General features: G+C 48.1%; 7 protein-coding genes and 1 long non-coding RNA gene across 23 annotated transcripts in view; 4 read left to right on the top strand and 4 right to left on the bottom strand.

Moving 5' to 3' along the window:
• Nucleotides 1-4,966: 4,966 nt before the first annotated feature.
• On the top strand, nucleotides 4,967-22,873 carry GOLGA1 (golgin A1). 6 transcript variants are annotated; one of them, XM_048325942.1, is made up of 23 exons: nucleotides 4,967-5,253; nucleotides 6,036-6,343; nucleotides 7,978-8,068; nucleotides 9,375-9,449; nucleotides 9,937-10,034; nucleotides 10,529-10,561; nucleotides 11,092-11,220; nucleotides 11,498-11,655; nucleotides 12,036-12,147; nucleotides 12,271-12,366; nucleotides 12,586-12,711; nucleotides 13,561-13,656; nucleotides 14,099-14,194; nucleotides 14,447-14,599; nucleotides 14,821-14,916; nucleotides 15,636-15,725; nucleotides 16,522-16,624; nucleotides 16,891-17,048; nucleotides 17,226-17,387; nucleotides 17,877-17,936; nucleotides 18,481-18,645; nucleotides 19,524-19,610; nucleotides 20,452-22,873. In XM_048325942.1, the coding sequence occupies exons 2-23, from the start codon at nucleotides 6,209-6,211 to the stop codon at nucleotides 20,530-20,532; spliced, it is 2,400 nt and encodes a 799-aa protein (XP_048181899.1). In that variant the 5' UTR covers nucleotides 4,967-5,253; nucleotides 6,036-6,208; the 3' UTR covers nucleotides 20,533-22,873. The 6 variants fall into 6 exon arrangements, with proteins under 6 accessions (XP_048181899.1, XP_048181900.1, XP_048181896.1 ...); XM_048325943.1 differs by having other exon boundaries at nucleotides 11,486-11,655; nucleotides 16,891-17,009; XM_048325939.1 differs by having other exon boundaries at nucleotides 11,486-11,655.
• A 536-nt stretch (nucleotides 22,874-23,409) lies between these two features.
• On the bottom strand, nucleotides 23,410-26,608 carry ARPC5L (actin related protein 2/3 complex subunit 5 like). The gene is made up of 4 exons (XM_048325965.1): nucleotides 26,418-26,608; nucleotides 26,152-26,224; nucleotides 25,672-25,848; nucleotides 23,410-23,969 (listed from the first exon to the last, which is right to left on the bottom strand). Exons 1-4 carry the CDS (start codon nucleotides 26,555-26,557, stop codon nucleotides 23,907-23,909), a joined length of 453 nt encoding a protein of 150 aa, XP_048181922.1. The 5' UTR covers nucleotides 26,558-26,608; the 3' UTR covers nucleotides 23,410-23,906.
• An 835-nt stretch (nucleotides 26,609-27,443) lies between these two features.
• PPP6C (protein phosphatase 6 catalytic subunit) lies at nucleotides 27,444-30,850 on the bottom strand. 2 transcript variants are annotated; one of them, XM_048325963.1, is made up of 7 exons: nucleotides 30,721-30,849; nucleotides 30,484-30,579; nucleotides 30,328-30,393; nucleotides 29,795-29,936; nucleotides 29,307-29,386; nucleotides 28,957-29,166; nucleotides 27,444-28,254 (listed from the first exon to the last, which is right to left on the bottom strand). In XM_048325963.1, exons 1-7 carry the CDS (start codon nucleotides 30,793-30,795, stop codon nucleotides 28,006-28,008), a joined length of 918 nt encoding a protein of 305 aa, XP_048181920.1. In that variant the 5' UTR covers nucleotides 30,796-30,849; the 3' UTR covers nucleotides 27,444-28,005. The 2 variants fall into 2 exon arrangements, with proteins under 2 accessions (XP_048181920.1, XP_048181919.1); XM_048325962.1 differs by having other exon boundaries at nucleotides 30,484-30,850.
• Nucleotides 30,851-30,902: 52 nt separating this feature from the next.
• Nucleotides 30,903-33,205, top strand: RABEPK (Rab9 effector protein with kelch motifs). The gene is made up of 7 exons (XM_048325961.1): nucleotides 30,903-30,985; nucleotides 31,059-31,195; nucleotides 31,279-31,431; nucleotides 31,541-31,702; nucleotides 31,979-32,128; nucleotides 32,311-32,460; nucleotides 32,652-33,205. The coding sequence occupies exons 1-7, from the start codon at nucleotides 30,927-30,929 to the stop codon at nucleotides 32,936-32,938; spliced, it is 1,098 nt and encodes a 365-aa protein (XP_048181918.1). The 5' UTR covers nucleotides 30,903-30,926; the 3' UTR covers nucleotides 32,939-33,205.
• Nucleotides 33,206-33,702: 497 nt separating this feature from the next.
• On the bottom strand, nucleotides 33,703-37,690 carry HSPA5 (heat shock protein family A (Hsp70) member 5). The gene is made up of 9 exons (XM_048325946.1): nucleotides 37,598-37,690; nucleotides 37,248-37,386; nucleotides 36,743-36,974; nucleotides 36,491-36,628; nucleotides 36,108-36,220; nucleotides 35,639-36,029; nucleotides 35,131-35,368; nucleotides 34,760-34,927; nucleotides 33,703-34,577 (listed from the first exon to the last, which is right to left on the bottom strand). The coding sequence occupies exons 2-9, from the start codon at nucleotides 37,361-37,363 to the stop codon at nucleotides 34,018-34,020; spliced, it is 1,956 nt and encodes a 651-aa protein (XP_048181903.1). The 5' UTR covers nucleotides 37,364-37,386; nucleotides 37,598-37,690; the 3' UTR covers nucleotides 33,703-34,017.
• A 143-nt stretch (nucleotides 37,691-37,833) lies between these two features.
• Nucleotides 37,834-68,201, top strand: GAPVD1 (GTPase activating protein and VPS9 domains 1). 6 transcript variants are annotated; one of them, XM_048325932.1, is made up of 28 exons: nucleotides 37,834-37,851; nucleotides 38,602-38,650; nucleotides 44,704-44,918; nucleotides 45,264-46,107; nucleotides 47,287-47,373; nucleotides 48,505-48,639; nucleotides 48,760-48,949; nucleotides 49,850-49,930; nucleotides 50,753-50,913; nucleotides 52,164-52,293; nucleotides 53,041-53,166; nucleotides 53,952-54,125; nucleotides 54,432-54,572; nucleotides 55,179-55,313; nucleotides 55,883-56,002; nucleotides 56,457-56,534; nucleotides 56,660-57,033; nucleotides 57,537-57,624; nucleotides 58,001-58,081; nucleotides 58,741-58,863; nucleotides 59,357-59,486; nucleotides 59,872-59,981; nucleotides 60,601-60,760; nucleotides 61,060-61,247; nucleotides 61,924-62,137; nucleotides 62,679-62,751; nucleotides 63,595-63,792; nucleotides 64,495-68,201. In XM_048325932.1, exons 3-28 carry the CDS (start codon nucleotides 44,734-44,736, stop codon nucleotides 64,633-64,635), a joined length of 4,467 nt encoding a protein of 1,488 aa, XP_048181889.1. In that variant the 5' UTR covers nucleotides 37,834-37,851; nucleotides 38,602-38,650; nucleotides 44,704-44,733; the 3' UTR covers nucleotides 64,636-68,201. The 6 variants fall into 6 exon arrangements, with proteins under 6 accessions (XP_048181889.1, XP_048181892.1, XP_048181890.1 ...); XM_048325935.1 differs by lacking the exon at nucleotides 37,834-37,851 and having other exon boundaries at nucleotides 38,438-38,650; nucleotides 52,164-52,230; XM_048325933.1 differs by lacking the exon at nucleotides 37,834-37,851 and having other exon boundaries at nucleotides 38,438-38,659.
• Nucleotides 68,202-76,604: 8,403 nt separating this feature from the next.
• Nucleotides 76,605-83,444, top strand: LOC125336670. Its single transcript, XR_007207819.1, has 3 exons — nucleotides 76,605-77,285; nucleotides 78,783-79,075; nucleotides 82,651-83,444. It is a non-coding gene; the product is annotated as an uncharacterized LOC125336670 (long non-coding RNA).
• Nucleotides 83,445-83,465: 21 nt separating this feature from the next.
• MAPKAP1 (MAPK associated protein 1) overlaps nucleotides 83,466-118,981 on the bottom strand; it is an 83,997-nt gene continuing 48,481 nt past the window's right edge. For 2 of the 5 annotated variants that reach the window (XM_048325536.1, XM_048325537.1), the window contains exons 8-12: nucleotides 104,485-104,592; nucleotides 99,633-99,773; nucleotides 95,058-95,195; nucleotides 85,840-85,937; nucleotides 84,806-85,095 (exon numbers count right to left, since the gene is read on the bottom strand). In XM_048325536.1, the coding sequence (XP_048181493.1) occupies nucleotides 84,910-85,095; nucleotides 85,840-85,937; nucleotides 95,058-95,195; nucleotides 99,633-99,773; nucleotides 104,485-104,592 (671 nt within the window). In that variant the 3' untranslated portion in view covers nucleotides 84,806-84,909. Of the gene's footprint in view, nucleotides 84,075-84,805; nucleotides 85,096-85,839; nucleotides 85,938-95,057; nucleotides 95,196-99,632; nucleotides 99,774-104,484; nucleotides 104,593-118,981 lie in introns of those variants that run through there. The other 3 variants (XM_048325538.1, XM_048325541.1, XM_048325539.1) reach the window with 3 other exon arrangements.

Here is a 118,981-nt window from a genome sequence, read left to right as displayed (position 1 = left end):
ATCAACAGAAAAACCAATATTTTATCCCCAAAGAGTTTGGATTTGAAATGTTAAAGATGGAACCACACAGTGCAAACCAACAATAGCAATAACACAGATTCCTTCATAAGAAATATATTTTTTCAGTCTTAGGCAAGTGAGGAGACAAAACTGTGGACAATTAAGTTGCATTTGGAGCAGTGCTTTGAAGTGAATTTGTAAAGATACTTAATGCTCCCTATAAGTTTGACACAGCAGTTTTCTGTATGAATTGTGTGCTGCTGGCCAAGGACCTGGTTGGGCAGGTGGTCAATAGGTGAACAAACTGCAAACCCTAAAAGTCAGCCCCCACCTCTCACTGTCATGTGGGGCATCCTGCCATTTGTGCTGCTGCCACAGGAGGAGGGGGCATTCTCCAGTTTGAGGTACTATTTAGAAATTCCAGCATTTCCAGCAGGTGTTACCCCTCCTTTCCGTGTGTGGATGGAATGTGTGGCTCCCACAGCATGACCACTCCCTGACAGGAGCTGAGAGGACATCCTGTACAGTGCTGTACGAGCCCCTCCTGTCACTCGTGTGTCTGACCCCGCTGTGCCACAGCCCTGTGCCCTGGGAGAGGTGCTGATGTTCCCCTTGCAGGTGAAACCAAGTAGGAGCTGCCATAACCCCTGGATGTTTTGCATGTCCCCCCCATGGCTCAGTCCTGCCCTGGAACCAGGAGCACCGAGGGGCTGTAACTGTGTCAGCACCATCAGCTCCCCAGCCCATGAGCTCAGTGTGGGTGTCTGCAGGAGGACAGTGGCCTTTGGGAAGGGGCTGGCTGCAGAAGGCTGTTGTGGCTGCTGGGTAGAGTGCTGGCTGGCTCATTTGGGACTGCACTGCCTGCCCTGCAGAGCTAGAGGAGCTCTGGCAGCTCCTGGCAGTGCAGGGTGTGCAATGATGAGAGAATGGAGATACTTTAAACTATTAAATGAAAAACTCAGTTGTCTCTGTTCCATGGGCTGCTAGAAAAGAAGTGAGAGGACAAGTCTGAGCAGTGCTTTTTGTTGAACCCCAGCCATGCCTCTGTGCGTAGGTGGAAACAGTGCAGAACTTGGTGGCTGCTGTAGTGTCATGGCAGCCCTGGGTGCAGAGCATCACCCAGGGTTGTGATCTGGTCAGCCAGAACAGCACTGGTGGATCCATTCTGCTGAGGGAGCACAGTGTGGAACAGCAGGAACGGCTGCAGTGTAGCTGGGGAGTTTGCATGAAGGTTCTTTGTAGCTGGGCTGAAGCTTGCACCATCCATTCTTTATTTCCCAAGTGTACAAAATCCTGTGAATGCTCGTGTTTGTCCTAAGCAGTCTTGAAGCTGGTACATTGAGACCCCCCCTCCCCTTGGTGCTGCTCTTTGGACTCTGGCAGGACTTCATTTCCCGGGCTGTGGAGTCTGTTCCAACGAGTGTGTGTTTGTGTGTGTGCATGTGTGTGCTCGGCGTTTGTGTGTGTATGTACAGTACACATACATCTACTGGCTGGTGTAAATTGTAAATATGTATATATGTATAGGTACTTGTATATGTATTAAAAGAATGAACCACTACAATGTCTATATACAAAATTTATATATACACACATACGCCATGTTGGGTGGATTCCACAAGGTGCTGCAGATCATTTGTGGTTGTAGTAAAGGTTATGGCTCTTCTGCCACTGTAATTTGCTGTTTCCAGGGACTTACCCTTGGGCCTTGAAATAATTCATAACTGATTCCAGGTACAGGAGCCCTTAGTTAGCCAAGGGAATGGGTACCCCTGTATGTATTACAGTGATAAGATCCATGTATTTACTGTGAAGCTGATCCCTGCCTTTCTGCCTGGTAGGAGGTCCCTGGTTGTTAAAATGTGGGATTGTATGTGGAGGCTAAAGATGCAGGAAGCTTTTAATGCAGCAGCAAGTGAGAGGCAGGTTATCTGTTGCCCTGCCTGCTGTTCCTCTACCAGCAGTGTTCAGCTTGCATGGAAAAAGGGAATTGAGTTTTCCCCAGCTCACTGCCTTCCAACCAAATGCTTTTGCTTTGCTTTAGCTTTTGCTTTGATGAAGCTATTCTCATTTTGGTTCCATCTCTGTGGAAAAGAAAAGAGTATTGCTGTTTCCAAGTATAGGAGTGATGATGATGATTCCACTCATGTGGGCTGGTGAACCTCTGGGACATTGCTTGTGAACTGACTGGGAAAGCCTTGGTGCTCCTTACCTTTGTATAGCCAGGCTGAAGTGGGGAGTCCTTGCTTGTGACCTGAGAGGCTTCTACCATTTGCAGCCCTTCGAGGAAGTTCTCTTTGCTTTTTGCCAAGGTAGATCTCGTCAGAGAAGAATGCACTTTTAAAAATACAAAACGCCCTGAAGAAGCTGGAATGTAGGAGGAGAATATAGGCCTTGAAAATTAGTTCAGAAGTTGAACTTAGCAGCAATGACTGTCCAAGTCAAAAATTAATTCTTGAGGTTCCTAATTCTCCTCTTACCTGCTGATCTTTGTTAGAAGGTCCAGTACTGGGACGTTCAAAGATAAAGATTTCACTCCTGTTGTGTTGGGAGGAGTATGGAATTGTACTGTGGAAGCAGAGGGCTCATACCCTCTGTCTGCTCTAGCTATAGCTAGGATGAGTGTCCGGTCTTGGATTTTGAGCCAGCCCCTCCCTTCCCACCCAAAGAACTGCATTCAAGATGAAAATGTTGATGTTTTCCCCTCCAAGTAAAAGCTTGTCTTGTTTGAACTAAGTCATTCTAAACTTGTGCTACTGTGTGCTCTGTGCTATGGTCGTAGGTACCTCTCGGTGTATGCTTGTGTGTACTGAAGAAAATCTGGTTTCTGTATCTCGCAGTCCTCAGTGTGGAAGCGAAGCAAAGACTGAACCACTTTTAAGTGAGAAGAGAACAAATCCTTCTCTTCTCAGGCCTGATGCCTTCCCTCTTGTCTCGCTCTCCCTTTCTCCATGTATCTTTATTGCTTATATTAGCGGAGAAGACTTGCCAGCACCAGGCAATGCCAAATTAAAGGGGTAAATTCTGCATGTAATACATTGAGAGGACAAGGTGAACTGGACCAGCTGTGTCCTTACAGGACTGCTCCTGCCTGGCTCCCTACTCCCTGCATGTGGTGTGCTCAGATGAATCCTGCTCCCACAGTAGGTTTGTGCTCCTGCTCAAACTGGCTTTGGAACATCTCGCCGAAGTTAACTGCTGTTGCCTTTTTTCCCCCTTTGACTTCTCAAAATAACAGTGAGAGGGCAGTGCAGGGTTATGAGTCTTTAATGCTCTGGTTTTTAATTCCTCTTGGGATGTGATGTGTCATTTTGCTTTGTGCACAAGCTAAATAGAGCACTAACTTCCATGAGCTGTGCAAACAGGACTTGCTCCCTGGAGTGCTTTCTTGAGAAGTTTCAGGATGCTTCTTTGAGTAGTTCATCAAAATAATGTCTGTCAAGTCATGACGGACTAAACCCCTCAAGAGTGTTCCCCAGGGAGATGTGCAGAGATGTATTTAAAGGATCATAGGAAATAGATGGGGGCAACAGGAAATTTGGCTTCAGTTAATCATCGTCAAAAGCTACAATTTGAGTAGCTCTGGTCAGGCTTCTCCCCTAAGGATGGGATGGAAGTGCTGTTCCATAGCCCATCCCTGTCATGAGTTAGGAAGCACCTCCCCTGCCTCACCGCCTCCTGTGTCCTGTAACCATGCTGTGCTGCAAGTCTGCTCCTTCCTGAAAGTTAAAAATCTTGGAATCTGTCTGAACAACTGTTTTGTCTTGAGGTTTCTTTTGTAAAAGCTTTACCTGTGTTCAGTTCCTCAGTAACTGTCCGAGTGCAGCTCAGTGGTGCAGCAGTGGCCGAGCCTCACTCAGTCCTGGTGGTGTTGGTGGCTGTGGCTGCTCCTGGGGCTGAGGGAGCTCTGCAGGCAGGAACAGTTGTATGAACAAGGAAAAAAATCTAATACAGAGAGCTGAACACTGCTCTGTGCACCTCGTAAGGTCAGACTGGGCACAGCGGCCAGGGCAAAGCTCTCCAGAGCAGATTATACACTCCCGAAGGGGCTCTCTTACGATTTTAACATTGGATTTTTAGAGCAATTCTGTTCTGTGACCAAATGTATTCAGGTGCTTTGAAGATCTGGGTGTCCACTAGTAGAGCAGAGGACACACGTAACTGCTTTAGATTTAGGAGTGACAGTCAGCCACTTTTTGCTTTCCCATCTAAACCATTACTATGCCATGGCTGAGGAGAGTTAGTTCAGGATTTTTGAATCTGACAGATCTTTTTTGGGGTTAAGGACTGTCTCTGAATTCTGCCTAGATGCACGCATAGATGTTTTGTTCCAGGTTTCATTCTCACTGGGAGCAGACCCCAGCACAGTTCGCTGGCCTGCAGGAGCCCCAGAGCAGAGCAGATCTCTCCAGCCCCATCCCAGCAGCTGCTCCTTCCAGAATAAACCCTGCTGGGGGGATCTGCCCCCTTGACTTCACAGGTTGCTTTTGGCACGTGTTTATTACCATTCCACCATTGAACTGGTTTGTTGGGAGCAGGATTCTGCCTCATGCAGGCTGAAAAGCACAAGTTGCTTCTGCCCTGGGCAAGGCCCAGCGAGAAGGACGAGGGGAGTGCAGGTGGGAGTGTTTGGGAGCGTTCTGGGAATGCAGAGGGACCGTGCCTCGGGCAGCCCAGCTGCAGAGGTACAGGGAGCGTTTTGCCTCTCTGAGAATCAAATTATTTATTACCAAAAGTAATTTTATAGTGAATTGGTTTAAAGTTATTTTACAGCTGTGTGCCTGTATATCGTATTTTGGTAAAAATTGATATTTTCCTTAAAATATATAGAGATATATAAATAAACTTTTTTTGGAGCAAATGGACTTTTTTGCAAGGGATCTGTAATCGCCAAAGCAGTGTGATGCCAGAATCGACTCTGCCGTTGTTCGGGGAGGGAAGAAGCGTGTTTGTGTTACTGCTGGACACTGCGGGGAGAAGCAAAGGCCGCGATGGAGCCGGGCCCTGCCGGAGCGGACACACCCGGTCCGGGCGGGTACCACAGACCGAGCGCCAGCCCCGCGTCCTGCTCGTCACCGCCTTTCCAGCCTTTCCAGAGACTTTGGAGCAGATTTCCGTTCGCTTTTGTCCCCGCCCGCCGGGGCCGCTCCCGCCCGGTGTTCTCGGTTGTGCCGTGTCCGAGCCGTTCGCTGTCCCTGTCCCGGCCGCCGCCGCCCCGGCCCCGCCGGCGGACTGTGCTGTCAATAAACTGTGGTAAACGCTCGTAGCGAGGCGCCTGGTCCGCTCCGGGGTGGGACAGCGGGAGGGAGGAGCGGGAGAGGCGGGACCGGGGAGGAGCGGGGCTGAGGGAGGGGCGGGGCGGCAGAGGAGCGGGACTGAGGAAGGAGCTGGGCCGGGGGCGAAGCGGGAGGGGCGGGGGAGGAGCTGGGTCGGAGGGAGGAGCGGGGCTGAGGGCGGAGCTGGGTCGGAGGGAGGAGCGGGGCTGAGGGCGGAGCTGGGTCGGAGGGAGGAGCGGGGCTGAGGGCGGAGCTGGGTCGGAGGGAGGAGGGCCAGGAGCGGGGCCGGAGGAGGAGCGGGGCCGGCGCCGCTTCCGCCCCGCGCGGCGCTTCCGGGTCGGCGGTGCCCGGGGAAGCGGCGGCGGCCGCGGGAGCGGCGAGGCCCGGCCGGGCACGGGCGGTGAGGAGCGAGGGGCCGGAGGACCGGGAGGTCAGGGGGCGGCCGGGCCGGGACCGCGGGGGAGCGGCGGTGACGGGCCCTCGATGCCTCCGGGCGGAGCAGCCGCCGCGGGCCGGGCCGGGCCGGGCCTCCCTCGCGTGTGGGTGAGGGCCGGGCTGAGGGGACCCGCCCGCTCTCCCGGCCCGGGCCCCGCCGCCGTTTGGGGCCGTTGGTTTGGGACTTTAACGGATTCTGCTCCGGGAGACCCGATTTTTTAACGTGTTGTAACAGATGCGATGTTAAAAGAATTTCTACTACCTTTAAATGATTCATGCGGGTGGGATTTTTTAGTGTGGAACCCATTTCTGTTTGATTTGCAGGCGCTGCCAGGCCTTGAGGGCTTTAATGGCACTAGAAATGCAGTAAACCAGTGGATGAGGCTCAGAATTAAGTCTCAGCATTTGGAAGCTTTAGACAGAGTGTCAGCGTATTAAACGTTGGAGGTCGTGGCTTTCCAAAGGATCTGGATATTTCAGGGCTGTAGGGCAGTAAAATGTTTGCCAAATTGAAGAAGAAGATCGCAGAGGAGGCAGCGGTTGCTCCCAGGCCCGGAGGAGCCGCCCGCATCCCCAGGTCTGTCAGTAAGGAATCGATCACGTCTGTGGGAGCAGACTCCGGAGACGACTTCGTGAGTTACACCTTGTTTTGAAATCTGATTTCTCTGACAGCATTTTTATTATGGTTTTGCAGACAACCATTTTAAGTGTAGTGTGCTATTTGAATACGTGCTGTGGTGTCTTTGTAAGTGTATCTCCTAAGGCATAAAGGTATCATTAGCTTGAATGAACTTAAATATTGAAGAGAAAACATTTGTTAGACATAGAAGTTGCCAGGAGGCTTCCATTCCCGTGTAAACATGACTTACAAAGCTGTTTCAATACAAAACATTGATAAATAGATATAAAATAGTGACTAAAGCTGTCGTTACATGTGAGATACCTCTTAGTAAAATTAATTACTGAAGCACAGAATCCTAGAGTGGTTTGGGTTGGAGGTGACCTTAAAGCTCGTCCACCCCCTGCCGTGGGCTAGGACGCCTTCCACTAGACCAGGTTGCTCCAAGTCCTGTTCCACCTGGCCTGGAACACATCCAGGGATGGGACAGCCACAGCTTCTGTCTTTAGAAAAGCCAGCTAGATGCTGGCCAGTTTTCATTTTACCTCTTGGCTTCCTGGTACTCTTCCTACCTGCCGAAAACATCTGTGCAGTGTTATTGCACTCAAAACTATTGTAGTTCCTCTCTTTCGTTATAAAACATTGTTTAAACAAGTGGTAAAATTCCAGGAGTGTATGGGTTAAATGAAGCCCTGGAATGCTCTGGCACCTCTGCCCTGGATGGCTGGCTGTCACATTTTTGAAAGCCTGGATTAAGGCAGTGTCACCCCACTGCTGGAGCCAGCAGGACCCAGTGCAGAGCCAGCAGCGAGTCACTGTTTGCTGTCTGCAGAGTGAAGAAGTTATTTACACAGTTGAGTTTTAAATAATTTTTTTTCTGAAGCTCAGCTGAAATTTCAGTTCTGTTAAGCAGAAAGTTGGAGCTCCTAATGTTTAAATACATTTTATAGTGGAAATATATTGGTCTTGCGTTTTTCTGAGGGTTATTTTTAGCACTTAGGAAATTCTCATGTAGAAGTTCTGTTTACCATCTTGCAAGTTTGGAGAACAGAAAACAAATAATGGCGGTGACTGAAGTCTTGAGTGGTTTTCAGAAAACCTCCAAGAATTAGTTGTTTTATCAATATTCATTTAACTGCTCTTGCTATTGATTTTTGTGGAGCAAAAACCACCAGAGGACTCATAAGTCAGTTATGCAGCAGATTTTGCACGGACAGATTGCTGCATCAGGGCTTCAGCGAGCTTATCCCACCTGAAAAGCATTACTGCTTCTTTTCTAATTACTTTGATTTTCACGACTTTTGCTTTGACCTTTCCTGGTGCCTGTGTTGTAGAGCCCGATTTCCTCCCCCTCAGTCATTCCATTCCCCCATCTCGTCAGTGACAGTTTGGACAAACAGTTCCCAGCACCAGCTCCTTCCCAAGCATTGTGCTCTGGGGAGCAGGCAGCCTGGCACTATTAAGCCCTTGCTGGTTTTCTCCTTCAGCACTTTTTACACTTTCTGCTGTGCTAGTATGATTTTCCCCTTTATGTGAAAAACAAGAGCTGTTCCTAGGCAGGAGAGTGGTTATTATCCCAGACTTAATGTATGGTAGGATTGCTTTTTCTAAATTTTGTAAGTTACAGAGTGTTGCTTTTCTCCCAAGGCTTCTGATGGAAGCAGCTCCAGAGAGGATCTTTCATCCCAGTTGTTCAGAAGAAATGAACAAATAAGAAAACTGGAGGTGAAACTGTCTGGTATGTGCCCTGATACATATAAAACTTGTTACTTTAGGAAATGTTTTTCTTTGAATTTACATGGTCTAATTTGTTAAAAATACATGGCGTTAGGGTCTTTTGAAAACTGATTTGTAGCAAGCCTGTTGATTGACAGCAAGGGAGGGAGCATCCAGTATCGTTATTTTTTTACAAAGGCAACTGGCTCTTTGCTGATTTCAGCACTACATTATGCGATTCCTTGGAACAGCTGGGATCGCTTTCTGTCCCACGTTTCAAACAGCGTCTGTCCCCACCTGTGTGGAATGGTTTGTTCCTCATAGGGTCTGAGCGTTCTGATGTTGACAGTAACACAGTGCCATCCTCAAAGAACTGAGCTTGAAAATGAGGAAAAAGCAAAGAATTCAACATAAAACAGTCCTGAGGCTTTTTTCTTTCTAATTCCTTCTTCTGTGAAGCTGTAGTGAAGGCTGTCACTGCTCGCCTTCCCTGTTGTAGGGAGGGGACCAGAGACTGGGCTGAACTGTGTTACACTGCTGCTTCCCAAAGCTCATGGGAGCCCTTGGAAAATAAGGAAAAGTTACAGCCAGATCAGGATTATTTTAATTTATTCTGGAGATTTATCAGGCTTCTGTTCAGTTCAAGGAAATAGAGGGTTCAAAATTATTTCACATCAAATTTGAAAGGCCCAAGTGCTCATCTGCTTGTACATGGTAAACTTAAAAGTGCTGGCTGGGGCTTAACACAAGAGAGGGAGGCTCTTGAGTGTCAGGAGTCTCATGCAGGCAACCACCCAGTGAGTAAATCCTCTTTTCCATCGTACAGGAACTTCTTCAGGGTGTGTGTATACTTGTTTTAGTTTTTATTCCCTGCCTCCTGTGTCAGTTCTGCTGAGTGAGGATGGGGGCAGTGCTGTAGGACTGGAACAATGAGTAAATGGATGCAATGGCCATGAATAAACCCTTCCTTGCACCCTCCAGTGCCAGAACCTTTCCTGAACAGAGTTAAATATATCACTGTTCTGGGATGAAGTAAAAAGGGAGGGACAGTTGTTCATTCTCTGGTTCTGCCCTTGTCTGTGTGACTGACACCCCTGGGACAGGCCCTTCTGTTTGTGCCAACCCTGTGGACAGGAACTATTTGCTTGTTCATTGTTGTGGTCACCCAAGTTTTCTTCAGCAGGAATGATTTTCTGATTGAGAAAATCATTGTCATTTGCCACTCATCCTTTTTTCTTTTTTTTTTTGTTTTTGTTTTTGTTACCGTAAAAATGTCCTTCCCCAATGTCTGTCCATTCCTGGTCTGTTCTTCTCCCTCCTCACACAAGATTATGCTGATCAGATCCGAAATCTGCAGAAGATAAAAGAGAAGCTTGAAAATGCATTAGAAAAGCATCAGGATTGTACGTATTTTTCTTTTTTCCTTTTTGTTTAGTTAAGTTGAAAATTGCTGTGGTTGGAAGGAAAGGGGTTTGGTGTACAGGTGTGCTAATGATTTCCTTTCAAACTGTGCACCTCTGTACTGTGAAGAATTAGAACACGAGTTGTTACCTTATTTACAGCATAAAAAGCAGCAGTAGTGTGTTTAACAAAGTTGTTATTATACTCCTCCTGCCAAATTTGGGGCTAACATGCAGGAAAGGCCTTTTGGAAGCCCCCAGCTTTGTTCTGATCCAGCAAGGAGCAGTATTCCTGTCTGCTGTTAGCTTTGGCTCCTGGCCAGCATGCAAGCAGCATGAGGGAATGAGCGGCACAGCGTTAGTGCTGCAGTCAAGATGGGGCTAATTACTTGCAGAAGAAGCTCTTTAAAGTTATAAATAACTTTGAGAAAAGTGAGAAGCAATTTTAAAAGATGGGTTTTTAATATAGCTGGTGGTTCTCTGTTGATAGCCTCCATGAGGAAGTTTCAGGAGCAGAATGAAGCTCACCAGGCCAGTCGAGCCAAGATGGCTGAAGGAATGGCTTTGGCCTTGGAAAAAAAGGACAAGGTAACAGAGCGTGAGCAGGACTTTTGACTCCCATGACCCTGATGATTTAAGCAGGTGTTGCTATTAATTAAAATAATTGTTCAGCATTGTGTGAGCATGCCAGCGCCAAGGGAAGGGAGGGAGTGTTGAGCTCAGTGCCAGGAATGGTGCAGGACTTGTCACTGCCTGGACTGTTCCGACTGGTTTTTACAAGAGTCCACAAAAATTCCTAAGGAAAGGTTAAGCTTGTGTTTTGATAAGATTCAATGTTGTCACATTTATTTTACTTGCATAAAGCTTATGTATTCAGGTAGCATGAATGATTCCTCAGCTTTTATCTATTCAAGCACTGGCTGTTAATGTACTGCTGCTGATTATTTTTTTAATCATTACCAAAGCTTAGTATCTGCTAACAATAAAAATGCTTTTTATTTCTTTTAACCATAATTGTCGTCCTTGAAAATCTTCAAATGGATTTTTATATCTTTTTTCTCCTTTCTTTCTTTCTTGTTCAGGAGTGGATGGAAAAACTTGGTCAAGTTGAAAAGGTAATTAACCTTGGATGTTTTTCTCGGGGGGTGTACTGTGTCTCTGTGTGTGTTTTGCAAACACCATCCTGCACACTTCCAACTCTATCAGAACTCGACTCTGTTTGGCCTTTTTTATTATTTGATCCTTGTTCAGTGGGAGAGGAAAATCATTTGCTTTTGTTACTGGCTCAAATGCTTGGGGAGGCCTTTCTAGAATTATTTTTCAGCGGGGAAGTAAAGAATGATGGGTTGTGATGGGCAAGTTGTCCTTCTGTAAGGTGGAACATTGTCCATATTTAAGAGTTCAGTTCAGATGGTCACTGGTGGCATTGTAATGAATTCAGATTTCTTTTTACATTTTTTTGAGGTTTGGTAATTTGCCCTGTGATATGAACCTGAAAGGATTTCTTGTTCTGTATGGAGCACCATCAGGAGCTGTATGGCTGCAAGACAAGATTTCTTTCCCAGAGAGTTTACCTAAACTCTCATTGACTTGACATGAGCATACAGATATTCTTTGATTTCTTTCACTTTTGTTCATTTATCAGGAAAAAAAAATGCTTCAAACACAGTTACAAGAAATGAGGGAGCAGAGTTTGAACCTTTTCCAAAAACGAGATGAAATCGATGAACTGGAGGGCTTTCAGCAGCAGGAAATTGCCAAAGTTAAACACATGGTAAGAATATTTTAAACTTTTCAGTTCCTAAAATTTTTACTAGGATATCACGTTAGTGGTAGCCCTGCATTAATTTTTTTAGCCTTTATGCTTGTACACAGATTTGGTTGGTGTCAAGATCCTAACAGTGGGTACTGAATACAATATTACATAGTTTATTATCTCAATTCAGCCCATAACTTAGTAAAACAGGCAAGCTTCAATGAAAAGGTTAATCAGTATTACTGGTCATCTGTAATGCCAAAGACAATTTTTTAATATTTAGCTTTTGAAAAAGGAAGAGTCTCTGAGCAGAACAGAGCAGGAGCTCGAGGCGCGCGCTCAAGAACTGACCCACGCTAAAGCAGAGCTGCAGGAGGCGAGGAGCGAGTCCTCGAGCCTGAGGAAGGATCTCCAGGACTTGCAGCAGCAGTTCTCGGAGCTGGAGGCTCGGAGGTATGGAGCTGGTGTTTCAGAGGAGCAGTGGATGTGTTTCCCCTGTGGTTTTACTTCATGCTCAGTTCTGTCTCTTTGGAAGAGTTTATATATGTAGTGAATTGACTGAATTTTGCCTCTGCTATGGTCATGGGGATGTAAATGCCAAGCCAATGATAGTAATACTTTTTTTGTAAATTACTTCCTTTTTTCATAGTTTGAATGCTTAACTATCACTTTTTTTTGGAAAATGTATACTCAAGCAGTGATTGGTGGTGGCTGGTTTTAGGACAAGAAAATTTTGTTGATGCTTAGTCCATTTTCATAAGCAGCAGAATTATCTGCTAAAGATTATTTTTCTGGAACAGTATGTCACTTGTTTTTATTCTCTTTCTGTGAAGAGATGAACTAATGACAGCTGAGACAAATGCAGAAAATAAGATCACTGCTCTGGAGTTAAGAGAACAGGAGCTACAAACTGTCATTCAGCAGCTTTCTGTAGACTTGCAAAATGTAAGTTTGAGCCAAGTGAGATTTGATTCAAAGAGCTCCATGTCTGCAGAAGTTAGATTAGATATCAGTTATGTGGTGTTGGAAATTTAAGTTTCAAAGTAAGTAATTTCTCAAAATGTTTAGGCTCGAGTGGCTGGTTCTGGTTGTGAGAAGAGACTGGAAGTGTTACAAGTGGAGCATGAATCTCTGAAGGTGGAATATGAGCAACAGAAGCAAAAGGTGAAGCGCTTTCGCACGCGTGTGCTGTAGGTGGTGTAAAGGTGCACGTTTGGGTAATGTACACCTTTGTGTAGTTGGAAGTTTGGCATCTGGAAAATGTCCTAGGATCATATTTCAAATAGGACTTTCCTTTCTGATGGCATTTCTGAAAGTCAAACAACAACAGATTAGCTGGAAGCTTCATTACAAAAAAGATTCTGTGATTTCTCATTCTCACAGATGACTTTTGAATTTGCTGAGAGAGATAAACTTACTGAACAGCTGCAGGAAAAGGTGTCTTCCCTGGAAAAAAAGCTAGAAAGAAATCTCTCAGGAGATGAACATGTGCAGGAGCTGCTCAAAGAGGTAATTACACAGTTACAGGCTGTTCAGAAGTACAATATTAGTGAGTTGTTTCTTTTGGGGTATTTTAGGTCATCCATTACTTCTCACCCATGGAAAGAATAGCTGCTGATGTCATACAGGCACATTTGTCCTGTCAGTGTGTTTTGGCACACTGTCTGTGCTGGGCAGAACATGTGGCTGGCTACGCTGGGCCTGCTTGTGTGGATCCTGCACAGATGTCTTGTGTTGGCCTTTCTGCATTGTCCATTTGGGCATTGCATCTGACTGCTTAGAAGGAAAAGAGCAGCTTTCTAGCATCCCCACAAGAGGTGGAACAATTAGGGTTTTTTTTTTGATTAATCCTTACAAGAACAGGGAATGCTTTTCCTTGTTCTTTGGCAAGGCAGTGGGGCAGGGAGGGGAGCTGTTTGCACATAGGTGTGCAAACAGAATGTTGTATGCTGAAAACCTCAGCCTCAGAAGTGCTAAACAACAGCTGAAAACAGAAACTTAGCTGTGGTTAATCCCCTTTCTCTCATTGCTTCTTGATCTCTTTCTCAAGCACTGATGTTCCAGCTCAGAATCAGCCTGGAGCAATGTCTTCCCAGCTGGGTCTTGGGAAGACAAGGGAATGTTTGCTCTTCCCTGGTCAGGGTGCCTACAGTCACATCACCTCAGTGTTTCTGTGATGAAAGGACTTGGCTTAGTAAGCTCAAGCCAGTTTAAAGTCCATCTAGAGATACTAAAACATTCTGTCCCATTTTAGTTTGACCTTATTAATGAAATAAAAAGGAAAATTTTAACTACACCCCCCCAACTTAAGTTTTTGTCCATCCTTCCTCCTGTTCTTCACCTCAATGTAATCTTCAGAAAGCTGCTCTTGAGCAGAGGCTGGAGGAGAGCAGGCAGCAGGTACTGACAGACAGGACACGGCACAGCGGGGCTGTGAACCAGTTGGAAACACAGGTGAGTAGTTTTTAATTTCAATACAGATTCCCACTGTTTTCATCCTCTGTGTCCTATTCCTCCTCCCCTCACTGCACTCCCAGCCAAAGGTAAGACTGCACATTTAGTTGGATTTGGTCTTGAAAGGAGAATAATTGATCCGTGTCTCTGGGCATCTCCCCACTTTTGTGGGTGGAGGAGGGCCTAGAAGTGAAGGTAGAGGTTTTGTGCAGATCCTGCCTGTACTAAGAAACAAATAACTCAAGTGCAAGCATTGCTGGGGTAGTGCTGTGGTGAAGAGTTTCTAAAACCAGCATGTGTCAAATAGACGGCCTCTCTCATCTCTGTGATTTCAGGGATTTAATATTTACCTTCTTCTCCTGGGCCACTCTGTATTATGCACATATTTTTTAATAACATAGATGCCAGTGGATAAGGAGTTCAATTCATGGTGTTATTTTAGAATAAAGAACTGGAACAGAAACTACAGATTGCAACAGAAACATTGAAAAAGAGCAAAGAAGCAGCTGCTGAGCAGGATCTGAAGATCCAGAAGCTGGTGAGTATCCTGCATGTTTCACTGACCATTAACAGATCAGTCTTCAGCATCCCCAGAGACAATCAGTTCTCTATTTTGTTCCTCAAGTGTTTTCTTGCTGTTTGTCTCCTGAACTCCTGTCTGTGAGTACATGACACTGCTGCCAAAGGAATAATGTTCCTCAGTTTGAGAGTGTCTCATGGAATGGTGTCTGATCTTGTCAGAATGTCAAAATACCATTTTATTAATGTGGTTTTCTTTATGTCTCTTAAGCAAACTGCTCTAGAGGATGAAAGAAATCACCTGCAGCAACAGATTTTAAGTGAGAAAAATCAGTATGATCAGAAAGTTACTGGGCTGGAGTCTCAGATTGCTGCTCTTGAAAAAGCTTGGGAATCGGATAAAACAACAACTCAGCACAGGATTGTAAGTACAGAAACTGTCTGGTGGGTTGTGAGAGTCTTCACAACATGATTTTAACACAGCTTATGGACCTTGCTTGTTGTTCTTATTCAGTGCTCCTGGCATTATACTAGAAGATCTCATACTTTGAGGAACTAAATATGAGCAAAGTATTAGATGTGTTTAATTGTTTAAGCAAAGCATTAGAATAATTGTACTGCATATTTAAACACTTTATTTTACAGAGCCAATTGGAAGAAGAAAATGAAAACCTCAAGGGAAGCAAAGAAGGGTATGAGAGTTCTTTAAAACAACAGGAGTCTGAACTGAACAGGCTAAAGGTAAGGGCTGAACTGGGTGCTGGCACTGGCTTGGGACAGAGCTGAGGCTGGGGAACAGTAAAGAGCACAGTGGGTTACTTTCAGTGCTTGGAGGTCTGTTACATACAGGTTGCAGGTACTTGGAGCTGTAAATCATCTCTGGTACTCAGCAGAAATGTGTTTGAGAAGCATTACAAAGGGTTGATCCTTTTCTGAACCAGAATGCTTGGGTCTGCCTAAATCAGGCAGAAATAATACATTCCCATATTGTCAGGCATGTGAAGAGCTTGGAAATCCTGTTAGCAGTGGTGAATACAGAATGGTTCAACATCAAATTCCACTCACAGTGTTCAAACCAAAATGTTAAAAACTTAAATTAGTCGGGTGTTTACAGTTTATCCAATTTTGACTGTAATTTTAGATGGTTGAAATTTTTTCCGTAGCTACTCCTGGATGCCCAATTGGAATAAAGATCTGTTGTAGCAAGGAGCTACTTCTTTGTAATAGAGACTTCAAGCTGAAAGATCTTGCAAGCATTGGGTTTGTTTGGGTTCTTACATCAGTTTTGTGTTGCTCTTGCATATGCAGAGAGCAGCAGTCAGTAAAACAAACCTAACTCATTTGGAAATTGGTGTGTCAGAACACTGATAAATGTAGTCCTAATAGATTTGGGGTTAAAGATGAGAGACTGACTTGATTCAGTTGTCTCACATAACATCTCAATTACTTCTGGTTTGCAGAATGAGATGAGCAGCAGAGAAACTGTCAGTGTGGAAATTGCCAAAGCCCTGGAAGAAGCACGGAAACAGAGAGAGGAATTACAACAGCAGGTTGGTTAATAATGACTGTTCTAAAATGTATCTGAGACATCCTGACCTTTCAAAGAGCAGACTAGGTTTGGATTTATTTATCCCAACATTCAAGACAATTGATCAGAATCCTATCCACAGCATGTGAGACAGCAGTGGTTGCCTCAGTAAACTTGAGACTGTTTCAGAGCCCTGTAATCTGTGAGGTGTTACTGTCCCAGTGTGCCAGCCATCAGGAGCCTCTGACATTTGGCAGCTTCTTTTAAAGAAACCTGTTTGTTCTGGGTTGTTCCTTTCAGTGCCTGTGTCACATCTGGATTCATCTGGAGCACAGCAGTTGTAAATTTGTACATTTCCTCATAGGGAGGAGCTTGTATCCAGTACCAGATGTCAGTTCTAGGTAGCCTTGTTTTGCTCTTCCTGTATAAGAAATGGTGGATAGTGTGAGCTTGTGTTTGCTTAAAGTAGGAACTGTCAACTGAGCAAGTTTGACTGGAGTTAGTCCCATCTTTTGGGTTCTTTATTCTTCTGGGACTGCTGTAGATCTGTGCTTGCTGGGCCAGCTCTGTGTAGAAGGGGTTTAAGGCCATCTCCAGTTTTGCTCAGGGGCTTTTGCAGGTGCCACATGCTGCCTGTGACAATCTGATGGTGGCACAGAAGCCAAGTGGGGTTTAGCTCTTCCAGCATTAGCTTCAGTGCTTGTTACTGAGGGCAGCATTGTGGAGGTGATGCCTCTGAAGGATGTTGGAATCTTTCAACACCCTCTTTCTGTTTTATATCTTTAATGACTTCTGTTCATTGTCTGTCTGCTTTGAAGGTTTCACATCTGAATGCCCTAATAAAGGAGAAAGACCAGCTGATAGATGAAAAATGTGGTCTGCTGCTAAAACAGAAAGAAGAGCTGAACCAACTCAGTCAAGGTTAGACCAGATGAGTCTACTGTATCCCAGACAGCTTTAAGTACAGTCTCTAGTTCTGGCCTTGCCTGGTAGATTGTAATTTTTCTAGGTTTCTCTTCTATATTTAATCTCTTAGAATTTTCAAAATGGTTTCTTGTTCACTACCAATTGGACAGTCTCTCGTGTCTGTCTCTCCCCTGGCTTTCTGTCTTCATGACAGACAAAATGGATTAGAAACTCCCATCTGATGTGGAACACTGATACTAAGCAGGTCTCTCCTTTCCCAGACCATGAAGCTGCCTTGCTGCAGGTGCATCAGTTACAGTTGGACATAGAAGCAAGTCAGAGCCAAGCAGTGGAGAAAGAGGAAACGGCAAGAAAGGAAATTGATGAGCTGAAGCTGCAGGTACAGGAGTGCCTGTTGGCCAGAGAGCATGAGAAAACTGTGAGTGCTGTTGCAAATCCATTCTGTCAGACTTCCCAGAAAAAGAGGGAGGTGTGCAGGAGACCCCCAGTTCTGTCTTGCCTGGACAACCAAAAAGAAGTCTGGCTTTCCCCCTGGGGAGTGTTCTTGGGCTGAAAATGTCATGATATCTCTTCACTTCACTGTTTATTTTTATAGGTTTTAGAACTGGAGGAGTCGACGAGAGCCTTGAACAATGAGCATTTCCCTTCTCCAGAAAACTCTGTGGTGGAACAGAACGGAGAGGTGGCAGCTGCAGATGTCATTCAACTTCAGAAGGATAACAGAGAGCTGGAACAGCAAATTGCTGAGAAAAACAAGGTGAACAGAAACACCTGGTAGTCTTTCCCCTCTTAATTAGGAAGCCAAGTAACTGGTGCTGCCCCTGCTGCAGCCTTAAAAGGACAGGCCTGTCCAATTTGAATCCAGTATGCTGTGAATAAATGCTTTTCTCTGGATCATACAAGGATCTACCAACAATGAATAAAAGCTGCAGCAAGAGCTGCATGAATCCTGATGTATTTTGGCAGAAGGATGCACCAAATGATACTATTTACAGCTTTCCTGCAGAGCCCTTTTGTGCAAATTCAGTTCAGTTCCACGGCGCTGTCACATGAAAGCCCAAGTGTCCCCTGTCACATGCCTGCTGCTGTGTGCAGCTGGCAAGGCAAGGCTTTCAGGTTACTTCTTCACAGCTGTCAGTGTTGGTTAATTATTATTTCATTCAGTACTTGTTTATCATGGGTTTTTCCAGCTATCTGGGGGTCCTGACAATGGATACTGTTAAACTCTCCTTTTCTGTGCTTACAGATGATAAAGCAGCTTCAGCAAAGAATGACAGAACTCAAGAAAACTCTCCAGAAAGAGCTGGTAAGGGTTGTGTGTTTTCAGTCTCTTCAGATGGCACTTGCTGGCAGGTACTTGCACTGTCATTCCAAAAGCTTGACTGCTAACTCCCCTTTCAACTCTCTGCAATGGTTTATCTCGCCAAGAAAAAAAATCTTTTAAAAACCCCAAAAAACAGAGGTTTTAAAATTGTTATTTTTGCTCTGATGTTGAAAATTGTTCTGAAGAAAGCCCACATTTGAAAGGCTCAGGGCAGGTTAGTGATAGGAAAAATTACTGAGGGATAGCTTCCACCATGGAGCCAGTTCCAAGCTGGTTTGGGAAATGTACACAGAACACTGACATCAACCAGCTCCTGTCCTGCAGTGCAGGGAGAGCTGGAGACACTTTTCTGCTGTGACCCCATGAAGGATGAGAAGCTGTTGATGTCCAGTTTGTACCAGTTGTGAATACAACCCTCTTTAGATATCCTGAACCCAGATCCCTCCCAGTGTCAAGCTGACAGAGTCTGCAATGTACTTCTCTTTTTCCTCTTGGGTTTTTTTGTGGTTTTTTTTTTTTTTTGTAGAAAATAAGGCCTGACAGTGAGGTACCTGAGCTACGTGCAAATTCTGAAGTGCCTAATGCTTCTGTGACTGTCACCAACAACTCTGATTTGAATGACTCGAGGGAGATAAACTTTGAGTACCTTAAACATGTTGTACTAAAGTTCATGTCCTGCAGGGAATCTGAGGTAAAGGTGTCACCTTCTCTTTCTACATCTGTCTTTCTCTAGAAATTGCCGCCTGTCACCTGCTAAGGACGCTTTATGCCAATTCCAAAATTTTACAATTAAAAAGTGTACAGTGGGGGATAATGAAACAAAATAGCTAACAGCAACATGTTTGGAAGTGCAGACTACGTTGAACTACATGAAAGGGACATTGAAGTTTTTAGGAGGTAGTTACATCTGGGTGTTTAAGATCTGCATCTACAAGAGATTCCCTCTGCACTGCTCTGAAGAGCATATGGAGTATGTAATTAGAATGGCTGTACATTTAAGAAAGAGAAAACCAAGAAAAAGACATAAATCACTTGCTGTTGGTCTGTAAGAGGTAATTCCTTGTGCATTTGGAACTCCTTCCTGTTCTCTTGTGTTAAATTAGTCATGCCAACAAAACACTCAATTGCAAGTCAGTGGGTAAGGTCAAAAAATAACTGTACAGCTCCATGGTATCCGAGTGCTGACTGTCACTCGCTGCCCTGTGTGCCCCAGTGAGTGTGAGAGCACTGTGGACTTAGTGTGCCTCAGTGTGTATTTGGAATGACAAGAATCTCTCTTGCCTCGTGCTGGTTTGAGCCACTTTTCAAAGCAGCAGCCAGGCTGCTTCTCTACTCTGACTAACCAGCCTCCCACTTGTCTTCTTTCTCCAAAACAATTTTTAAAGAACAGAAAGCCAGGAAACACAGAAGTAAGATACAGGCCATCCTAGTCCATTGAAACTGGGAATAAGGGGAGGCTGCTGGGCTGCTGAAGTCTGTGACAGACCTGCAGGACTCTGTGCTGCACTGTAGTCCTGAGTGTAGAGCCCAAGAGCATCATAAGCAACACAACTCTCTGGTTTCTTTCAGGCATTCCATCTCATTAAAGCTGTGTCTGTGTTACTGAATTTTTCACAAGAGGAAGAAAACATGCTCAAAGAAACTTTGGAGTACAAGGTAAGGGTTCTGTGCCATATGTAGTCTCTAATGGGACTCCCAGGAGACAGTGAAAATTCCTAGATGCTGGGAGATTAGGAAAAGTGTCTTTTTTCCAAATGTTAGCTACAATAATAAATGTCATGTATTATTAAAATGTTAGCTGGTCACATGCATAGGGGCCAGGAATTGTACATTTCAGTGAGGGAAATAGCAGCTTTCTGGTACTCAGAGGAGTTAGCACACAGCTTTCTCAGTGGACTTGATCTGTGGGGAGAAGCTGGAAGTTCCTTGCCCAACAGAGTCAGTGTTTAACAGCAGGAGTCTAATTCTGGGTTTGTCCTTTTGACATTGGGCTCAGACACCAAGATCTGTGTCTCCTTTCCATGGGCTAAAATGAGATCTGCATGGCCCCGGCTGTGTGGTGGTTAGGGAATGTTCAACAGTGAGTGCTGCCTCAGCTCCAGATCCTGCATCATCCCTGCCCACCCAGGGAGTTGGGGTGTTCAGTTTGCAGATGAAGAGATTTCCTCACCATCTGGTTCAGGGAACACTCTAATGCTACATTGACTAAAGGCACCGTGTTTGAATGACTGTAGAGTTGTAATTTGAAATTATTTTAAAGGACTATATGTAAGTATAATCTTCAGTAATTTTCACCTGTGGGAAGTGGGTGCTGTTCCTTCCAGATTTGATTGTGTGAAGCTGCCTCTACTTCTTCAGTCTGGAGTCTGCAGCATTCTGATTTATAAATAGGTCTTTCCATCAAATGATGAGAACATGGCTGTGTACCGTATTATTTCTTTTTCACATCTTAGAAGTGTGAACCTTGTGTGATGTGTGTCATGCTGTTGTGTCCTAGATGTCCTGGTTTGGGTCAAAGCCATCTCCCAAAGGCAGCATCCGGCCGTCTATCTCGAGCCCAAGGACTCTGTGGCCTTAAGGGACCCTGAAGGTGGCAGGCAGTATCCAGGCACTTCTTTCTGTGAAAAGAATGCTGAACACACTGCTCCAGGTGTGTCTTAATCACTGTCATTGCAGTATTTTGTACAAGAACTTCTGGCTCTGTTTACAAAACTAATACTGTGCAAGGAGACATTTTCACTACAGACTGCAACAGCTCTGGGCTGGATTCAGGGACCACCTCGGTGTCTGTGATGGGAGCAGCTCCTTGTGTTCATCACTCCTGGGTTCTTGGCACCAGAGGGTTCTGAGGACCTTGCTGACAGCACTGCTGCCAGTTCATTCTCTTGGGATGGTGATTCTCGCTGCTGTTCCAGGGTGCTGGAGTCCAGTAACTCTGGGCACAGAAAAGCTGCTTGTCTGGCTGTGGGAAGCCAGCAATGAAAAATGTGTTGGCAGAACTGTGTTGAGAGTGGGATGGTTTGCAAAGCCTTTCACAGGACAGGAGCAGGAGCTTTAACCAAAAAAGAACTCTGCCTTGCCTTCTAATACTGACATAACTAATGGTTGGCATTTTTTTCATATCACTGTGTAATTTAAGGTGCATTTATCCTGGCCTGCAGTCCTCAAGGCTGCATGTTGATGATTATTTAATTTGAGAGCACAACTTTAGAGTTGTCTGATTTTACTTTTCTTAAAGAAAAATAATATTTAAAATGGTCTTAATTATAGTACCTAATCCTCAGTCGCCTTTACAACTAATCTATTAGCCTGTTCCATGGGTTGTTAGCAGTGGGAAAAGGGGTAGGAAACCATTTTAAATTTTTAAAGCTGAGTTCCAGGTATTGTAAATCCACACTAAAAAATACCTTTTATTAAAAAAAAAATAAAATAAAAATCTAGTGACAAAGGGTGAAGAATGCCGGTACTAAACACTTCGGTTTATTTTTTTTCTTCCAAGTCTGCTAGCAACAAATCCTCGTAACCAGGATCTGCCCCTTTGGTTGTGGTTTTCTGTACTTCCAATACTGATGCTTAAAAACTGTTACGAATATGTTAACTGTGTCCTGACTATTACAGTAAAAGAAATGCTGCTCCTGAGGGGTTTGAGGGCAAAATTCAACTCCTAGTGAACAAGTCATGGTTCCAGGAGCTTGTTTTCCTAATACAATAAGGAAAGGGGACCAAGGTGGCACTTCCCTCCCTGGAAGCACAATTTTGCCCATAGTTATTAACACCACTGCAAAATCTGGATCCAAATGGGAAGCAGCACTAAGTCTGACTTCTTAAAAATGAGACGTATTTCCAAAAATTTATACATGTATGGAATTCAGTGAACAGGCTGCAGTTCTGGGAATTCTCTTGAAAGTAAGTTCATACCTCGGTTAAATGTATTCAGGATAATTCAGACTTTTGTCCAGTGGAGATCCAGTCACTGTTGAGGTGTTTATCTTGGTTGACAGGCCTCTGACTGACCTTGGAGTGGCTGGAGGTGCAGCAGGGGAGCTGCTCCTGCTTCCATGCACACCTGTGCTGGGCCCAAGGTGAAACCTCCCTCAGGTGAGGTCAGTCAACAGGAGGTGAATGTGCTGATCCAGAGAATCCAGACCCTGCTGCTCTCCCAGACAGCCCCACCCCAGACACAGGTACTCCCAGGAGCTGTTACTGGGCACAGGTGATACTCCTCAGCTTAGAGCCAGGCTGGGTTTGTCAGAAGTTAAGAAAACCAACAGAATTTTTTTGGTACACTAAAGCTTGTCCAGACAGGATAGAGCATGGAAGGGTTCAGCTCTGCTCTACTGTGAAAATAGACAATCAAAAAGTACATTTATTTCAATTGTTTCTCTACTGAGATACAGCGGGGTGGAATAACCCTGTTGGTTCTGGGAAGATTTTATTCTCTGAGATCTTTTCCTTTCTGATGTCCCTTTGCCCAGCCCTGTTTCTGTGGGAGCAGGGGTCAGGACTCCCTCACCCCCACTGATCCCTGCTGAATGACTATTGGGTTTATGCTGATCCTGGCTTCAACCGTTACTGCTGAACAGTAAGGACAGCAGGACAGGCAGCCTGGAACGGAGTGACAAAGTAAAATATTATGTTACATATTCACTAATGACTTCAGTTTCAGATCCCAAAGCTCATACAGGATCAACTTACCATAAACTAGTTCTTAAGTGTTGAATTTTTGTTAGATATCAGAGCAAGACTGGTGTGTATACATGTATTAAAAAGCTAATGCACTTTCCCTTGTCTCAGAACAGTGGTTATACATAATCCTTTCTATCACCATTGCATTTCTTTCCGTCTATGCTGTAAATATGGATTGTATGATGAAACACTATGAAATTTGTGGTGCAATACATTTTGGATCAAACCCCTTATCTTGATTTCTTTCTTTTTATAGTGCTGGTTATCTCCCCTGGGATGCTATAGTTATTTAAAACTGACCTTTAAAGCATGACCAAAACCCCACCTTTGCCCAGGGTGAGGATGGGTGTGCCAGCTGTGCCACCAAGGTATCTCACAGGGAGTTGTGCCACAATGAGGTGGCACTGCTGCTTCCAAATTCTCCTCCCACCAGGAACAGCTGCTGCTGCACTTTGAGCAGCTGATGGATGCCAGGATGGGGTGGAGCTGGGCCTCCCCAAGCAGCTGCTCCTTGGTGCCAAAGGGCAGGGAGCCCTGCCCGAGCCAGAGGGATGTGTGGAGCTGCCACTGATCTGGGGACAGCCATGGATCCAGGAGTCATGTCCTGCCTGGGCAAAGCACAGGACACAGCTGGATTTAAGGAAAAATTCTCTAAGTAGCTGGAGTTAGGAGCAGTCATACAAAGGTGGACACTGGGTTCAACTGGGTTATTGCTGGCCTGCTTTGGAATAAGTGTCAGACTTAAAATTTAGCTGAAAATAAATTTAACTCATGTGATCCAGGAACTTTATTGATGCAGCAGGCACTTCACTTTACATTAACCCAACCCCAGAGTCCAACAGTCCTTCGAGCACGCGTTCAGAGCCGCCGTTCTAACAGCCCTTCTCCACCATCAGCTGCAGGATCTCGGCCCAGACACAGCTACCTTGGGACTAAGCAGGACACACGGGAGCTTGTATCACCACACCTGGCTAAAGCAGCATCTGAAATACCTGTTCACTTACAGTAATAGGAAGCAGGAGTGTGCCTTCTCTGTCTGTTAAAGAAGGGAGCAGGAGAATGTCTTGGCTCCTGTATGTGATAGTCGGAATATGCAGGAATACCTTTACTTTTCCCCCACCTTTAAGGTTAAAAGCATTCCAAGAGGAGGTTACTGTAGGATTTCAGTAGATTGCAATCTCTAATAAAGATGGACCAGTGTAATTTCAGCTCATTCCTTCTTCTGAGTCCAAACCTGACCGTCACCTCTGTCCAAGTTAACAGTCTTTACACAGTCTTTCTTGCTGTAAGAACTCTTACTATGGAGCCCAGGCCTCCTACTGCCAGTGCCTGTGGGAAAGGAGAGAGGTTACAAAGTCACCACGTCCCACACAGAACACTGAAGAGTTTAGCCACAGAAGGGACTGGCTCTTTTCCAGAATTAGAAACTGTCATTCTCCAAATCTAACCATCTTTTGGATCTCGAGGACTCCAGTGTTGCACGTCACTGACAGAGCAGAATGTCTCACCTCCCGTATCCCTGAGCAGAAGAGGAGGAGAAGGGAGGAAGGGCTTGCTTCAGTTTCATTTGTGTCCCTCAGTGTAAACAGTGTTTCCTTCTGAAGTCTAGAAGATGGAGGCGATTATGAAAAAATAAATATTTAAGCTGACTGCTGAAAATGGGGCATTTACTTTGCAGCCACAATTCCAATACAGCTCAGGGGTATCAGCGCAGTGCAAGACACAGCACTGAGGAACACAACTGGACGAATGCAAAGCACCCACTTGGAGCAGGACCTGCAGGTGCTTCAGGCAGGTAAAGTTCCTGAGCTACCAGACCTGCCACAGGCGTTTTCAGAGGACAGACTGGTACTACCACTAAGCTGACTCTGCTCTGAGCAAGCCACATGTCCTACCCGTACTGCCACAGAACACTAGGCTTTAAACCCTGCCCAGCCTACTCAGACCTGCCTTGTTCCTTTCACAACAGAGAGGATGAGATGCCTTGCCTGTCCCTACACGCTCTGAGTACCAGTCAGGGTGGTGGTGTGTCACCTCCCACGCTGGGAGCACCCACCCACACTTACCTGAAAGCACCTCAGTGGAAACAACAGGAAAAAAAAAAAAAACAACAAAAAGCCAAGCAGAAACACGTTCTTTGCTGTCCTGAGGAAATTCTCTCCTCCCTTGACAAGGCTTGGCAAAGCTGGTGACAGCAGCCAATAGCTGGAGTCACACTACACCAGCCCTGCCTTTACATACCACAGGAAAAAGCTCTGCACCTTGGGAAAATGACACCAGCATTCACAGCAGCTGCGCTGCACAGGGAGCTCCAGCATTCCCAGGGATCACTTTTCCTAGGAGCACTGACAGCCAGGGCTTCAGCTAAACCCCCTGCAGTGGGGGAAGACTTTACTTGGATTCCTGCCTGGGGGCAGTGGCACCCAGCAGCTGCTTCAGGGATGTGCCTCAACCCATCACAGGGAAGAAAGTTCCACGGTCAGCTGCTGAACACATCCCACATTCCCTGTTTCACAACAGACATTCCACAGAAACACAAGAGGCCTCCACTGGTCCCCAGTGGAATCTTTGGAGACCTCAAAGTCTTCTCCTGGGCAAACCAAACAGGTTTGCTAAACCCTGTGACTCAGCTGATGAAAACTGCCAGACCTGAGCTAGCCTGAGCCCCGTCGGCCAAACACTCGGCCACAGAGGAAGCTGCAGCTGCCCCATCCATCCACCCAGTCACATCTCCCACCCCTTCTCCTCGGTGGAGCCCCTGCATGCGTTGGGTGCCAAGGGTAGCATGGGGCTTCCTCCAGCAGGGAGAACTCCCTGCCATGAGTCTCCTCTCCCCATGGCAGAGTGTAAAGTTTGAAATACAGGCAGAGGCTTTGTGAATCCAGGCTCAGAGAGACCAAAGATAAAAGGAAACAGTGAGCTTCTCAGAGATGAGACACTGCCATCATCTGCTTCTTTTCAGAGGCTCTCCTGAAACCACTGACCAGGACCCTGTGAGGATGGCTGAGCCAAAAGTGCCCTGAACACGTACCTTTTCGTGCCACTGAAGTAATATTGCACTGCTGTTTTCTGTTGGCTTTTCAAATCCTTTATAAATGTACTTCATTAACAAGTCAACACCGTTTCTGTCTAAGGAATTCACCGCTTGTTCTATTTCACTGCTTTTAAAAGATGTGAGGACTTTAAGCATCGTTCCCTGGGCTTGCTCCTGGGAAGACAAGGAAAAGAGGGAAATGTGAGAACCAGAACAGCTGGAAACGATCCCAAGATTCGTATTTGGCAAGAGGTGGCCACATTCCAGGCTGGGTTATTTCTGTAAGCGAGGTGAGCAGTTCTGGGGTTAAAGGAGGAAGGGGTGAACACTGTTGAGGGGAACGGGGATCACCCATGCCAGCACAAGCTCATTAACCACAACGGTGCTGCTCAGATCTCTGGGGTGCCGCTGTCACTTCACAGCGCCCCAACACCGTGTGCTAACCCCCCCGCCCTGCCCGGCCTCCACCCCCGCTACCTTCATCGCCTGGTTCCTGGTGTTGCCCGGGGAGCTGCGGATGGCGGTGTGGAAGGCCCGGAGCGCCTCGCCTGTGCGGCGGCGGGTCAAGGACTCAAACCGCGACCTGGGCAGCGCGACGGCCCCGCGGCCCTGCCGGGGCGAGGGACGCGTGTGGAACCGCACCGCGAGTCACGGGCGGCCGCGGGAGCGACGCGCTCCGGGCCCGTGCGGGCGACTGCGGCCGGTCCCCGGGACTCCCCCGGCCCCCCCGGCCCAAAGGATATTGCCTGAGCAGCGCTTCCACCTCGGGGCTGGCATCGGGCTCGGCCGCCGCCGCCTCCTCGGGCTCCTCCACGAAGCGGTTCTCGTCGTACTGGTCGATGTCGAGGCGGCGGAAGCGGGACGAGAGCGTGCTCCGCGCCATCCCCGCCGGCACCGCCCCGGCCCGGCCCCGCGCCAGCAGGAAACGGCGCCCGCCCCGGCGGAACCGGAACCAGCGCGGCCGCCGCGCCCCGCCCCGCCCCGCCCCGCCCCGCGCGGGGGGAGTCACCCGGACACACGGACACACCCGGACACACGGACACGGACACACACGGACACACGGACACAGGGACATACGGACACACACGGACACAGGGACACACAGACACGGACACACACAGACACACACGGACACAGGGACACAGGGACACACACGGACACACACGGACACACGGACACAGGGACACACACACACGGACACATGGACACACACGGACACGGACACACACGGACGCACGGACACACGGACACACGAACACACAGACACACACGGACACAAGGACACACAGAGACACAGGGACACGGGCACACACACACGGACACACACGGACACACAGGGACACACACGGACACACACGGACACAGACACACAGACACATGGACACACACACGGACACACACACACGGACACACAGACACACAGACACAGGGACACACGGACACAGGGACACACACACGGACACACACACACGGATACAGGGACACAGGGACACACACACACGGACACAGACACACGGAGACACAGACACACGGACACACACGGACACAGGGACACACGGACACACACACACGGATACAGGGACACAGGGACACACACACACGGACACACGGACACAGACACACGGAGACACAGACACACGGACACCCGGACACACACACACGGACACAGGGACACACACGGACACACGGACACAGACACACGGACACATGGACACACACACACATGGACACACAGACTCGGGGTCAGTAAAAGCACAATGGAGCCTGGAAAAAATCCGAACAATGACTTTAATGTACAAATCCCGTCGCTGCAGCAGGTTTGCGGGTTTAATCGGGATCCCGAGGAAAACGGAACAAACGGGGAATGGAGAACAGCCCTTCGACCGCTTTATTGGGATCCACGTAATACTCGGAAAAGGCCGGCTCGGCACTGCGCCGTGAACACAGCACGGGCAGCCCTGGCCCCGCCGCACACTGGGCACTGACTTTGCTGCTGAAATTTCTTAAAACTTACCAAAAACAAAAAGCTGAACAAGAGACGGGCTCGAGTGGCTCCCGGAGCGTGGTGGTTAAAGGAATCGGTTCATCTAACCCAGGACTAGGCGAGGACTACATGCAGTAGTACAAATCTCAAGGACATATTACAAATACTCTGAAATTAATCTAGGGGAGGGGGGAAAAAAACTTGCTACAGACACCATAATACACAATAAATTTAGATAATTTAAAAATAAAAAAGGCAAGAGGCAGCATTTCAGCAGCAAAGTGCTCAATAAAAAGTATATTGTAAAGGGGCAGGACAGGGAGAGGTGACAGCAGGCGGGCGAGGGCTCAGAGGAAGTAGGGCGTGGTTGTCCTGGGAGGAATGACACGCTCTGAGTCTGGAACTGCGCGGAATAACTTTGGTTCTCTTGTATTTACATCTTTAAAGACCATGATGGATGCGATGTTCCCGCAGCGGTAGCAGTAGTTGGGAGCTGACCATACCGTTACCAACTTCTCATCAAACATGAATTTGTATCCTTCATGGACGAGCTGGTGTGCTCTGCAGATCAGCTTCAGGTTGTTGATGTGAACAAACTGCAAGGGAAGGGGGAAGGTCAGTGTGGCCTGAGCGGCCACTGCCCACACAACATCCTGCTCCTGGCCACGGCCCTGCACAGCGGGAGGGAGAACAGAACAGGGGGATTTGGAGACCCGAGCAGTGAGAAACCCCTGTGAAATACAGGTGCCAAAATCCGAGCACTGAGGAATACCATGAAAGCCAGGGAGCAGTGCTGTGCTGTCCCCAGGCTCAGCCCTTCCTGAATACGTTGTGCAAGGGCCACGCAACAACGCAGGCTGAGCACGGCCGTTGTGACATGGCCAGATCAGAGTCAGGCAAGGCCAGTGTGTGGAGCCCTGAGGAGTCTGCTCAGTGCAGACACAACAAAATTAACTCAGGAACTGCTTAAAAAATTGTATTTTTCTCCTAAATCCTTAGGAAAGCATTCCACACAAAGCCCAGGGACACTAGTGAGTCTCACCACATTACACTCTTTAGAAGCAAGATGGGTATCAGTACATCTGGCAGTTATATTTGTGCTTTTAGGTTCAAGTGGCTCATTTTTTCTAGCTGACATGAGCAAAGCTTCCCCACCACCAGGAGTTACTAGCAGAGGTGTGACAGGAGAGCTCATTGTCTTGCAGTGCCCATGATCCATTCAAACACCACACTGAGGTGAGCCCCTTAGTTCCCCCATCCCCACACTTGGGCTGTGTGGCCCTGAGCAGCAGTGTTACCTCGTTGGTGACCTTGGCCCCAAAGAGCCAGCCCGCCCCGCGTGGGCTGATGGCCCACGTGTCCACGTCCTCCGGGTCTGACCACACCAGATCGCAGAAGGCGCCTTTGTGAGGGATTTCCTGGTTACGCTCAATGGTCCGGATCTGGTCAAGGGTCTTGATGTCTGGGGAGAGGCCTCCGTGCACACACAGAATCTGCTCGTCTATTAACTGCAGGGAAATGACACGTGTACAGAACACTCAGCATTCACCCAGCCCAGACGCTGCCAGGGGAACCTTCACAGGTCCCCACCTCTACAGTTCCCATTTAGACAATCTGGTTGTGTTGTTAACGTGGTGTTTGCACTTACAGCTGCTATTGTGAGCATGTCGAAGACTTTGGTACAGTATCTCCAGGCGTTCGCATTCCCGTATTTGGTTTGGCACTCATCTGTTGGAGAGAATGGTTTTATTCCTCATGGATCGCTGGACAACAGGCAACACAGGCAGCACAAACAGAGAGCAGAACCTGCACACTGCGGTGTGTCACACGAGCCCTGTCAGGAGCCCTGTGCAGGAAGGACTGAGCACCTCATGCACCTCTGCTCTCCCTCTGCGGGGCCTGTGCAGCTCAATGTAGCACCACGACACAAGCAGAAACCCCACGTGCCAGAGGAAAAGAGCAGCAAGATCTGCCTTAAACACCTTCCATGTTACAAACACAACGACCATGTTAACAAATGACAACATTTGAGCCCATGTCCCACCCGGCCCCTGGAGAGCCCCGGGTCCTGTGGCATCACCAGCGGGTTGCCCAAGGGACAGATGTTGCCCTCACGTATCCCAAGGCAGGACTCACCGTAGAACCCGTACACCTGGGTGATCTGCCTGCTCTCGTGGTTGCCTCGCAGCAGCGTGATACGGTCAGGCCACTTGGCTTTTAGTGCAAGGAGGTACGTGAATGTCTCGAGGCTGTAATACCCTCGGTCTACAAAGTCCCCCTGAAGTCAGAGACAGTCGTACATGGAGCAAGAGTCACACGAGAAAGTGCACAGTGACACATCCACTCTGAACTCCTCACTGTCACAGAGAAACCCAGTGCTGGAGGGCAGCCGGGACCTGCTGGGCTCCAGGGGAACTCTGGGCGCTCTGGGCACTCCCCTCACCGCCGCCCTGACGTGACCCCGCGGCCGCGGGACACCCGGGCACAGCAGGGCGCTCTGCTCTGCCCCACCCCGCGGGGCTCCCGCTGCTCCCGGCAGCACAACCGGCGGGCAGGAGCCAACAGCGGCCCCGGCGCGGGCCGGGGCCTGGGACACGGGAGCCCCCCGGGATTTCCCCTTCAAGCCGCTGTCAAACCCAGCGGGGCCGGGCCGCACCCGGCGCACGTACCATGAAGATGTAGTTGGTGTCGGGGACCTGCCCGCCGGTCCGGAACAGCTCGCACAGGTCATAGAACTGCGGAGAGATAGAGGCGTGAGCGGGCACCGGGCATCGGCACCGACTCCGGCCCGGGGCTGCACCGGGAGTGGCCCGGCCCGGCCTTACCTGTCCGTGGATGTCCCCGCAGACGGTGACGGGCGTGGAGACGGGCTGGACGTTGGACTCTTCCAGCAGCAGGTCACAGACATAGTCGCAGAGGCGCTGCGGGAGGGAGCGGGGCAGGGTCGGGGTCGGCGCCGGGACCGCCGGGACCACCGGCACCGCCCGTCCCGGCCCGCCCGGCAGCGCCCGCCCCGGCCCGCCCGGCCCCGGCCCGCCCCGGCCCCGCCGCCGCGGCCGCACCTTGAGGTCGTTCTCGGGCAGGTACTTGCAGAGCCGCGCGATCTCCACGTACTTGTCGAGGTCCAGCGGCGCCATCTTGCACGGGCTCGGGCAGAAGCGGGCCCCCCCCGCCACTTCCGGGCGGCGGAGCGCGCCGCCGGCGCGGGCGGAAGCGCGCGGCACTTCCGGCGGCACTTCCGGCCGGGCCGGCCCCGGTGAGCGCCGCCATGGCCCCGCGGGCGCTGCCGCTGCTGCGGCCGGGACAGCGGCCGCGCTCGGGACAGTGGTGAGTGGGGCGGGGGGACCGGCGGGACCCCGGGCCGCCCCAGCCCGCGCTGAGCGCCGCCCTCGCCCCGCAGGTACCGGCTGAGCCCGCGCGGGGAGCGGCCCGGCGGCCGCGTGGGATTCGGCTGCCTCCTCCTGCCCGGCCGCGTCCTGCTGCTGGCTGGTGCCGACCCCGCCGGGGCCTTCGCGGACGCGCATTTCGTGGAGCTGGGTGAGGGCCGGGCCGTGGCGGGCCTGGAACCGGAACCGCGACCGGGACCGGTGCCGGGTCCGAGCGCCTGTCCCTGCCCGCAGCCCCGCTCCGCTGGGTCCCCGCCGGCTGGCGCGGACTGAGGCCCCGCTACGAACACGCCACGTTCCTGCCCGCCGCCGGTCCCCCGCGCCTCTGGGTCTTCGGCGGCGCCCACCCCGCGGGGAACCGCAGCTGCGTTCAGGTGCTGGACCCCGGTGAGTGCCCCAGATCCGTGCCCGGAGCGGGGCCGGGGTTCCGGGCTGCGGGACAGGCGCGGCTTCTGTTCCCACGTTGGTTGTTTGGTTAATCAAATGTCTTAACTAGAAACAGGAACGTGGGAGAGCCCTGCAGTGAGGGGGGTGCCGCCGCGGCCCCGGACGTTCCACACGTCCTCGGCGGCCATCGGGGCCCGTCTGTTCGTGTTCGGGGGTGGAGACAAGGGAGCAGAACCGGTGAAAGACCAGCGGCTTCACGTGTTCGACACAGGTACCCCAGCGCCTGCGAGGGCATTCGTCCCCCGGGCGGTGGGAGGGAGCTTTGCCCTTCGGGTTTAGTCAGAGGGATGGAAGTGTTGTGCTTTGTTTGGAGATGGGTCCGGCTGGATGGGTCGCTGTTCTTCTCTTGACAGGCCTTTGTGTTCATGTAGTCACTGGGGATTCAGACCCCGTGGCTTGGATAGGAAGCCTTGGCAGGGCTCCGGGGTTTCTGATCTGTAGAACTTCCAGAGTTTTGTTCCTTATGCACGTGTATTCCCGTTTTTAGCCACCCTGACCTGGTCCCAGCCGGACACTCATGGTGATCCCCCTTCTCCTCGGCACGGACACACCGTGGTTGCAGTTGGGACCAAGCTCTTCATCCATGGAGGTTTAGCTGGAGATGTTTTTTACAATGATCTGTTCTGTATCGACATAAGTAAGTGTGGATGGAGGTACTGACGGGCAGTACCTGTGTGTGATGTGCTTTGATTTGGGGGGACCTTTTTTCCATAATACTAGTTCTTAAGTGCTTAAAATACTACCCTCTTTGTTTAAATCAACAAAATGTATGGGGTTTGTATAATGCAGAACCATGGACATGTTCTTTTGTTGCAACAGATGACATGAGATGGGTGAAGATCCTGGCCACTGGGGATGTCCCTGGAGGACGGGCATCGCACTCCTCAGCAGTGTTTCAGGACCACTTGTACATTTTTGGCGGAATAGGTCCAGATGGGACACTGGATACTGCGTACAAGTATCACACAGGTAGGGAGGCTGCTCTCAGCAGTGCCATGGTAGATGCCAGGCAGCTGGGGAACACATTACCTGCTCAAGTCCTGGGCCTCTTCCCCCTGGAGTCACACCACTACGGGGCTGGATGCTCAGAACTGTTTAATTAACAGTGTCACTATCTGGGGTGTGGCATTTAAAGCTGTGACTGTATCTTTGCACTGCAGGAAGGCAGCAGTGGACGCTGCTGCAGTTTGAACCCCCACTGCCCAGCGGGAGGCTGGACCACGCCATGTGTGTCATTCCCTGGCGGGCTGGGGCACACAGGGACACAGGAGACCCCCCAGCTGGGCAAGAGCCACCTCTGGCAGCAGGTGACAGAGCTGGGACCCTCCAGCAGGGCCTGGGTGAGGACTGCACCGAAGACACCTTTGTCCATCTCCTGTTTGTGTTTGGGGGGATGGACACACAGGGGCAGATACACAGGGACTGCCTGGTCACCCTCATCGAGTAGTGTCCCCACAGCACCAGCCTCATCCCATGGGGTTAATTCTGTCCCTTAAACAATCCTTACCCTTGGATGGCTGGCACGGTGCTGACACCCCTGGGGGACAGGGGCTCTGCTTGAACACGGTCCTGCTGCAGCCCCAGCCCAGGGAACATGGCAAGAGCCGAGGTGTTCTAAGGCACTGCTGGAGCTGGCACCACACAAGGTCAGTCTGGATTTAACTAATCCCATGGATTGGATAAGGATCAGTTAAATAAAGAGACCAAATTTCAACTAGGCTTCTTTTTTTATAAGAACCTTTATTAGGTGTAAACTACTTTTCAGTCTTCAGAAAACTGGTCTGTTTCATATGAGACTTTATTAAAGCTCTGAAGTTTTAATACTGCAGAAAAATGTAATTAAGCCAAGCTGCTCCCTCACTGCTGGGCACCATCACTACTGCAGGCACTGAATGGGTTCTGATGGATAGCCTCCCTCTCCCAGCTCAGTGAAAGCTACCCCTTCAGCAGTTACTCAGGCTTGATCCCCCCTTCCTCATCAGGATCTGTTGTAGAACTGCAGGGATGTCCAAGTCCACCTGGCTCCCTTCAGAAACTGAGTCTCAGCCCACCCCAAGGCAAGATGCCCAACTCCTGCTGTCAAACCTCCCACTCTTCCACAAACCCATGAAAGGTAACCTTGAGGGGGTGAGCTGCACTCCATCCTTCTTTAGGGTTAATCCAGATCCTGGTTGGAGCTGGGTAATGGAAATTACAAAACTAAAACAAAAGTCCAGTGTAAATAACAAATTTATTGTGGTCACTCCAGGTAGAAAAGCTCTACACCAAGTTCACATGACCAAGCTGTTAAATAGAATGTTCCACTGCCAATACTTCTAAACCCACATTTACACTCCCACCCCACTCCCCTCCCCAGACATCAAGCAACTGCTAACGAAAAGCAGGATACAGCCACGTCGGGCTAGCGGTTCCAGCTCCACTCACGAGTGAAGATTCAAAGTTACATTCCAAATTAAGAGTTCAATATTTTAAACAAGTGTTCCTGAGTCCAATATATACACACACCACATTCGGAGACGCCGGTATCTACAACTCATCCTTCTCTGCTGCCTCCTCCTCGCCGGGTGGGGGGCCGGCGCTGCCGTACAGCTTGCTAACGATGGGCTGAACCACCTCCTCCAGCTCCTTCTTTTGTGCTTTGAAATCTTCTATGTCCCCATCCTGATGGCTTTCCAGCCACTCGATCTTTTCCTCCACTGCTTTCTCTATTGTTTCCTTGTCCTCAGAGGACAGCTTCCCACCCAGCTTCTCCTTGTCCCCAATCTGATTCTTCAGGGAATAGGCGTAGCTCTCCAGCTCATTCCGGGCATCGATGCGTTCCTTAAGCTTCTTGTCCTCCTCAGCAAACTTCTCAGCATCATTCACCATCCTCTCGATCTCCTCTGGCGTCAGCCGGTTCTGGTCATTTGTGATCGTGATCTTGTTCTTGTTCCCGGTGCCCTTGTCCTCGGCCGTGACACGGAGGATCCCGTTCACATCTATTTCAAAGGTGACCTCAATCTGGGGGACACCACGGGGGGCAGGAGGGATTCCCGTGAGATCAAAGGTTCCCAGCAGATGGTTGTCCTTGGTGAGGGGACGCTCACCTGCAAGAAACAATGAGACAGGGTTACTTTCTTTCCCAGCTGTGGCTTGTACTTTGTGAAACCATGAGTGACACAGTTCCATCTACAAAGTACCTACAAGCCTTTGTGACAAACGGGAACAAGAATGAAAACCCTACAGACAGTCTCCAGCTGTCACAGGGACCACCACAGGTGACACCCACCTTCATAGACCTTGATGGTCACTGTTGGCTGGTTGTCAGAAGCTGTGGAGAAGATCTGAGACTTCTTTGTGGGAACAACAGTGTTTCTTGGGATCAGCTTGGTCATGACACCTCCGACAGTTTCAATGCCAAGAGTCAGGGGACAGACATCGAGCAACACCAAGTCACCTGGAACAGATCAAAGGCGTGACTGTGATACAACTTCCCAACACAAAACACATCCCCCAACACTGCAGACAAGATCCCGAGGCCTCAGGGGCACAGAATTCCAAGGATTGGAAAAGATCCAACTTCTTCTGCATCTTCTTGTCAATGCCCAACATCCACTGTTCAGTCAACTCAATCTTAGGTGGCAGCAAAGGTGTCCTTACCTGTATCCTGATCGCCAGAGAGCACCCCGGCCTGGACAGCCGCGCCATAGGCCACAGCCTCATCTGGGTTAATGCCACGAGAAGGCTCCTTCCCGTTGAAGAACTCTTTAACGAGCTGCTGGATTTTGGGGATGCGAGTCGATCCACCAACCAGGACAATCTCATCAATATCAGACTTCTTCAGGTCAGAATCTTCCAGAACTTTCTGAACAGGCTTCATGGTGGAACGGAACAGGTCCTGGAAAGACAAAAACCCAAGGACTGTGAGACTATTCCCAGCATGCCCCACTGTGCAGCCCTGGGGATGCAAAGTACAACACTACGGAGCAGAGATGCCAAACTGTCCGTCGCGCAGCCTCAGCAAGGCCCAGCTCCCTGGCAGGCAACAGCTGCCTGCTTACACAGAGTTATTTATACTCCAAAGTGCAATGTCAGAGCATGAGATGCTGCACATTCCCAAGTCCCAAGTCAGAGCTGAGGCTATGTAACTTTACCTTTCTAAACTTACCATGTTCAGCTCCTCAAACTTGGCTCGAGTGAGTGTCTCCGAAAAATCTTCTCCTTCAAAGAAGGACTCTATTTCGATCCTGGCCTGGTGCTGAGATGACAATGCTCGCTTGGCCTTCTCCACCTCCCGCCTCAGCTTCTGCACAGCTCTGTTATCCTTCCTAACATCTTTGCCGGTTTTCTTCTTGTAGAGCTTGATGAAGTGCTCCATAACCCGCTGGTCAAAGTCTTCTCCACCCAGGTGAGTGTCACCATTAGTAGCCACAACTTCAAAGACTCCGTTGTCAATTGTGAGGAGGGAGACATCAAAAGTTCCACCGCCCAGATCGAATACAAGGATGTTCTTCTCTCCCTCTCTCTTGTCCAGTCCATAAGCAATGGCAGCAGCTGTTCTGTACAGGGAACAGCCTGTCAGAGTGGGGGGTGCCACCCCACAGCTCCCCTCGGGCAGGACGGGGTGAGGTACTCACGGCTCATTGATGATCCGCATCACGTTGAGCCCCGCGATGGTCCCGGCGTCCTTGGTTGCCTGGCGCTGGGCATCATTGAAGTAGGCTGGCACCGTGACAACAGCGTGGGTCACCTGAGCAGGGGGGAGGGACAGGTTTGTTACAGAAATGAGAGAAAAACAGTTTAAGTAGTACCAGCCACTCTGAGCAGTGCTGGGAACAATTAGCCCATCTTTAGAAATGAAGACTCAGCACCAGCTAAGCCCATTTAACAGGGCTGCCAGAGGGGCCTGCAGCACTAACTGCGGTTCAGGAGGGCAAGGTTAGTCCTGACTCAGCCTACCCTTCTCCCATTTCCTAAAGCTGCTAATCCCAGTTGTTACCAGTGTTTCCCATGTACTTACCTTCTTCCCCAAGTAAGCCTCTGCTGTTTCCTTCATCTTTGTCAGGACCATTGCAGAAATTTCTTCAGGAGCAAATGTTTTTGTCTGTCCGCCTCCAACATCGACCTGAATATGGGGCTTGGCTTTCTTCTCAACCACCTGAGGAGAACAATGGATACTGTCCCATTTAACTATTCTATGAGTAGATACCTCTTCTGACCACAACTGTACTTCCTCCAGTCCAGCCCCCCCACCTCTGCACTCAGGGCCCACCTTGAAGGGCAGGTACTTGATGTCTTGCTGCACGGAGGGGTCGTTCCAGGTGCGGCCAATGAGCCGCTTGGCATCAAACACTGTGTTCTCCGGGTTAGATGTGAGCTGGTTCTTGGCAGCATCCCCGATCAGGCGCTCCCCCTCGGGGGTGAACGCCACATAGGACGGCGTGATGCGGTTCCCCTGGTCATTGGCGATGATTTCCACGCGCCCGTTCTTGAAGACGCCCACGCTGAGGTTGGGGGGGGGAGCAGAACGGTCAGGCGGCGCGGTGGCCCGCACATCCCCCCCACCTCCCCTTCTGCTCCTCCCTGCGCTCTCCCGTGGGCCCGCAGGCCTTGCCTCCCCAGAAGGGGCCCAGCACTACCCATGCAAGCGGCCACCACCCTTCTTTCTCCTGTAGGCCCAGCATTACCAAGGGCCCGCAGGACCTGCCCTCCCCCGCTCCAAGGCCCAAGCACAGCCCATCAGCCCGGCCGTCCCCCCGTGCCCGGTCCCCACGCACCAGGAGTAGGTAGTACCCAGGTCGATGCCCACCACCGTGCCCACATCCTCCTTCTTCTCCTCATCGTCCGCCCAAACGGCGCCCAGCGCCAGCAGCGTCAGCAGCAGAAGCCTCATGCCGGCCGCTCACCTGCGCCCACCTGCCGAGAGGCCGCCGGTTACACAACGGAGGCGCCACGTGCGTGGCCGCCCCCCACACCCCTCCCCACGCCGCAACCGCCCTTACCGTGCCCAGCGCCGCCGTGCGCAGTCACCCACCGACCCCACCCGCTCCTTCCGTGCCCTCAAGCGCCACCCCCACCCCCCCCACCGGCCCAGCCCCGTGCGGCCCTCCCCGCGCGCGGCCCTCACCGTGCAGAAGCGCCGCGCCCCGATCACCGCTGAGCCGCCAGGCCGCGCCGCCCGCCCTTTTATACCTTCCGTTACCCCTTCGTGGAGCCTCCCCATTGGCTATCGCGCCCTCGCTGGAGCCTTCCCATTGGCCGGCTGCTACCAAGCTGGCCTCCCGCGATTGGCGAGCGCCGTGCGACAGCTCCGCCGTGCCCGGCGCGCCCCCCTCTCGCTGCCTCATTGGTTCCACCCGCCGGCCGCGGCCACAGAGAAGTGTGAGCCAAGCGGAGCGTCCCCATTGGCCGGGCGGGACCACGGCCGCCGGGGGGGGGGGGGGGGGGGGTTTCTGGAAGTTTCCATGGTTACCGGCCCGGGGCGGAGGGGGGATAACCCTCCGGTGTGGGGGGGCGCCGCTGCCTCCCGGGGGCACCGGGGTACGGGCGGTACCGGGGCACCGGGACACTGCCGGGAGGGAGGTGCGGGGAGGTTGGAGCCGGGCCGGCATCATGGCCGGGCCCTGCGGGGTCTCGGTACAGCCCCGTCCCTCAGCCGTCGGGGACGAGGTGACACGTGTGTGCCCAGCGCCCCGAGGCGACACCGGGACCGTCCTCGGGTAGCCGCTGCCCGTCCACCGGTGCCAGCATGTCGCAGGGCCCGGCCATGTCGCTGCACCAAGCCCCACACGCACAAGCCGGGGCTAGGCGGAGCGGGGGCTGACGGCGGAGCGAAGCTCCGAGAGCAGCCCCGGCTCCGCCCGGCCCCCGGCTCTCTCCCCGCTCCTCCTCGCCCCGGCCCCGCTCCCGGTGCCGGCCCCGGGACTACAAGTCCCAGGAGCGCCGTCGCCGCCTGCGCAGTGCCGCGCCCGCCCGGGCCGCAGCGGGAGCCGCCGGGGCGCTGGCCGGGCAGGGACGCGCTCGTATCCCGCGACAGCGCTCGGCTTCCTCCCCCCGAGGAGGAGGAGGAGGGAGCGGTGGGAGGAGGAGGAGGAAGGCCCGGGGCCTGACAAAACGCTTTGGCTCTTCCAGGGAAGAGAGAGGGAAGGCGGGCAGCCCAGGAGAGACGGAGCCGAGGAGGGTATGTCGGGTGGGTTTATCGCGATAGAGCGCCCGGGAGGCGGGGGGAGCGGTGTGGGGGCGGCGGGAGAAGTTGTTGGTGCGGTTTGCTCGGGGGTTTGTCTGTGCCCTTCTCCCCCTGGCCAGCCCTGCCTGCCCGGCGGGGTCCGGGCACCGGCGGTCCCTTTGCGGAGGCACTGGGAGAATCGGAGCCCTTGGCAGCGGGGCCCGCGCGGCTCCGGGAGCCGCTCGCTGCCGTGTCTCCTTCATGGCTTTTGTGTTGTGCACGTTTAAAACTTGAAACTTGACGAGTGTGGTGACTTCCCTTTTTGGTTACTCGCAGACCCCTAACGCTGGAGAACTCGGTCCGGGGAGTATCGGGCTTTTTTTTCTTGCAAAGTCATGATACCGCGCTCCTGAGAGCTGTTGGGATGGAGCTCTCGGAGCGAACATGTGACACTACACTTACTGATAGGTAAAGTGCTATTTTGGTGGACGATGCAGTTGACTCACAAGTAAGAAGATGCAATTTGAAGAGGATGGAGGGGAAATGGCACGGGCAGTATGTGAAATCTGAAATACTCTGTAAAAGCAGCAGGATGGTGGCTTCAGGAAATAGACTTTTTAACTGCTGCTGCCGAGTAGGGTTCCAAAATATTTAAGATGCTCCACACACGGGTTTTGACGTGAGATTTGTCAGGTCCTGGAGAATATACTCTCCTCAGTAGCAGCTATCCTTCCTGGTGGATAGGAAGGGAGCTGCTCTCAGGAGAGCAGGCTGGGAACAGGTTGGTTTTGCCAGTTTGAGCGGCTTCAAGTTCTGCAGTTGTTATGACTAAAAGTTTATTAGTGTGACCCTTACCTAAAGAGAGCTCCACTTTCTAGCATCACAAGCAACTGGAATAGATTTTAGCCTGCTTATGTGCTTTTTTGTTGGTTTTATGCAACGTGGTAATGCCTAATAGATAATTTAGCAGCCAGCTGATCCTGTGCTTTACTGGTAAATTCTGTTATGGGCTACGAGAAACAAGGTGCTCCTTGCACATGGATGGACAGTATGTCCAGGGCTAGCTGAGAGCAGCCTCTGGGCAGAAACAAATGTGAGGGATGAGTTTCTTATTAATGTCAATTAGACAGTGGAACTGCATTTTGTGTGTTTGAGTTGGTGGGTGTTGTGACGTGAGGGTTCAGCAATGAGCCCTAGGTCATGGTGAACCATCCTACTGAAAAAAGGGCTCTTTTAGCTCAGCTGTGGGAGACAGACAGTTAGCTTGTATAGAGAAATAAGGCTTGTGAGGTGCTACTATAATTACTAATGAGGAAAGAGGTACTTTATCGGGGCTGAATTAGCTTGGAAGCTATTCGGGCTTGCTTAGGAGTTATTTTTCAGCAGGACGGAGTGATTTTGCCTTGCCCTGCCCTGCTGACTTTAGATCTGCCCAAACTTGCTCTGGAAGTTGAGTCTTGTGTAGCGAGACTCAGGAGGAGCAACTAACCCTGAGCAGGAAACACAGGAGGAGGAAGGAGGATCTGGTGTACCAGCAGTATTGACCACTTTACTTAATCTCTTTTCTGTCAACTGAATCACAGAAATACTCAGCAGAAATGTGACTCGTTCCTGTATATCACAGGACAAACACACAGACTTTGTGAGGTGGAGGTTGGCACCTGAAGATTCAATGTCGTGTTTTCCAGGACTTTTAAGAGTAGGAAGCAGTCTGTGTCCTGTGTTCATCAAAGGGTAGACTGCCTCAGGTTCTGAGCAAATGTGTGCTGCCAGCAGGGCAAGGCATCTTGGATGCTGTCAGGTCATGCAGTCTTTGTTGTTGATATGTGGAGCATCATGAAGGGAAATTCTTTGAGTTGTTGTGCTAAGCTGCTCTTACTGTGCCGCAGTTACTCGTAGGTTCCTGAGTAGTCTTGAAATAACTGGCAGAAAATGGAAATGTTTTCATATCAACATGAAATTCCAGGATTGAAAAGTAATCTGCACATAGCACAATCTTAAATATCTGTTGTTCCTTCAGCCACAGCAGGCTGTTGGATATCTAAATACCATAAACTGACTCCTTCATACAGCTGTGTACAGATATCTGCTCTTCTAAGTGTGGTCTGTGGTAGTCATAAACGAGGTTGCTGGTTAATTACAGGCGCCTTTATGTTTATGAGCAGCTGATAAGGTAATCTGACAAACAAGGTTCTGGAATCAGCAGAGGCTCTGCTCCAGAGCTGTTCTGTGGCATGTCACCAAACACTGGCTGTGGCCAAGTGCTCCTGAAGCTTTGGCCCCGAGTGCTGGTCCAGAGTGAACGTGGTGGAGCCTGGTCAGAGGATGCAGCCGCTGTCTTTTCGTACTGTTGTGAAGGGAAGAGGTTTTGGGGAGGAGCAGTGTGTGTCAGGTAGGTGTGTTAGTGGTACAGTAGTTTCTTCTTTCAGAACAAGCTGTGTTGGTAATACCAGTGTCTGAGGAGAGGAATAGCACATGCATCTTGCTCAACTGGGTTTTTTGGGTTTTCTTCCCTGAGCCTTGCTGAAGTACCTTGTGTGTTAAACTGCTGCTTTACATCTCTGGTGTTCTCAGGTGTCTGCCAGAGACCTCAGGTGAAGACAAAATTGTTTGTGCTCTTGCTTGCTGTGCGTGTGTGGCTTCAGAATAATTCATTTCAAAACTGGTGGAAGGCAGTGATGAGGTGTTCCTCTCCACAGAGCTGCATCTCAGCAGCAATCCTGGCAGTCAAGCCACTTTGTCTTTTATGGAGGTTACCAAGCTGGGGAAGCTGCTGATCCCGTTTTCCTGTACACAGGGTGAAAGCTGCTGTCATGCAGTTGTCTTCCTGTGGATTGACAGGAAAATCCTGTGGATTTTCACAGTTCTTGTCGAAGCAGTGGTACACAGTAACCTGCTGTGGCTCAGTTCTGAATCAATTCTCGTTTACTTTTGTTATTTCTGGCGTTCTGCAGCAGAGGCAGATAAGACACACACGTGGGTAGTGGCCAACTGATGGGATGTTATCAGGTAGTCACAGGACCAGTATATTTAGCAGCACAGATGCAGCTAAGGGTGCTCTTTGGAGCCTTGTTTTGGGCCTGGAGTTCACAGAGGCAATTAGTTTAAAAGGAAAAATCAGAATGCACAGCAATTGGCAGCTTCCCACAGCTTCTCAGGGCCTCAGTGTCTGTGGAAGGGCTGAGATGCTCTTCATGAGGAGGTGCTCAAGTTGTTCCTGCGTTGGGTGGTCACTTCACTTTCCAAGTAGGGGTGAGGTTTATGCTGTCAGGTTTTTTTTCAGGTAGCAAATGGTACAGTGCAGGAGTCTGACCTCTTTTTGCTGGTCAGGTAGATTAATGCATTTGTAACAGGACTTTGGAATGTGTGAGAGTCTTATTTGCTTCCTGAGTATTAACTAATTTTGTATATTTCTTTGTGTTTCATTGTCCATAGTTCCAGAAAAGGTTACCAGCAATGTAACTGCTGTTTTGATGATCATACCTTACCTCAAAAGGTCTCTTGTTTCCAGAGCACCTTTGTCTCTTTTGCTGATGGGGCTTTTGAAGCTCACTCCAACCTGTGGGCAGAGGAGGAAGGAGCATCTTCCTCAGAGGCTTCTCAGGGAGCTTTGCCCGTCCCTGATGCTGAAAACATCTTCTCTAATAAAAAGACAGAAAAAGACCCTGAGTGAAGCTGTGAGAGAAATCACTTGTAAGTGTAGGAGACACCTCGGGAGCTGTTTAATTGGCTTGTCTGCTCGTAAATGGGTTTGTAACCAGTGACGCAAAAACAGAGACTTGTTTTGAAATTTGGCGAAGCAAAGGTATAGGAATGTAGGCAGAGGCAACAGGCTGTTCATAGGGGTACCCCATGTGGGTCTCCCCTTCCTTCCCAAAGTTGCTTAGAAGCAGGAGATCCACTTGGACTGACTTTCTGTCCAGGAAAGTGGAGAGTGTATTGACACCGGAAAGTGGAAAATGCCAACTAAAACTGTTCAGGTTTGATCAAGCATGAGCAGCTCTTGAGCACAGCCCTACAGTGGGAAACTCTGAAAAGCCAGAAGGTAGCTCTGCAGGTCTTGTTTGTGTGTGTTTGTATGGATTCAACTTTTTTTTCCTGGCTGATAGCAGTAGCTCACAGCCTAAAAACTGGTTACTACAGTGTTTGCAGGCAGTAGCAAGTTTACTGCTGGTTTTTTTTTGCAAGCTCTTAAATTCTGAGACTAAAAATAAATTTGTTGCAAGAAGTTGTTATTTGTTTCACAAAGAACTTTGGCAGTAACAGCGATGTTTCTTCTTCTAATCATTTCTCTGAGACTGTCCTAGTTAAAAACATCTGAATTAGCACATCCTTCAAGTTCCTGTCGTAATCTCATTTTTGGATGCATCAGCTGTAACCTCTGGTTAGGGTTGCTGAATTTGGTTTCGGGTCTTTTTGAGTTTAGGGGTGTTTTTTAAAGATCTTTATACCCAGTTGTCTGTATTTACTAGGAATGGCCTTTAAACCAGCAGGTGTAATAAAATTGCATTTTTTTAAATGCATAAAGACTTGTGACAGCTTCTCTGTTCGTGTCTGCCTGGCTCCTGGTTGTGAGGTCAAAACTATAGTTGAAAGGATTTAATTACACCAGGAGCAGTGATGGTTGTCATTGCAGCTGGTTGTCAGGCTGCAAAAACCCAACAAATGGGAAACCTGTGCCTAATTAGGGAGCTAATCTGTATTCTTCAGTGAGAATCACCTCCTGCTCTGCTGAACGGTGAAACACAGATCTTTAAAACACTAGCAGGGAAGAGCACTGGGCCAGCACATGGCATTCTAGCACATTATTTGTAGTTTCTCAAGCATGATCTAAATGGGGTTGTGAAGCAAGGCTTGTCCAGAGTCACTGCAGGTTGTGGGAAGTTTTTGACTGTAGCATGGCTTTGAAGGGTTCCTCACTAGAGCCCTCTGATGTATCTCCATTCCTGATACACATGGACAGGTATATTATAATCTGTTACAGATCACATCTGCATCAGACCCTTGTCCTTCCCAAATTAGCTGGTGTGGCTGTTAGTTCTGGTGGGGAAGACATAAAGCAGTTAACCATCAGTTCTGTGATCTTCATGCTTGTACCCCTTCCTTTGTCAGTATTAATGCAGCTGATGGGTTTTTTCTCTCCAAAAGAGTTAATTTTTAGATGGGTTTGCTCCTGGAATGTGTCTTGTCTGGTGCAGTACTCTGCTGAGATGTTTTCTAGTTGTGAAGTTAGAGCTGATGTTACGTTCATACAGAACAGTAGTTTGTGTAGATTTTAGCCCCTGATGTGCTATGAAAGCCTACGGTTGTTTCAGTTTTTCTCTCTATAAAACAACATTTTTGGATCATGGCCTAAAGAAATATTCTTCTGAATTGAAATATTTAAGGAATTTTTTCTGAATGAATTCTACTGTTGAGCAAAGTCTCCAGATTTATTTCCAACTTCTGCCTTGTCTGGGTATTGATACTCCTTGGTTTGTGGTTTGGTGGGTTTTTCCTTAATTAGTAATATTGTTATTATTTATTTTTTTTTAGCAGAACAGAACAGCATTGGGAGCTTGGTGCTTCTGGTGCATAGGTGAGAGAGGTAACAGGCCAGAGATTCCGACGCCCAGGTCCTGCGGTAGTGCTGGGTTATGTGGGTGGCCTTTAGGACGAAGGAGTAAGTGCCTGTTCCCCAGGCAGTGAGTGGGAACGGGGCTGGTCTTCCTCTCCCTGAACTTGTGTCACCTGAGCTGTAGCAAGGGCCACATGCCCTGGGTAAAGGCCAGGTTCCCACCTCGTGTAGCCGAGGTGTGGTCAGGGGTTGTGCAGTGCTGTGCTCCTGTTCCTGCTCACCAGGGCGAGCTGAAAATAGCATTTGCTTCTCTGCCAGTGTCCCTGATGTGTGACAGAACAATGGAACTGGCGCTTGGGAAACCTTGCATCGTGGAGTGGAGGATTTGAGGGGAGGGGCACAGCAGCATTCGCTGCCTGGTGTGAGCCTGTGCCCCGCTGGTCACCTCGTGGGGCTGGCAGGACTTGTCCCCGCTCTGCTGGCACTGACCCTCTCCCCTCTGTGTGCTCAGGGCTGCTGTGCCGCCCGCTCGCTGCCCACCATGGTGAAGCTGGACATCCACACGCTGGCCCATCACCTGAAGCAGGAGCGGCTGTACGTGACCTCGGAGAAGCAGCTGATCCAGCGGCTCAACGCGGACGTGCTGAAGACGGCGGAGCGGCTCTACCGCACGGCCTGGATCTCCAAACAGCAGCGCATCAACCTCGACAGGCTCATCATAACCAGGTACTGGGGGAGCGCACGCCATGCCTCGGGCAGGAATGGATGATCCTCGGAACCTGGAGGCCTTTGCTGTACTAATCATAGAAATGGTGAGGTTGTAAAGCAAAGCTCAGCTAGGGAATCTTACACGCCTGGCCATTTGGGCAACTTTTTAAAAAATACCTATGTGTGTTTTGCTTCTGTTCATGAGAACAAACTCTCCTGAATTAGCTATTACAAAGTATTTGCAATCTGGAAAGACTTTTTTCCCTCTGTGGCAGCCTGGTTAATAGATTGACCACGTGGCATCTCTTAGCAAGTTTGTTTACTTAAGAGTTACTTAAACTGTTTCAATGTTTTTCTTTCAAGTGCTGAAGCTTCTCCTGCTGAATGTTGCCAGCACGCAAAAATCTTGGAGGACACACAGTTTGTGGATGGATACAAGCAGTTGGGATTTCAGGAGACTGCTTATGGAGAATTCCTAAACAGACTGAGAGAGAACCCCAGGCTTATTGCATCCTGCCTGGTTGCTGGAGAGAAGCTCAACCAGGACAACACCCAGAGTGTCATTCACACAGTCTTTACCTCCATTTATGGCAACTGCATCATGCAGGAGGATGAGAGTTACCTCCTGCAGGTCCTCCGTTACCTGATCGAGTTTGAGCTCAAGGAAAGCGACAACCCCAGGCGGCTGCTGAGACGAGGCACCTGTGCCTTCAGCATCTTGTTCAAGCTTTTCTCTGAAGGACTCTTTTCTGCAAAACTTTTTCTTACTGCAACCTTACATGAGCCAATCATGCAGCTTCTGGTTGAAGATGAAGACCACCTGGAAACCGATGCAAACAAGTTAATTGAGAGATTCTCCCCAGTACAGCAGGAAAAGTTATTTGGAGAGAAAGGCACAGAAAAGTTCAAGCAGAGAGTCCAGGAGATGGTTGACTCCAACGAGGCCAAGCTGGTGACCTTGGTTAACAAATTCATTGGCTATCTCAAACAAAACACTTACTGTTTTCCTCACAGCTTGAGGTGGATTGTATCACAGATGTACAAAACGCTGTCGTGTGTGGACAGGCTGGAGGTTGGGGAGGTCAGAGCCATGTGCACAGATCTCCTTCTGGCCTGTTTCATCTGCCCTGCCATCGTCAACCCGGAGCAGTACGGGATCATTTCTGATGCTCCTATAAATGAGGTGGCAAGATTTAATCTGATGCAGGTATGATTCACAGTAAGGCAGTCTTAAAAATATACAAATGGCCTTTTTCTTCCCACTAGAACTGATGTTACTACAGTAAAAGTGAAAGTATTCTCTCTCCGACTTATAAAATGAATGCTAATGAAATATTTGTGTTAATTGTTGCTGAAAAGGCAGGCTCCAAAGTTTATCTGTTTGCTTAAAATACTGACTTGAAAAAACTGACAGCATGTATTCCTGTATCCCTTAGAAGAGTTGCAAATATCCTTTATGAAAGCTGTTATAAGGGATGGAAGCTAAGGCATAAAAGTGACTATAAGATGAATTCTGGAATGTATGTAAATGGATGTTGTTCTGTTCTTGCTAATGTTACATATTGTAACAGGTATTGCAAAAAACAATGAAATACTTTGCTGAAAACCCCTTGTTGTCTGGCAGTAATGCCCAGTGCTCTACTTGGAGCGTTCCCCAGCCTTCGTGACCAGCTTTTGTAGTTATGCAAATCCTTGGACAGTTTAATGGTATTACATACAGGAGTCATCTGAAGGTGTTGAGCAACACTTGTCTGACTGAGGATGTTCCTCCACATGAGGAACAAAACCTGCTTTTTACTGTTGTGTATAAAGTGGGCAGGGAGTGATTCTCACAGTGCAATCACGCTGGTGAGTTTTGCTCAGTGTTTTTCTAGAATCCAGCAGCAATCCTCTCCTGTGTCACTGCTCACGTGCTGCAGCAGAGCAGTTGGCAACTCTTTAAATTGAGGGTTGTTTTGCAGTTGGAGATGAATAAGGAATATGTGCTCTGAAATAAGGGTTAGCCTTCCTGCTATTTTTCCGTAGTAAAATATATGCAGCCTTTGAAAATCTCTAGGTTTAGATGACCTAGATTCAACTCTCAATTCTGACGTGTTGTAAAAACAAAACATGCTTTGTTCCTGGGAGGGGGAAGTATGGATGCTCACAGCCTACTGTGTGTGCACATTTTCTTGTTAAAGGCAATGACTGCTTCTTTTCTAAGCTTCTTGCATTTTTTCTGCCCTGAAAGCAAGCACAAGTCTCTGTCCACTCAATCAGAAGTATTCCTTGGAGTATTAAATAAAAAAGGATTTAGAATGGAGGAGGTTTTTTTGAATATTTTTTGTAATCAGGTCCATCATGTTGGTTTGAAAGGCTTATTCTTGGTACTTCTTTTTAATTTCAGGTTGGGAGACTTCTGCAGCAGCTGGCAATGACAGGCTCTGAGGAGGGAGATCCACGTACGAAGAGCAACCTCGCTAAGTTCGACAAAGTAAGAATCCAGACTGAAAAAATCCACGACTTGGTGAATACATCATCATCCTTCTTCAGCCTCCTTTTTCAGACATTGCAAAGGATTTACTAAGTGTTTAATTTCCAAGTTACATGTAATGCAAAGCAGATTAAATCCTGCACAAAGCTGGGGAAAAAAATCTTGAGTACTAGGATTAAGGGTTGGGAATTCTTGCTTCTGCTCTGACCTAATAATTCTGAAAAGAAAATATTTTAAAAAATCAAAGGAAATGACATTTTCAACTGAGCACTGTAAGTGCTCAAGGCCAGGTTGGATGGGGCTTGGGATAACCTGGTCTAGTGGAAGGTGTCCCTGTCCACGACAGGGGGTTGGCACTGGATGGCATTTAAGGTCCTTCCAACCCAAACCAGTCTGCGATTCTGTGATTCCATGAAATACTGAATTACTGTCTGTGGTTTTTCAACTGAACCTAACAAAACCCTTTGATCTGAAGACAACCTAAGTATAATGTCTGTTTTAACACCTAGTAATTTGTTAGTACAAGTAACTTCTCTTACTTTTTTGCATAGTTTTGCTTTTTTTATTCAGCTTTTCGTCTGTTAGTATTAATCATCCATAGCCATAGAGCAGTTGTCTTTGTCGGAGCAACAGTGAAGCTGATGATCTTTGATATATTGTCAAGTGTTTAAAAACCTGTTGGTATCCTCGGTAACCTTGTATCCTTCCAGATGTTGGTAATTCTAGTTGTTACACAGTCACCACACAAAGCTACACATTTATTATACAAGTAACATTTTCACTCAGATTAGAAAGTGCTCTTGTTGTTGCTTCCTTGTTTCACTTTTAGTCTATGCTCAGCAGATGGAAGGGGCAGTTTACTTGCCGTTATTTTTTATTTAAAATTGTAAGAGCACACTTAAGTAAGTAACACTTTGGAATGCAGGAAAGGAACGAAGGAAATGATAAAAGTAACTGCACGCTTTCCTTGCTTGCTCTTCAGTGACCTTAAAATATCTGCCATTTTATCCTAAGATTTTAGAAGTAGGAAGCAAAACGTACATTATTCTGTGAACTACTTAACTCCTGTCATAGGTTTCCTTCCGAGCTCTAGGGAATGGTCTCTCATTCACACTCTCTGCTGTCTCTCAGAGCTGTGTTGCTGCTTTCCTGGACGTGGTGATCGACGGGCGCGCAGTCGAGACTCCCCCGATGTCGGCCGTGAACCTGCTGGAGGGGCTGAGCCGCACCGTGGTGTACATGACCTACAGCCAGCTCACTGCCCTGGTAATGCCTCCTGCTCCTGGAAAGAGCCAGCCTCAGCTTGTACCCATGTGGTCCCACCTTGGCAAAAGCAGGCTGGTCGTTTGCACTGCAGTTCTTACCAAAACTATTGTCAATGTTTAGGTTGGCTTCATGCGGAACGTCATGTCAAGCGATCAGCTTAAGGAAGATCGGATGGCTTTGGAAAACTTGCTGGCAAATTTACCCCAGAACAAGCCAGGGAAAAGCAGCAGCCTTGAAATGACTCCGTATAACACCCCCCAGCTTTCTCCTGCAACTACTCCAGCTAACAAAAAAAATCGGCTGCCCATAGGTAAGCAGAGCGAGCGGAGTTCCCGCATGATTTCTGACACCTTGGGCATTTCTGTGCCATTTTCAGTCATCTCTTGGGGTTACTCTTTATACCTTCACTTCCTACTTTTTCTGTGTAGATGGTGAAGAATTTTCTTTAGCATACAAGGTAACTTCCTTACTGTCTGATGCAAGTGTGGTGGATGACCTTCATCACTCCAGCTCGAACTGGAGAAAATTGCTGGAGTGGTTGGTAGTCATAATGGTGGTGGTTGGCAGTGATAATAAAAGGAAGGTTTGAAGACGGGAAGCAGATCTAGGGGGAAAATTGCTTAGGAAAGTAGTAAGATGGAAGCAGAGGCATTTAAATAGTGGGATAGAATACGTTTAACATTTTTATTAGAGAACGAATGGACAGGAGGGTGAACAAGCAGGAGCAGGACTTTTAGAGTACGTGCTGAGAAGAGAAGCTTTCTCCTTTCTCCGTTCCTTGCCTGCTCTAATTCCAACTGTCAGTATTCTGGAATGCAATTTTAGGTTGGTTGGGTTTTGTTTTTCAAACAGGATTTCTGGATCTTGAACTTTTTCATATTAATAATACTTTCTTTTAAAATAGCAAGTGTGGTACGCTTCTTCAGTGTATATTTATGTGAATATGACCACATGGGATATTTTTGTTTCAGAGATTTGGTGTCAGTGTGTAAAAGGACGAAAATATACAGAGGCCGATAAGTGGCAAAAAACCCCCACAAAACCACCCCCAAAACAAACCTGTCCCATGTTGGTTTAACTCTGCTTTTGAATGGTTCTGGTCTTACACCTCTAAAGTAGGGGCACTTTACAGCATTTATTTTCTGGTATAAGATATCTTTTGCTCAAAGTTTTTGTTTCTTTTGTTCATTTTAATGCTTTCGAACTCCAGGACAGCAGTTGGCAGCGATCACTGCCTGGGATACCTCTGCTACCAATCTCTCAGCTCACATAACTCTAGTAACCCCTTTTGGTGGGTAATGCCCTCTTTCCGTTCTTCTGTGAAACTTTGGCTCGTGTCACATAACTCAAGCATGTCTTTGGGTTACCCTGGAAACCAGTCCCCTTTGCAGATTTCTTGAGTGTATGAACTCATTTGGTGTACGTGTGGACTTTAAAAACCCCTCGTGTGCCTTTGTGTGACAATCAGAATTTGGCTGTGACTTCTGCACACTTGCTTTGTTTTCCCTGGGTCAAATAAAGAAATAATTGGTGTCATGGTGCCATTCTTAGAAACCTTAATTTCATGTGGGTGTTTTTCCTTCTGTGGAGCCGAACATGGGAATCTGAGGCCAGTTGAAAAGAGGATTTAAGAGTGGCAAAGTAATCAGAGTAAACCACTGATGTATTGTGTGTCTGGGTTTGAGACACTTGTTAGAATAAGATTTCCTACTTTTTAGGAGAAAAAACCTTTTAAACAAATTAATTAGAGTTTTAAACCACAGAAACCCAGACCTTTTTTAGTAACAAACTTAATTTTCTCATATAATGTATAAAAAGTCTTTTTGTGATTGGAATAGGCTGAATTGCTGTAGGCAAACAAGTCACAGTGTACCTTGTTTTTCTGCTTCTCAACTTTTATGTTGAATTTTTCCTTCTTCACAGGGCAGTGCTCAAGTTTAAACACCAGTTCCATCTCTCAAAAGTTTAATAAGACTTTGATTTTGAAAATTTATTTAGTATGTGTTGCTAATTAAAGCACTGCAGTTCTATATTTCAGTTGCACTGTCTTTTTTTCCTCCTTAGACAAGGAGGAAGAGCTTTCTAATGTCCATATTTCAAAATATTTTCTTAGCCACTCGAAGCAGAAGTAGATCAGACATGCTAATGGACCAGCATGGAGACCATGAAGGATCCTCCCAGGAGACTATTCCAGAAGTTCAGCCAGAAGAAGTGCTGGTGATTTCTTTGGGGACAGGTCCACAGATTACTCCAGGAATGATGTCGGAAAATGAGGTATCCAGAAACATCTCAGATGTTTTGAACTGTGCAGCCTCTGTCTTCTCTCAGAGCAGAGCAGTGAGGTTGAAAAGCTAAGTTTTGGTAGTAAATCCAGAATGGGAATTAAAATCCTTACTCCGTGTTACTGAGCTTGGGGGTTGTAGCATTCAAATTTGCCTTTGTTAGGTGGGGTTTTTCCCTCACTTAAGAAGCTTAAGAGTGAACTTGGGCTATTGCTTCTGAGCCTGAAGAAACTGTGTCTCTGCACACCCTGTCCTTTGGATCCAGGAACACAGGTGAATGACAGAACTGGAGCACTGATCCTGATGCTTTTGGCAGCTTATGAAAGGCACAGGCCCAGGTTCTTGTGAGGGCAGAGCTGAGCTCACAGTGCCATCAGTGCCTGCAGACTGTTCCTAGGGCAGGGCTGGTGTTCCAGCCTTTTCTTTCTCCAGCCTGGTGGTTGGGATTATCTCCTTTGGCAGCCTCGTGCAGATCCTTTCCATATTGCACTGCTCTGTGGGGTGATAAGGGAGTGATGCCTTTTCCTGGTCTTAAAATCAAGAGGCATACACGGTTAGAAGGGGAAAAGGGATTTTACCTTGGTATTTATTTTTAAGGATCCTTAGGTGTACACGTCCAGGTCATATGCATCAAGATGTATCCCACCGAGTCTTTCCCTGTGTCTCTGTCTTTCTTCTTTCTTCTCGTGTCCCCCCCAACATTGGGTATAACATTATAGGCTTTACTAATTAGCATATCTATCAAAGATTCCCCAATGAGAGGTTCAAGTGAGCCCCCCCTCCCCAAGGAACCTTCCCCTGGATGGTTCTATCTTGGTTTACAGAATATGTTCTGGAGAGGACCTTGGGGTCTGGGGCACACTGATCCCCAGCTACGAAGCTTCTAAAATGTTGAGTCTCTTAGCTTAACAAACAAGTCCAAGAATGTAGGCAAAAAGCACTAGGAATACAGAAGCTGTAAAAAGGTATAACAGGGGTATAAAAGAAAAGGCAAAAATCTTCATGACATCAGGAGCTGTGGCTCTTTTGTTATCAGGACATGCCTGATGTCCACGGGGTGGTTCCTTGCATTCTCCCCAGGCTCTGACTTGGGAGGTTGCTGTCTTTTTTCAAACAGAATGTTAGAAATTTGGTTGTTCCATTAACAATTCAAAAACATGCCTCCAGTGTTTTATTTGCTATTTAATTATCTGCAAAATAGATTATTTTAATGAAGTCTTGTTTCTTTCTCCCACTCTCCAGGTGTTAAATATGCAGCTTGCAGATGGCGGGCAGGGAGATGTCCCCATCGACGAGAACAAACTCCATGGTAAACCTGATAAAACCTTGCGCTTTTCCCTCTGCAGTGATAATCTGGAAGGAATATCTGAAGGTGAAGGGCTGTTTAAGTCTTGAAGAAGTTTTGTTGCTCTTTGGTTTTTTTCACCCCTTAACTCTAAAAGGAAGGTGTGTTAAATACAGCATCTTGTCTTTGCTGTTTTGAAGGCTGTGCTATTTCACTCTGAGAGCCTGTCTTCTCTCTTAGTTGTTCAGAGAATAAAGCCTGGAGCTAAATTTTGACCTACAAAGGCATAACTGAGTCTGAGAACTAGGAAGAGAAAAACTAAGTGTATTTAGAAAGAGAAAATAGAGGTTTGTTTTTTTTTTTTGAAACTTAAGTGCAGTACTAGTTATTAAGATAATCTAACTTAGCTCTAAACTTGGACTTCTCAGACTTATTTTTCATCATGTTTTAATGAGCTGTTACATATCTCAGAATAGTTTCTGCACAACTCCTTTATATGAACCTCTGACATAACAAAACACAGGTGTCTGTGGGATGGAAGAGGTTTGCATCTTCTGCATTATTTTGTTTAACTTCCATAACTTTGTTTTTGCTCTCTGTCTCCTCAAAATAAGAAAACAAATTCATGTGCAAGTAAATAAACTAAAGGCAAAGACTTTATTGGCTTTTTAGTTACAGCTAAGTACAGTAGTGGTGAGAGTCAGTATTTTGTGTTGGAACTGCTACTTCATTTCTTGTAATTTTTCTCATGAGCTTTTGTGTCCTGCATTGTTAATGCTGTATATTTAGGAACTGTTATTCAAATTAGTTTTAAGGTAAAATCTGTTTTCCCAGGCCCTTCCAATCGCTCCAACTCTGTGTCATCTCTGGATCTGGAAGGGGAGTCGGTGTCGGAGCTCGGCGCGGGCCCCTCCGGGAGCAACGGCGTTGAGGCTCTGCAGCTGCTGGAGCACGAGCAAGGCAGGTGCCAGTTCTCTCTCACAAGTGCCTGAGGTGCTGTAGATGCTAAAGCCAAAGTATTGTGGAAAGAGATTGCAAAATTGACTAATTCAGGGGAAACAAAAGTAGAAATTTTCCTTGTGCAATCGCTCTTGTATTTATTTGTGGGTTTGGTTTGGGGTTTTCTTTCTCCCAAGAAATATTGGTTTTAGTCTGTTGTTAGGAAAAGGAAATTGTCTGGAATTTTGAGGCTTAATTCCTTTATAGGAAACTGCTTTTAAGGTTTTGCTTGATATCAAGCTTTTCCCTTCAGGAGCAGGGTGATCTGGATTGAAGTAGTCTGGAAGCATTTGGGCAATTTTCTGTTTAATATCCATTTGTCAAACACTGAACAGATTGCCCAGAGGTTGTGGTGTCTCCAGCCTGGAGATACTCAAAATATGACTTGACATGATCGTGAGCAACCTGCTGTCCCTGACCAGGGCAGGGGGTTTGGGCTGGAATGGTCTCTGGAGGCCTCAGCTTTTCTGTAATCAGTTGTTCCTCTACAGGAATTGTATCAGTGTCTTTGTAGCACTACATTTAATTTATTTTTTCGGTCAATTTAGTTGATAGGTCACCGTGTGAACTTCCAGATTTTTCTTCTTATGTCACAAATGTGTTCTTCCTTTAAACCACTGCCTTACCTGACAGAATAAGGGGGTTATTTGCTCGGAATTTTTTTCCTAATGTACTCTTACAGGTTTTCAATCCGAAGTAATTGGAGAAGCCTTTCAGAAAATCGAGACCTGTTTATTTTTCCACAGCCACCACTCAGGATAATCTGGATGACAAGCTCCGTAAGTTTGAAATCCGTGACATGATGGGTTTGACTGATGACAGAGATATATCAGAAACTGTGAGCGAAACCTGGAGTACAGATGTCTTGGGAAGCGACTTCGACCCCAACATCGACGAGGACCGGCTGCAGGAAATCGCAGGTAACGGCTGTGCTCTGGGTAGGTCCTGTGCTGCTCTGGAACCGAGGCTGCAGAGCCTTCCTCCTCCTCCTCCTCCTCCTCCTCCTCCCTTCCTCAACAGGGGCATTTCCACGGATTCAACTGGAGATTTGCTGTAGGAGGACTTTTGTGTGCATGACCTGGACTGTTCTTAGTTACTCGTTTCTTTTCAACGTTGTGTTTCCTGATTGCTTTATTAAGGACACTTAAGATGTGTTCTTACTTTTCTCTCTAGAGCTGACTCCCCAGGCCCAGCTCTAGCCATACGCTCCGGCTTTACTTTTGCAGGTGCAGCTGCAGAGAACATGCTAGGCAGCTTGCTGTGTTTGCCAGGTTCAGGATCCGTGTTGCTTGATCCCTGCACAGGTTCAACCATATCAGAAACCACAAGTGAGGCGTGGAGTGTGGAAGTATTACCAAGTGATTCAGGTCAGAATCGGGCAGTTTTTGCTTATTTCTTTAGCATGATTCTAAGACTCTTCCAGAGGCATAGAATGCAAAACAACGGCCTCTTCCTCTTTCTTCAAGAAATTACTGTCCTAGGATTAAGTTAGTTTTTGTGAATACTTCCAGAATTAAAAGGACAAAATGTTCCTAGGCAGAAAGAAGATGGAAAGCCTTGGGAGAGACTTCTGTTACTTAAGAAATTCTTAAGCTCTGAAGGGGAAGAGAAGGGTTTGCAAAGCAAACTTGTGCTTGCTTTCCTTCCCTGTGGTGTTGAGTAGAAGCTATCCAGGACCACGGTTTACTTTGGTTAGTGAAGATGTGACTGTATCCTGTTGTCTAAGAAATACAACACTTAAAACAGTAAACACTCCTTAGCATGCCTGTGCAGACAGAGCATTGCTGTCTGTGCAGAGTCCTGCCTTCGGCACCAAAGGATATAAGAAAACTCTTGCTGAAGTGGTTGAGTTACCTTAAAACTTGATACACTAAATCAACACCCCCCCTTCCTTCTGCTTGCGAATGTTTAGGGAGCATGGCATTGAGTAATGATACTTTCTCTCTCTACTCTCCATTTTCTCCCTTTTTTAGAGGCTCCAGACTTAAAACAGGAGGAAAGACTCCAAGAACTGGAGAGCTGCTCTGGGCTGGGTAGCACGTCTGATGACACAGATGTGAGGGAGGTCAGCTCTCGGCCCAGCACTCCCGGCCTGAGTGTTGTATCAGGTGTGTGGAACTGTCTCTGAAAACGCTGCTCTATCACAGCATGGTCAGCACTCACTTTGCTGCACGTGCTTGATTTATACATCACTCATAAAATAACATCCTGCACTCGTTCTGGAATTTTCAAAGCAGTGATTCTTTGTTCACCTCACAGAAGAAATTTAAAAGGCAGCAGAGAGGTGAATGCCCTGTGTTGCAATAGCAGTGGTTAGCAGAGGAGTGTTGCTTTGGAAGAAACTCCGAACTTTCTTGCATTTAGTTTTATTATCACAACTTGTTTTATTTAAGTAAGTCATAGCTCTAGTTCTTAATTTTCTGCAAGGTATACAAGAGTGGAGTGTCTTTCTAATGCCCCTTGTCAGAGTGTATTCATGGCTAGGATAACACTTTTGAAGATGTAGAGCAGAAATAAACTGTTATTTCAGCGGTATAGAAATTCGTGGTGTCTGTAGGTGCTACTGTGAGTTAGAACTTGATTATTCACTGTCCACCAAACATTTTAACAGCCTCAGGATTTTTGCTTCCTTGCTCTCTGAAAGACTATTACAGATGCTTCTTTTGTTATGTGTAAGGTATTAGTGCAACATCTGAAGATATTCCTAACAAGATTGAGGATCTCAGGTCTGAATGTAGCTCTGACTTTGGGGGAAAAGATTCTGTAACAAGTCCCGACATGGATGAAACAGCCCATGGTAAGTTAGTTATCTGGAATCTCTGATAAACACAAGTGACATTTATGGAATCCGTAAATTTTACAATTTCTCCCAATTTCAAAGTGCTGGTGACTAAGCTTAGTATTTTCCTTATTTGCCAGTACTGCATTTGTTTGACAAAGAGACTCCAGTCTACTGCTTTGCCGTACTAGAGCTTGAGTACTAGATCTGAGATTCCTAATTCGGTTTGATGACATTGACTGTCCTCTTGCATTTTGGAACTGGGCTGCTCCTCAAGAATTCCCCACTTTTTGTGATGTAATTCTTTGATCATTTCAATGTACTACAGAGATCTTTCCGTACAGGAATATCTTTACAAATACTTTGCAGTATAAGTTTTGTAAACTTTTGTTGCTGAGGCCTGTTTTTCCAGTGTCTCTCATGTTGGAGGCAGTTTTGGCATGGCACTAACTTTGTTCTCTCTGTATTTCAGGAGCCAGTCAGCTGACATCTCCCCCTTCTCAGACAGATTCTTTGCTTGCATTGTTTGACCCTCTGTCCTCAAATGAGGGTGAGTTATAAAGATTAAACTTTGTTTTAAAAATAGGCATTTTCAATGCTTCTATGTTAGTACCAGGTAATTTGGAATAATATTAAAAGAAATGTGTGTGACTTCTTTTCTGCTTGTGACCACAGGTGTGTCAGCTGTAGTAAGGCCTAAAGTGCACTATGCAAGACCCTCTCATCCACCTCCAGATCCACCCATCTTGGAAGGAGCCGTGGGAGGTAACGAGGCCCGACTGCCAAACTTTGGGTCTCATGCTTTAATTCCAACTGACCTGGAAGCCTTCAAGCAGAGACATTCGTACCCGGAGAGGCTGGTCCGCAGCAGGAGTTCAGACATCGTGTCCTCAGTGCGGAGGCCTATGAGTGATCCTGGGTGGAACAGACGTCCTGGGAATGAGGAGAGGGAGCTGCCCATGGCCTCCAGCAGTGCCGGGGCAGCGGTGCTGGCGGCCGCCTCTCAGTCCTCATCATCATCTCCCAGCAAGGACTCCTCCAGGGGAGAGGTGAGCCTTCTATTTATCATTGTAATTTTATCTCTCGTGCCCACTTTAACTATACTTGTAATGCCAGAAGGCTGGAATTAAATGTCTTTAGCCAAGGAATTACAACACATGTTTGTTACCCTTTAAACATTGGCCAGTAATGTTTTATAAGATAAAACAGATGTTCAGAGTGGCTTAAGTGGACCTGGCTTCTCTTGAATTTACTGGATGAGGTTTACTGGATTTGGTGGTACTTCAGAAACAGATTCATTGTTAAACTGCAGCAGCCTGAGAATTAATTTTCTTTAAAAAAGAAATAAGTGAAATCTAAGATTCTTTATGACTACGGGTTTGCTTTTGCAGGATACCCTCTTTAGAAGAGATATTTCTGACTTAATCTGCCCTCTGTGCTCTGCTGTAGTTCTGTTTTTACAGTCAGTGTAGCAAAAGCTGATGTGAAGGAGAAATTTTCTCTTTACACTTGATTTGGTAAATGCTCAGATGTAGACTCTGCCCTTCTGCAGATTGAGGAACGGAAAGACAGTGATGATGAGAAGTCTGACAGGAACAAGCCCTGGTGGAGAAAACGTTTTGTGTCTGCCATGCCCAAAGGTAGGATCATGTCTGTCTGGGTTTGGTACTTCAGTCAGAGTTCACACTGCCTTTATTATATCTTTAGTCACTTTTATGGTTAAAGTATAAATAAATATGTAAATAGAAACGGGAAGCTACCTGACTCCCATGGCTAGTACTTCCCTAGAGTGTGCTGTACCTCAAAGGCAAAACTGTTCTGCCTGACCTCATGTCTGTTAAAGGTGGAGCTGGCTATAGGTGATGACAGTACAGTTCTGCTCTACCCCATGGATAAGCTTATGCTTTTATGGAAGTTGATTTGATGAAAATTTTCTGCATTAGCCACTTCCTTAAAGTTTCTGCTATTTGGCCATTATCTCAGAGTAGTCTTTGACGAGGTTCCTTGCATTTTCAGCTCCAATTCCATTTAGGAAGAAAGAAAAACAAGAAAAAGACAAAGATGACATGGTGCCTGACAGATACGCAACACTTCAAGGTATGTGAGTAACATCATCCCAGTAATTTTCTCTCAGAACATGCCTCCTGGAGTTCCAGAGTGCCCACCAGGTAGCTATTGACAGACAGGTATGTGCTGTTGTAGTTCATGTTCAGAACTGACATTTTGAATAAGAAAATAGATAGGATTTCCTGACTTGAAGGCTGTTTTTAAGTTGTCACTTGTCTGTCTGTGCATGTAGTGGAATCTCAGCTCAAGTCCTCACTTCCCCCCCCCCCCCATTATGGAGCTCCTGTCCTTGTCACAGCTGAGCTGTAAGGATAGCTGTACACACAGTCCTGTAATAGTTACTTCAGTGTTAAATTAAACATGGTTTGAACCTGGGTGTTTTGTTTTCTGTTTGCCTGATCCTTTCTAGAAGTCTTCAAATATCCAAGAACCATTTGTGTATGCAGTATAAATGTGCTGAGGATCTGCTCAGGATCTGACTTCATTTGTTCACTTTGATTGTACTGTTTGTCTTCTGGTTTGCTTCAGACTTTATTAATACATTTGAATTTGGGCTACGTGGGATGCAAGCATCTCTTTCTTTGATCTGGCTAAAAACAGAGTCCAAATGTGTAGGCTTAAGTTTTTGTATTTGCTTTCAGTTGGCCCAACACCAGGGTAACTCCTGCTGTTTTTTATGGTCCTTTCAGATGATCCCAGCCCAAGGCTCAGTGCACAGGCACAAGCTGCTGAGGACATTCTGGACAAATACAGGAATGCAATCAAGAGAACAAGTCCTAGTGAAGGAGCCATAGTGAACTACGACAGTGCAGGTGAGAACCTGGCTTTTGTAATCACCACCAACATAGTTTCTCCTCCTTAAAGATAAAAACACTTTGGTATTCTAGACCAATGTTGGTATTAGCAGCTGAACAGTGTGACCTCTGAACAAGGAATGTTTTTGTCAAATAATCTGTGGGACAGTCCCTCAAAGGCTGGGAATTAAATCAGTATTCCCAAGGACAGCTCTTTCATATTGCCATTGAGGGAGCTGGTTGTTGATAGCACATCTCCTCCTACCAGTTTTTTGATTTGTTTTGTTTTAAATGGCACTGAAGAAGTGTATTGCCCTCCAAAGCTTTTGGAGTTTCTTCTTAGGAGCTTCTAGGTTGTATGTTTTAATACTCTTTTTTCATATATCCAGAACAAGCTGGTTTATTTGCTGTCTCCATTCTCTCCCTGACCTTAGAATAACGAGCAGACAATTAGTCTGGTTCCTTCTTTTGACTCCTCTCTTCAGGTGTAATGTGTTTTTCGTTTCCACAGAGGCAATTGGGGATGGTGAGAGCATGCATGACTCCCCACGGGATGAGGCTTTGCAGAACATGTCTGCAGATGACCTCCCAGACTCTGCAAGTCAAGTAGCACAGCCACAAAGTTCTGCTTTCTCCTATAGGTAAATATATTTGCAGGTTTTGTCTTACCCACAAAGTAGAATTAAGAACTGAAGCTGTGTGATTGGTTCCCACAAGAATCTTAATATAGATTCATTGTAAACTTTTATGTGCTTTTAGTTGTAAGCATCTCAAACTGTCATATTTCCACTGATGAAGAGGGATTTTATAACCTGAGAGGACAAAGCAGTTCAGTGTTTAGGAAAATCCCTTTGAAAATGGTGCTGGATCAAAAGAACTGATATTCTAAAGTCTTGACAATGTTGTATATTAAAATGATGTTAAATAACTTCTAGGCAGTATTAAATAAAAAAGAGAGTAGAGACTTCTTATTGAAGAAGCAGACCTCTCATCAACTGTGTTAAGAAAATATTTTTCCTCTTTAAGGGATGCAAAGAAGAAATTGAGATTGGCTCTTTGTTCAGCAGATTCTGTTGCCCTCCCGATGCTGACACATTCAACAAGGAATGGTCTCCCAGACCACACAGACCCCGAAGGTAAAGGCTTTGCACTGTGTGTGTGTCTCTCCTTGTCCCCGTGCAATGGCACTTGTACTGCACCATTTATGGTCCCTTCTCTGCCACAGATATTGAGGGCACAGGCTGCCTTTTGCCCCCAGAATGTTTTCATTCTTACTCCACAGACAAACCTGCCATCTCAACCTGGTCTAAGATTTTTTTGTCATGAAATATCACAGATACAGTGTGGGTAGAGCCTGAAGCTATAGAATAGACTCTCAAAATACATGTGCTTTTGGGAGTTGTGCTACTTGAATGATTTACTGGGTCTTTATGTTGACTTAGTATAAATGTGTTGTGTTGTGTCCCTTCATTCACTCTAGGTTTATTTGCAGACAGGTGAATCTGTCACCTTATCTGGTCCTCTTCACATTTCAGAATGGTTCTGAATGCTAGATACGATAGTGATGTGGAAGCTTATCCTCTGAGACCTGGAAAATTCAAAAAGGCTTATTAAATTGTTCTGAAATAACATTTATTGCCTAATGTACAGAAGTTTTATTTTAAACCATCAATGTGTTTCCCATATTCAAAAATACTTTATTTTCATCGTGCCTACGTTTCTTTTCCTTAATATTTTTCCTTTGTTCTTTATTAGATAATGAAATTGTGTGCTTCTTGAAAGTTCAGCTGGCTGAAGCCATCAACCTGCAGGACAAGAACCTGATGGCGCAGCTGCAGGAGACGATGCGCTGCGTGAGCCGCTTCGACAACCGGACCTGCCGGAAGCTGCTGGCGTCCATTGCAGAGGACTACAGGTAGCTTGTCCAGTGTCTCGTTAGCAATGGGTTCCCAAATTCATATATTTATTCTCTAGCAGATTGGGAAGATCCCTTTTGTTTTAAATTGTACTTAACCAAACCAGGTTATTGCATCTCTGCTTCCCCACAAAACAATGCAATTGTCTCACCCATGTGAGGCAAACTTCCGAATTCAGGCATTGTTTTGTTTCAAAAGCAACAAGTTGAAGAATCCTTTGCAGTATGACTCAGCAGTCTGTAAAGCTATTAGCCTCTGTTGTTATTAACAACCTGATGTAGAACCCTCTTTGCTTTAGGAAAAGAGCTCCATATATCGCGTATTTAACTCGCTGTCGCCAAGGTCTGCAGACGACACAGGCGCACCTGGAGAGGCTGTTACAGAGAGTCCTGCGAGATAAAGAAGTGGCCAACAGATACTTCACTACAGTGTGTGTGAGGTTACTGCTGGAGAGCAAGGAAAAGAAAATAAGGGAGTTCATTCAAGGTAAGATTAATGCAGACCAAAGTGTTTATATTCCTTTACTCCATATTTAGATGCTGACTTGGGTTAATGTTTTAAAATATGTCTTTTGATCTGAGTAGTAGATTCCTAAAATGATTTTAATTTTAGATGGTGAATTAATGGCTAAAGAGACAGATTACTGTGACTTTACAGTATGTTGTGGCAGCTAAGCCATGGCAATTGTCTGCATTTTTCATGGGCTGAGAGAATGAAGGTAATTTGACCTTACTTGGCCAAAGAAATTCTGCTAAATCACATTATCTGCCCCATGGCAGAAGCATGAATACTATTAATGATTTTTTGTATCTACTGATACACGATAAACTAAGTTGCAGCATTCAGTTCTTAGTCTAGAACCTAAGGTTGCACCTTAGAAGATATGGGGGATAGTAATAGTGTGAATCAAGTGACTCAAAGATTCAAAAATATCACAGCATAAGAGATAGTGGCACCAAGAAACTCAAAACAGCCACTTATACGAAACTGGTTCTGTGTTCTCTATGCACATACCTGACTAAATGAAGCACCTAAGGAATTTGGAGTCAATTCTTGCTCCTGGAGCATATAGTGCTGCATATTAAATGTGCCTGAAAAACCTATCAGAAAGAATATTTTTTTTACTTAAGTGAATGTTTTCTCTCTTCCTCCTTTTTATCAGATTTCCAGAAACTCACAGCAGCAGACGATAAAACAGCCCAAGTAGAGGACTTTCTCCAGTTCCTGTACGGGGCTATGGCTCAGGATGCCATATGGCAGAACGCCAGCGAGGAGCAGCTCCAGGATGCACAATTAGCCATAGAGCGCAGTGTGATGAATCGCATTTTCAAACTCGCCTTCTACCCTAATCAGGATGGAGATATTTTGCGTGACCAGTGAGTTAATGGAATTCGAAGGATTTGTTTTCTCTTTTGCAGTTGGTGCAGTGGAAGCTGTGCAGCCCTCCTGTGACAGGCTTGTCTGAGTCAGCCACACAAACTCATGTTTTTGTTCAGAACATTTTGTAAAAGAACAAGGAAGGGCTTTTAGCATCATGTGCAAATGTGTTTGCAACAAACTGCTAGAGCAGAATAAAGTTGTAAAATTTGGGATGCAGACTGTCAGGTCTGCAAGTGTGTGTGCTGAGAGAATGATCAAAACCTGTTTCAGGACTGGACCTCGTCCATTTTCTGGTTTGACTCAGTATTTTCCGTGGATTTGGGGTTTCTGTGGTTTAGAACAGATGCTGTTGGGATGCTCTAGAGGATGCGTGGTTGTTCTTGGCTGTACAGAACAATCCTCTGCATCTTCACTGACTTGGTGTCCATCAGCTGTAGGGCCACATTCCTGAAGATCTTTCTGGTCCTATCAAACATAAAACAGGTGGGAATCCCCAGCTGGCTGGCTGCTGCTTACTTTTATTTTTTGTGTTTTCAGGGTCCTTCACGAGCACATACAGAGGTTATCCAAAGTAGTGACTGCAAACCACAAGGCACTTCAGATACCTGAGGTAACAACTCCTTTCCTTTGCTTCTGTATGTGTGTTGGGGTTTGGACTGGGACTGTGATGGGGAGAGGATTGTTCTGTTTGACACTTAGAAGGGTTGCTTTGCTGTCTTTGACAGCTGAAGTATCCTGCAGGAAAAATACACTGTACCCATGTGTCTTCCATTTACCCAGCACTTTCATTTTTCTCCTGGCTATTAGGGTAACAAAAAGCAGGTTGGTGGGCTCAGGGGGTCTGTCAGGGGCTGCATGTCTGCGGCTGCCTAGTTCTCAGTTCACACGTGAAGTGTGAGTGTTCACGAAGCTGCTGGTGAGGAAGAGAGCACCTATGGCTCTGCCTTCATCTGGAACAGGGTTCTGAGCAAGTCATGAAGAAGAACAAGCTAATTTTGTGAGTTGCCCACAGAGTACTGGCTCCTTACAGTGTTTTTACAACCCATGAGGAAGCCACCTTCACTGTGAGTGTAACGTAGCCATCTCCAAATTGCAGACTCAGAGTGCGTTGGGTGGGAAAGGCCCCTAAAGCTCACCTTGTCCCACCCCCTGCCATGGGCAGAGACACCTTCCACAGACCAGGGTGCTCAGGGCTCCATCCATCCTGGTCTTGGAGGCTTCCCGAGGTGGGGCAGCCACAGCTTCTCTGGGCACCCTGTGCCAGGGCCTTGCCCCCCTCACAGGGAAGAATTTCTTCCATATATATAACTTAAATCTCCCTTCTTTCAGTTTGAATTCATCTTGCCTTAAAGCTTCCCATTTCTCCAGAGCCTGTGAGCCTCTGGTACTGCAGCTCCTCTGTGGTGCACAGAAGTAGCTTGGCCAAATGAGGACTGGGTTGGTTTCTCCCCAGGTGTATCTCCGGGAGGCACCATGGCCATCGGCGCAGTCCGAGATCCGCACAATAAGCGCCTACAAAACCCCCCGGGACAAGGTGCAGTGTATCCTGAGGATGTGCTCCACCATCATGAACCTGCTCAGTCTGGCCAACGAGGATTCGGTACCTGGGGCAGATGATTTTGTTCCTGTTCTGGTCTTTGTCCTCATAAAGGTGAGTTCTTTTGCAGAGATCACAAACCCCAGTTAATTCTTGTAATAAACAAACAAATTTAGGAGGAGAAATAATGCCTGTGGGTCATGGGAAGCTGTCCAGGCCCAAACCCAGGTCTGATTCAGCAGGATTTGAATGGGAATGTCAGAAATGTGGTCACAGTTAGGTTTTTGAATCCAGGCGAACTTCGCATTTGGAACCAAGGAAACTGGGGTGCAGATGTTGTGTGTGGAGTAGAGTTTGTTTGAGGCATGTCCACCAACATCTGTCATCTGTGCCTGCTTCATGCTGTCCTCTCAGGACCAAGATCCACACCAGGACTGACTTGGGTTGTGTTGCTGGTCTTTTTTGGCATGAGTGGAGAATGGTCTGACGTGTAAGATGCTGAAACAACAGGTTTTACGTGTGTTGAGGTTCTGATGACCTTCACAGTTTCTGCCAGCATTCCCCTTCTTTCTCTTTGCCTGCTAGTCATTTTTCCTTGCTGGAAAAGTGTTCCTTTCATCAAACCTGATGCCTCCTGAGTGTGTGAAATGGGGCTGGTGAGGATAAACAGTCCCTACCCTGCAGGTAGGTTACATACTCTGTAGGATGAGGATCACTGCGCAAAGGGAATTGTGTTTCTGTTCTGTATCTTGCGGTGTTTGTTGATGTTGAGCTTTGCAAAGAAGCTGTGAGTATCTCTCTCTTGTCCACCCCCAGGCAAACCCCCCTTGCCTGCTGTCCACTGTGCAGTACATCAGCAGTTTCTATGCCAACTGCTTGTCCGGAGAGGAGTCGTACTGGTGGATGCAGTTCACGGCAGCCGTGGAATTCATCAAAACTATCGATGACCGCAAGTAGCTTGCACAGCACAGGCACGGGCAGACTGTGAGCAGGAGAGGAGCTTCTAAGAATGTACAACAGCTGCAAAGCTGAAGAAAAGACTTTCCTTGTAAAATACTGTACAGAATTGAGGCATTTTAAAACACACCTTTACTAATCTAATTAATTTAACAGGTTTTCCTCTTCTCTTTGGGTTGCGTTTTTCTCCCCTCTAGATACTGGCACTGCAAAAGGGACCACAGTTTTCAGGTATTTTGGAATCTCAAAACATTCAGAAAATTCTTCATGCTTTCTCCACCACTCCTCTACCTGAATTATTATTCACATGAATAATTCACTTCATTTAATTTCTAACAGAAAACTGAAAAAAGAGGAATCAGGGCAGCCACGTAGTAAACTTTCTAGTTGAATACACCTTTTATTAAGAAAACACCAGCCACACTGAAAGTTATCGGTTATATTTCACCTAAATTTAAAATCTGAGAGGACAGTGTAAATATTATATAATTATATTTAATGCATTGCAAGTATCTTTGGACTTACTATCCTTTGAATAAACAAGCAAAAGCCTCTCTGACCTCTAACAGGTTGTGACGTACCATGTTTTGGTGACAAAAGGACTTCCTTAAAAGGCTAAGATTTAAAAAGGGCAAACGGAACTATTTATTAAGATGTAATTAAGATTACTGAAATTTCTAAAACTGGAATTTATAATAGGGCTTATTAGCTAGCTGAACACTTCTTGGCTAGGGCATTAGGGTGTTACAGAGGTTTGGATATATAGAGGAGAGGGACTGTAAGTTACAATAGAGAAGTCTAATATAAAAAGGAGAAATAAAATACCTTACTGTAATATTTTTTCTGAGCTATTGTGTATACTGTACAAACCCCAAACAGAGATCCTTAACAGAACCTTGGGCTGTAATATATATTTTGATTAGTGACATTAAATACATATGCCAGGGGGTTCAGTGAATGTTTTTACTAAATGTTCTTCGTGTTGTCTGCTATGCAGCAGTGCAAGTTTTACTGTTCATAAAAAATATTTTAAAATAATATAACACTGTTCTTTATGAAACATATCATGACATCAGTTCAGGGTGTTTTATAGATTTCTCACCCCTCCTTCCCCTTAAACTGACAGTTACCAATTTAAAGAGGTTTTTATGCACAACACCACATGGGTTTTTCATGAGTGAAGTGGTCTGGGGCATGGCCAGTGGGTGTTGGCTGTATATAAGCACTTGCTGCTCTTTTTCAGCTTGAATACAGTGAAAAAGGACAGTGAGAATTGAACTTTTTCATGTCAGTATTATTTCTTGCTCTTTCCAGAGTGTTCATTGCACTTCTGACAGAAGGATGTGGTAAGACTTGGTGTCTGTGAGTGGTAAAGAAAACAAAATCTTTCTCACATTCTTTTCAAAGCACGATTGGTTCATTTTGTGTGTGTGCATTTTGATGATTAAAACCTGTAAACAACTAGTACTTGGGAAAATCATGTGGTTAATTGGAATTAGAGCAATTTATGTAAAATACTGAGTGCTTGATTTGGCTGTGCTACTTGTCAAGGCATAATAAGGAAACTTCCTTTTTAGGGCTCTCAGATACAACTCAGTCTAACAGTTTTGCCAAACTAATCACAGGTGAGAAGGTGGGATGGTAACCTTTTCCTTTTACTTATAGTCTTTCTCCTCTGTTAGAGACTCAGTTTCATGGAGGAGCAATACTCAGTTGAAACAGAATTCTTCTGATCTGCCTTACTTGGTGACTCAGTCTGTGTAGCATTGCAATATTCTGGTTCTTTAGCCTTGATGGGTTTTTGGTGCTGAACAGATAACTCAATATTGCAAGCACAGCCCTGACCAATAACACTCAGCAGCAAAGCACAAACATGCCCTTGAAGATATGGCCAGATCATATCAAAAAGCAATATAAATTCATCTCTATTGAAGTGTCCTGTAATACGTAATTATTACTTGAATATCCGAGATGTTAAGACTGATGTTTGAAAGTTCTGCAGTTTGGGTATTGGTTGAGGAGAGTATTTGTAGGATCCCTGAAGAAGACGCAAGGACATAGGAGGTGTTGATCACCCTCTGTGTTGCCTCTCTGCTGGCCTGGCTCACAGGGTTTGGTCAGCACCATCAGGGCTTTCAGGTTCACTCTCCTTTATGGAAGGGGCAAGAACCATTTCCTTCACAGCTTTTATCACTTGGTTTCTCTGCATAGAAAAGTACTTAAAAGAACTGGAGTCTTTTTTTTAATGTTACTTAGTTATTTTAAAATCAGTAGGTGTTTCAGTGAGCCCCAGGTGAGCTGAGAGTTTTTGTAGCAAGATGGTCCTTTGCTTCTTTTTTCCAGCCTACTCTGAAGGTCCTTTATATAGTCTTGATAGGTGTAGTTAGAGAATTAGGCTTTCCAAAGAATTAAAAACCTGCCTGTAATGTCCTTTTACTGTTTTCCCCGGTGTCCCGTAATGTTTTGTTTTAAAATGCTAAATTCCGTGTCTAGGAAGTGATGTTGTTAGGTTTGATGTGCAATAGTGAAGGTGAAAAGACACTGCATAAAGGACCAAAAGCACCAGAACTGCTGCCAAAAGGTGCCAGCCACGGGCCTGTTGCTGTAATCTCGGTGCTTTTTGTGAATTAACTACTTCAGCCACTGGAGGAGGAATGGAACATTTTGGGCCAAGTGGAGCAGGAAAGACCCTTGGTAACAGGTCACAGTCAGGGACTTCAGGCTCGGTCGTTGTCTCAGCATCGATTGTTGGCACGTTCTGAGGAGCTGCCACTTAAGCAATGGCATATCTGTGCCTGGGAATGTTACAGAGGTGCTGGTTTCCTTTTTGGGTAGATGAGGGAAAGGGCTGGGTTTTTCATCTCTAGGAGATTCCTTTGTGCCCCTAAGTGAGATTTCTCTTTAAAAGTTTATTAAATCCTCTTTAAGGAGAATCAGAATGTGTCTGGCCTATCAAGGATTTGAGTTTAAAAGTTTTTGTTTTGAAGACCTTTTACTACCAAATGCTGAATGTAACTGCCATAAACTTCAGGAAAAAAAGCCACGAACATGATGCTGTTTCCTGTGGGTGAATCTGGTGAGCACAGTGTTGGTTCGTATTGCTTGAAAATGTTCTTGTTCTGTTAAGCCAAATTGTCACAGAATTGGAGAACTCACTGCCATGGGAATGGGGTGGGGGAAGGGGGTAGGAGAGGGGGCAGAGCTGCTGGCAGCAGAACTGTGTGTTGGCACGAGTGAGTCACAGTGTGCCTGGAGAGCTGGAGCAGCAGGAAGGCAGTGGGAACGGAGCGGGAAGGATGCTCGTGTCTGGATACAGCTGGGGACGTGGTTGAGCCTGTACTACTTGAGAATTAACCTCTGCTGAGTTAGTAGTGTGTGTTCTGTACCTTTTAATTGTGCTTTACCTCTATTGAAAAGCTTTGTACTGCCTCTCCTCTTTGGTAAAGCCTTTATAAATCTAAATTAACGAGCTTGCACAATCTTGTATACAGGAACCCCATCTTGTCTCTTAACGTGATTATTAATGTATTATTCTGTAAAAACTGATTAAAAGGAGAGCAGTTTAACCACCTGGCTTTGATGTTTCTGCCTTGTTCCAGTGCCATCAGCAGTTGTGCTGGGGATGGCAGTGCAAGTGTGAGCAGCTTCCCACTAACTCTGTGTGGTTTTGCGTTGGGCATTGCTGCTCTGCTCCATCCTCACACCTCACAGGGAAGGGACATTGGCAAAAAAGAACCAAAATCCAGTAAAGGAGAGAGGAAGCTCTGCTGCATTGACACAGAGCTCTTCAGTTATTATTTTATATCTTCAGCTTGGCTGTTCTAGCAGCTTGAGAGGAGAGAAATAGCTCTGCCTGCAGCAGGACTGTGCCTGTCCCTCTGCTGGCTGCTGTTTGATGCCTTGTTGGGAATGGTCAAGTCCAAAAGTATTATGTTTGGCATTTTATTTCTTAGGAAATGTTCAGTTCTTCTGATGAGACAGGAGGATTTCTTCAGCTGTCATGCACCCACCTGGTCTCGCTGCAGAACGGGGCGGGCGGGGCCGGGGTGGGTGCGTGGTGGTGACGGTGCTGCCATGAGCTTGGTCCCCGCAGTGTTATTGACCTTGATTCTCTCTCATTTGCATCCAGCATTTTTCATCCTCTGGAATATGGTGTTTGGGGACCTTTCCATCATTAAGTGGATTTACAGCAATTTCCTTATGTGTTTTCTCCAAGGGATTCTGTTATGAGAGGCACATTAAATCTCCATTAATACCTCATTATCCGACTGATAAGATTACCATGATAATGAGGCAGAAATTCTAATTGTTTCACTTCTTATTGTGCCTTTCATTAAATCATATACCTGGAAGCTGCTGTCAGAGTGGGGATCTCCAGCCTGCAGAGCTTGGGAGGTGACCTGGTCCTGTGCATCCTGGTCCTGTCCCACGGTACTCGAGGGATCCTGGGGTGTCCTGGCCTTTTCTCCTGGGGTCCTGTGCCTCCTGCCACGGCCTCTCCTCCATGGCCACCCTACCAGAAGGGCTTCCAGTGGCTCCAGGGCCCTTGGCAGCCTGCACTGGGAGCATGGATGTGGAGAGACTGTTCCACGTGGCCCCATGCCCGCACCGTGGTTGTACAGAGCCGCCTGCTCCTGAGGGTGGTTAAGCACAGGGGTGTGCAGCCTCTGTCGGAGCTGTTACAGCCCATCAGGTCAATGATCCATGAACTAAAAAGTCTCTAAGCAAGAGCAATTATTGTCTATCATGTGTCAAAGGCGCCCGTATTGACCCCGATAGATGGAGCCATTATGGCCTGTTGAGGCAACGATCCATGAACGGGGTCCATGGCAGCAGAGGTCTGGACACGCCACACCCGCGCCGTCCTGCCCGGCACCGCGGGGCTGAGGGATGCGCAAGGTGAGGAGGCAGGGACGGACTCAGGGAAGGCAGCAGTGTGGATGCTGCCAGCTGCCCTGTCCTGCGGGGCAGCCTGTAGCCAGGCTGAGGTGGGGAATGGCTCTGCTGGGCCCCAGGGCTCGCCACGGGATGTCCCCCAGCTCCTGCTCCCCTGGTGCCTGCACAGGGATTCCCTGTGCCCAGCACGCCCTGAGCTCTGGCTCCAGGATGGGAGACACCTCTGTGGGGCCCTGTTGGTCACACGCTGCTGGTGAGAGCCCCTGCCTGGTCCTGACGGGCAGCCCACGGCCGTGCTCACCAGGAAACACCGCAGAGCCCTGCTTGGCACTGGATCCAGCTCTGCGTCCGCCAGGCCATCCCTGCACTCAGTCTGGCTCTCAGGCTCAGCTAATGAGGCAGGGGAGCCCGTGGTGGATGGCACCTCTTGCCCCGCGGGGCCGGGAGTCCCCAGCACTGCCCAGGCCCGCTGTGAGCCCCGGCGGTGGCTGTGGGGCCAGGCAGGGCCGCGCTGCTGTGACCGGAGAAGGAGCCGGGCCCTGGGCCCTGGCCCCGCCCGGGCTCCTGGCGTCCGGATCTGCCGAAGAACAGAACGTTATCCTGCACAAGGGGTCTCAGGCTCCTCCTGCGCAGAGAAGGAGATGTCTCCATAGTAACTGGCACATTTGGAGGGCAGGAGGCACAGAGGACGGGAGACAAAGCCTGTGCGGGAGCGGCGGGCAGGGACCCTCGGGCCCGCGGTGCTGCTCGGCCGGGGCGAAGGCGCTGTCACCCCGAGCCCCGCTGGCATCGGCTCAGCACCGGCCCGGCCCCGCTGCTCCGTGAGGAGGCAGGTGTGGCACTGCCGTGGCAGCGCCCCGGTGCCGGTGGCTGTGCCCCTGTCCGTGTGGCAGGGGTGGCTTTTGGCACCAGCCTGCAGAGCCAGAGCCGCGGGCCCGGGCGGGGCGGCTGCAGGTCCGGCTGCGCTGCGGCACCTGGGCCGGGCAGGTGCGGGTGGGCGGCGGGGCCCTGCGGGGAGCGGGCACTGCCCACCCTGCCCACCGCTGCCAGCCCCGCCGGCAGAACCGCGCTGAGCCACGGCGCCAGCAGAGTCGTTGGGCTGGGGTTAATCAACATTCATTCATGTTTCCAAGTGTAAATTGAGCATTTGTTTAATTATGTGTAAGCAGCAATACATTCTGGCCATTATCTAAATCACTATTTTATTTCCTGGATGTGGTTTCATAATGCCGGGTTTGTGCTCCAGCCTCTGCATCATTAACAGAGAAGAGTTAATGAATATAAAAGCGTAAAGGCTAATTACACTTTAATTTACAATCATGGTCTCATTTTGGGACCACATGAAATCTGTTTTGAAAACAATTAAAACAAAAAAAAAAAAGCCCAGTGAAGGTCTGGTGAGTGGAAGGGTTTTGGCACAAAGCGAGCAGTGCCGGTGGTCACCAAGCCCATGGAGCTGCGGCTGCTCGGCACCACGGCTGCCCACCACGGGTCCCTCACTCTCCCCTTGGCCCTGCAGGGTGACGCAGGGGCCGCTGCAGCTGTGGGGACAGTGCTGAGGGATGTAAATTGGAGCCTGAGCGGGAGCACAGTTCACTGGAAGGAGACAAAGATTTATTGGGCTGCAGATGTTGAAAGCAAAATTCAGCGAGAGTGCTGACTCCAGCACTTTGCAGTATTTACCATTCCTGGGGATCCAGTTCTGTGCCTCCCTGCAGGTACCGGTGCCTGGTCCCTGGGGGGACAGTGGCTGAAGATGAAGCTCGTGGCAGGAGTGGTGAAGGTGAGCGGGACCAGGCTCTCTCTCTGCCGCACTGTCTACAGGAGGATCCCGCTGGGCAGTGGAGATTTTGTAACCTCAGGTACTGGGTGTCAGGGCAGCTCCCTGCAGGCTGTGCCAGGCAGAGCCCCTGGGTCTGATGCCATCATCCATGGCAGAGGCCACAGATGTCCCAGGGCCTCTGAGCATTGTCACAGCTGATGCCATGCCTAGGCCCGAGGCAGGAACCGTCCCCACTGGCATGGGATCGCCTTTCTGGATCTGGCTGTGGGTTACAGGTGGGATTCTGGGGCTGAGCTGTAGGCTGGGAGGAGAGCAGGGCCCCCGGGAGCAGAACTGGAGCCTGTGCTCCCATACTTTGCAATGGGTGAATACCTGTTTGTATTTCCTTTATTCTGATTCCCTCAACAATGGGATAAAAGCTGTGTGCTGAGACCAGGAGGGAGCAGTGGCCTCGGAGCCAGAGGCTCATTCCCTTCGCTGGGCTGGCTGCCTGCAGCCAGCAGAGGATATAAATCTCCCTGAGAAAACCACTTTGCTCACACAATTCCAATCCAACAAGGCATCGTGGCATCACTCACTTCTTGTTTTATTTAGCTGATAATCTTTTATTGGGCCAGTTGAGCCCTGTAGAAGCAGGATGCCTTTACTGGCGCTCAGAGATGGGAGCTCAAGGACCCGGGCACTGGGATGGCAGCGATGCCCATCCCTGCCAGGGCTCAGCTCGGACAGTGCTCTGGCTGTGCTGGGACGTGTCCCCCAGGCCGGTCCCCTGAGCTGATGCCCTGCAGAAGCACTGAAGCCTCCGTGGTTTTGCTCACCCTGTCTATGGTGGAGGACAGGAGGTGTCCTACTGCCAGGTGTTTCTGGAGGTGGCTCAGGGACATCTGCTCAGGGGGATTTACAGGACTCAGCACTCATGGAGCCAGGGCTCTGTGGGCACCTCTCCTGCTGGTGGATGTGCTGAGCAGGGATGGGAGGCCCCTTCACCAGTGGGCACCGTGACAGGCCCTTGCTGGGAGGTGGGTGCCAGATCCCTGCCATCCCCCTGGTCCCTGTGGGCTCCACGTGCCTGGTGGTGGGATCGCATCCCCAGTCCAGTGCAGGCACCTGGAAACGCCTCCCCTTCCTGTCCCTCGCCAGGGCTGATGCAGGAGCTATGCCACAGCTGAAACCTCGTGCATCCCTCAGACAGGTTTGTCATCCAGCTTGTCACTGCGCGGCAGGGCCATGTCACTAATGAACACATCCAGGGGCTGAGTGCCTGCGGTCGCTAATTGAAAGTGCACACAATTGGGAATTCATGTGGGTTAGGCACAGTCCCTGCACTAAGAGGGGTTTGACTTTCAAAAATCCATGGCTACCGAGGGCAGCAGAGGAGGAATGGCTGCAGTGCCCTGTCCGTGCTGGGAGCAGCCAGTGGCATCACACGGGTCAGACCTTCATCACCTCCACCGCCCTGAGAAATGCGGTACCTGCAGCTGAGGGGGTGCCAGGGCTGCTGAGGGCTCCGGGTATCTGGGGAGGTGTTGGTTCCAATGTGTTGTGTCTCACGAGGGCTGAAGGCTCACTCAGGACCTTTTGCAGTAGCACTGGTGGTTGCAGGGGTCACCTGCCCTCGGCTCCCCTTGGCAGCTGCGTGAGGAGGCTGCTTGTGCAGGGCATCATCAGCTCCCCAGAGCTCCCCCTTGTCAGTGTTCCCACCTTCCCACTAATCCTTGTCATCCCAAATCTTATCAGCACTGATTTGATATTTACTTCCAAATCGTGGATGAACATGTTGAACATCATCATCCGATCATGATTCCCCATTGACAACCACTTTTTGAGACCTGTCAGTCAGCCAATTCTTAATCCTTCTAATGTGAGCTCTATTGATATTATATACAGCTAATTTTTTAATCAAAACGTCATGTGCTATTAAATCAAATGCCGAACAGAAGCCAAAGCACACCACTGCTCCTCAGCTACTTCTATTAGGTAAACTTTTAAATTCAAGGAACGAAACCAAATTTTTTGACAAGCCTGATTTCCCATCCAGCCATGATCCTGGCTCTGGTTACAGCCCTGCTCACTACCACCTGCAGCTGTTCCAGCTCCTCAGCCTTTCCCCGGGATGGACACGACTGGACGGGTGAGTGTGGCCGGAGGGGTGTGTCCTGCAAGGTTGGCTCGGGGCTGGACGTGCCGGGGGAGGGCTGGGTGCCAGGGCAGAGCTGCTGCCGGCATGGAGGAGCCGACTCCAGGCCACTTCACAGTTAAAGTCTTGGTGGAGAAGTGGGAATTTTCCTCCTGTGCTGGATGCAGCCTCTGACCTGAAAATGCCGGCCCAGCCTCCCCGGATGCGGAGCAGGAGCAGGCGTGCAAATGCGATATGACAGCGCAAGACACACCAATATGGTTACCAGCTGTCCGGCCGCCACTGGGCCGTACTGGGTGGGAAGGCGATGCCCCAGTCACAGATGCATTTCGGGGGGAGGAGGGAGGGCTCGGGCAGGGCCAGGCTCGGGCACGTACGTGCGGGCAGGCACACGCTGCCCGGTGCCAGGTCGCTGGGACAGCACCAGCACTCGTCAGACTGGGACCAACCCGCAGGTCCCACTGGTGTCACCCTGGATGGTGCTTGGGTGCAGTTTGGGTGCCTTTGCCACCGTGGCCAAGCTTTGGGGACCCCTGGCTTGAGCCAGGCTGCTGGCGAGGCCCCTGCCCGGAGACCCCCTCCAGCTGCCCCACATGTGGGCTCCTGCACTGGTCCATCCAGCGCAAGGCAACTTCCCCAGCTCTGTCCCCACCAGCTCAACCAACCCTTTGTAAATCTAAATTAATAAGGTTGCACAGCTACAGACGCAGGAGCATGAGCTGTGTCTTGTCTTTGTCGATCAATGCTTTCTATCATCCCATAAAGCTGATTAAAAAGCAGAGCAGTTCATCTCACCGGGTTCCGCATCCCAACATTATAAATTTGATATTCCGGTTAATGATTGTCAGCACTGGTGGAGGACACGGAAGCTGGTCAGTATTTGTAGTTTATAATTAATATTGGAGCATTGGAGTTTATATATAATATTGGAGCATTGCTGCAGAGGATACCAAGGAGGAATTTGGGATGGTTAGGAATTTATTGTCCCTAAAATGCTGAAGAGCAAGAGAAGGGCAGTTTGTGTGTCCAGCATTGTCCGTGCCAGAGGGACACAGAGTGACCAGCGTCACCTGTCACAGTCACCAGCTCTGTGCCTGTGTCCCCCGTGTTGCTGGAAGGGTCAGCCGAGGGGGGTCAGCACATCCCAGCCCTTCCCTGTTGTCTGCAGGGAGGCTGCAATGAACAGATGTCTCTGCCCCAGCTCTGGACACAGGGATGTTGGTCCCTCAGGCTAGACGGTGACCTGGTTGCCGATGCCAGCTGCTTGGAGAGCCCATGGATGGATGATGCTGTGCATCCCGGTCCGGCAGCCCTGCCGGGGGTCGCAGCCCCTCGGTGGCTGCGGGCACGGCTATGGTGGCTGGTCCTTGCCAGTCGTGTGGCACAGGGCAGAAAGTGCCACCAGTGGGTCCCACAGTGACTGCCTGGGCCAGCACAGGGAGGTTTGGGACTCTCTCCAGAAATAAGAAACTTGACCCCAAAGGAGTGTCCTGAGCTGTTTCTCCGGGATAAAACCCCGTAACTTGATCCGGTCCCGAATGTCATGCCCTGGATCGGTGAGGTGCACGGGGGGTTTGAGGACATCACTGGCCCTCCAGACAGGAGCAGGGATACGGACAGGGATACAGATAGGGGCAGGGATAGAGACAGGGATAGGGACAGGGAAAGGAAGAGGGACAGGGAAAAGCACAGAGACGGGGTAGGGACAGGGAGAAGGACAGGAACAAGGACAGGGAAAGGGACAGGGGAGCGGGCAGGGACGGGCGCTGGCGGCGGTCGCGCAGCCGGTGCCGCGCCGGGGGCTGCGATCGGCGGCCTCAAGGTGGCACCGTAAGAGTGGAAACGGCGCGGCAGAACAAAGGCTCAGCTCAGAGCCCCCAGCCCAGCTCAGAGCCCCCAGCCCAGCTCAAAGTCCCCAGCCCAGCTCAGAGATCCCAGCCCAGCTCAGAGCCCCCAGCCCAGCTCAGAGCCCCCAGCTCAGCTCAGAGCCCCCAGCCCAGCTCAGAGATCCCAGCCCAGCTCAAAGTCCCCAGCCCAGCTCAGAGCCCCCAGCCCAGCTCAGAGCCCCCAGCCCAGCTCAGAGATCCCAGCCCAGCTCAAAGTCCCCAGCCCAGCTCAGAGCCCCCAGCCCAGCTCAGAGACCCCAGCCCAGCTCAGAGCCCCCAGCACGGCCGAGAGCCCCCAGCCCAGCTCAGAGCCCCCAGCCCAGCTCAAAGTCCCCAGCCCAACTCAGAGCCCCCAGCCCAGCTCAGAGCCCCCAGCACAGCTCAGAGCCCCCAGCTCAGCTCAGAGCCCCCAGCCCAGCTCAGAGATCCCAGCCCAGCTCAGAGATCCCAGCACAGCTCAGAGCCCCCAGCCCAGCTCAGAGCCCCCAGCCCAGCTCAGAGCCCCCAGCCCAGCTCAGAGATCCCAGCCCAGCTCAGAGATCCCAGCACAGCTCAGAGCCCCCAGCCCAGCTCAGAGCCCCCAGCACAGCTCAGAGCCCCCAGCTCAGCTCAGAGCCCCCAGCACATCTCAGAGATCCCAGCACAGCTCAGAGCCCCCAGCCCAGCTCAGAGCCCCCAGCACAGCTCAGAGCCCCCAGCTCAACTCAGAGCCCCCGTCCAAGCTCAGAGCCTGAAGTCCCTGGACAGAACAGGAGGGTCACGATGCCACCGGCAAAAATCCCAGCACTGGTGAGAAAAAAGGGTCATGAGGGTGGCAGAGCTGGGGGCCTTGGGGCACCCACAGCTCCGGCCAGCGCGGGGCAACAGGACCCCCACGAGCAGCCAGCGTGAGGCTCCGCATGGCCCGGGGCCGTGTCAGTCACAGCTCAGAGGCGACCGGGCTGATGGTATGTGTCAAACACCCCGCGTCTCCAGGGATTTTGGGGTGAGTGTCGTGTTTCTGTGTTTCTCCAGGCGTGGGGAGGCGGATACCGTGTGTGTGGTGTAGGGCTGGTGCCCGCTGGAGGCGATGGCACGGGCGCAGCCGGCCCTTTGGTGCCAGGTGTGATGCTGGGGGCCCCAGCTCCCTCTCCCTTATTCAGGCACAGGGATGCTGATCCTGAAACGCAGCCCAAACCCAGTGGTGGGTGTGGGGTGTCCTCCTGCCCGACTCCCCCCGGCCACCTGCCCCTGCCTGGGCCGTGAGCCCCCGCTGGCTGCCGGGGCGCGGGAGGTGCCCTCCTGCTAATTGGAGTGTGCTGAGGAGGAACCCGCTCAGCTCTGCCTGCCTTGACATTAAGACCTAAACTTGCTGTAAAACCAAATGGATATGCACACCCACATCCACGAGGCTTTTAGTTCAGCAACAAGTGAATCCATCAAAGCCCAGCACCTAATTTAATAGCAATAATGAAAGGTGTGCGTCACTATTAATTTAAGCACTCCAACATTAGCCTTGCACTTAGAAACCAGCAAGGCAAAGCTATTTACAAATGAATGTACCAGGGCAATAAATTGAAAGGACTGGTCTGACCTGCGGTGGCGGCTTTCTTCATTTATACATAGACATATTTCTATAGATGCATTTATTCCTATCTCTTTAGCGAACTCTCCCTAATTAAGTTGAAGTGGCAGTGGAAGTGTGGCAGTAAGTGTGGAAAGAAGCTGCTGAAAACGTATTTAATTCATTATAAATAATCTTTGATACTGTGAGGTTGCATAAAGGTTTTCAGTATCAGAGCAGGACACCGAGGAAGGCCAAGGAGATCATCTGCACACAGTGGGAGTGTCTGCATCCCGTGGTTTGACGTCCTCATGCCAGGGAAGGGGGAGCACGACTGGTGGGAGCCTCCGTTGGCACCGGGGGCCTGTGGAGCCCCAGCTCCGGGAGCACCGCGGCACGAGCAGGGTAAGGCCCATGAACACGGGGCTCTGGCTCCGAGCGGCTGCGCGTGCCCCCGGGATGGGAATGCATGAGAGGAGGAAGGTGTATGTCACCCGCATTAAAGGAGTTTAATGTGCTCGGAGTCACATTATTGTACCCTTGCAGAATACATTATCTGTCACGCTGCCTTTACAGGCTGTCACCTCGCAGAGAGGCTGCGGAGTTCCTGGAAACCATTATCAGCCTCTAATGATATTATCAAAATTGGAGCACTCGTGGCATGGTGGGGGCCGAGGATTCATCGCCTCTGCCACCACTCTCTGTGTCCTGAGAGGCCGTGGAAGCAGAGGGACAGGGCTGAGGCTGCACAGATCCTCCTCTGGAGCACAAGTCCCGTGGGTCATGTCCTGAGGGGTGCGGAGGACCCCTGCGTGGTCCCGAGAGCCACTGTGAGGACTGGGGTTGGCACCTTGGGTGGGGGCACCTGCCCCTGGCCCTTCCCCGTAAGATCTGTGGAGGAGCCCAGCCCATGGAGTGGGACAGTGCGCACCACATCCCACTCCAGGGTGCCCTTCCCATGACGCCGGTGACCCCGAGGGCTGCTCTGCCCTCTCCCTGTCTGGTGGCACTACAGAAAAACAGTCGTCTTTTTTGGAGTGTAATCTTCTGCCTGCGACAAGGAGGCACGCAAACTGATAAATTGCAGATTAAACGAGTGCCACACTCCACTCCAGCCCTGGCTGTTAATTCCCCTGTTGTGCAATTCCCGGCTCTCAGGGCCTGTCAATTCCAGCTAATCGCAGGAGGCACTAAAACACTCTGCCCTGACAGCCCCGGATCGAGGCACCCCTGACTCCCGGCTCAGGTGGATTGCACGCATCACTTATGCACAAATCAGCAATATGCCAGCAGGGAGGAATTATGTCCGATGACAGCCCAGACATGAGGTACATATTGCAGAGCCGGCGAGCCCCAGCCGCCGTGACAGATTGCGGCGCGGGGCTGCGCTGGTGCGGGAGCAGATCCCGGCTGCACCGGCCCCGAGCACACCCGGAGCCACCGGCACCGCGCCTGTGCTGCGACAGGATGGGGCAGCACTCCCAGCCCGGCCCCATCCCTGCCCCTGACCCTGTCCCCATCCCTGTCCCTGTTCTTGTCCCCATCCCTGTCAGTGCCACGACCCGGGCTGCCCAAAGGGGCTGGCGCTGGCATCAAGGGAAAGGAGGAGGGCACGGGGCTGGGGATGGCACTGTGGGCACAGGGGCTGTCCCACCCAGGACGAGGGCTGCCAAAACATCCTGCTGCGCCCAGCTGGGGTGGGGACCAGCCCTGCTCAGCCCCGCTCAGCCCAGCCCGGCTCTGCTGTAACATTTAACTTGTCGTAGTCTGTGATCCTGAAAAGCTGAAATTAATGACAGCCTTGCAGTTGCTCATTAATAATTGCTTCATTACTGTACGCAGTTGCAGCCTCCTGACAATAATGGGGTTTGCTGGTGTATTTCTAATTATCTGGCATTTCAGCTCCCTAATAGAGTCCCGGAGCTCCCTGACGAGACCTTGCTCTCCAGCAGGAGCACAGCCCAGCCCGCTCAGCCCCGACGCCGCTGGCAGCCCACGTGCTCCTTCATCTACAGCTCCCGGGAAGAGGCTGAACAGCCCTGGTGAGGCCTCATGCAGGACCTGGGGGCACCAAGACTCACCACTCTTGGGCTGAACTCTCCCATATTCCCATCGCACGCCTGGGGCTCGTGCCAAGGTCAGTTTGGGAGGAACGGCATCGGGAGAGGCGTTGGGAGCTCCAGAGCACTAAGCAGGTACGTGCCTGTGGCTGGCAATGCTCAGTATGGCCACACCACAGCCATCCCCATGGCCACACTGCGGCCATCCCCACGGCCAGGCCACACTGCGGCCATCCCCATGGCCACACCACAGCCATCCCCATGGCCACACCACAGCCATCCCCATGGCCACACTGCGGCCATCCCCACGGCCAGGCCACACTGCGGCCATCCCCATGGCCACACCACAGCCATCCCCATGGCCACACCACAGCCATCCCCATGGCCAGGCCACACTGCGGCCGTCCCCATGGCCACACCACAGCCATCCCCATGGCTACACCGCGGCCATCCCCATGGCCACACCACAGCCATCCCCACGGCCAGGCCACACTGCGGCCATCCCCATGGCCACACCACAGCCATCCCCACGGCCAGGCCACACTGCGGCCATCCCCATGGCCACACCACAGCCATCCCCATGGCCACACCACAGCCATCCCCATGGCCAGGCCACACTGCGGCCGTCCCCATGGCCACACCACAGCCATCCCCATGGCTACACCGCGGCCATCCCCATGGCCACACCACAGCCATCCCCACGGCCAGGCCACACTGCGGCCATCCCCATGGCCACACCACAGCCATCCCCACGGCCAGGCCACACTGTGGCCGTGCCCATGGCCACACCACAGCTATGCCCAAGGCCACACCGCAGCCATCCCCATGGCTACACCACAGCCATCCCCATGGCTACACCGCGGCCATCCCCATGGCCACACCACAGCCATCCCCACGGCCAGGCCACACTGCGGCCATCCCCATGGCCACACCACAGCCATCCCCATGGCCACACCACAGCCATCCCCATGGCCAGGCCACACTGCGGCCATCCCCATGGCCACACCACAGCCATCCCCATGGCCACACCACAGCCATCCCCATGGCCAGGCCACACTGCGGCCGTCCCCATGGCCACACCACAGCTATGCCCATGGCCACACTGCAGCCATCCCCATGGCCACACCACAGCCATCCCCATGGCTACACCACAGCCATCCCCATGGCCACACCACAGCCATCCCCACGGCCAGGCCACACTGCGGCCGTCCCCATGGCCACACCATGGCTGTCCCCATGGCCACACCACGGCCACACCACGGCCATGCCTGTGGCCACGGCAGCCCCAGCAGCCCTGGCGCTGCTGCTTGGGTGTGTTCCAGCCCGGGTGAGCAGAGCCAAGAGGAGGTGCCAGAAGCCTCTGTGGTGCCCAGGGCAGGGCTGGCTCAGCCAGGGCCGCGGTGCTGCGGGCGGTGGCTGCACTCCCGGCGCGTTCCAGCTCCTCGCAGAAATCCAGCCGGCAGTGGCAGCGGTGGCAGCGGTGGCAGCGGTGGCAGCGGTGGCAGCGGTGGCAGCGGTGGCAGCGGTGGCAGCGGTGGCGGGGGAATCGCGGCAGCGTCCCCACGCTCACAGCACGGAAATGACCACTTGTGCCCCATTGCAGCCCCCGCCACCGCTCCCAGCCCATTACGGCGCAGGCGGCCCCCGCGCTCCCACCTGGGGAGGGGGCTCATTTGTAGTTAAAAATCTATTGTGACTTGTCAGAAAAATGAATAAATGAGCACATTATTTTTTCATTGTGGAGCTCAGCATCTGTTTGTCTAATCAAGAAAGAGAACTGGGAAAGTCAACCAGGGCTGACGCACACATTTTATTTAACTTTTCCTCTGTCAAAGGAGTTTAAATGTGTAATGAACAGGCCATGGTGATTTGAAATATAATCCCATTACTCTGATGAGATTACCCAGGCTGTGAGAGTTCACAAATCATGCTTAGGGTTTTTAGAGTGAACAACACCCTGTTGAGATTTTTTTTCTCTTTTTGCATTTAAGCAGAGGTGTGTGGGGAGAATAAAACATGACAGTGCTTAACCCTTCAGACAGTGGAGCAGCAGCATGGGGCTGTGCCTGGGGCTAGCCCTCCCCGTGCCCCAGCTTTTGGTGACCCTGAGATCTCCCATGGTCACGGCAGCGATGCCAGGGAGCAGCACCTGGCCAGGGCACGCTCCTGCTGGCCCAGCTGGCCATGTGCCCACTGTGCCCACACATCCCTGCCCTCGTCGCCGTCCTTGTCCCAGTGCTGCACAGAGTGTCTGTGCTGGGATGTGATTTAAGGGGCATTAATTTCAGCTGCAGCAGCAGCACCCAGCCCCACCCGTCGCCACAGCAGCGCATTTCCGTGAATTCATGGGCCCATTACAAACATGTCTCCATAAATAACTCCCCCCATTAATCTCAGGGCTGCACCCACGGCTGTGAGATGGGTTTCGCCTGCTTGTCCCAGTGCCAGGTCTCAGACCTGCCTGAGGGGCAGCTGCAAAACCCCTGGAATGCACCAGGCTCCCGCCAACCCACACACAAAGGTGCCTCTGGCTGGAATTGGTCCTCTGGGAGTTCATGGCAAACCCCTGAGGAGCACAGGGAGAGCATCAAGCGCTCCGGCCTTGGGTGCCAGCATGTGCCAGGGTGCCCTGGGTGTCCCCTGCTCAAAGGTCACTCTGGTGTTCTCCAATGCTCTGATAAAACCAAGGAAGTGGAGGGGAACTGTCCCTGTGGACAAGACTCCTCCAACAGCAGGAGTCAGAGAAAATTCAGGGAATCTCTGCTGCCTCCAGCAGCTGCCTGTGCGCGGCAGGCCGGAGCCATCCTCGGCGTGAGCTGTGGCCGCGCTGCTCTGCCCGGTAGCAGGGATGGAGGAACAGCTTGCCTTGCTGACCCAGTTGAATGCCCATCTGACTCAATTACATCTACAGCTACCAGGGAAAGACCAGCCCGTGATGGCTCCATGCTCAGCTGTGCACACATTGCAGCCATGAGCTCCGATTTAACTCCTTCAGAAACACTGAGCACAAATGTGTGTTTGGGGGAGGGCTGCTCAGCTCCTGTAGTGCTGGATCTTTCCAGGATTTAAGGAAGGTTTCCTGCATGCCATGTATCAAACTGAATATGATCTTTGGAAGCAAATTTGCTTTTAAACTGTCAATGGTCCTTTCGGAGCAAATAAACTCACTTTGGGCTCCAAAGCTCCCCACTCCTCACCCAGCCCTTGGAGCAACCTCCGTCTGTCCATCCATTCATCTCTGCCTGGCTCCCAGGGACACCCAAACCAGGAACAGGCAGTGGAACTGACAAGAGGGTGTGAACACAGCTGGTCTGGGCAAGGGACTGTGCCACAAATGTCACCACACACAGCAGAGATACTATTATTTGAGTTTTTTACGTTCTGCTGAGAGCAAACCTGCACATGCTGAATCCCCACTGATGATAAATACATGTGAGGGGGTGGCAACAGCACTATGGCCATGGAAACAGGAGATTGCTGCAGTTTCTGGTACCAAATAGGCAATTTTTCAGTTCAGTTAAAAAGAATTGAAACTGGGTGGCCAAAGAACATTCACAGAACAACTTTAATGTTAAATAGTTCACAGAGTCAGTTAAAAGAGTCATTTACATCGAAGGGGCTTTTCCCATTGTATCTGTGCTGCATTTGCACATAGAAAATATTAAAAAATTAATAGAATACTATAAAATAGAGTTTCTCTTGTTTTGCAGGTATCATGGAAGACTGTACAGGGAGGCCTGGCCTCGGTGGTGCAGGGCTGAGCCCCTGAAACCCAGAACATAAACACAACAGGTGAGACACAGACCCTCCCTCTGCCCCAGGGGCTGCTCCCGCTGTGTTAAGGCTCAGGAAGTTTTCTCTGTACAAAAGCAAAGTGGGAGGCTGGCAGAGGGTGGGCAGTGCCAGAGGGAGCTGCCCCCAGCCCTGTGGGGAACCGGGGCAGTTCTACAAAAGTGGGGTGTGTGTGCAGAGCTCCAGTGACCTGGAGATGGACGAAAGACACCTCTGGTGAATTCAACCAAAAAGGCGGCTCTGGGTCCCAGCAATCCATTCCCGCGTTCCCTGATGTGTTAAGGATGGACAAGGCCAAGATAGTTACAAATCCCAGTACAAAGTAGTTCTTAATTTTTATTTTTAAAGAATAATATTGAGAGAAGGTGAAGGCATTTCTCAGTCCCCGGGTGCAAGGTGCCTCGGTGGACGCGCCACCCCCAGGGTGGCAGCAGCTGAGGGTCCCGGGCAGGAGGATGCTCCTCTCCACCACCAAGACGTGGATTTCCAACCACTGTGCTGCCTTTAGCAAGGAACTTCCAATAAAGCATTTGCAAAGCTGAAAAGCACAGTTAAATAAAAATATTTTTGAACAAAACAAACACAACAGACTCGACTGTCTCAGTGCTCCCTCGCTAAGCGCTCCCCTGCCATGGCTGCTGTTCCTGGCTCGTGGATGCCTCCTGCACTTCAGCAACAGAAGTGAAACCATCTGGGACTGCAGCCTCCCCCCAAAAGAACTGTGCATCATATGGACCTTGAAAAAGATTACATCTGTTTATTAATAGTAAAAATGGATACATTTGTCCTACATTTTGTTTTTAGAAATTTGATCATGTCACAAGCAATACCTGCGTGTACGTGGGTGGATTACAGATGTATATAATTTATTTTAACCAGGCTGTGAAATAATATGTAATCACATCTCTTCTTGTGATTGTACATAATACAGTAATTAAATGATGCCAGTCTACGTCATTCTCTTATTTCCAATCAAAGGAACCTGAAGCGTAACAGTCTTCTTTCCGGCTGATATGGCTCTTTATTTCTGTCACAGGGGAGACTTCCCATCACCAACGAGGGATAATCTTCCAGCCGTGAGAGACGGGATAATTCAGATTCCTTCCTGGCCGCTCCTGCCCCGGGCAGCAGGAGCTCCACAGTCCTGGCTCCCGCCTGGCCGGGCAGGGAGCGGCTCCTCCGAACGCGGCACACAGGCTCTCCTCGAGGCTCGGCCTCACTGCTGTCCCGACTTCTTCTCCTTCTGGAAGCTAAAGCTTGTTCTCCTGCTCAGTTTTCTTTGTTTCTGAGCAAAATAATCTGCTCTGGCTGTGCTTGCTCGCGACTCTAGAATATAGTTAACCTGTAAGATACGAGATGGTGTTTAATGTTACCGGAGGCTGGGTGGGACGGCCCGGGGTAGGCAGGGACCCCACTCCACCCACTGAACTGGTCCCAGCAACCACCAGCATGATGATGGCAGAGAGCACCCAGAGTGCCAGGAGAGCCCTGGCCTGTCCTCCTGTGCCCCTCACCCTGCCTGGTCACCCAAACCTCTGGGGAAGGCAGCGAGCTGTGCAGACCCCCCAGTGCTGGGATAATCCAGTAATGAACGTCAATAAAGGACCTTATCAGCCTCAGTAAAAAGAATTCTTCCATTATGATGTTTGCATACTCAGCTAATCTCAGAGTTTCCCTGTGTTTTGGCACATTTTACTTGATGAAAGCATTTTTAAATGATATTTAACAAGCCTGCTACTCCCTAAATTTATTATCTCCAATGCTTTGTGATAATCTCAGAGATAATTTTAATGGAAGGTTAATGCAAGAATCAAAAAGATAAAAATGCCCTTTGGTCTGCCATTAGCTGGTTAATATGCTGTGGCTTAAAACTTGCACAATTTTATGCACTGTAGAGTGTTTCACTTTCATTGCATATTACAGCTTTAGGCATAAAAATATAGGGAATTTTCATGGTCAATAAAGTCTCAGTCCTTCTCACTTGATCATCTAAAAAGCCTAATCTGAAAAGTCTGATTTTTCTGCGCTCCCTAATGCTGATGGAATTGAAAACAAACCAGTGACTTGTGCATGAAACCAGAGAATGTTCTATATAAACAAACCGCAACTTAGGAAAAAAGTACTGCTCAATATTATTTCTCTCTTGAATATTCATGGTATTGATACTAAACTTTTTTTTAGCCTTTGTTTATGATCAGTCTCAGATGTGTGGAGTCACCACCCCTGGAAGTGTTCAAAACCTGAGGAGATGTGGCACGGGCGTACTTGGGCAAAGGTTGGACTTGATGATCTTGGAGGTCTTTTCCAGCCTTGATGATTCTATGATTCCATGATTGTAAGTGTTTGGGATTGCAGTAGCTGATCTAAGATAAAGTGGGAACAGAAGAATTGGCCTAACAGCTCACAACAGAAACCCCCTCAAACATCCTGACCTTCTGTGTAATGAATAAAAGTTATTTTATCGCATGTCAGTTGTTTAACAATCCTCTAAACTCCGCACAGCCAATAAAAGCAAACATAACAGATGGTTTGCCAAAATTACTGCTTTTGAATTTCGACTTGCTGCAAAAGATGAACTTGCGGAAAATTCCATTTAATCTTTCAAGAGTGTAACAAAAATTTGTTTCCCAAAGCAAGGGAGTATGCGTCTATATAGAGCCCCAAGGAAAGCAAACAGTCCTGAGAGAGGATCAGGGCAGAAAAGCCCCTGTGTGCTGTGTAGGGACACCTGAGGGTGGGGGCAGAGGTGTGAGGGGCAGCAGCACCCAACCCCTGCACAGCACGGGGCTGCTGACCACGTGTCCGGAGGTGGAAACTACCTGGACACAATAAAATCTGGTAGTTTCCTATAAAATTCCACAGAAAATGGTGTCTCTGTTAACTAGAAACAAGAACAAAAGGAAATGCTGCACACACCCAGACAGCGGCTATGCGGCTGTTTGAAGGATGAATAAAACAACACACATGGAGCAGCCCATGGGTTAAACACACCCCAGTGGTCCCCAGGCACTGTACCCTTGTGTGTTTCCAGAGCCTCCTGAATACTCACATGTCTAACAAGTGGTAAAACACCAGGATTTTGGGTCACGTTAAAATTTAATACTCACCTTCAGTACAATTTCATTGACAGTAGCAGCATCTGATTCAAAGTAAAGGTGTTTGTAGTCATGATTGCTTAGATATGTAAGTTTAAATATTGCATGACCTGCAAAGATAAGAAAAAAACTGCTTAGAATATTCCTGTAAAGTTTGAGCAGAGCTTGTGTGCCTGACAGAAGAAAACCACAGATGGTGATCTCAGCGTACCATCAGCACGACAGAAGGAAGCAATGAAATGCTGACAGGCTTCTCATGTCATTTCAATTTAAGGCAAGTGGTGGCTTACAGGAGCAGCTGAACTCCAGTCAATAAAGTTCCTTTTCCCATCACATCCCCACTGCAGGAAACGCAAAAATCCATCAAATGGCTGGTTAGCTCTGCTCGGCCCACGACGGCGCTGCAGCTCAGCCACCGCGTCGGGGAACTGCTCACGGGGCGATCCCCGCGCGCAGAGAAGAAGTGTTGTATTGAAAAGAAAAGGGCAATTAATCCCAGAATCACCACTCCAAACCCTCATCCCAAAACACCACGTGAGCCCATCCGGCTGCTGATGGCGAAGGGGAACGTCACCGACTGCACGGCACCGAGGGTCGTGGCTTGGGGCTGGGATCGCCCTTCCCACCCGTGGGACAATTGAATTGAGCTCTAACTGTAACCTGCTGTCACCTCCCTGGTGCTCGGGCCTGTCCCAAAAGGAGGTTCTCCGTGCTGGCCCCGTGGACACACGGTGCTGGAGCAGCTGCTCCGTGGCTGCCCTGGGACAACGGCCCCAGACTCCGTCACACAGTGCCGGGAGGGACGACTTAGACACAAAGGTCTAATGTGGAACACGTAGGAAGGCAAAATATCCTTCACTTGTATGGATGCTGATTGCTTCAAAATTAAAATTAAATGTATTCTACACATGATACTTTTCCAACGGTTTTCTAATTTATTCAGTTCAACAGTCAAAGTTAGCAATCTATAAAGCAACAGCCACATTACTGTAAATCCAGGTCTTTCCTGCTGGAGAGCTAATTGGAAATCTTATTTACATTATCTAATTCTCCAGATTTCCAAAAAGTGACTGATATATGCTCAGATTGGTGGCCAGGAAATTTGAGATGCAAGTATTTTATTGTGGCATGTTAATTAAACACCATTATGATGCACTAATCTGGAATATAAATTCTATATTGAAAAATTGGCTAATAATAATAATAAAAACCCAACCCTTTAAATCATTTGACAAATGATGCCTCAGTGGTACTAAAAATGCGGAATTCCAAGCTGGGAGCTCATCAGCATGTTAATGCATGCAGCTCTGCCTGGAACACAGCATCTTAATGACTCCAAAAGTGCCAGTGCACCACTCTGGTGGGGATGGGACACAGCACTGTGCTCCACCAGCTCCCACCATTTTCCTTGGACATTGAACATTCCAGACTGGTTATCAGAAATGAAACTGGCACAAAACAGGGTCAGAAGGACCCCAGCGAGCTGCTGTATTTCGGGTCTTGGAAGGTCATTCTGTAATTCTTGCTGTGGATCAAGACAAAACCTCTTCAGGTGTTCCCTGCTGCCCTGGGAGCCCAGCCTGGCCTCGTGCCCCCGTGACACCACGTGTCCCTCGGGCACTGTCCTGCCCAGCGCAGCGTTCCCGCTGCCAGGGGCACAGAGGCTGCTCCAGTCCTGCCTGCCTGGCAGGGCACTGGCCAAGCGTGGCCCAGGCTCCTGCAGGGGCTCCCGGGAGCCACCGGGGACGCGGCGCCGATGCCGAGCCCGCGGCTGTGCAGGACCAGCCATGCAGAACACGCAGCCCCATCCTGCTGGGACTGGTGATTCAGTGGAAAGAAGCCAAGAAGACTTTTCCTTAGAAAGCCCCATTACAGCATCATGTTTATGGGCTCCAAGTCCACAACACACTACTTACAGCATGAAATATGAGTGCACTGAAATCCTAACTGGCACTTTGCTCTGCTACTCTTCTAGCCAGATGGAATTTATGAATTGTGAGATTGATTTCCATTTCCAAGAGTGCTTAAATATGTGATGTACCTCTTTCCAATAGAGCACCACCCCTGACAATTCTGAGATCAATAGGAGCTTCCATGGTTTGATGTTTCCGTATGAGAGGATCTGGTAACAAACAGCAGCAGCTCGAGTGGCTCCTACAGCACGTGACAGGAGATTTAAACCAAATGCAGATGCTGCACAAGCAGCTGTTACCATCACTCCACACCAACAGTAGCTAGGTGTTTGCAGGGAACCTCAGTGCCCTGCAATCAGGATTAATCAGCTGCACAACAACAGAAAATCCATGTTATTCCCGACTACGTTTGTCCATTAAAACAGCTATGGAAAGCAAATGGAATGACAGGAACTCATCTGTTACCAACAGCTTTTGTCACAGGGCACGTGCAGCCCATGGCAAGCTCAGCACAGCCGAGGGGTCTCGTGCTGATGCCCCTGGTGCCCCTCGCCAGCCCCACCACGGAAGCCCCACTGCAGCAGCAGGAGAGCAACATCTCCCCACTGGTGCCCTTTGGCCTCGGCTCAGAACGCTGATAAATCTTCTCCAGCCCCAACACTAATGGGTTCCTGTGTGGTTACTCCTGGAGAGGAGCCTACAGCTGCTGCCGACGGAAGGGCAGGATGCTAATTCACTGGGAATTCACCAAGGAGAGCTCATTTACTCCTTCAGCACCACGTCTTACATTCAACTGCTCACCCCATCTCCTGATTTTTAGCACCACTGCACTGCCAATGAGGCGAGGGAAGAGGCCCTGCAGTGCCACAGCTCTTGGGTCTCCTCACCCTTCTGAGGGCTGCTGAAACTCCTGGTGCAACCTCCACCCTGCACCTCAGCCCCCAACTTCTCCATGTCCCCATGTTTACACATAGCAGTGAGGAATCCTATGGAATTACAGCTCCAGAATTACTGACCATAATGTGCTTATACGGGTAACAGTCAATCTTGTGCTAATTCCTGCAATCTTGGGAAAACATCCAAACCCTTGGTGGGCCCCACACTGCACCTGATACAGGTAAAAAAATAATCACTATAATCTAAGTAATAAGCTCTTTTTATCAAAGTCTAAAACCCACATTTTTTGCCTGGAAAACAAGGATATGAATTTGCACAAGAAAAGATAATTTTTTTACTGAATCTGTCAAAACTAGAAAGTTTTTCTTCTTTCCCTCCCACTTCCCAATTCAGCCCTTACCCAAATCCTCTGTCTGCCAACCCTGCTCTTTAAACAGAATGCAGGGAATTAAGTCACTAATTAGACAGAGGATTAAAAGAATATTCATTAATTGGACAAAGCAGAAAACAAACAAACACTGGGAAATGCAAATTTATGTTAATTTTTCAATATACCTTGATGATTGCTTTGTCATTACAGGGCCATAAGGCAGAAGTCAACAATTAAGAGTTATTAGTGGAATAAATAGCTGGAGAAGGACTCTCTGAAGAACAAAGCACTTATGGACATTGTTTGACATCACTGCTTCTCACTGCTTCAGAAGCTGTGACCTCAACAGGCTCAAACCCTGAAATCTCTTCTCATGGGCCCACAAAGGATGAAAAAGGATTGGAAACACACCAGTAAAAGGTAAGGAAGGAGGATAATAAAATACGCACCAGCAACACCTTTGTACAAAGACACATTTCCTTCAAACCCTGCACGAGATGGGGGAGCCTCTGCTCTCCGACCACTGCTACATTTCACCCAAAAGCACTGGGGAGGGGCTCAGCTGTCTGAAATCTACTTGTGATACCTCAGAAATGATGCTGTGACCCTGGAGAAGGGCCTGAAGGGCCTATAAAGCTGCAAGAGTTGCATTACCACCAAAAACACCCAACACCCTTCCTGACACCCTCTGGTAACGAAGAAACTTCGTAGGGGATGGCACAAGTTGCACCATGGCCGCAGTTGGATTGTCCAGATACGGCCCTGGGCTTGGCTAGGGACAGACAGAACGGGGATGTGGACCTGCGTGTACAGCTGGGGTTAATCCCATTTTATGCCAGTGATATTTATCCCAGAGGTGCATAGTTTAGAGGCAGCGAGGGCAGTCAGTTCTGGATGAAATCCTCACCCCACTGATAGCAGTGGAGTCACTGATGGGTTTGGGCTGCCCACCACGAACCCAGGGTGGATCTCCTCAAACCAGGGCAGTACTTAGGTGGGAACAAATGATAAGACTGTTATGGAAAAAAAAAAACCAGCTGTGGTCTGGCTGGCTTGCCCCGTTGTCTCAGGCAGCAGCAATTAAAGTGCAGCACACACCCACTTTTGTGTCAAATTGTGGTAACTATTCACACATCTGGATTTTTTTCCCCCCAAAGCCTTTTGTTTCCTCTTCAAATTATTATCAAAGGCAGAACACTAATGAAAATTTTCGCAAAAATGCTGAAAATTGAGGTGCAACTCGGGGTTGCCCAAAACCTCTTCACCAGCAACCTTGTTTGGGAAAAAGATAAATAAATCAAAATGCAGTGTTTCCACATGGCAATCGGCTCCTCCACTGTGTCTGCACCTCATCAATCACGCATTGTCTGCCGGAGAGGCGAGCCTTGTAAATGTCACATCCACTCAGGCCCGAGGAGAGGCGAATCAAAATGCAGCGAGGAGTTTTAATTGGATAGTGTAATTAAACTAAAAAACCCCAGCAGAATAGCTTTGACAGGATAGATGAAGACCCCTTTTAATAGGGCTACAAAACAGATTTGTTAAAAGGATGAGGCAATGCGCGCTCCTGATTGCGCTCAGGAGAACTTTTATGGAGAGGCTGTTCAAGGGGGACGCAGTTAATCAGCGCAGCCCCGGCTGCGGCAGGAGCCGCTCCAGCGACGCCGTCCCCGACCCGCTCCTGTCCCTCCACAGACCCCTCCCTGCCAGGCCCTTCTCTGGTGGGACACATCCTGCTGAGTGCTGCCCCAGCCTGGCGCAGCCCGAGCCCACCAGGGCACACAGAGCCGTCGGCACAGCCACGGCCATCTGCGCCTGCTGCCGTCCCCCAGGCACCCCCTGCCCGCACAGCGTGGCCACGGGCGGCCTCATCCCTTCTGTTCCACGCTTGGACATTCCTTCCACTCCAACCTGAAGTTTGGATTAGAATTAGAACCTGTGATTAGTCTCCTATTGAGTAGGAATTTTACTGTGTTACTTCGCGCTCCGCTGTGGGAGCAGCGATATCAGGAACCAGCACGTGATATTTTGTGCACCATTTGCAGAGCACACACCGCCTCTGCTCTGGCCCCACTGCAGGCTCTGAGCGAACCTGCAATGGCTCTATTTAAACTCCCAGAGCAGCAGGAACCCAACACCTTCCCAACATTTTCTGGGTATTTTCAGCCCTCCCACAACCCAACAACAAATTCGTTAAATTAGTATTACCCAATGTGCATAATCGGGAGGAACTGGACACTGAATTAAAACATCAAATACCTTTAGCTTTAAATGAAAACTACATAAAGGGGGTTCAGGCATCACTCTGGCTATCACTTACAGCCAGGGTGAATACTGCTGGAAAAGCTATTTTCGTGCAGATGTGGAATTCAATGGGAAAGACTGACTCGTGTAGCAACATCAATCAAAACGTCGGCTCGGCTGGCAGCTCTCGACAGTAAGGCAGGTTCAAAGGTCACGGGATAAAGAAAAAGCCAAGCTCTGGTTCAGCTCTAATATCTCCTCGCTGGAAGTCTTACCGAGGTACCTGCCCCCCTTCTGTACTCGCAGCTTTCATTAATCTTCTTGCCATCTTTTTTAACTAGTCATGCAGAACCGCTCGATAGCGAGACATATAATGGGGAGGCCCTGTGCCTATTACCAGGTTAACACTCTGTTAAGCCCCAGTGCAACAATGGAATCAGAATTTAAAGGAAATCTTCAGCTGCAGGGTGCAAAGCGGGCAATTAAATTACAAACTGAAGTTACCCATGTACTCTGTGACCTACGGAACACCTTTGTTTAGACTTACCTTCATACTGAGGGTATTTTGACATAGCAACTGAGATGTCTCTGCTTTATGGAAACAAAAAACAGGCAGATAAGGGATCACAGAGAATGCTGCTTCAGTGTTTCAAGTAAATTATCAAATAAATCCAATTTCTGCAGCTCGTGTAAAAGCACAGATGCCTGGGAGAACCTCAGGGCAGGTGCCTGGCCCATCAGGCGTGGTGGCCCCGTGGGGCTGCCCTGGGCTCAGCCAGTGCCCGGCAGCCCTGGGCATCCGCCACGGCCACTCGGGCCACAGAGCACTGCACATGGGCAGCGGGCAGTGACACTGAAGTTTCTCCCCTGTCCAAGTAATGTAAGAGACATTACCAGAATCAGATTTCCTTTAAATTACACTATTGCAAAGGGATATAATTGTATTAAACATATTATGTTGCTTCCTTAAGACTTTATATTATGTACACTTAATTGAGATACAAAGCTCTTTTCAGCTATAAAAATGACAACTACTTTATTAAGGCTTAAATCTTATTTCTCCATGATAGGATGCTTCCTTTCAAGACTCAAAACATTCAGAATCTCTCCTGATAATCAGGCTGAACCTGATTTAAAGAAGATGTTCGTGCCCGGTGTTGTCAGTTTCTAATGTCATCGGAGCAAGCCAGCAGGGCCATTACCTCTTCCCTCAGTCTAAATCCAGGGAGTCTGATTTAATTTACAAATAAAACTTCAAATTCTGACCCAGGGCTACTACAAGGGCAAACAAAAATCATCAGCCATCCCTGCCTACAATCCCCCCACTAATGGCAAATGAGATGCCAGAGCTTTCTGTTTTCATTTTCTGTCCTCACTGCAGGCAGCTCCGAGTTCTGTGAACTCACAGCACAGGAAAACTCAGCCTGTCCAGAACAGCTCCGAGCTGTCCATCAATATTCCCACCACGTCAGCTCTGAAGCTGTTGAGTCCTTTCACACCCACACAAGTGCCACTAAAGCTTCGTTGCACGACCGAGTTCAGAGAGACCTAAGGAACACGTGCACGAGACTCCACTGCACCCTCACGCTGCTCCCAGCACGCAACCTCTATCCCCAATGCCCCTGGCCCTTACTAAAAAGTAGGGTCACATTTGGAGGCTGGTGCAAACCCTTCACCTCTTCAGAACTACAAGAGCCCAGCCCAGCAAAGTGGAGCTCAGCTGGGTTCCAACCCCACTGCGGTGCCTGGGGAGGGAAGGCAGCCCCAAACCCAGAGCCCGGCGCAACGGGACAAGCACAGCACTTCTGAAAGAGCAGATGGAGCATGTTTGTGTTACAAGAGATAAAAACATGAAAACAAAATATATTGCAGAACTCAAAGACCTTATCTGTACTCAGCCTTTCTTTGCAATAATTCATTCAAGAAAGATCCGGGAATAATTTTTGATGTAAACTCTGCTACAAACATACATCACTGTGCTGATAAAAATCACAGACAAAACTTGTGAAATACAGTGAGTTTCATTCCTTTATGCTGCTAAAATAACTTTTTTCCATTTAAAATTCAAGAGATACTGATCTGCTGTTCAGTTCCCCAAAATGCATCATTCTGAGATGTCACACTAAAAGTCTTTTCTGCTGGCCTAAAATAATGACTTTTGGAACATCTTTAGTGAGTTGGGAAAAGGTCAGCAGTTTCAGGAGGAAGTATTTTCTCCTTCTGGAACTGTGCTAAACCATTATTTAGTAGGAGAAGTTTAAGATGTCCACATGACAATGAGCAAATAAACCCCTCAGTGCTGTAATGGTTGCCTTGGTCGCAACCTGTCAGTGTCCTCTCCAAAGCCACCGTGACTCTTCACTCAGTGGTCCCCATGTGCAGGTACTGCCCTCCTGCACCTGGGCTCTCTCTGGGGGTTGAAATTCCTGGGTTGGCAGGATTTGGGTACAAACACAATTTCCCACAGCAGCAGGTGCTGCCTCTGGGGCTGGAGAGCCCCATCCTGGCAGGACGGGGTCTGAGGTGTCCAGGGATTGTGCCCTGGTGTGTTGACAGCAGTGGAAACCTCAGATTTCAATCCGACTCTTCAAGTACAGCCTCATTTTGTGGGCACCACTTTATCCCCTCAAATGTTTGCATTTGCAGTGAAATGTGGCCGCAGTGCAGAGGTGTGACAGGGTTTACCAGCACAAACTGCCCCCGGCACTGTACACAAAATCCTCATGAGTTTCAGACTACCAGGTCACTGGGGAAGCTTCTCCTTGGGGTCGTGCCTACCCAAGGACCATGAAATCTTGATGGAGAGACAGAAGACAATGACTAGACGAAGAACATGGAGTAGGAAGGGGTAATGAAGGGGAGAAAGATATAGTTCAATAATTGCTGATAAAATCTGTGGCAGCCATAAATTTACTCTTCCAAGAGAATTCAACAGATCATTACCTCTGTAAATATGTATCACATAATTCTCCCTCTCTGTCACCTTGCAGATAAGTACTTAATACCAGCATCTCACTACCCTGCAGAGGCACAAGTGCAGTAAAATCCATCTGAGCTTTTGAACTGCAGTCACTTTTTGATAGTAGACAGTTCCATTTTGGCCCCACTGGGAGCCATTGCCCAATTTCCCCAGGGCCCATCCTGCGCTTTTTAAAACAAATTTTCCAGATAGAAACTCTCATTACTCTACTGACACAACAAGCAGAAGCCCTTCCTTTTTATTGCACTCTACAGAGCCAGCTCTGACCTCTGGGTGATGACTGAGCTGGGATGTCCAGCCTGTCCCCAAACCTGGCTGTCACCGCCGTCCTGGCCCGGCCACCACTATGGAACAGAATGCCCAGAGTGGCACCTTCCATCCCAGTGACCCTGCAGCCATGGCTGAGGCAAATTCAGACTGAGCTGACACTTACTGTATGTCTGAGATCCTCAGTTGCACCAAAGATATTTAAAACAAGTCTGAAAGCTAAAAAGTTGAAAAAATTGCAATTATGTTGAATCATGGATTTGCTGGCTCTGCTGCAGGGCTGGAGACAGCTGGGCAGAGCCAGTGTTCCCTTGGTGTGACAGTGGGCAAGAAACACTGAGTGATGCCATTAGCTGAGAGCAGCATCAAAGGACACTCGTAAAATGTGTGTCTGTTTATGCTGTGTTCTCTATAACAGAATTGAGTCAGATTAAAAACATCCTGTAATGAATAAAATACACCTATAGAAAGAAAAGGACATGGTAGCAATAATTCTTTGGACATCGAGCACATCCAGGGAGGCAGAGAAGAGAGAACATAAATAAAAAGGACTACTCACTTGGGCTTTTTTCTTCCGCAAGGTCACAGGCACAGAGGAGTTCAGAATCGATTGAAATGGGTTTCTGCTTAATCCAAAACTTAGTGCTGGCCTTCTGATTAGTAACAGGGTCTATCTCTACCTTGTCTCCAGAAATACCTGAGGTGAGAAAGAATAGAGAGCCACAACAGTGATCTGTTTAACCGATTTCATATCAGCCGTTTGACACACTTTATAAATCTTAAATGGGCTGAAGGTATATTGCCCTTCTGGGCTTTCTGAAAGCATGGCAGCTTTTGAAACCAGAAGCAAATGGTTATCAAACTGCATTGATAATCTGCATTTTATTCTCCCACATAAGCATACCAAAAGAAAGAAATATCACAGAAAAAATTATTCTAAATGCATACAGAGCTCTTCTGGAAGCAGCAGCTACATGAGCTGCGAGATTTATAGGAGATAGTGCTGGTTCTGCAGTCACCACTGCTCTGTGTAATAGACACTATCACCACCAGCCCCACTCCATCTGCTGTACAGCACACATAGAATCACAGAATAACAGAACCAGAGGCTCAGAATATGCTGAGTTGGAAGGGACCCATCAGGATCATTGAGTCCAACTCCTGGCCCTGCACAGGACATCCCAAGAATCCCCCCTGTGCCTGAGAGCCTCTTGAACCCAGGCAGGCTTGATGCTGTGCTCACTTCCCAGGGGAGCCTGTTCCAGAGCCCAACCCTGCTCTGGGTGAAAACCCTCTTCCTGATATCCAACCTAAACGTCCCCTGACAGCTTCAGCCGCTTCCTTGGGTCCTGCCACTGGTCACAAGAGCAGAGATTGGTACCTGCCCCTCTGCTTCCCCTCGTGAGGATGCTGAAGTTCACAATGAGGTCTGACCCCGGTCTTTTCTTCTCCAAACAAAGTGCCCTCATCTGCTGCTCGTAAGACTTCCCCTCCAGACCCTTCCCCATCCTCGTGGCCTCCTTTTGATGCTCTCTAATGGCTTAATGTCTTTTTTATGTTGTGGTGCCAAAAACTGCACACAGTACTCAAGGTGAGGCCACACCAGTGGCAGAGGGCAAGAAGCATCCTGCTGGAACCAGTTCAGCAGCTGTTGACGCAGCTGAACAAACTTCCCAGGCAGCTTTTAACATCTAGGTGTGCAGAGCCTTAAAAACAGTGATGTGTCTTCAGCCATGAGTTACAGGGTGAAGCTCATGAGATATCGACAAAATGTCTGAATTTGCAAACCACATCCTTGGCAACTCCAAAGCCAAGGAGGCAGGAGCCTGGGGGGGGGTCTGCCTGCAGCCCCTGCCCCAAGCCCAGGTCAGCCTTGCCCACCCCGCGGGTTATGGGAACACCCCGTTAACCCAACAATGCGCTCTGCCATTACACACACGTCACATCAGAGAGATCACACTGCAATTAAACATTGTATCAAGATACCAATTAACATCCAGGCTGCTGGAACTCACTAATTTGAGTAGGATGAGGCTGTATCTGGAGCCCATTTTGGTCTGTGATTTAATTTTGGATAGATTATGTAAAATCGGTGTTGGTATTTCACTGTAATGGTTCTTTATTCCAAATGGTATTTGCTGTAGTTTAAGGAAAATATGGAAGCTGATGATACAAAGTCTTATTTTCTCACTAAAAAAAAGTCAAAGGAAGTTCTAAAAATAAAAGTGCAAATTCTTTGTGTGCGAGGGCTGTTCCCCATCCCTTCCTCTAAGAGCATCACCCCTAAAAATATCCTCAGGAAAATTTCAGTATTTGGTCCTGCAACTTCAGAATTCACAGTCAGTCAATACTGTTAATGCACCTTGTTAATTTGATAGGATTTGTCAGGTAACTCCACTGGAAAATTATATAAAACTGTTCCAGATGAACAGATGATAGTGACATGAATTAAAGTGATAGAACAATAGTGGAATATAAACCAGAAATGACACCCAAAGTGGCTGTTGATTTATTGCCATCCTGAGTTTGGTTCTGGGCTTCCATGTATATTAGTGCTACAAATCTGGGTCCATTTAGCAGCGAGATGCTCATACATACATCACCAGCTCCTGCTCCAAGCCAAGGTCACTCCCCATTGCATCAATCTTCTCAGCAGAGGCTACTTCACCATTTTGTAACCATCTCAGATGGAACAGACTTCCTCCTCTTTCATCTTTTTTTTTATCATGTAAAATACACTTTAACTTCTATTATTTTTATCTGCAAATTGTTGCTGTATACTTCATCCATTATTTCTGTATCTCGACATCGCTGGCTCAAGCTAACCCACATCCAGAGAGCACATTGACAAAGAATGTTGTCTTTTTTGTGTTATTGTTCTCACAATCTGGATGTGTTGAAACCTAAAATCAAAACAGTATTGTGTCTGTGGCTTCTGCAGTCTCTGTCTCGCAGCACAAATCACTCATACTCAAAACCTAAGTAAAAATGCTGCTTCTACTATTTTTTAAATTCATTCATTTTGTCAAAAGAAATGCCAGTCCAGTAACACTGTTCTGTTCTTGCTCCCTTTGTTGGGGTCTGCAATTGCCCCCCCCTTCTGAAATACTTGCCAGCAGTTGTTTTCCCAGACAATATGCTCCTGTTAGTTCTGCTAATGTAATACACAAGTAAATGTGTCTTATTCCTCCACAACACGATACAGCCTTTGTAAAACTGCTCAGAGTGCTGCTGTGTGTGCATTACCCTGCAATATGGGCTGAAACACAAACCCCAGACCTTAAACTGCCACCTTAAATGCAATAACCCCATCACTCAGAGGGCTGGGCATTCCTCCCATGGCCATCCACATTTCACCTTTTACTACAGAGCTATGCACAATGCACAGACAATCAAATTTACTCCCGTATTTTTCATAAACCTTGTCTCAAATTCAATGATCAGGCCTCAAAGCAGCTAAAGCATTTCAAAAAGTGCAATCTGCTCCTGCACAGCCACCGACACCATTGATCTGCCAACAAGGAGCAAAGCAATGGCACGGGATTCTTGGGGTCCTCGAGAAACACTTGCTTTGCTGTGGCTGCTACACAGAACTGATGGCACAAAAAGGCTGCACAGAAAAGTCTTTGCAACTGGCCATCATCAAACTGCTGGAGAACAGCTCCCAGACCAGTTACTATGACTGAAGACAAAAAACTAGCCCCCGTTTTTTCCATTTCAGGGAGGAAGAAGCAGTCTGTCACTCACAGGTAACATGTAACACTCATAGCCCAAACCCAAACAGCCCCTCAGCCCTTATTTTACCAGTGCTGCTCCTTTGATATCTTTAAAAAATTCAGGATAAAACCCAGCAACTTTGACTTTATCGAAAGATTTTGATTTTCTACAATTGCTCATGGTTTGAACACCCTACTGAGGTTTTCTTTGATTTTTAAAAAATAATTAGATTATAAAACCCCATTGTCAGCGCACTGCCATCAAAATCACGCAAGTTCACAGATTGTTATAAAAGGGAAATTTTATGGTCCTTACAGCACTGGGCAGGGTCAGCTCCTCCACTGCTGCACAAGTTAAGCCATTTGTTTCATTTAACAGCTCTTCTCCCTTAACCATTTATCTTTAGTGATCTGTCATGACCTTTTCAAGCTCTCATTTCTGACACTTCCCAGATACAGTGAGTCAAACTTCACTGGAAGCAAACTATCACACCCCGAGAGTTTGCTCAAACACAGCGAACATGCCCAGCACTGCCCTGCTCCTGCACCAGCAGATAAATCCTGCCTTAACTAGACAGCTCAAAATAAACCAAAAAAGCCTCTTCCATGAGAATTTTACAGACATGTATTCTTACATGTGCTTCAGGATGGAAGAATGAAGAGACTGTAGTGACAATAATACAGGAGTTGGTACAGTTTAACAATTCTACTGAATTCTACAGAATAAATGTATTTTGCAAACATTATGACACTTAATATCTTACTGCTGAATCATTTCTTTATGGAAGTATTTGCAGGAATGTCACAGGTCACCTACCAATGCATCATTAATCAAATTTTCACAATTTAAACACAAAGATAAAAAGCCATTCAATCATTTTAAAACAGTAATGGGGCTTTTATAATTCAGGATTCTGTCAGCCCTTGGCCTTCGGGTTTTCAAAAGCATTCAGTGAGCCAATAAGGACAATATAAAACCTTTAGAGAATGCTCGTTTATTTTGTTCCACCTCAAATTTCCACTAGGTCGTTAAAAATCTTTCAGTCTCAGAAAAGGAAAAACCCAGCAATTCCCAATTTTGCAAAGCCTCATTTAAAAATAACAAAACAGTTGGCAAGAAGCTTTCCATTAGGAAGCCTAGACTGAAAAAAAGAGACGAGGTCATTAAATAATGGCCTTCGTTCAGAGGCAACATGTGCAACTGATTGGGGATAATAAAAATACTGAAGTATTTTCAACAGAAAGCAATACTTTTAACTGCTGAAATGCCAGTAACACTTTCAAATGCTCCACGAGAAAATGGACCAAGGTGAAAATGATTGCTTCAGAATGGCCTGAGATGGCCAGGCAGCTGTTAGTGACAGCCAAAGGTCTGAGCTGCTCCTTTCTGCTCCGTGCCACGGCACGGATTGATTTACCTAACTGCACATCCGTGGTGAACCGCAGCCGGTGGATCATGCTGACTTTGAAGGACTTGTAATGGTGGCTGCTGAGCATGTCCTGGACTGTGGCAATATCGATCTGGGGATCCTCCTCCGAGACCTCTTCTCCTCTTGAACCTGTAAAACAAGGCCAGAGTCCTGAAGGAGAGGTTTGGCACAGGGCACACACTCAGCCGGCGCGGCAGTACCGCCATGGGGAGCTGGCTGAGGAACCTAAATGCTCAGGGAGTGTCTCTGGGAGGAGGAAATTCCATCCTCCACCCCAGGTCAGTCACTAAGGCACTGAGGCCACGATGACAGACCTTTGTGGCCGCAGGAAGAGCAGCACACCATCCCAGTGGCCGGTTCCTGGGCAGCACGAGGGAGCCCTGGACCGCAGGTATCCCAGGGGCTGAGTGGGGGGACCCTGCCGGGCACCCACTGCCTGTCACCCAGGAAGGAGCCCAGGGAGGGGGCCAGAGTTGCCCAGAAGTCCACCCAGAGGTGGGCCCAGAGGTGTCTGTCCCCAGAGGTGTCACCCTTGATGCCAGCACCAGCAGAGATCTCCCGTGTGCCGGCAGCACCCTGGGCACATTGATGTGAAGCTGCACTTATTTACTGATTAGTATTCTCATTACCACTGCAGGTACTGCCTTTATAAAAGGCAACAACTCATTAAGCCAAAACGCCAATTACTGAAAAAATATAACACACTTTAAAGATTTTTTACATTTTATGACGTTGGATTAACACCAATTTCAACATTACTATAATGTGATATATAATTGCACAGAGTAATTTCGATGCCAGCTGCTAATAAAGCACCTCAGCTCGAAATGATCATTCAGATGCTGGTAGATAAAGTGGCATAAATATGTTTGAAAACTGATTTAGCTTCTTACAGGAGATCCTGAGGAATGACACATTTTGTTTAATATCTTGGCTAATGTAGTCCTAAAAGCTGAACCAACTGCCAGTTCAGAGAACTAAATTTGCTGCAGGAGATTAATGAAAACTTTATATTTTGCTGAAATTTTAATAATGGGAAGATGAGATGATGGAGTTTTAGTACAGATCTTAAAGCTCCAGCAAAGCAGTTACCAACTTGTTAGATTTTTCAGTATTAATTTTGCTTGAGACTTGTACTGTTGGAGTGGCCTCAACACTACACCACCGTGAGCACCGGCTGTTAAATGAGTCCAAAACCACATGGAGAGCATAAAGCAGGAGATTCCCATGTCACAGGCTTTCACCACAGCTTTCCCAATGCTGCCCTCCCCATGCACCACGGACCTTCCTTTGGGGAAGGGGGACACCAAAGGGTTAAGCTACAAATGGGGCTGTGCCATTCGACTTGAAAGGATTCCAAAAATCAAATTAAACAGTCTCCATGTGAATTTATGCAGAGCCATCTTAACACTGCAACCACTCCATGCTCCAGAATGACAAGATAAATTGTAATGGCTCCTTCCGAGACATTACAATGCATTTTGTCACAGACCCCTGTGTTAATGTCTCTATACTATGGATTATCATAATGTATCATGTCAAATCCTCATGCTGCACTACTCCAAAGATACACTGAGATATGTCAAACTTTTTGGTGCACTTAGAAGCATCTTGAGAGACTGTGGTGTGGCAGTGCCTGGAAGGGAAGCAGGAGGATGGCAGTGGCACTGCTGCCCTGCTGCTGAGAGCCAGCCAGGGCCCTCCTCCGTGCTGGAAACCAGTGGGATGTCCCCACAACCCTGTCCCCATAGTGTGTGGTCACAATGGCACCCTGTGCTGGGACAGGAGCCGTGACACAGCAGAACTGACCCCTCCAGCGGACCCTGGGCTGCCCACACAGCCCCCAGGACAGGCCTGAATCCCTGTGAAGCAGAGTGAGATTGGTCACTCGGGCCAACCTCCTCACTGAAAATCCTGATTTTCAAATGAGACCAACAGCAATGGAACAACAGCACCAGATCCATGAGCTGGAAACAAGGCAGAAGCTAAACCAGGAGCCTCCTCTGACAGGGACCCCTGCCAGCAGCGGGGGACAGATAAAAATGACACATTAGGAATACCACAATACTGAAATGTCATATGCAGCCTATTCAAGAGCAAGTGAACCTGCATTTCCTCGATAAAACAACAAAATACAAAGTTAACTGCACTGCAAAAATGTCCCTTATTACTTTAATGTACTAGAATATTGCTTAATGAAAGTTCTTAATTGCAATACAATTAATTACATACACAGAGTCCCCAATTACATTTTCCAATAAGACATTGGCTTTGCTATAGGTCTAAAGGCACTAAACCAATTTTAATATATTAAGACCAATTTCCCTTGAATACTAATTACTATCTAATGATAAAATGAGAAAGAGGAACTTTCCAGAAATAAGATGGCAAGAATAAAACTAAATTAGCCATGAACGGCTTGCTACCACACATAAAGGCATTCCACATTACAAAGTGCAGCTTTCAGTTTAAAGATAAATCTTTGTGCAAGTTAAAAGTTCTGCACACTGGAAGCAGTTTATTAGCTTGAATGCTATTAGTAAATGCTGGATGGAAAGGGGATTTCTCCATACATATTTCTTAATAATGGAAAGTTTTTGTTTCATTTAATACTCTGAAATATAAACTTTCTCTTTGCCCAAAGGAATGTGGCTGCTCTTCTCCCAGCAGATGCTTGGCATCATCCAGATATATATTTATAAATCACTATGAGACTATGAAGAGCACATTTACAAGTAATAGCTGTTACAACAGAGTTTTTTCTGACTGGCATATCAAAGCTAAAAGTATTTCAAATCAAGACAGAATGCACAAAGTGAGTATTTCAGTTTGATGATAGGATTGACAAGCCATTATTTTATTAATAGTGCAAAACTGTCAATATTTCTATTCTAATGTCATGCCAAAAGATAGCTCCTAAGAACCCCAAAATCCACTTCCTGACCGTGCAAGGGGCAGCCAGGCTCTGCACAAGGCAGGAATTGTGGCTGATCTCACTAACTGTACTGTCCTGGAGGGCCAACACACAGCCCCGAGCAGGGACAGTGCAGGATCACCCTGCCATGGGAATCCCCCCCGAGCAGGGCTCCAGATCGTGCTCCTAGATGGGCACCATTGCTGTGCTAAATGAGGGCAGCAGTGCTCCCCAGTTAGGGGAATTTGGACCTGGTGGCCTCAGGGATCCGTCCCACACCTCTCCAGTGCTCTGTGGAGGAGCAGGGCTTGCTTTGGTGTGCCCTGGCGGGGAGGGAAGGGGAGCAGTGCAGCACAAGGACTTCAGGAGAAGGGAAAAGTGTCCCCACAACACTGTGACTGACATTTACTTCGAGCCAAGGCTCCTGAGGCTCTCCTGGAGCAGAGCTGACTGACTGCCTCCTGATACACCACTTAGAAACTTCCAACAGATTTACTCTTTAAGTAATGGTGCAACCTGAACCCAGGCACCCACAAGAGCAAAGACCTGCAGGATATACAGCTACAGGCCACAGCCTGGATTCCTCCACAGATGACGAAAATACATTAAAAATGCAGTATCTGCAGTATTCTTTTAATTACAGAGCCCAGGTTAAAAAAAACGTTATTTTAAATCACAAGCAAAACCCATGGAAGTATGACTAGTGTGCATCATTTCATAGATTAAAAATCGATACAAAAGTAATAGGTGGGATGCAGACGTCGAGGAATTCTGGCTTGTGGAAGAGCACAACTCGATTAGTGAGGTCAGAATTGCTCCATTTCCTCAGCACAGCCCCCCTGCTCCCTCTGGCCAAGGTCTCTCCTACAGATTCTCAGAACCATTTTATGAAGAAATGAACCAGGAGCACCAGGAATATTTTGGGAGCAAGTCCCACCCTAAGGAGAGCAGCAGCCCAAGCTGTGGGTGTTAATCTCAGCCCCAGCAGCACTGGGAGCTCCTGGTGCTGTGTCTCACTTCTGCTATTCCCTGAACAGAGCAGAGGCTGGAGCCAGGAATGATTTGGGGATGCTCTGCTGCCACTCTGGGATAAGGTACAGTTGCTATGGCCAAAAAGCATCAACTGAAAGGTTTAACCTTTGCACAGAAAGAAAAAACTCTTCCACTACCTGAAGCAGGCTCTTACTATGGCTGTGTGCAGCGTTCTTGGCTGAGACCAGGACTGACCAGTTTTACCATTAGTACAATCAACATTTTTACACAAAATGGAATGAAAGAACACCAAAACTGAGAGCTGTTGTAAAGAATGAAGAATGGACCAAAATGCCATGGGGAACAAACACAAATCAGTGTTGTATGTCTTTTTTTTAAATTTCATATTGTTTCATGTGAAGAAATAAATCAGGAAATCAATATTAGGATCATTAAAACAGTAATAGAATAAAAATATTTGAGCAGAGCTGGAGAGAAGATTATTTGTCTGGCACTTCAAAAATCATCAAACTGCTTTAGTTATTTCTGCATGGCTAATTACTTTAAATTGTATTAGAAAACCCCAGTGCCTCTGACAGCCACATTGACATGGCACAACACCCTGCAGACCAACCCCTTGACTCACTGAGCAATGTCTGCAACACAGACAGGTTCATATTTCGTGTTTTTCAGGGTTGGTCTTAACTTTACAGAGCAGAGTTTAACAGCAAAAGATTAATCATGAAGTGATAAACAGGATGCAGACTATTTACTAAAGGTATGAAATCCATCATTTCCCTCTGGAATATTGTTTTGGCACCAGGGAGAAGTGCCTCGGGACAGAGAGTCTCGTCAAAATGTACTTGCCCAGACAGTACAGCTTGTGTTCCAAAATACATAACTTATGTGAGTTTAAGCAGTTTACAAGAGCAAAAGTGAAAAGGGGAAACATACTGTTCTCCCGGACAAGGCAGAATTCCAAAGTGCTCTGGCTCTCCAAGGTACAGTCTAAATCTACTGGGACATTAGGTTCACTCTGCTTCTCCAGCCGATACTGAGGACCTGAAACATAAAGTAACTTGTAAAATCATCTGTTTTCTAACAAAGTGATGGCTTAGCACGTTCAACTAACACGAGGTTACTTGCAGCCCAGGAGCACAGCAGGTGGGTGTCGATGTCTCAAAGCCCCTTGCCAAAGGGAAGGGCCCTGTCAGAAGCTGGAGGATGGTGTGGAAGGAAACAAAACATTCCCATTGTCTTCAGCTGTCCCCGGTGTGACCTGACAAACCCCTGTCCAACACTCCCACGTTGTTCCTACACCAGATGAGCCTGTACCAAACCCCCTGCCCATGCTACGGGGCAGGAGTATGGCCTGGTGTGGGAAATGCCTGCTCAGACCTTGGTGTACACCCAGGGGGGATTTTCTGGGCATCTTTCCAGAGTGGAGAAGCCCCCTGTGTTTGCTCCCTGCTGCCTATTCCTCTCACCTGCACAGAGCACTGGGAAATACCTGGGAAGGAAATCAGCCCTTCCTTATGAACTGCATTTTGTGGTGAAACCCACACGTGCAGCCGGGCAGGGCTCAGCTACTCTCACGTGCCAGCAGTGACCGGCGCTGCTTCCCCGGCTGGGCTGGGACCATGTGCCACGGGGGCCTGGCATCAGCCACAGCTCCAGGCTGCATGGAGCAGGCAGGTCACCGAGAGGTGGATTTTAGCTTTCTCCAGAGTTCTGTGCACTATTACCACTGAGCTGCATCACGCAGAGGGACAGATACTGCTGCTTTGAATGAATTATTTTCACATTTTAACAGTAGATCTTGAAGGTTCAGGTGCCAACTTCTTTTATCCCCAGCCAAATCCCCGAAGTAAGGACAATACCACTTAAAAAGGTGTTTTACAACTACAGAAAATGTATCAAAAATTGTTTTTACAAAACTAGGCCATTAAAACAAAAATCTTTTCATTGAATGGATCTTTAAACTACATGCCTTAACAGGAACAAAACCAGGACACACTGACCCAATTCCAGGTGAAGCCCCACGAGCCAGCTGTAGCCCTGCTGTCCTGACAGTGGTCAGGAGAGGCCCTGGCTGGGTGGGGGGATCCCAAGTGCACCAAGCTCCAGGCGGGACCCCGACGAAGAAAAGCCCCTTCCAAGGGCAGGAGCTGGTGGGGGCCAGTGCCCTCCTGTCCTTGCTCCACCCTGCAGCAGCACACTGTACTCCACTCCTGCTCACACTTGAGAGCTGAAGTGCACACCAAGTTCTCAGCTGTGTATTTTCCATATAATCCAGTAAAATAACCTAAACAGACACCCAAAAAATCTTAAGTGATTCAAACCTTTAACCAGGTCTCAAAGTAACAAAAAACCTGGAACTGAAATAACGAAATCTATTCCCTCTTCACCAGTACTTAAAAGATTTCTGACTGTTTGCTGACTTTGAATTAAGAGCATATATGATGAAATATTTAAAATATATTAAAAAATTAAGTCTTTCAGCCTCCGATGGAACGCCTAAGGAATGGAATTTGTTAGCCAATTAATTTTAAATTTACTACAGCAGAATTTCAATTACAGCTTCTCATTCCATCTCCCCAAAGCCACGTGAAGCACTCCCTGCTTGGCCCAGGCGCGTTCCCTCCCCGAGTGGAGCATTACAGACACCTCGTATTCCCAATGCCACTCAGAGCAGATACAGTGCCAGGCTTTTTGCAGGACACAGGAGGAGCCCCAGCAGCTCCCACCCTGCCCAGTGATGGCACGTGGAGCTGCCAAAGCATCTGCAGCGCAAACCGCGCTCGAAAAGCGTCAGAGACGTCTCAGTGCAGCACAAAGAAAGGCAAACAGATCCAGCACCATCACTGCTCCTCTCCCGGCTACTGGAAATGTGATTAACAATTTAAATTTAAAATAAATTAAATAAACAGAGGCCTGCTTGTTAGACAGAAGCAAAATATACTGAATTGAAACAAATCTCAAAGCAGTAAATAAATTTGGATTTAAAATCTGGTGTAGGTTTAAGAACAGGCCAGTGACAGCAAAACTCAATGGCTTTGTTCATCCCAAGCACCTCCCAGAGATTCCCAATCTGCATCCAAGGGAACTGCTGGCTCCCATCTGAACATCTGCGGTGTTGGTACCTGGTCCCAAACCCCTGCTCAATGGGGGCAAACCCTGACATGATGAAAGGTTAAATGCAGGCAGGGTTCACTGTCCCTCTGTGTGGATCCGATTCCACCAGCTGGATCCACCCCAAAAACGGCATCAGCCATATCAGAAACAGCCCCCATGCAGCTGAACCCTGTGGAGAGCCATCAGGGATCACACCCCTCAACACACCCTCCAGTGGCAAAGGATCGTTTTTATCTGGAGCAGCTTGAGAATTCCATGATCAGGTAAATTGTTTTACCCAGTTTGTGTCAAGCTTGTATTAACTCTGCTAATAAAGCAGGGAAATAAAGCTCCAGAGCAGGAACCAGGTCAAGCTGCCCTACGGATAACTCCTTAAAAACAGAAAATACAGAGAAATTAATAAAAAAGTGTAAATGGATTTTTAGAGAGTATCTACTCTTCAATTATGCTTTAAATATCTGTCCACATTTACACGACCTCTGCTTCCCAACAGATGAAGAACGTTAGGCTGAGTCTGTGGAGGAGTTTTACTACCAGGCTTCTCTCACAAGTTCAAATGATGTCACTGTAGTAGGAATATTGGATAATTTAATGGTCTCCTAATGGAATCCTGCGCTGTGAATTTCAACAAAATTTCAAGTGGCAATACCAAAGATGGATTTTATAGATTTCTGTAATCTCATGCAAATGTTCAGTGTAAAAGAAACCTTCAAAATCCTGGCATGGACTGTCCTGGCCAGTGCCCCAAGCCAAGCTCTCCTGCTGATGGCAACTCCCAGGGCTCCACACCCCTCCTGTGGGTGATCCTCCATCACACACATCCCTTCCATCTAAATCCCTGCTGAACCACTCTCCCCATGGATTCTGCCCACAAATACCCACTTGGCTATTTCAAGACACCCCTTTAGAGACAGGAATGTTCATCAGGAATTAAATACAAGGCAGCAGACCCCAAGACCCACAGCTTCCCCATGAGCACACAAAGGTGCCTGGGAAGAATCCCACCCTGTAATCAAATTAAGCGTCCCCCTTGCAGAGGGAACGGCCACCCGCATACCTACAAACCAATTCTGTTGCCATTTAAGCTGCAAAGCTTTCAGAAAGGGCTTTTGAAAGCATGACCCATCAGTTCTAATTTTTAAAACTTATCCTTTCAGTCAAGACTAGAAAAAGGCCCATTCCAACTTTTATCTCCACTACAAAGTGCTGTTATCTTGGGCTGTTGTCAGGAGCTCTCTCTCTCTTTCTGCTGACAAGCAGAGACTAGAGAGATAAGATTGGGAACGAATCTCACTTCTCTGAGTAAATAAATAATCAATACTCATCTAAATGTAAATGAGAAAGTATCCCCCTCTGATAACAGGGCTCTTATCAAACAGCCAATTTTCTGCAGACATTTGGCCTCAACCAAATCACCATCATTCAGCCCCAGCCTAATGGCTAAAAATCGTAACTAAATTGAACCGATCACCAGAGATCAACTAAGTTCAGCCATGGCTACTATGGGTTCAAATGTTTGGAATGCAATTTTTCCCCCATTAACTTTCAATAGCAATGAAGAATGCCACGGTCAGGGGTGAATCTGCACAATAAACAATACTAACACTGCAACAGGGAACCAGGCTTTAAACAAAACCCCCACCAAACCCCTCTCCATCTCCAAACTAGTTACTAGGGTGAAATAAGGATTATAGAAAGAATATTTAATGTTTGTGGACTTGTCAAGCCTAAACTAAAAAGACCAGTATCAACAAAAAACCCCAAATGGTTGAAAACTGAGCCAATATTTTACAGAGTTAGTCTCTGCAACAAAACACATCCCTACCCCTGTGTATCCCTCTCTTCACCTTCAAGAGCTCCCATAATTCTCACCAACACCCCAGTTTCACCTGTGCTTTCTGTCAGCTGTTTCTGCTCCCTTTACAGTCCATGCTTTTGTCCAAAACACTTTTGAATTTCCCATTTCCATGACATTTACCTCCTGAATTTATTACGCTGTGTGAGGAAAATAATTCCTTTTGTTCCAATGAGCCATTGCCACCCCAGTGTTTGGGGCGAGCAGCTCCTGTCTCTGAACTACCAGGATAAACCCTTCCCGACTCCCTGTCCGCACCACCTGCACTTCACAGACACCTCTCGTACCCAGTTGTGCCTTTTCCACACTAGAAAAGCCCTACCCTCCTCAGCATCTGCTCCTCTTTTCACGTGCCTGATCCATTTCCACACTCATCCCTTTCTGCATCTCTTCATTTCTCTTTTTTGAGACAAAATATAGCAATTAAGATGTGGGTATGTAGGGATTTATGGACCCAATTCCTGTTGTTCCATTTGTCTTTCTGCCTGCTCCTACAAGGAGCTGAAGTGTTCAGAGGACTACCCGTGATGACGCCGGATACTTTTCCTGACTGATGGAAGGTAATTAGAGCCCATCATTGTACACATATAGTTACAGTTGCTTTTCACCATGTATATTATTTTGTACTCATTGACACTGAATTCCCTCTCTCATTTTATTGTCCTGTCACTCAGCACTGTGGATACCTCTGCAGTGCTTCACAGACAGCTTTTATTTGCACTATTCTTACCTCTTTTGTATCAACAGCACATTTTGTCACATCAGCATTCACATCCTTTCCATGCCCCACATTAACGAACAATGCAGGTTCCACCAGTTCCACTGGAGCTCCACCAGTAACCTAGTTACTAATCACTGAGGGCCATTATTCCTATTCTTTGTTTCCTGTCTTTTAATCAATTATTAATCCATGTGAGGATCCTCCTTCTCATCCTGTGACAGCTTAATTGCTTTATGAGCCTTTGTCAAATCTTTTTTGGAAATCTAAGCATGCCATGGAAAACCCACCATCCCATTCAGATGGTCTCTGGCTCCCTCACAGCCTGCTCACAGTGCTGGAGCCTGCTCTGCCACAGCCATGCCTGTGTTTGCCCCTGTGAGTTGCATTTGCTCACATGTCATCCATTAATTTTGCTCCTTGCTAGGGGTTCCCATTCCAGTCTCACCGTTTGCTGGTGAGAAAGCCCAGGCAAACCGGTCTGTCCTTGAACTCCTTCCACAAACCCCTGCCACCACCCACAGCCGAGAGCAGCGGGTGCCAGCAACACATCAAACATCGGGTCATGGTGCAGCATCTCCACTCCTGACCTCCAGCACACCTCAGGCTCTGCTGCTGCTCGCAGGGCTTTGCAAGAACCACGGAATCACAGAACGGTTCAGGGCAGAAAGGAACCTTAAAGCTCGTCCCTTCCCCTGCCATGGCAGGGACACCTTCCACTGTCCCAGGTTGCTCCTGTTCAACCTCGGACACTTCCAGGGGTGGGGCAGCCACAGCTGCTCTAGGCAAAGGAAATAACAAAGGAAAAGAAAAATTAACACAGAAAATAAGAAAGAAAAAATCAGAAATGTGGACAGTTAGGCAGCCACAGCCAAACAGCCACGGTGAGAGATGCTATGCAGGAGGGAACAAGCAAAACGGAACTGAGCTGTGCCTGAGCACTATCCACAGGCAGAAGACAGGAGAGCAGTCAAAAACCCCCTGTTGATAAACACTTAACACTGATGTCTGTGGGACTTTCCATTTCAAGTCCCTCCTTTCACAAGGATTTGTGATTTATTGCCTTGCTGTTCCATCCCTGGGCTTTGAAAACACGATTCTGCTTGAGTTTAAACTATATTTATATTTATTTTTTTGTTATCGCTTTTTTATTATTGCTATAGAAAATATTTGCTGGAAATATGTTGCAGCTATTACAAGGTCATAAAAAAGAGGAGATTTATGTATTTCTATCATTTCAAATAGTCTGTCAGAAAGTATCAGTCGTGCTAAGTGTAAGACTGCTGGATTCCAGTGTTCCCTCTGCCAGCACATGGGCAGCAGATGGAGGAATTAAAATAGCTCAGTGTAGAGGCTCCTTGGGTGCTGGCTGGGAGGAGGGAAACCAAGGCAGCTCCTCGTCCCCCTGGGGAGGCTTGGGGGAACCCTGGCTTCCCATGGATGCTGGACACGGCCCCTGGGCCAGGGGATGAGCACTGGACCATAAAGGAAAAGGGCTGAGGGAGGAGCGGGATGAATCCACTGCGGAGAGCAGAGAAAGCGGGAACAGGGAGAGGGCTCCGGCCTCCTTCTGAGGGAGTTTTCTTAGAACTTGACAGAAGGGGCAGGATTCCATTGTGTGCTTGGCAATGACAATAAAACAACAGAAAATATGTAAACAGTGCGAGAGGAACTGGCTGCAGAGCAGAATGTTTACATCTCCAATCCTGCTGCTGCGAGGACATCTTAAATCTGTTTATCTGCTAAAAATCCCCAAAGCCCCTCAACACCTCTGAAGTGGAATAAAGATTTTATCATTACAAATGCAAATACTGGTTAATAAATAAAGATATTTAAATAGTGAAAACAAACTTTTAACATTATGCACAAGCATGAAAGGTTTTTTTTAGCCCAATCTGTTTTTCCTTAACTTGCACTGTTGTGACATTACCGAATTTTACACACAGTTATCTGCCGCTCTCCACAGAAATACAGATGGTTTTTGTAGAAATAAACAGTCATTTATATGAAACAATTGTAAAATAGTTTATGGAAACCAGTGGTGTAATGCATTCAAATAAATGCCAGGCCCGGTTGATGGAGAGCCAAGGTGTTAAATCACACTGCTCAGGAATTCAGCTGTGGGAAACAGATAGTAAATCCAGAGTGACAGAATTTCCAGTGATGGCAAAGGTTTCTGACATCTAGTCCAGTACACAAAAACTACAGCAGTTCAAACCTATTTTACTTAACATTACCTTGACAGCCAGTGAAATTAAAGAATTTAGTCAAAAGCCCCTTAAAAAGAAACAAACACTTCATTTCTGGATTGCTTTTCTGGGGAACAGCAAATGTGCAGCACAGCCAGCAGCAACCCGGGCTGTGCACAGCATCAACAGAAGGGTTTTACTTAATTGATACCTTTTTGCATTAGCAATATGTAGCTCTAAATAAAGCTGAGACAAAATCATCCTGCTTGATCTATAATGTAAAGGACCCACAGCAGAAATCCAATATACAGATTTTATTTTAAACTGCCAGCTCCGGGAGGCGGCGCGGGTGCAGCGGCTGCCCCGGCAGGGCCGTTCTGCGGCTGCCCAGAATCGTCCCCAAGGGAGTCCTGGGGCCCGGCCCAGAGGGGCATCCCTGACAGACCAGCACGAGGGCTCTCCCACCGCTGCATTATCAAGTGGCCAAGGTGCTCTTCCCTGGATAGGAAGACACCAGTGACTGTTCTGCAGATTTGGGCAGCACAACCATGGTGCACTCGAGGGTTCATGAAAACAGAGCAGGGAGGAACTGGTCCCATGAAGGTACCGGGTACCAGCACAGTCTCTGTTCATCAGAGTGGGTGAAACAAACACAAAAATCTCAGTCACCCAAACACTGAGCTGCACATTTAAAATGTCACATAAATTATAGCATTATTACCAATCCAGAAGAACCAGTAGCCACATGAATTCGATACCAACAGCTCCAAAACAGACTGTTCAATATTTCACTTTCATTTCGGAGGCCAGGCATAAAAAATTCTTCTCACCCATCCAGGCTGATATCCAGCCCCCCACCAGCCCAAGGCACAGGGCTAACTAGCCACTGCTGTTCTGACCAACTATTCACAACCTTCACTCCCAACGAGCTGTTCCATGGACACCAACATCCCCATCCCCCGGCACACCAGGGTCTGCTCAGCGTCACCAGGCTGGGGAGAAAGGGTGTGTGGAATAAATCATCCCTGTGCAGAGCAGAGCTGCAGTTTGGAGGCAGAAGGAAATCATTCCCAGCAGTTCCATCACCCCTCTGTGCACTGAGGGGCTTGCCCTGCTCACCCGTCCTGCTGTGGGGAATACCCTACAAAAACGAGCAGCGAGCAGCTTTTCCCCTTCCTGGATCAGCTCCTGGTTGGGAGTGGTGAGTGGAGCCAAGGCCAGCTCTGGGAATGCTGGCACAGGGTGCAGAGGGTCCTGACCCACAGGAGCCAGGCAGCTCCTGACCCAGCGAGGCACCAGCACAGCAGGGACAGCGGGGGGACAGCAGGGGCACCGCAGGGGGACAGCGGGGGGACAGTGTGGGGACAGCAGGGGGACAGTGTGGGGACAGTGTGGGGACAGTGTGGGGACAGTGTGGGGACAGCGGGGGGACAGTGTGGGGACAGCAGGGGGACAGTGTGGGGACAGTGTGGGGACAGCGGGGGGACAGCAGGGGCACCGCAGGGGGACAGCGGGGGGACAGAGGGGGGACAGTGTGGGGACAGTGTGGGGACAGCGGGGGGACAGTGTGGGGACAGTGTGGGGACAGTGTGGGGACAGCGGGGGGACAGCGGGGGGACAGTGTGGGGACAGCGGGGGGACAGTGTGGGGACAGCGGGGCTGTGTCCCACCTGCGCCTCGAGAGGGACCTGACCGGGGCTCTGCAGACACCGGTGCTCTCTGTAATGCAAATCCTGCTGATAGAAACAGCTCAATGCAAGGAAACCCAGGACTGCTGAAGTATTTCCAGGTAAAGCCATTCATAACCCGGGCACCAGGCTCTGCAGGGATGCTGTAATGATCCAAAACAAAGCTCTCGGAGCCAGAGAAACTCACAACTACCATTAAGCAGAAAAGCACGAGTGTGAACACAAGGAAATACAAATTAATTGGCTTTTCACTGTCACAGATGCTGGGGCTTCCATCCCAGAAAGAGTCAGAGCAAACATATGCATCGCCTACTCGAACATATTTACTTTTAAATTTAAACTCCTCAGTTACCATCATTCCATGACAGTATCAAACTTTAATGACAGTTTATTCTAATTGTAGTTCATCTGTTAAAAGTGCTTTAATCACAGGACTGTGACTTTCCATAGTTTATCTTTTTAATTCTCCTTTTTTAAAATGTATGAATAAATACATACATGTGCAATCAAAATACACACACACCTCCCTTTACAGATATTTTTTTGTCCTACTCTCCCACCAACAAGGTAGGATGAGGAAGGAAAGCCCCAGCAAGGCCCTCAGCTCCTCTAGCAGCTGTTTTAGAACATTTAAGACATGAAATTTGACATTAAATGTGGTGCTGACACTGACAGGCCAGAAACTGAATTTTAAAACACAACTCAGATCTCTCCTCCTCAGCTGCTCCTCAAACAAAGATGAGCCCCAAGCAGAACTCTTCGTCTGAGAGTCTCCAGGTTCTGAGGGGTAACTTAAACTTTGTGCGAACAAATCTGAAACATGGGAATGATCAACCAGCACAAAACCTGGGTCTGTAACACACTGTGCTCCCAGGTACCTGGGGACAGAATAGGCTCTTTTCCCCGGCCTTGGCAACTGTAATTCCTCTGATTCTGGTGTAGAGACTAAAATATGATATGGAGACTTTTATCTTTAAGCCCTACCCCTATTTCTTGAATCTTTCTCTTTTCTTATTATTCAGCTTCCTGTGGCAGTGAAATAATACACTTAAACAGACCAGAAAGATTATTTTAGACTATTTTTGGTCACTTTACACATTTTAAAGAATGCAAAAAGCACTGGTTGACAGCTGCTAGGGACTTGAATGTTATTGCAAAGCAGCTGTTTTCATTTATCGAAAAAGTATTAATCTTTCTCCAAACTCACAGAACACTGAGCTAATAACTCTCCCTCTAACCTACGGAAAATACAGGTCACGTCTGTGCAATGTTGGCAGAAGGTTTTGTTTATAACAATTAAACTTGTAGAGCATTTTGTTCTTAAAAGGACTGAGCCTTTCTGGTCGGGGGATGTTTGCAGTCGGAGGCAGCTATTAAATAATAATCAGTAGCATGTTCACCCTGCAAAGAATTTCTACTTAAAATCAGACAAGATTAATCAGAGGAGACTTCTCTGTTCACTAGAAATTTCAGATGAAGAGAGGCTGACACGGACCAGGAACAGGCAGGATTATTCCAACATTTCAGCATTTTATGTTGTTTAGTTTTGCCTCCCATGTCCTTCTAAGAACAATCGGTTTTTATATACTGACATCGATGCTTAATTTGTTTGAAAACAAAGCCTCTGCACACATCCTCTCTGCACTGTTATTTACTTTACATTAGTATTTATAGTCCATTCAGTCGAGCTCTGGAGGAGAAGGCAACTGGCGTCCCAGGGAATGTGTTTGTTGAAGAGCAGCAGGAATGAGACAGCTCACAGGCAGGGAGATAACTTCCAAGTGTACATATAGTTCCTGCACATATTTAATTTGAGAATCACCATGGCATCAAGATACATGAAGTATCAAGGATGAAGTCATCGTCTTTCTTATGCTCTTAAAATCGTAATCCATGCAAACATATTTTATAGGGAATATTGAGTGCAGGCTTTGGTGCAGATATAAAAAGCCTGATAAGATCTCCTTGCCTGCTGCACACTGTGGGCTGCTGTCAGCCCCAGCCTCAGCTGAGCCATGGGATTGGAGCATAGGCTGTGCCTTCCAGCTCGGAAGAACTGTGCCTGCCTTGGTCCAACTGAGCCCTCCTGAAAAGGCAGGATTTAAAATGCACATCTACCACAACCCAAATTTCTTACATGTTCACGGGGTAACACATGAGTATTGGTGAATGTAAGACCAGCAGAAACACACACACCAGACTGACTGAGCAGGAAAATAATTTCACAGCAAAGCAAATCAGGTTCTAGGGGTACTGGTGTCTTACAGTTCTGCAACATGATCTGTATGACCTACAAAACTTCCTCTGCCAGGCCCGAGGGTGGGATTTTCAAGCATGCCTAACAGCTACCTGCTCCAGAAGTTAATGTTAAGACTGTTACTGATCTCTGGGGAGCAGAATTATCCCAAGTACTAAAACACCCAAATCTCACCTTCTAAAACAGCTTTTCAGGACTCGGTTATTAGAGCTGTTCAAAATCCAGACAGCACCGTATCTGACATTTTTACTGATAAATTCAAAGAGAACAGGAGGTTCTTATGCTCCCAATCTCCAGCGTGTGAGTTCTTTTCTGCAGATCTGCCACACTGCAGAGAGATTTTATATTTACACCATTGGCTGCTGAAGCGCTCAAAGAAACACTCTCAAGGAGATGTAGGCATAGCAGGATTATACAAAACAATCCTTAAACTACCTGTGGACCCTGGGATTCTCCAAGGGCCATTATCCCAGTGCCTGAGCAGTGCCAGGCCTGCGCTGTGCCCAGCCAGGTTCCTGTGGCACCGATGGAGCTTCCAGCTCTCCTCCCTGTGGCTGGGGCATCCCCTCATCCTCGGGCTCTTTCTCTCCCTTTTGGGCTATTTTCAGAAAGCCCTCTTGCATGAGCAGTGCCCCTGAGCCCCCCTCAAGGTGGTCCATCCTGGATTAGACCAGTCTCTCCTGGAAGCTCATCCCACAACTGCAGTGTTTCATTTCCAGCCCTCCCATGAAATATGCCTGTGCAATACACGGTGCTGAGCATGCAATAGGTTAAACAAATTGATGATAAAGTATTCGACTTCGTTAGTTTTCATTACCATAAGAAAACATCAATTACATTTTCTATTTTATGAGTGTACACAGGGGAATCCATTACAGTAAGAGAGAGGTTATATGACTCTTTCTGCTGCTTCTTTCCTCAGCAAAAAGAACAGTTTGTTTTCAAAGCCAGTGACACCAGCCCAGAGGAAGGGAAGGCACACCGGCGTATCTGCATAGACAGCTCCTATCCTGATTTATCCAGCCTGGCTCCAACTAATTAAACATCTGCCTCAACGATTTCCTCTGCAGATTTATCTTCTCCAGTATACAGCACTGACTGGTTGTTACAGGCTTTTTCCTAACTTGCAGTCATTCCCACTTACTTCTCCCAGTTGGTTATATGGGCACGTGGCACGAGATGATCCAGCATCCCCATTAACCCCCTGTGGGTGCCTGTGGTGGGACAGGTCACCAGGTCCCACCGTCCTGCTGCAGGACAACCACGTCCTCTAGGAAAGGACTCGAGGCCGTGGCTCGCTCAGCTACAATACATCCAGTTATTTCACCACCTGCATTTCCCCTTGACTGACTCAAATATTATTCTAAAATGGTCAGAGTTCATATGTCAAAAGCCTTGAGACACTAAGAAAGAAGAATTGCAAGGAAGGTGAAATAGTTTGAACAGTTTGCAATAATTTTATCTAAATAGAGCTAGGCACAGTCAGAATATTGCTTCTGTTTTTTCAGGCCTCTTTCTATGAAGCAAAGGTTGTAGCCCACTTCTGTCTCCTACTGACCAGTATCTTGCTGTAACAATCTTTACTGGCTGAATAAAGTATTTCGAGAAAACTAGTCTGGTGTTTCAGCCCTGGTCATGCTGAACAAACCCTTCCCAACTGTCCCACAGGAATTCCTCAAATTTTCCTCACCCAAAGTAGCCAACCTAGGTTTGCATTTTCCTATCAATTTAGGACCAGTTCGAAAAATGTCCTATAAATCAGTGGTGAAAACAGGCCAGAAAGCAACTGCTTCTACCAGTACTTGAGAACAGCATAAGCTGTAATGTGAAAAATTCATTTGTCCTGAAAAGGCTGATCTGGAGGCTCATTGAAGACAGGCAGAAAAGCTCACGGGCATTTCAGTTTTATTAAAATATTCCAAAAACTTTAAATAAACACGTTCAGTCTATTTTTGGTAACGACTTTTTAAAAACCAGACCATTTAGAAACATTGCTGAATGAGGAGAAATGCTTCTCCTAAATTATGTCTTATATTTTATTCAGAACTTTGACATCCTAATCCACTGGTTAATAATGACCTGAACCACCCTGGCCCAGGCCCGTGCTGTGCTAATGGTCTGATCTGCAACTCCACTTATCCCTGCATCTCCCAGTGACAGTGAGAGGCACATCCTCTCCAGTGACGAAGGATCTGGTGGTAGGTGAGGAATGATGGCAAAATCTTTTCCTATTCCTGCTCCACTCTCCCTGTGCCCACTGTGGTGGCACCCTGAGTTCCCCCTGCCCTCAGCAGCATTCCCAGCCCGTGGCAGATGGGGACTGGCACGGCCTGTCCGGATCCAGAGGGTCCCCTCTGTGCACACAGCTACAATTGCTGCTGCTTTAAAGATGACAGCAAGAGCTTCCTAAGCCCTCCCACCCCCTAGAGCCTGATAAACCACATTTTGGGAGAGGGATGTAACTGGGAAAAAGGAAAGGTTTAGATACGCTAAATTAATGTTAATAAAAAATTCTGATTTACCAATTCAATACACAAATACCTGATCTGAGAAATTGCTTCAGCCACGTGCCAGCATTACAGGACAATCCCAAGAATGCACTGTGGGTTCTTATCAGCAGTTAAAAAATAAGGATTTCATTTATGGAACACAGTAATTTGGGAATTCTAGCAGGAAGCTTCCCCAGAGCGAGCACTCTGCTTGCAGTGACCCCAATGCATGGAGCTTACAGCTGCAGGAATTCTGGCCATGCCTGGACACAAGCGCAACCAAAACCTGCAAACGCTAAGTATTCCAAGAAATCCAATTACATGTTCCCATGTAAACATGCCTGTAAGTAACCAAAAGGTTTGTAGTCGTGATTTCCACTATGATTATATGCACAGCAGGGGTGCTGGTGATCTCTCAGAGAGGTGCGATATCACACGGATAATTAATAAAAAGTAAATTGAAATGATTTCTTATATAGTTATCCCCCACACCAAATGACATATACATGCCTATATACCCTGTTCCTGAAAAGGGTTCTGAGCAGGAGGGCCAAGTGAACATTTTAGCTCAAGGGACAAATGCCATATCCATCCCTTTTCTAAACTACTGAGGAAAAGTAACAAAGTCAAAGCAGAATCAAATTTCAAATGGACAAAGAATAAAACATCTGTTACACGAAGGGGGGAAGCAATTTAAAGACTGAGCTAAGTGAATCTTTTAGCAGCCTCCCTTCAGGGAAGGGAAATCTGACCCCAGGAAATAAATAAAAGTCACCCAAAAAGTGAACAAAAGAGGTGTTTGAAAAAACCCCAACACCATTCATCGCTGCTAACGACTTGTTCATTATGAGTGATGATGGATAAAGACTTCTCACGCTGAGATGAAATCAAGATTTATATGCATTGTTTCCTCTCCCAACTTGTGGGAAGATCATCATCATTTAATTCTATCTCTGCGGCCAGTGATGGGCATCCAGAGAGCTGGTTATCACACGGCGCAGTCAGCTGGCAAGGGCCGGGACGTGCCGTTGGCACATCTGGACGGAGGCGCCGCAGCCGAGGGTGAGCGATGGCTCCTGGCCACCCTCCAAATTGCTGCAGACTGGCGGGGCTCCTCTCC

The sequence above is a fragment of the Corvus hawaiiensis genome, chromosome 21 (assembly GCF_020740725.1).
Source record: "Corvus hawaiiensis isolate bCorHaw1 chromosome 21, bCorHaw1.pri.cur, whole genome shotgun sequence".
Lineage (NCBI taxonomy): Eukaryota > Metazoa > Chordata > Aves > Passeriformes > Corvidae > Corvus > Corvus hawaiiensis.
Note: the sequence above shows the minus strand (reverse complement) of the source record. Positions and strands in the feature narration are given on the sequence as shown.

Coding starts and splice junctions, on each gene's coding strand:
- RABEPK (XM_048325961.1), top strand. CDS start 30,927: ATGGCCCCGCGGGCGCTGCCGCTGCTGCGGCCGGGACAGCGGCCGCGC. Junction 31,196..31,278: donor CGCGCATTTCGTGGAGCTGG/GTGAGGGCCGGG, acceptor CCCTGCCCGCAG/CCCCGCTCCGCTGGGTCCCC. Junction 32,129..32,310: donor TCTGTTCTGTATCGACATAA/GTAAGTGTGGAT, acceptor TTGTTGCAACAG/ATGACATGAGATGGGTGAAG.
- GOLGA1 (XM_048325939.1), top strand. CDS start 6,209: ATGTTTGCCAAATTGAAGAAGAAGATCGCAGAGGAGGCAGCGGTTGCT. Junction 6,344..7,977: donor CAGACTCCGGAGACGACTTC/GTGAGTTACACC, acceptor TTTTCTCCCAAG/GCTTCTGATGGAAGCAGCTC. Junction 12,367..12,585: donor ATGAGCAACAGAAGCAAAAG/GTGAAGCGCTTT, acceptor TCATTCTCACAG/ATGACTTTTGAATTTGCTGA.
- PPP6C (XM_048325962.1), bottom strand. CDS start 30,795: ATGGCGCCGCTGGACCTCGACAAGTACGTGGAGATCGCGCGGCTCTGC. Junction 30,394..30,483: donor GCGGGGACATCCACGGACAG/GTAAGGCCGGGC, acceptor ATCTCTCCGCAG/TTCTATGACCTGTGCGAGCT. Junction 28,255..28,956: donor GGGCCAAGGTCACCAACGAG/GTAACACTGCTG, acceptor CTTCCCTTGCAG/TTTGTTCACATCAACAACCT.
- GAPVD1 (XM_048325932.1), top strand. CDS start 44,734: ATGGTGAAGCTGGACATCCACACGCTGGCCCATCACCTGAAGCAGGAG. Junction 54,573..55,178: donor AGTATTACCAAGTGATTCAG/GTCAGAATCGGG, acceptor TCCCTTTTTTAG/AGGCTCCAGACTTAAAACAG. Junction 62,752..63,594: donor AGGCACTTCAGATACCTGAG/GTAACAACTCCT, acceptor GTTTCTCCCCAG/GTGTATCTCCGGGAGGCACC.
- HSPA5 (XM_048325946.1), bottom strand. CDS start 37,363: ATGAGGCTTCTGCTGCTGACGCTGCTGGCGCTGGGCGCCGTTTGGGCG. Junction 35,369..35,638: donor AGTTTGAGGAGCTGAACATG/GTAAGTTTAGAA, acceptor TTGTCTTTCCAG/GACCTGTTCCGTTCCACCAT. Junction 34,578..34,759: donor GACCATCAAGGTCTATGAAG/GTGGGTGTCACC, acceptor TGTTTCTTGCAG/GTGAGCGTCCCCTCACCAAG.
- ARPC5L (XM_048325965.1), bottom strand. CDS start 26,557: ATGGCGCGGAGCACGCTCTCGTCCCGCTTCCGCCGCCTCGACATCGAC. Junction 26,225..26,417: donor GTGGAAGCGCTGCTCAGGCA/ATATCCTTTGGG, acceptor CCGCCGCCGCAC/AGGCGAGGCGCTCCGGGCCT. Junction 23,970..25,671: donor TACTTCAGTGGCACGAAAAG/GTACGTGTTCAG, acceptor CCTTTCCCACAG/GCACTGGCAGTAGGAGGCCT.